This window comes from Oryza sativa, chromosome 2 (assembly GCF_034140825.1).
Source record: "Oryza sativa Japonica Group chromosome 2, ASM3414082v1".
Classification (NCBI taxonomy): domain Eukaryota; kingdom Viridiplantae; phylum Streptophyta; class Magnoliopsida; order Poales; family Poaceae; genus Oryza; species Oryza sativa.
Window position 1 is genome coordinate 12,070,441 of NC_089036.1, and position 144,179 is coordinate 12,214,619.

Here is a 144,179-nt window from a genome sequence, read left to right on the forward strand (position 1 = left end):
TAAGCACTCTTACTTGTGTAGCAACCCACAGTAGTCCAATTCTAGGAAATATTATCAGAACCTTGTGGTAGTTGAACTTCTTGCCGTAAACCTCCCAGCTGCACTAGGTCATTGATTTCTTCAATTGATGTAAGATATCTAAAAGAGGTAATCCAGTTGTTGGAAGAGAGTTCCATCAACACACCTTTGTTTTCTTTTAGCCAGACGAAAGCAAAGAGGTGCTATGTCTTTCGGACATTTACCTTGGAGCCAATGATCGTGCCAGAAATTCATTTTTTTACCATCTCCCAATACGTTTGTGGTTGCTGCTTGGAACAACCGTCTATCAGTATCATCACAAGGCACTTTCATGCCAACCCAAGGTTTATCCTCATCTTTCCACTGGAACCACAACCAGCGTAGACGAAGAATCCTGGAAAATCTTTCAAGATCAGGGACCCCAAGTCCTCCTATTCTTTTCGGTCTGCAAACTGTTTTCCAATTGACCAAGCAGCTGCCAGGATTAGTGTGATCTGGGTCTTCACCTTTCCAAAGAAAGGACCTTCGAAAGCGGTCGATCCTCTTGAAAACCCATTTGGGCATGTGCAGAGATGAAAGGTGGTGAATTGGCATGGAGCTAAGGACCGTTTTTACCAACGTCTCGCGCCCCGAAGAAGTGAAGAATCGACCTTTCCAAGTGGGAAGCCTTTCCCCTATTTTTTCAATGAGGGGGAGAAAATCAATTTTCCTTAATTTTCGATAATGAAGTGGAAGGCCAAGATATTTGCAGGGGAAAGATTTAACGATGCCGGGGAAAGCTTGCAGCAAAGAAGCAAGGTCTACCTCTTCACACCTAATAGGGAAAATCTCTGTCTTGGCACCGTTTGTATGCAGACCGGACACTGGCGAAAACAATTAACAGCTAGGTAAAAATGTTAAGCTCAGAAATGTTCGGCTTTGCAAACACTGCAACGTCATCGGCATATAACGAGCATCGAAATCTGACCCGATTTCTATCAATCGGGGAAAGTATGGAGGTATTTTCGGCTGCTTATAGAATCCGATGAAAAGGTTCCATTGCAAGGATAAAAAGCATTGGCGATAACGGGTCACCTTGGCGCAGGCCTCTTGCATGGAAGATCTGTTGTCCCGGCGCGCCATTGACAAGAATTTGGGAAGACGTCGCAACAAGATTCGAGATCCAGTTGAGCCATTGAGTGCAGAAACCAAATTGTTGAAGGACATCAAGGAGGTAAGGCCAACATACCGTGTCGAACGCCTTCGCAATATCCACTTTGATGAACAGGCTTTGCTTTTTAGTCCTATGAAGGAGCTGAACCATATTTTGGACAAAAAGAAAATTGTCATGGATGGCCCTTTTACGAACAAACGCACTTTGATTTTGCGAGACTAACTCATTGAGTCTCGGTGCCAGCCGATTGGCCATAACTTTGGTAATGATTTTTTTGAAGCTGTGAACAAACTGCTAGCATCATCTTTTTTTTGGGAGGAGACATAAAAGCCGAATTCAAATCTGCAAGGTGTGAGGTATTAAGGTTCATGAAAGAAGAGATGGCTGCCAGCAAATCCCCTTTGATTATCTCCCAAGCTGACTTATAGAAGGCTTCGATAAAACCATCCGGTCCAGGTGCTTTTTCTGATGGCATCTCGAAAATTGTGTTCCTGAGTTCTTCAGAAATGTCTCCTTCAAGATCAGCCAAGTCCCGAAGGTATTTGTAGTGAGTTCCAGTTCAACCGCACACTTCTTTGGAAATTGGTACCCAATCTTTCTTTGTAGAAACGGTAAAGTTCCTCTTCTTTATCTTGGTTTGTGACAGCAATTCCGGTTGGGGTCTGTAAAGACTGAATGAAATTCTTTCTTCTCCTTGAGTTGGCTTTTAGGTAGAAAAATTTTGAATTAACATCACCCTCCTTGATCCAGGTGAGTCGAGACCGCTGTCTGATCTTAATTTTGTTAAGCACTGCAAGCCCTAGCACTCGAGATTTCAGGTTAGAGATTAACAGACGTTCCTTGTCAGATAGACTTCTTGATTCTTGTGCTACGTCAAGCTGAAAAATGACTACAGTCGCCACCGCAAATTGCAGCGCAATGTCCCCCACCTGACTTTTGTTCCACCTCTTAAGATCACAAGCTAGTCGACAAAGCTTGATCCTGAAAACTGCAAGAGGGTTGGTGGCAAAGATTGATCTGTGCCAGGATTCTTGAACTACTTCCAAAAAACCTGGAATTTTCAACCAAAAGGCTTCAAAACGGAATTGAGGTGGTTTGCTTCTTTTCTCTTTTCCAACAAGGAAAAGAGGTGCGTGGTCTGAACATGTAGAGGAGAGGGGGAAAAGGTGTGCTTCTCCAAACATGAAATCCCAATCAGTTGTGATAAACGCTCGGTCGATTTTTGTTTGTGTTGGATTTGTCCCATCTCCCGCCCACGTGAAGCGACGACCAGGAAGGTGCAGCTCTTTCACTTGGATTTTATCCAGGAGACCACTAAAACGTTGTATCATCCTTCTATTGAGACGATCATTATTTTTGTCAGAAATTTTGTAGATAAAATTGAAATCTCCGATCACCATCCAAGCTGGTTTCATGGTGGGTTGAAGTGTCTCTAGTTCAGCCAGGAATTCAATTTTTTCAGCTTCGAGTTGAGGGCCATATACAACTGTGATCGACCATTGAAGCCCTTCTTCGCGCATGGTTATAGTAGCAGATACAGAGTATTGACTGAGAAAGACATCAGAGAGATAGAAATAATTTTCATCACAGGCAAGCAGTATTCCACCTCTTTGCCATCAGCCGGCAGTGCAGCATATTGCTATGCAAATCTCTGTCCAAGAGAGTTGAGGAGGATTTGGGAAGAGATAGCTGAAAGTTTTGTCTCTTGCAGACAGACAATCGACGCGCCGTATTGTTGAATGAGAAGTTTTATAGCATCTTGTTTGGCTCTGGCATTTAGACCTCTAACATTCCAATTAAAGTGGAAAACATTTTCTTGAGACATGGAAACACAGATCGACTAAGATACAAACTAGCAATCCCCAGTTATAGCCGTTCTTGCCGAAACACAACCCAGATAGACAGGGAGAAACACAACAAGAAGGGGTGGAGAGCTGCATACAGAGGTGATGCTGAGTTGCAGACACAGTTTCTACCAACAGACACAAGACACTCATACTGAAGCAAGTCCGGGACAGCTGATTGCGAAGTGAGCTCGGGAAAGACTTCATTAAATTGCTTGGCGACCTTGCAGCACAGCTCCGGTCATGCTTATACCGGCGCCACCGCAGACTTCTTGGTTGTGGCCTTCAGGCGAATGCTCTTGCAGCCACCCTTCTCGACCAAATGCGCGATTATCTGCAGAGACACCAGAGAGAGTGGTTTCTTGTACAACTGCAAGTAAATTTTCTTGATGTTATCATCAAAGGCAGATTTATCATCAAACAACCCAAAATTTTTTGACAGGATTTCCTGGGCAAATGTTTCAAGTTTTGCACCCGTGCGCCGTTTACAAAGCAAATGCTCACTTGCTACGCTCACATGCTTTGCCTTCTCCGAGGTCTCCGATCCGAGACCACGCCTTCCTTCAAGCTGACACTTGCTTCTCCTCGCAGGATGATGATGTGCTCAGCTTGCTAGAGCGGCACCTTGATCCCTTGATTCATGAGGCTTCTGTGCAGCACTCCATCTACTCGCCTGACTTTGACTCCCAGCGTATTTCCTCCCCTGTTTTCACTACTTCCTTTGCAGCTCAGGGAGGCTCTGATGCTGATCAGGGGGCGAAGTAAGTTGAGGCTTTTGTCAACAACATAACAACTACAATCCAGCCGCCGCTCCTTCCCACCCCAGCAACCAAGTTCGTCGCCCTGCCCGTAATAAGGTGGTAATCCCGATTCTTTCTCCGGTACAGCTTATCAATTTATCATCCTGGTTTTTTGGCTCCTCTATTCCTGTCATTTGACAATGATGGAAAAGGTGACAAGAGTGAGATAATGGAAGAGCAAAGCGTACGCACCTCATTCGAGAGTCAAGAAAGAGGGGAGGAGCCTCTTTACAAGCTGCTTGTTCTTGTTACATCTTGATTCGGTCTGTTCTGTTTCTGATTCGGGCCATTCGGCCAGTTCTGTTTCTGGTTTTGAAATGTCTATGTGTTGGACGGACGAGACCAGATCAAAATACTCACTGCCTTCTCTGCACAGTCTTTGCAAGCTAGGGCATCCCCATAGAAGTAGCTCTTTGAGTGTGGGGAGCTGCTGTAGGAGACCCTACAGAAATTTCTCTATCTCTGGGCAGTTCCAAATCTTCAATTCTTCAAGTGAAATGAGGCCATCCATCCCATCAGGCAACTCTTTCAGGTCATAACAGTGCTGCAAACTCATAATCTTTAGCCTGGCCAAATTTCCAAGCTTCGAAGGAAGCGCCACCAATCTTGGGCAATATACTAGACATAGCTTTTCGAGGGATGCAGGCAGCATCGGGATATGTAATTGACCATCCTCCGATGATGAACCCTTTCCCTCAAGGTTACGACAAGTTTCAATAGACAGGGATCGAAGGTGAATCAAGCTCATGAGCTCCTCTATTGGCCAGCGCACAAGGCCGTCGCATCCACTAATAGACAAGTCCTCCACAAAGGCAAAGCATTTACATAGCCCAAGATGTATTTTTGAGAAACCAGATACATCTGTGAAGCAGTTGAGGCGATATAGCGTTAAACTCCGAAGGTTTTCTAGTGGGCCTTGGTTTGTACCGACCTCCAGAGTGGACATTTTGTTATATGACGAACTAACATCTAGTTTCGTGAGAGATGGCCATGAGCCCAACGACATTCTCACACGCTCATTGTCCTCATAAATGAGTTCAGACAAAGTTGTTAGATGTGCAAGTGAGCTCATTGCAAGACTGCAACATCTAGCTGAGTTCAATTCTTTTAGAACTGGGCAATCTGGAACACTTGCAAGTTTTGGACAATCGAAGATATATAGCTTTGCGAGCTCCGGAAACGTAACCAAAATAGTATCGGCCTCGCCAACAGTATTTTCTGTCTATTTCTCCAAGTTTGATAACTGGCATAGAGTCATATCCTTTAACCTTGGGAAAATTTGCAGAGGGATGTAGTATCATTCGGCTTTCACACCAGCGACATTCATAAACAATGTGGTTAGGTTTTTCATTTTAGATAAGAACAGACCCTCAAGCGAGACCAAAAACCACACAGTCGATAGATCCTTACATCCTGGACAGTTGAAAATGTGGAGATTTGTTAGGCACTGCAACAACTGTGGGTCTTTCATCCATTGTGGGATCTTTAGGCCACTATATCCGTGTAGTTCCAAAATTTTGAGCTTAGCGTGAGGTTTAAGAGACTCCAACACTTCTTCCTCGTTGCATCCCTTGTTTTCAGGCATGCAAAATATACTACCACCCTAAGAAAGTACTAGTTCACTTAGATTTTGCTTCAGATGGAGATTGGCATCTTTTCCATTTTCCCTGCTATTTATTTTACTCAAATTGTACAGTTCCAACCTGTTTTTGCTGGGTCGGCGGAAGGAAGTCGACCAAATTTCATTAAGATAAAAGAGGGTAATACAATATACACAACATTATACTGTCGAGTCGAGGGAAACCTCGAAAAAGAACAGGAAAACTATTTACAGGGGGCCAAAAAACATGCTGCTACTCCCCGCAAGAAAAAATTCCGGCCGCTCTCCAGATCAGGACCTCCTCTTTGATGTCTGCCACCAAGTGTTCTACCACCCTTGATCTGTCATAAAAAATCCTTGCGTTTCTTTCTTTCCAAAGCTTCCAGCAGACCAACATGAACAGAGAATCGGAGGCGGCCCTGTACCTTGACCGAAAACAGAGACGCACCTGCAGCCACCATTCTGCAAGCTGTAGACCGAGCTGATCAGGAAGGGGAAACGCCACATTCAGCTAAGTTCTCAACTGATGCCACACTCTGTTAGTGAAAGAGCATTTTGTAAACAGATGGATGCAGTCTTCCGGCGCAGCTCGACACAGTGTACATGTCGTATCATGTGGCCAGCCTCGTTTGCTGAGGTTGACAGCCGTAAGACACCGGCCCTTCGCAGCTAACCAAAGGAAGAACCTCACTCTCGCCGGCGCTTTGGTCTTCCAAATCAGCTCACCGTGGGGGCACTTCACCGAAGGGTAGAAGAAGAACTCATATGCAGAGGAAACCGAGAAGGCGCCGCTTGCTGTAAACCTCCATAAAACCGAATCTGACTGCCCGTCTTGAAGAGACACTTGTTGCAGCTCATCCTATAAATTCAGATAGTCAGCAAGGGCCCTATTGGAAATGGACCCCTGCAAGTCTCTAACCCACCTGTTGTTCGTCAGTCCTTGAGCCACTGTGATCTTCGTTCGACCGACAAAGCAGAAAATGATAGGCCAATTATTTACAATACTTTCCCCACGAGGCAGCCAGTTACCTCTCCAAAAATTGATGCGACGGCCATCTCCTACCATGTGCTGTGCAATCGAGCTGAAAATGTCGCGGACATCCTTATCAGATTCCCAATTAGCCATTGTCCATGGCCTATCTTCATGTTCAAGCCTGTTAAACTCCCATTTCAGTCGTAAAACCTTCCCGAAAAGCTCAATATCCCTGATTCCCAAACCACCAAATTCAACTGGCATACTGACGGCTCTCCAAGCAACTAGGCAATGACCCCATTAACTTCTTCTTGACCTTTCCACAAGAAACCCCTGCAGCGGCGTTCGATGTCCTTGATGGCCCATTTTGGCAGCTGCATCACAGAGAGAAAGTGAACCGGAATGGCCATCAAAATTGATTTGATCAGACAGAGCCGCCCGTCAGGTGAAAGGAACTTTGATTTCCAGCCTGCCACCTTTTTAGCCAAGCGATCAAAAAGAGGTTGTAACTCTGCTTTTGTTGGTTTCCTCACGGAGAGCGGAAGACCCAAATAGAGGATTGGAAGGTTCTGAAGTTTGCAATGTAAAATATCCTGAACCAAGGAGCTTTGTTCCTCTGTGTAGCGAATTGGTGAAACTGCACTCTTGGAGAAGTTGGGAAGAAGATCAGTGGCTTCACTAAAGAGATCAAGCACGGCTTTGACTAGCATGGCCTCATGACGAACCGGTTTAAAGAAGATGACTGCGTCATCGGCATAGAGCGAATTATTTGGTGCTCTGCTCCGGTGGTTAACTTTATCAAGCAACCCGGCTGACATTGCTTTCTACAACATAGCATGAAGAGTATCCATCACCAGGACAAAAGGAAGAGGAGATAACGGATCCCCTTGTCTTAGCCCCCTCATAGGCTTGAAGGGGTCACTTAAAGTGCCATTGATGTCAATCTGAAGTTGTAATCTGAACGAGCTGATTTTCCGCTGTCCCCATTTACCAAGTGCCTTGCTTAATCTTGCCATCTTCACATACAAAATACAGAAAGGATCAGAGCTATCGACCTCACTCCCCCAAGACTCCTGCACTACGTCATTGAAATCATCAAGCTTTGTCCAAAAGGTTTCAAATTTGAACCTTTTTTTTGCTTAGGGACTCGGTTACCCCAGGTTAAAAGAAGAGGACAGTGGTCTGAACCTGAAGAACTTAGAGCCTGCAGATGAGCTTCAGGGAAGAGATCCTCCCACTGAGTGGAAATGAACAATTTGTCGAGTTTCACCAAAGTTGGGATTGCCTGCTCACTGCTCCAAGTATATCTTCTACCAAAAAGATACATCTCCTTTAATTCTAGATCGTTCACCTTACTGCGAAAAGCATTCATCAAGCGCCGATTGATCCTTGTGTTATTCTTGTCTTCGGCTGCTGTAATGAGGTTGAAATCACCGGCTATCATCCATTCCCCCAAACAACAATTCTTGATGACAGACAATTCCTCCGAAAACAACAGCTTCTCATCATCCCTTTGAGGGCCATACACCGAGGTCACAGCCCAGGATCTCCCTCCCTGGCGCCAATCCAGATTAACTGTCACCGACCATTGTCCAACATGGACAAGAGTGCCCTGGAATAGATCCCCCTTCCACGCCACAATGATTCCACCTCTAGTTTGAAGAGCAGGAAGAAATTCAAAACGATCAAAATCAGGGCCGCAAAGTTCAAAGACAGTGACACGATCAACAACTTCTAACTTAGATTCTTGGAAACACACAACCAACGCATTGGAGGAAACAACAGACTCCTTCACCAGGGAGCACTTCACAGCGTTGTTTAGCCCTCTTACATTCCATACTAGAAGATTGAAACTCACTCCTGACATTACAACAACCAGACACCCCCAGCCCCCGGCTAACACAGCATACAAAATCAAGCAGGAGAAGCAACTGCCAAAGGTGCCACATCCGCTAGCGCCTGGAACTCCGGCTCCGCCAGTTCAAGATGAAGCAGCTCCGCCAAGGCCTCAAAATGGTGAGGCGGCAGCGGTTCGTCGAAGAGTTGAACATATTCCTCCATCGCCTCATCGTTTGCTTCCTCTTCTTCTTCAATGATTCCCAGATTCTTCATAGTCACCCGCTGTGCCTTGGAGATGGAGTGGTGTCGGGCGCCTGAGCCTTGCAGAGCCAGCCGTGGGCTTCTCCAAGGCTTGAAATCAACTGGGATCACCGGGCGGCATCTGCTCTTGGTGATTGGGACGGAGGCAGGCGGCTTGCTGAGGACGGACGATGAGGACGGCGTGGAGATAGCGTCGACGAAGATGTTGACTTGTACGCACATGTTCTCATCGGCCGCAACGAGGATTGCTTCCTGGGCCGCTGCGGCTGCGCTCTGCACTTCCTGGGTTGCCGACACAGCGATCTGAGTTGGCAACATGCCCAATTTAGAGCCGGCCTCCTTTCGTCGAGAGTAGACACGGTCAAAAGGCACCACCTGTTCCTGGGCTACTTGAGGAATTGCCAAATACAACCCACGGACGACTTCAGTAGGAGCCGGACCTCCAGCTCGAAAATGTTCCCCCGCTGAGTTCCCACCTTGGGGGCTGCTGCCTTCAACCGCCCCTATTAATGGAGGATCCAAACAGAGGTCGTCGAAGCAAAGGCGTCTAGCAGGGAGCGGTGTGGTCTGCAGCGACCAGCAGGAAGCAGGCGCCGAGGCTGGCCTTGGACTGCTCTCTTCGTCTTGGGAGTTGCGACCGTGAACCTTGTCCACAGTGCAATGGTGTGCCACAGGAGAGGTTGACCTCGTGACCTCTCTGTACCGTGGGCCACCGTCATGTTTCTCGTCCGCCAGCATCGGCGAACTGCACCGTGAACCTCCGCCTTGCTCCTCGACCGCCAACACGAACGAGACTGTCGGGGCGTGTACCTCGACCCCGCCGCACCATCCTCCGCCGCCTTGCTCTTGGTCCGTCAGACGCAGCGAATCGGAGACAACAGGCGAGCACCTCGTTGGCAACATGAGCTCAGCAACAGGGGATCATATCGCCCCTGCACCCGGTACAGCAAGCTCGAACACACGAGGTAGGGACGGCGAGATCACCTCGACAGTGTCGACCACCACTTCGGGCGAGACCAGCACCATCACCTGAGTCAACGGCGAGAATTGTTAAACGTCGTTGACTTGCGCCACCTGAAGCGACGCGTTGATCGTCTCAGCTGAGGAGAGAACCAGACCCCATAGGACGACGGCAAGCAGCGCCAACCTCAGGGGTAACCGAAGCAGCCACACCAACAGCCGTCGCCGCTACCTCGAAACCCTGCGTTACCGGCACTTGTGTGCCCAGCTCCCTCGTCCCGACGACAGCAGCAGCGTCTGGAGAAGACGGGAGCAGATCCTCCCCCGTAGCCGACGAACCGAAACGAACGATGGCCGACACAGCTTCCTCCGTGTTGAAAAGACGGACTGGTTGCTGTATCACCGACGGCAGGAGATCGAACGCTTGGCATTCCAAACCCCCGGCTGAACCTGATGCTCCTCCATAGCGAGTGCTGCCTCCCCGGTCCGATGGCCACAGACCTGCGCTGTTGAACCACTTAGCCCAGCAGTCGAAGGTGTTGCGCCTTGTCACATCATCGTCACCATCATCGTTGTAGAATTTATCAGGGGCATGCAGCAGCATGGGATCGTTCACCTCTTCAACGTGGAGGAAGACGCCATACAGTAAAAGAGGGCCGTGCTCTAGGCGCTCGAGGAGGAGCAGAGCTCGAAGACGACTTCCTCCAGGAGCCGCCCGCCCCTATCTTCTTAGGCACCTCCACCTGAAGCCGTTGAGGAAGCTTGTTAGGATTCTTGAACCAGGCGAAGAGGCCCAGACATCTGGTGTCGTTGGCAGGGATGCTCTCGATGAGCTCCCCCTCGAGCTCGTTGACAAGGTTGCGCACCACTTCGCGCTCCCACAGGTGAGCAGGGAGCCCATCGAGCGAAATCTTGGTGAAGAACTTCAAGTCCGAGCTGTCTGCCCAACTCCGGCGGCTCCACAGCTTGAAGGACGTGGGAACCCCCTTCACGAAAATCTCATGAGAGCAATGGAGAACAAGGTTCCGATCTTGCAGCATGCGGAACAACACCAGAAAATCCTCCGTATGTGTCACGTCGACACGGACGTTGCTCTCGTTGATGCCGGTGTGCTGGACGATGGCTTCTAACATCTCCCCCGGTGAGACCGATGGTCTTGTCTTCAGAACCATGGCCAACAGCGAGTGCTGGTTGAGCCAAGCTTCATTGTGCTCCATGCCCACCGTCCAGGACAGCACGCAACGGCCAGTCCCCAGCCGCAGCTCCGGCTCGCCGACTCGAAAACCCTCCATGTAGGCGTGCTCCCTAGCCGCGCAGATTTGAAAACCTGCCATCTCCTTGGAAGACTTGACGACGTCCCGCGGATGAGCTTCTTCCTCAGCTCGCCCAACCACTCTGTAGTCGGCAGGCGGAGCAGGCCGGGACGCGTGCGACCCGAAGCAGCGGACGGGGATGGCGGACGCTGGCGAGAAGTAGGAGCAGCTGTATGCGGTGCTGGACGAGCAGCAGGACATGGCGTCGGCTGAACGGGGCGAGCAGCAGGGTGCACGCGAGCTAGAGAAGCGAGGGAAGCAGGCTGAGCAACTGAGCACGGGCGAGTTGAAGAGACTTCGTCATGCTCGGTGCAAAAACTCGCAAGATGGCCCGAAAACCAACAACGGAAGCAACGAATCTGGCCGGTACACTGCGCCTTCTGATGCCCTAGGCCAAGGCATTTGAAACACCTCCCTGCAACCACTAGGGGATATCCCTCACCGCCTTGAATGCTGATGGACGAGTGGTTGGGCGCCGGTAGGTCGCCATTGAATGAACTCCTTTCCTCCTTCTCACCTCTATCCAAGCCGCCTCCTTCTCAGCCTTACCTAACGTGTGGTCCCCAATCCCCACCACGATGTCGCGCCAGGAACCAAACTGGGGTTTGGAATGTGGCCGTCGGACACCGGAGTGGCCGTCCACCGGGCGGTGAGGGCGCTCCCTCACGCGCTCGCTCCCCAGCCATTTTCCCCCTCTCCCCTATCAGAGAACTCTCTGAGTAGCCCAACCGACCGGTTCCAGCTTGGCCGTAGCTCTCCAGTTCCAATCTGTTGGCAAGGTGATTCAAGTCCTTGAGCTCCTCGATTCCACGGCCAGGTTCAGTGTCCAAAACAAATGTTGTTAGAGTGCGAAGATTTTTCAGTAGGCTAATATTTGGTGGCATCCTCTTCAATGGACATCTAAGAAGATAAAGATGGATGAGCTTGCTCATTGTTCTCATACCTTCCGGTAAATATGTCAGAAGTAGGCAATCGTTGAGCCTTAGTGTTTGTAAGTTATACATCGTGCATATTGAACTTGGCAGCACATCCATCTAAGACCTAGAAAGGTCAAGATATCGTAGATGCTTTGGATTGATCACCTGGCTATGAGAAGGGCAAGCCCGAATACAGACAATACCCAAAGCACTTAATGACATAAGTCTCAAGTCAGTACCAAAATCTCTTAATGACATCTGTCTTAAGTCATTAATATGTACTAGTAACCATGCAGTTATCAAAGTGTGGATAGAAGATGATATTTTGAGCAATCCCACTGTTAGACTCATTTCATTATCATAGGAAAATTCGGTATATCATCTTTTGCTAAGTCATGCATCAAATCATGAGTTTTGCAACAAATTATAGACTCATCAGCAGTGAAAGAAAATGTCTTGATCGGTTTCACGTCTTGGAGGAAGGATCTCCAAACCAAATTACAGAAAACATATTCCCCCTTTTGTTCCAAACCCATTGTTTCATCTTCCTGAATGAAACCATTTGCCATCCACAGTTGGATCAACACTTCTTTGTCCATCTCATGGTCCTTTGGGAAAACTGAACAAAAGGCAAAGCATTCTTCATTTTAGGTAATAAGTGTCTGTAGCTCAATTTTAGTATAGGTATATCATCTTCGCCCCTGTCATTGTCCCCTAATTGCTTCTTGCAATTGTTTCTCATTCCTTGACTTGTTGCTTTGAACTCATCATACCACCCATTGTCTTCAAAGCAAGAGGAAGCCCCTTACATTTCTTGACAATAAGTTTGCCAGCGGTTACCAATTCAGCTTGCTGTTGTACCTCTTTACTGAATGCTTTCTTTGAGAATAATTCCCATGAATCATCATCACTCAGACATGCTGGGTTATGGTATTCTAGGGTGCCCATTATAGATGCTACTCGCTGGCTCTGAGTTGTCACTAGTATAACACTTCCATCACCACCACCAACAGAAGACAGGAGTGGCTTCAGGTCTTCCTCCCACTTCTTCTTTTCTTCATTCCATACATCGTCCAGCACGAGCAGAAACCTTCTCCGGCCAACGGCCTTCTGTAGTTCCTTTTGCAACAACTGGACGGTTTCAGGCAGTTAGCATGCTTTGTTTGTAGCCAATTCAATGATGGATTTCAGAAGGGAAACAACTTCAAAGTTGTCTGACGCACAGTGCCACATCTTTAGCTCGAAGTGATTCTAAACCCTGTAGTCATTGTAGACCATCTTGGCAAGCGATGTCTTGCCTAAACCCCCCATCCCCACAATTGGGCCCACTTGTGCTGATCTCGCTGATTGAGCAACAGTTTGATCACCACTACCTCCTTGTCGTCGTCTCTGCCAAAGATATCATCTAATTCATTTGATGGCAGCACTGAGTACGTCTGCCGGTAAGAAAGTTGTTGTGGCTCATCTCGCAGCAACAGGCCAAACGTGTTCATCTCTTCAACCAGCTCGTTGATCTTCTTGAGCACTTTGGCAAGCTTCCTTCTCATGGTAAAATGGAACTCTAGGGGGGTCATGTAGCTCCGTACCTTGTGCCCTAGCGACTTGAGGCTCATGGCCTCGCGGTGCAGCACCTCGTACTGGAACTCATCGAGGACGTCATCGGCCTCGTCATCGGCGGTGTTGAGGTCCTTCATCCAGCGCTTGATGGCGGGGTTGGTCTCGCTCTTCGACTCAGCGTCGGCCAACAGGCGCTCGACGGCCAGCAGCTGCCGCTCCAGCTTGCGGCGGTCGCCGTCGACGCCATACATGCGGGTGACTTTCTGGACAAGCGCGTCGGTCGCCTTGCCGATCACCCCGTGCACTACGGGGAGAAGCAGCGATTCTGCCATACAATTGCTCTCTTTCACAGGCTGTCTGCTACTCTCTCTGCTACCTATTGATGATACACCCAAGAAGCAAAGCAAGGAGGCTATGAGTCCTCTGCTCTGGCCTCATCCAATCTAAATCGTAGCACAAGTCAAGATGATATTTTTGGCTGTCACCGCCTTCAATGATTCATATGATTCTCAAGTTGACTGACTTTTGTGATGTTGTCCCTTCAGGCCTTCACGGTGCAGGAACGTGGCATCTCGCCACGAAGGACAGCTGCTAACGTGGCAGTGGGGGACCATTTCTTTGTGAGGAACACGGGACTAAGGCCTTGTTTAGATCCCAAAAATTTTTAGCTAAAAACGTCACATCGGATGTTATGACACATGCATAGAGCATTAAATATGAAAAAAAAACCAATTATACAGTTTGCATGTAAATTACGAGACGAATTTTTTTAGCCTAATTGCGACATGATTTGACAATGTGATACTAAGTAAACATTTGCTAACGATGGATTACTTAGGCTTAATAAATTCGTCTCGCAGTTTACAGGCGGAATCTGTAATTTGTTTTGTTATTAGTCTACGTTTAATACTTCAAATGTGTTTCCTTATACTTCAAAAACTTTACATCCCTAGAACTAAACACACCCTAACTTAAGACATGAGAAGCTCAACGGAAAAAGCAGATAAAAGCATGGAATCCAGGCTGTAGACCATCACCCCCACCTCCCCACCATCGAAACAAACCTCTCTCTCCACCGTCGGGGTCACCGTCGCTCTGGATCCGTGCCGCCACCGTCGCCCTCGGCGCTCCGTCTCCTTGTCGCCGGCCGGAAGTGGAGGGCGCCGACGAGCTCTCACGCCGGATCCTCGCTGCCACCGTCGTCCTCCGAGCCCTCGTTGCTGGCTGGGAGTGGAGGGCCCCAGAAGCTCTCGCGCTGCTGCCGTCGCCCTCCGAGCCCTCGTTGCCTCCCGGGAGAGGAGGGGCCCCGATGAGCTCCCGCGCCGCCGCCGTCGCCCGTCGAGCGCTCGTCGCCGGCAAGGAGAGGAGGGGTCTCGGCGAGTTCTTGCGCCTCCGCCGTCGCCCTCCGAGCCGCTGTTTGGGAGGAGGTTGGGGAGCCGCCGTCCTTTGTTGGAGCTCGCTGTGCTGCCAGCCGTCATCGAGTTGTGGTGGTTGGGGAATAGAGAGAATGATGGAAGGGGAGAAATTGTATCCTTGTTTCTGAAATTGAGGGTGTTTAGTGCTAAATTTTATACGTTATGTAGTTTAAAAACATGTGAGGACTAAAATAGAAGATGGCAAAAGCTGACATGAAAAGCTAAGAACACCCTTAGGGCGTTCACAATGCGCCGATGTGGCGTTCAGCCTCCCTCCCCAAAACCAAATATTTGTTGCCACATCGTCCATCCGCGTGGCCTCCTCAAGAACGCGGAGTAAGTTTTGGCTACGAGTTCCTCATCTCAGGCGGCGGGACCCACACGTACCAGAGGAGAGAGGGGAGAGGAGCGATGATGAGGGAAGATGCAGTGGCCAGAGTGAGGAGGGGAGATGCAGCGGCGTGAAGCCATCCCCAACCATGCCACTGTCGTCGCACGCGTGCAGTACTCGAACTCGGCCACTGCCATCATCACTCGGTGGTATGCTCACCCGAGCGCAATGGCATGGAGTGCAGCTCCGGCCTCCGGGCACGATGGCGGGGATGACAAACAAAGGCGAAAGACGTGCGCCATGGCGGCAAGGGAGGGCCTGGAGATGGAGACGGCGGCGCCCTGCATTGGTGTAAACGGAAGGAGACGAATGAGCTGTAAATTTGACGGGAGTAGGGGTGAAAACGGTACGGAATATTTCCGGATTCCGGGTAGGTTTTCGAAAACGGAATCGGCCGATCGGAATTTTTCAGAAACGGAAACGAATACGAAAATATTTTCTCGGAAACGGAATCGAAAATGATAAGAGCAGTTTCCGTCGGAACTCGGAATCGGCCAGAAACTTTCCGAAAATTCTCTCGGAATTTCGAAGTTACAAAGTCCATAATACCTCCCGCTTGCCTAGCCCAACCCACTACAGCTAACCCTAGTTGAGGAGAGTGAGAGTCAGAGGCAGAGGCTAGGGATTTTGGAGCAATGGTAGTGCATTGTGTGCACCACGCAGGCACGCCACACGCAGCCAGATCTGGCGCTGTCGGCCGCCGTCCCCCTACGCCGCCGCCGTCTCGCGCCACCGCCGTCTCGCGTCGTCCTCCCCCCGCCGTCACTCGCCGTCCCTGCCCCCGGCGTCTCGCCCCTCTCTGTGCTTCACCGTCGCCGTCCACGCCGCTGACACCAATGCCTCAACGCCGATGCCCACTGGCGACTCTTCCTCACCACCACCAACACCGATGACGCCTCGCCGCCTGACCTCGCCGCCCGACGCCCGGGCGTCGTCCCCCTGCCTCGCCGCCGCCCCCCTCTCTGCCTGGTCGAGAAGCACAAAGAAGCAGAGAAAGAAAAGAGATAGGGAGAGAGAGAAAAGAGACAAGGAGGAAAGAGAGAAATAAAAGAAAAGAAGATAAAATAAAAAGAGAGTGGGACCCACGCCTCTCCCTCAGCGCTTGACTCATCTTGGACCAGCTTATAGTCGGGCCCCATTAAAATATTTCATTTGATATAATTGTATTTTACGATGAATTGTTGACCGTTGAGACTTGAGAATTGGACTTGATAAAAGTTTGAAGCTCAGTTTAAAAGGTTTTTTATTCCGATAAATTTTCATTACCGTATCCGCGCCTGTTCGTTTTTGTTCGGTATCGATAATATTTGTTTCCGGGGTTTCCTTTTTCGATTCCGATTCTAAAAATAATATGAAAACGAAAATAATAAAGATGGTTTTCGTTCCGTTTTCACCTCTAGACTGGATTAGTATGAAATGAAGAAATTCGCTATCCTAGTGGTAAAATCTTTTAAAGTCTTACGAATTGAGTGCTAGACTCTTAGGCTGTGTTCGGACGTCCATTGTCCCAACCTATCTCCCTCGTTTTCCGCGCGCACGCTTTTCAAACTGCTAAACGGTGTGTTTTTTGCAAAAAGTTTCTATACAAAAGTTGCTTAAAAAAATCAAATTAATCCATTTTTGAAAAAAAAATAGCTAATACTTAATTAATCACGCGCTAATGGATCGCTCCGTTTTCCGTGCTACTGTTCCAAGTTGGGAACAACCCATAGCGAACACAGCCTTAAAGTTCAGCGTATTAGATTGTACATAATGAAATTTCTCCCACACCTCCCAACCCAAATCCGTCACCCGCCGCCGCCGACAAAACCCTAGACCCGCCCCGCCGCCCCCCGCCCCCCGCCCCCCGCCGTCGTCCCATCCCGCCGCTCCCCCACCGTCGTCGCATCTCGCCGCCCCCCCAATCCATCCTCCGGACTCCCCACATCGCCGCGCCGGCGCCCACATCGTCACCGTCGACCGTTCGACACCGCCGCCCTCCTCTCTCTCGCACTCATCCCGTCACCCCGACGCCGCCGACTCCTCCCTCCTCCCTCATCGCGCCTTCCTCTACTCGTACCACCGCCGAAACCCTAGACCCGCACCGCCCTCGACCGCCGCCCGTCGCATCCCGCCTCCTCCCCGAGTCCGCGACAACTATTCCCAAGGTTGGTGTACTCCCCGTCCTCTTTCTCCTAGGTCTCTAAATCTGCATATTCACATGTTAGTCTCATCCGTATGGTAGTTTTTTTTCTTTGGTTTCATTGCCGTCATCCGTAAGTTGACATTTATCGTCAATCTTTCACTGTAAAATTGTGGCTAGGAAATGGTGTGCCTCTGATAGTATGTGAGACAAACCTATAAATTAATAGCCGCACAAATAGAAAAAAAAGCAGTTGTCACAGGAATGCTTTGGTGCCGTTTCATTATTCCTGTTCTGGCTATTAGAATTCATTTGGCTTTTGCCACTGCAATTGGCCATATTCTTACTTCCAGTGTCCTTTGGTAACAATATTAGCTCAATGCACAATTCTGTTTTTCTATTGATTAGAATGATACAAGGTTTTTTTTTCAGGTCATGAACAAAATGCAGTTGCACTTTTACTTGTTTTATTACTAATTCACTAAGTTTAAGTCACTTTTGTTCTGGTAGATATATTTCCTTAATCTGTACTCATTTGTTGTTTGATGACTCTAATCGATGATCATTTATGCACATTGTGACTTTCTAGCTTACCATTTGATGTTATGGTTTAAGGCACAGAGGAGTAGCGAAACATGATCCCCTTTATCTAGAAGTCACTAAGTCAGTGAGCCCCACCTTTATTTGTGAAGACTACTTGTTAGCTGTTACTTTGTATTCAGGATTGGCAGTTTCAGTAACAGCTTTAGGCTTAGTTCGTTTCCCCTCGTTCCCAACTGCCCACTCTCGTTTTTCGTGCGCATGCTTTTCAAACTGCTAAACGGTGCGTTTTTTACAAAAAGTTTCTATACAAAAGTTGCTTAAAAAAATCATATAGATCCAGCGTCATATATACAAAGATGGTGGTAGTATAAATTTAGTTAGTTTTATTTCGATAATAAAACGAACGAGCGATATCGTAGCGAACACTCTTCGTTTAACTTATGATATTCTATCAAGCCCATTTAAACAATGATATTATAACGAAACACTTCTCTATCTCTGCTATTATAAAAATTGAAGATGTTTTTATCGGTATTTTGGTACGTCATCCGTGTTTGAGTTGTTTTTTAAGTTCGTACGCTTTTAGAAATACAGATATGTGTTTGAGTTAGATTTTAAGCTCGTTTTCTTTTGAAAATACAAAAGGAGTCGTATAAGAAATCTTTTTTTTAAAGAACACTCACATGCTAACTTGAGATAAAAGTTGGACTTGTAATTGTAGCTTGTGATTTTCTTAAAAAAAAAATCCAAGCGAATTCCTATAGTGAATTTTATCCTATCTAAACCGTATAACAATAATAATGTTAAAATAGTATTCACCCATTGCAATGCACGAGTATTTTTATAGTATATGTAAATTTATCAATGTTCACACCACAACTCATCATTCATGATTAGCCAGAGACAAACATCCATCAGGTGCCCCATGAGGCCATATGTGAGTCGAACACGGGACACGGGAAGATCCGAGCAGTCATAAATCAACACGGATTGAAACTGCCTAATTCAATGGAAGCTTCCAAGCGCAGCCGCCGAATCCTCCATCTCCGGTCAGCATAGCTCCCGCTCGGCCGCGCCGCTCATCCCTCACCGGCACACCGCACCGTCCTCCACCGCTCGCCGTCGCCGCCGAGAAGAGGGACACAGCTGCCGTGCGCGTCCGAGTGGATGTGGTGTGAGGCGGCCGGGTTTGAACTAGCCAACGTCATATATACGAAGATGGTGGTAGTATAAATTTAGTTAGTTTTATTTCGATAATAAAACGAACGAGCGATATCGTAGTGAACACTCTTTATTTAACTTATGATATTCTATCAAGCCCATTTAAATAATGATGATATAATGAAACACTTCTCTATCTCTGCTATTATAAAAGTTGAAGATGTTTTTGTCGGTATTTTGGTACATCATCCGTGTTTGAGTCATTTTTTAAGTTCGTTCGCTTTTAGAAATACAGATATGTGTTTGAGTTAGATTTTAAGCTCGTTTGCTTTTGAAAATACGAAAGGAGTCGTATAAGAAATCTTTTTTTAAAAATCACTCACATGCTAACTTGAGATAAAAGTCGGACTTGTAATTGTAGCTCGTGATTTTCTTAAAAAAAAGTCCAAGCGAATTCGTATATAACAATAATAATGTTAAAATAGTATTCACTCATTGCAACACGTGTATTTTTATAGTATATGTAAATTTATCAATGTTCACACCACAACTCATCATTCATGATTAGCCAGAGACAAACATCCATCAGGTGCCCCATGAGGCCATATGTGAGTCGAACACGGGACACGGGAGGATCCGAGCCATCATAAATCAACACGGATTGAAACTGCCTAATTTAATAGAAGCTTCCCAGTGCAGCCGCCGAATCCTTCTCCATCTCCGGTCAGCATAGCTCCCGCTCGGCCGCGCCGCTCATCCCTCACTGGCACACCGCACCGTTTCTATCGCCCGCTGTCACCGCTGAGAAGAGGGACACAACTGTCGTGCGCGGCCGAGTGGATGTGGTGTGAGGCGGTGAGGCGGAGGGAACGCGGGGAGCTTGGGGCACGGCGCTTCGAGACCGCCGCCCGGGCGCGCCGCACCGCCTCACTCGCACTCTCCAACCGCAAGGAGTTCACCACCCCGCACAACGGCGCCGTCAACTCTCTCCAGGTACACCCCCTTCTCACTCCCTCACTCCCCTTCTCCTTCTCTCACCTTAGTGGTTTAGATCAATTTGATTTGTACACCCTGTAGATGGAATCTTGCGTATTTGGTGTGCAATTCCTGAGTCGCTCCCGCTGGTGTTTTGTAATTTGACAATATGGTCAGGTTGATTTGATAGAGCGGCGGTACCTGCTCTCGGGCGCATCGGATGGATCAGCCGCTATATTTGATGTGCAGAATGCGATCGAATACGAAGCTGGGTTCATTGCCAAGCATAGGAGCATTCTCCTTGTGGACAAGCAGCATGAAAATGGCCACAAGTTCGCGGTATCTATGGCCGTATGGTATCCTGTGGACACTGGGCTGTTTGTGACAGCTTCTTTTGATCAGTATGTCAAAGTGTGGGATACTAATTCGACTCAAGTATGCTTTCATCTGCTTTGTCGATTGCTAATTTTTCTTTTGTCTTGCCTCCTTTGTGGTGGCAATGGTGTGATCCTGATGTTCTGATTTTTTGCCTGGTTTTCTTTTCTAGGTCGTAATGGATTTTAAGATGCCTGGAAAAGTGTACAGTGCAGCAATGTCCCCAATTGCAACAACACATATGCTGATCGCTACTGGAAGTGCAGATGTTCAGGTCCGTTTATGTGATATTGCTTCTGGAGCCTTTACCCACACGTTGTCTGGTCATCGTGGTTAGTTGCTTACTTCTAGTGTAGTGATGAAAATATGCTTGCTTTGTTTGTATGGTTACCACCTTATCCTTGGTATCTGACATGTCAGATGGTATCATGTCTTTGGAGTGGTCTACTTCAAGTGAGTGGATTTTGATGAGCGGTGGTTGTGATGGAGCAATACGATTTTGGGACATAAGACGAGCTGGATGCTTTCTTGTTCTTGATCAATCACGGTCTCAACTAGGAAGGCGGCCTCCTTTTCTTGAGGGCACCTCAGATAAGGTATGGTCACCATTATCCATCACTTACATTTGTTTTCAAAATATTTGGTTGCAACGCTAAAGCTGGACTTCCACTTTTATTTTCTGCAAAAGCTTCAAAAATGTTGCAGCTTTAAGTAAAACATTATGGTTGTAATGCTACAGATCAATACTGTCAGCCTTCAAGTAAAAGCTGATTTCTGCGGCTATTAATTTATAGGTTTGTCTCACATATTAGTGTCAGTATATAGGTGCTATGGATCAGTTTAGTGCTCCAATTCTTACAATATAAGGTCTGCATACATTGTTTCTTGTTGATTGTTGTGCCCTAGAAATGACGCGCAAACTCATTGATCTAGTTGTGCAAATGATCAATGTATTCATTTTTAATTTTGACTAGGATCCTTTGAACTCTTTACAACCTTCATCTTCTTCAAAGATTTACTCTGCACAGCAGAGGACAGGCAAGAGTAAGAAACAGTCACACAAATTGCACAAAAGTCAAATCCCTGGACATGGACATATCCAACAGAGATTGCACCCTGGTTTGTCTTCTAGTCAAAATCGTGCAACGGCGCATTATGGTGCTGTTACGGGATTAAGAACAACTACAGATGGGATGTACCTTCTTAGCTCAGGTTGATTGAATTTAATTGCTATTTCTATGAGCATTCGATTGCTATTGCTTGAAAGGAATTATTGCCTATGGCTATCTTCTTGTTATGCCTGTATGCAGTATGCATTAATGATTGTTATCCTCTCTCTTCAGGTTCTGATTCTCGCTTAAGACTTTGGGATATTGATTCAGGCTGTAATACTTTGGTCAATTTTGAAGCTATGCGATTACAGACTAGCAAACCACTACAATTAGCTGTCACTGAGGATCCATCACTTGTATTCATCCCATGCATGGCAAGCATTAAGGTGTGGTCATTTTTTAGCTTCTCAGTTTGGACGCTGAATTTTATACTTCACCTTGTGTTGCCAAATTCATGTAGGCGTACAATTTATGGTCTGGTATGACATTTCAAACATTCCGTGGGCACTATGAACCTGTTAATTGCTGCTACTATAGTGCACAAGAACAAGTAAGTCTTCCCTCTACTCCTATCCTCTGTTAACCCTGAATGTTCCCGCATCAATACCATTGCTGAGTCTTTTGGAATTCAGGAGCTTTATACTGGCAGCAATGACAGGCAAATTCTTGTGTGGTCTCCATCAACTCCAGCATTTACTGAAATGGTATATTTTCTATTTCTTGTTATCATATATCTTTCTGTAGAATTTTCCTACATCCTATCAAATTCAAATTTCTCAGGAGTAGTCGGGCATATTGGGATATTATTGCATAAGCTTTTTTAGGCATTTGATTGTTAGCACTGCTAAACCTCTGCAGGAAGATGATGGCAAGAGGCAAATGGATTTTGTAGTCGATGAGGATAACTGGAGCGACTGAGAATTATGCATGTATAGTTGTATTGTACACTAAGAACATTGACATTAGGGATGTTAACAGGCCATGTTTTTTTTTCTTTTTTTAAGGGAAGCCACGTTTATTACTATTGTACAGTACTTCATCCTGCAGTTTCACCCGAAATATCACTTTGATAAAGACAGCTAAGTGAAATGTAAATATGCCAAATTCTCTCTCCAATAATGAAAATGCTCCTATATCGTGTTTACCCAACTGTTATGATATCGTGTTAACAAAGATACATCAGATCTTCTCTTTATCTGGTAAGGAGCAAGGACAGAAATGCTCCTATGTCGTAGGGTCGTGCTCCCTACGAGAACTTGAGCACAGCAGCGAAGAAATGCCTCAACACATTGCTGTTGATTTGTTTAAAAAAGCTTCGACAGCCTAACAACTCAACAATCCTTAAAAAGAGTAGTACATATTATGAAGCAACAAGGCTGTATGACTTCCAAAACTTAAACAGCGATGCATGAAATCCCACCTAATATCGTGCAGTTTTTTAGCTGCATCAATAATCTGTGCGATCTTACATATGTTACAGGAAATGAATAAGAATAGCTATCAATTACAATTACAATTACAACAGATTTTGCGAATCTGGATCGCCAAAGGCACATATTGCACTTATTTCAGAGTAATGTGGAGGAAGAATCGCATGGAGTGACAATATTTTCTATTTTCGAACCAACATGCAATGAATTGCTGGTCCCAAAACACAGAGAACCTCGCAGCTCAGGTAAAGCTTCAGTCCATAAGGCTATACAGCTCCGTCGGGAGTTCCAAAGATAGGCCCTCTTTGAAAGATTAGCCCAGGGCTAATTTTGAGAGCTAATGTTTAGTCATGAATTGGTAGGCTAAACATTAGCCTAGGGTGGTATGTTTAGATCCATGGGCTAATTCAAGGCTAAAAGGTGGAGAGAGAGTAGAAAGAGAGGAGAGAGAGAAGGAGAGAGAGAGAGAGCTGCTTTTTGATGGTCCCCACACGAAATTAGCCCCATTAGTACCCCTTAGAGGGGCTAATGTTTTGAGGGGGGCTAATTCATATTAGCTCAAAATTAGCTCACCTGTTTGGATCTCTGAGGGCTAATTTGAGGCTAAAAGGTGAGGGCTAAATATTAGCCCATGAACCAAACAGGGCCATAATCTGTTATATTGCAAGCACAGTGCAAGAAGTTAATACATATAACCCAAAATGGACATGGTGATCAAAATAACAGTAGAGGAAAGAAACGGATGAAACATACCACAGCATGCAACAGTTTATTGTGTAGATGGACACATGCAGATTTTCCTGATATACAAGGAGATTCCTCAAGTGTGCTCTTGTTCCTTAGATCCTCTGACACCGGATAATGCCTGCAGCACCTCCATAGCACAACCATTTCTCGCTACCTTTATTCATGGTCCATCTCAACCGATGCATTGCTACAGCTTTAGGAGGAAATACCTCAAAATTTTCAGGGGATTCGCTACCCCTGCTGGTGCTTGTGCCAAAGTTCTCTTGCATTGAAGGAGCAGCTAAAACTATGGCACCAGTTTCTTGTCCTTCATCAGGTTCATCTTGTTGACCATCTCTGATGCTCGGATTTATAGCACAATTGCATTCTGTATGGTGGTTAAGCAGGCATGTCAGGTACAAGCAAAATGATACAAGTTGCAGGTGACAGCGATTACCTGAGTTGGTAAGAAGTTTCCCTTCTTCTATAACATGCAATTGAGCTACATCTTTGCAAGTTTTAGTAGCCCGTTTGGTCTCCAGAGGAACATTTGACAAAGGAGAGTTTGGTAATGCGATACCAATTTTAATGGTTGTTCCCTCTGATAATGAACCACAAAGAAAATATGGTACACGGTTTCTCCCAGGTTCCTTTTCCTAGAATCTCGGAGTAAGCTACAGTAAGTTGAATATTTATTTAGCAATGTTATAGAGAATCACAATAGCATGCATAAATCAATAGTTTATGTGCTGTTTAGTTTACCTCAAAGCAAACAGCAGTTCCATCAGCCACACAATAAGCCGCATAGCCTGGATATCAGCAAAACAAAATTACAAATTCATGAACTATCATGAATATATATTTGACATTTTTACTCTGCTCAAATGTGTGGAACTAAATATTGATATAAGGCTATAACCAATATTCCGATACTTGACATCTACTATGGTTGGACATGAGGTGAAATGCACCTGTAATTTCTGAGGCATGGACACTCCAGATCAAATATTCAGGCAATTGATAGGTAGAAACACCCTGAGTTTTCGTTCCAACAAATGGCCTTCCAGTAACAGGAACATCATTTGCGATTCTTAACAAGCTAACGAACTTTAATGCGCCATCTTCCAATGATATGACAATACCTCTGAACACAAAGATAAAAAATATAACAGTTAACATTACCATTCTAGTAAAAAGGGTATGTCTGGCATATATACACACAATATCACCATGAATGAAACAATGTGGTCTATTTAATCACGTCTACTTTGATCCAGTAATACATCAAGACCATGTCCAGTGAAGGAAGCTTGCATCTCATTTAGAAGGTACGTGGGCAAATACAAACATTTATATTAATAATTATGTAAACAAGTGCAAATAGAGCGTTTGCAAAAAAAAAGTGCAAATAGAATTACTTAAAAAAATACGCTGATGCTTTAATGGAACTAATTATATAAACAAAGACAATATCCACCTTAGCACACACTAACGGAGAAGTACAGGCCCTATGAACATAAATTACATGACTAAAATAATTGTCAACATTCTAGCAAATATGGTTTCTAGTATGTGTTCCAACATTAATGAAAACATACATCTCCATTTAAAATTAGTGCAGTGTTTCAAAGACAAGGAAAACAACGTAAACACCGTGTTAGTGAAGAAAAACAAGTACATTTAGTGCTTAACAAATATTACCTTGCATCCTTCAACCATTGAAGACTTATTACGGCCCTTCGAGCAGTAGTTAACTCCCAAAGATGACGATATGGATCTCTGCAGCAAAGATATCTTATGAGATGCACTAAAATTCCCAAATATTACAAAACAAAAACGGTAGAAAACAATAGCAAATCCAAGGGGGCTGTGACAGGTAGTGATTTAACCATAACAATCAGTATATTCATAGCCAAACATACTGCAGCTTCTAGAACAAGTTTCTTAGTGCCCATTGAAAAGCTAAAGAAAAAAACCGTATATCGCACTGGATTCATAAAGAAACTCCTACTGACATCATTGGTCCATGTGATAATAACATATTCTGCATATCGTGCCTATCTTTTGTTTGTTAACTCGGAATTTTTACCATTAGGAAACAAACAGAAACAAATATGAATGGTTCAGAAATTGGGAGGTGCCACGAATTCAGAGAGGAAGGGGGAGAGACTACCCTCAATGTTCAGACCTCTGAGGACCCATACATAATATTAGAAATTCATGCAGGATAAGAGAGTAGTTCGAAAGATGTTTTAAACATTGCTTCAGTTCACAACAAGGCCAACACCTACCTTAAATCCCCGAATTTCAGACCATCCTCTCCACCAGTGACAAAGGTATTCACGTTTTCCTTACTGATAGAATGACAAGAGTCAAAACTCAAAAATTATCTTTTGGAATAGACCAGAGTAACAGTACAACTGGCTACCTCACAGATGGTGCCCACGACACGGTTCTGATGGGAGCAGATTCAGCAGTTACACACATAAAAGGTTTTGAACCTGTTTATCAACAGAACACATGATTTAGTTTTGTTTGAAAACAGAACAGAATAAGAAAAGCGAAGATTTGGGAACTCCAGTAACTGGCTGCTTTTAAACCAGTAAAGCAGTTCTACAGTCAGACATGTTGTCGGTAAAGCAGTTCTTCAAACTTCCAACTTTTCCATCACATCAAAACTTTCATACACACACAAACTTTCAACTTTTACGTCACATCGTTTCAATTTCAATCAAACTTTCAATTTTAACGTGAACTAAACACACCCTAAAGCAACCTGGAATATAAAAAAGTCAATCACAGAACTTTCAGAACAGCAACTTGAAAGACTCAAAGGTCACATGATTTAAGATAAGAAAATAATTTTGTTGGGTAAGGAAAAGGTACCGTTCCATCGTGACATCCCGCTAATAACATATCATGAGAGGGTGACCAATCAACTGTCAAGGGAATGCTGTTTACCATTATAAAGAGGCAATGGCTTCAAAATTAAAGTTCATGCTGAGGAATTTAGAAATATATCCAAACCTTCCACCTAGTTTGAGCTACTACTAGCAAAAAAAAAAAAAAAAGTCTACAGGTCCAATACCTTTGTCTGTTCCCGCACTTTACTTAGTTCATTCTAGGTTTTCGGTGCCATCGTCCTTTGCTATGTTATATCTAGGTGCATGCATTTCCCTTTATAACATTTTCGTTTGGAAATACATGTTAGCTTGTTTTGTTGTCATTTCATTTAATAACAGAATACTCCAGAAAAAAAACTTGTTAGACTAGCTTAGTAAGGTTAGCATTCCTACAATCCTATGCATATATTTATTTATCTTTACATAGAAGATTAAACATTTGTTTTCATTATTTGTGATCAGAAACAAGCAATGGGTCAAATTTATAGAAATGGCATGCCAAAACTTTTAGAAATTTTCCCAATTTTCTAGCTTTTTTTTTTCACTATTTTCCACATTTTTAGTAAACAATTTTTTTTTGAAATTTCACATTGGTTTCTTGACAAAATCAATCGGTTTTCGATACAAACAGATTGATGTTTTCACTTCCAACTGTCGATAAGAATTTCAACGTTTCCATTCGAAATTTTGGTAAAGCCAATCGATTTTTGACACAAAGACCGACCGATATGAATTTGTTGGTTTTCAATCGGATTTCGTGAAAACCAACGTGCTGCCAGCGTTTGGCATGGAAGGTGGTATCGGAATTGTGAACCCTGGTGGTGGCCATGCTGGTGATAGCCTGCTGTGCTGTTTTCTCTTGCAAATCTGATCCTTGCATCAGGCTCCAAACCGATTACCATTCATATTACAGCTAGATACTCCATGTGTTGGTTCGTTTTGTGGCAAGATTCTTCAAATAGAAGTATTACTGGTACATGCATGTATACTGATACAGCAATGGTGCTAGCAATGTGAACAAATCTTACCTACTAGAATATGTAGATGAAAAAGAGGTCTGTTCATTTTGCCTAGATACCTAATAGCACAGGTAAAAGCCTTCTACTTCGAACCCATAAAACACATAAGTTCCTCATTTGAAGTCACATCTGCACCGGATAGTTAATTGGTTACAACATGTATGTTTTTCGGATCATGCAAAACAGTTTCGTCCTTTGAATCATTAGAAAAAGAAGAGTACGAAGCAGAGAACACTAGAAACTGTAAAAACAAACTTGTATAAAATGACATGTTCACTTCTTCAGCCGATTTTCCATGCTTTGACATGTGCTCTTTCTTCCCATCTGTTTTTCTCGTTCCGTTCATTGTTGTGGCCTCACCAGAACGGCCACCATTATTAGAAGTAGACTCATTGCTACTGCTCACAGCCTTCACTTTAGCTGGTAGGCCTTTCTTCTTGCCATCTAATCTCTGCTCCTTGGTCCCTATTGTTGCAACAGGTGGGCATGATTTTCTTCTTATCCTGCCATTTTCTATTTTCTCACCTACATCCAATGCTGGCGCACGGCATGTAAATATAGATCTTGTTGTGGTCAGATTCTTCGGTGCATTGTAAGGGAGTTCAGGTTTCGTCACATTCTTGAGTCCACTTGTGGTACTGCCTTGGCTTGCGTACGTAGCATCTGTCAGAGTGTTTCTTGTTTGCATTCCTACTTGCTGTAGAAACTGTAGGTGCAGTTGCAGCAACAGGTTTGCCTGCTCATTATGCCTGCGTAAGTTGATCTCTTTTCAATTGTGCAAGGTTGGTTATTCTCAGTGGAGATGGATGGTGCAGCCCGTCTGAACAAGTTCTTTGATGATGAGTCAGGTGTGGGTAACCGATTTTTTTTTGTTGCCTTTGTCCTCCCAGAAAGCTCTCATGGATAAAGTCAAGATCAAGATAAGCTCTTCGATGAAGAAACAAGTTCTATTTCAGACGCGCTACATGACTGCTTTTGACACCTTTTTCATGTTGGTGAGCTGGCTAATTTGGAAGGAACGCAATATCAGAGTTTTCGACCAAAGAAGCAAGACGGCTAAGCACCTTGTGGCAGATATTAAAGAGGAAGTTGCAGTTTGGAGAGCTGCGGGTGTTTTTCAGTGTTGTGAGGAGTAGCCCGCGCCACCCACCCCCCCCTCCCCCCCGGTTTCTGCTCTCCAGGGGTGTTAGTCCCCGGCTCGACAGTTTAATGTTGTGTAAAATCTATAACTTTCCCCTTTCAATCTTAATGAAATTTGGTCGGCTCCTTCGCCGACCCGGCAAAAAAAAAAAAAAAAAGAAACAGGTTCTAGAAATGTGGTTTTCAGTTGAGGAGAAAAGCTGCATCTGGGATTTTTTTTTTAGATGTAGGATAATACAGAGCAGATAGTATACCCTGGAAGCTGAAGGTTTAACTGGTTGAGGGATAGGTTGCTTCTTCTGGAAAATCATTTGAGAGGAGTTGGTTGGTTTCCGTCTCTATGGAAAGAAACAGTGGTGTAACTGGAGGCGTCTTCAGCCTGAAACGAGCTGTGCTTCTCAAAAATAGTTCCAACAACACAGGTATATGATCTAGAACAAGTGAATTATAACCTACCTGTCATAATCATGCTTCTCATCCACTGTTATGAGGAAATCCTCCTTCCCTGATGGGGCTTTGCTGGTGTGGCCACCCATCACAGATTCAGATTGAGAGGAATACAAAAACTGCAGTGAGTTTATCCATCTTTGAATCACGCCTAGACATATTAAGAGATTGTGAATATGTCCATAACATTTCTGACAACATGTGTAGGAAAAATAGAAATGCAAGAGGCAAAGATCTCACCTTGGATAGCATCAAACTCAACAGAGTACTTGTGTTCCAGGAGGTTAATCGATATTATCTTTGTCACGCTTTTACAGCTCCCTGAAGAAAACTATGCTCTCATATTTCTCTTTATAAATTGCAGAGGGGACCTTAGACTTTTGCTCATCCCAGAAATCCTCCTGATGCTGTTCATCTTCAAGAACAAGCTATATGTTCGCTGCAGAAAAAGAATACAAAGATCACCAGAGGCATGGAGACTGCGCCTAAGTCACAAAGTTTACGTGAATACTACTACTCTAAAGAATACTACTACTCTCAATCAGCAGTGCAGATCTTGGGTAGATGTGGCCAAAGGGATGGCTGACGAGGCTTCTCTTTGGCATAAAGCAAACCCAGCGATTCCTGCGCTGCAATTCAGGAGGGAGGGTGTGTTTAGTTCACGCTAAAATTGAAAGTTTGATTGAAATTGGAACGATGTGACAGAAAAGTTGAAAGTTTGTGTGTGTAAGAAAGTTTTGATGTAATAGAAAAATTGGAAGTTTGAAGAAAAATTTTGGAACTAAACTCGGCTGGAGTTTGGTTGCCAAACTCAGTGCGATAGATAGACCTAGGATTAACTGTCAATGTCCTGTATCAGTCCCATGCTGTTTTTTCTTTCAAATGTAAATAACTTTTATTTCTCTTAATGGAAAAGATGCGCTCCTTGCGTATTCCTGAAAAAATATTACTACTCTAAAGGATCCAATTTTTCCGGCAATTCCAAAGCAAACTCCCGGCGCTTAGCTTATGTAATTAATTAATTAGCTTGTGAATAATGGCAGAGTGAAATAATGGAAGAGCAAAGCATACACACCTCACTTTGAGAGTGAGCAGGAGGGGAGGAGCCCCTTTACAAGCTTCTTCAGGCTTGATGTTGATTCCGTCACTTCTGTTTTGCTACTGGAACAACTATACGTGGAATGGAGGAGATCAGATCAAAATACTCGCCACCTTCTCTGCACCGTCTTTCCAAGCTAGGGCAGCCTGCTACCATTAGGTATCGAAGGGTCGGAATCTGATGGAGGAGACCCTGTGGAAATCTCTCTATCTCTGGGCACCCCCATAATCTTCAATTCTTCAAGGGAAATAAGGCCATCCATCCCATCAGGCAACTCTTTCAGGTCATGACAGTGCTCAAAACTCATAGTCTTTAGCCTGGCCAAATTTCCAAGGTTCGAAGGCAGTGCCACTAATCTGGGGCAAAGTAGCAGACACAGCTCCTCAAGGGATGCAGGCATCGTCGGAATATCCAATAGACTTTTGCAGTCTTTGATGTGAAACTTCTCTAGATAGTAGAGTGGCATGATTTCCTCCGATGATGAACCCTTTCCTTCAAGGTTATCACAGTGTTCAATAGACAGGGATCGAAGGTGAATCAAGCTCATGAGCTCCTCCATTGGCCAATGCACAAGGTCGTTGCATGCACCAATACACAAATCCTCCACAAAGGCAAAGCATTTCCATAGCCCAAGATGCATTTTGGATAAACCGGATGCAGCTGTGAAGAAGTTGAGGCCATATAGCCTCAAAATCCTAAGGTTTTCTAGTGGGCCTTGGTTTGTGTCGACCTCCAGAGTGGCCATTTGGTTATATGACGAACTAATATGTAGTTTCGTGAGAGATGGCCATGAGCCCAACGACATTCTCATAGACTCATTTTCCCGGTAAATGAGTTCAGACAAAGTGGTTAGATGTGCAAGTAAGCTCATTGCAAGACTGCAATATCCATATGTTTTCAATTCTTTTAGAACTGAGCAATCTGGAACACTTGCAAGTTTTGGACAATCAGAGATACATAGCGTTGCGAGCTTCGGAAACGTAACTAAGCTAGTATTGGCCTCTCCAGCAGTACTTTCTGTCCATTTCTCCAAGTTCGATAACTGGCTTAGTGTCATATCCTTTAACCTTGGGAAAATTTGTAGAGGGATGTAGTATCCTTCGGCTTTCACACCAACGACATTCATAAACAATGTGGTTAGATTCTCCATTTTAGATAAAGACATACACTCAATCGAGACCAAAAACCACACAGTCGATAGATCCTTACATCCTGAACAGTTGGAAAAGTGGAGAGTTGTTAGGCACTGCAACATTTGTGGGTCTTCCATCCATTGTGGGATCTTTAGGCCACTATATCCGTGTAGTTCCAAAATTTTGAGCTTAGCATGAGGTTTAAGCGACTCCAACACTTCTTCCTCGTTGCATCCCTTGTTTTCAGGCATGCAAAATTTGGTTTAAAGAAGATGACGAACCGGTTTAAAGAAGATGACGGCGTCGTCGGCATAGAGCGAATTATTTGGTGCTCTGCTCCACTGGTTAACTTTGTCAAGCAACCCGGCTGACATTGCTTTCTGCAACATAGCATGAAGAGTATCCATCACCAGGACAAAAAGAAGAGGAGATAACGGATCCCCTTGTCTTAGCCCCCTCATAGGCTTGAAGGGGTCACTTAAAGTGCCATTGATGTCAATCCTTGTTTCTGCAGTTAGGAGAAGAGCCGACACCCAACCTCTCCATCTCCTCCCAAAACCTCTGTGTTTTAACATATCCAAAAGGAAGCTCCATGAAACTGAATCAAAGGCCTTCGAGATGTCAAGTTTAAGGAGAACCATTGCTTTCCTCTGTCGATGAAATTATCTTGTCAGCCCTTGAACGAAAATGAAGTTCTCATGGATAGATTGGCCTTTGATGAACGATGTCTGAGTGCGAGAGACCAGCTCACCCATTCTCGGAGTGAGCCTCAGAGCGATGACCTTCGTTGCCAATTTGGCAAAGCCGTGAATGAGGCTAATAGGTCTATAATCCTTCAAAAGGGTAGAGGCCTCCTTCTTTGGCAGCAACGTAATAATCGCTATGTTCAGCATTTCCAAATTCTGAGAGTTGGCTGAGCAAAATTTCAGCAACGCAGCCATCACGTCCGATTTAATGATGGCTATGTTCAGCATTTCCCTTTATGTTTAGCATAAAGGCATGCAAAATTTACTACTACCCCAAGAAAGTACTAGTTCACTTAGATCTTGCTTCAGATGGAGATTGGCATCTTTTCCATTTTTCCTGCTATTTATTTTTCTCAAATTGTACAATTCCAACCTATTGGCAAGGTGATTCAAGTCTTTGAGCTCCTCAATTCCATGGCCAGGTTCAGTGTCCAAAATAAATGTTGTTAGAGTGCGAAGATTTTTCAGTGTCCAAAATAAATGTTGTTAGAGTGCGAAGATTTTTCAGTAGGCTAATATTTGGTGGCATCCGCTTCAATGGACAGCTAAAAAGATAAAGATGGATGAGCTTGCTCATTGTTCTCATACCTTCCAGTAAATATCTCAGTTTTTTGCAACGGTTCAGCCTTAGTGTTTGTAAGTTATACATCGTGCATATTGAACTTGGCAGCACATCCATGTCAGACCCAGAAAGGTCAAGATATCGTAGATGCTTTGGATTGATGACCTGGCTATGAAAAGAGCAATCATGCATACGGACAGTACCCAAAGCTCTTAATGACATCAGTCTTAAGTCAGTACCAATATCTCTTAATGACATCTGTCTTAAGTTATTAATATGTACTGGTAACCACAGAGTTATCAAAGTGCGGAGACAAGATGATGTTTTGAGCAATCCCACTGTTTGACTCATTGCTGATATGCAACGTCCGGTATATGCTTCCTGTGGGATTAACTGTTCTGAAATTACACTATCATCTGCCACATCTTTTACTAAATCATGCATCAAATCATGCATTTTGCAAACGGAAAAAAAAACCTTTCCTGTTTCACGTCTTGGAGGAAGGATCTCCAAACCAAATTACGGAAAACATATTCCCCCTTTTGTTCCAAACCCATTGTTTCGTCTTCCTGAATGAAACCATTTGCCATCCACAATTGGATCAACACTTCTTTGTCCATCTCATGGTCCTTTGGGAAAACTGAACAAAAGGCAAAGCATTGCTTCATTTCAGGTGGTAGGTGTCTGTAGCTCAATTTTAGTACAGGTAGTATATCATCTTCACCCCTGTCATTGTCCCCAGTATTGCTTCTTGCAATTGTTTCCCATTCCTTGACTTGTTGCTTTGAACTCATCATATCACCCATTGTCTTCAAAGCAAGAGGAAGCCCCTTACATTTCTTGACAATAAGTTTGCCAGCGGTGACCAATTCAACTTGCTGTTGTACGCCTTTATTGAATGCTTTCTTTGAGAATAGTTCCCATGAATCATCGTCACTCAGACAAGCTAGGTTATGGGATTCTAGGGTGCCCATTATAGATGCTACTTGTTGGCTCCGAGCTGTCACTAGTATAGCACTTCCATCACCACCACCAACAGAAGACAGGAGTGGCTTTAGGTCTTCCTCTCACTTCTTCTTTTCTTCATTCCATACATCGTCGAGCATGAGCAGAAACCTTCTCCGGCCAACGACCTTATGTAGTTCCTTTTGCAACATGTGAAACCATGTGTGGTTATAGTTCTTTTGTGATGGGAAATTGACAAGTACCGGATGTGAAACCATGTGTGGTTATAGTTCTTTTGTGATGGGAAATTGACAAGTACCGGATGTGCAAGAAGTGTGTGTGTGGACTAACGTTGGTCAGGTTGCGACATCTGTGCCAAGACAACGGTTGTTTGGTTCATGTGTGTGCAGGTGATCGGGGTCGATCTTGGTCAACGGCGGATCGGGACTAGACTCAGGGAGGAGTTGAGGTCCAAAGCGATCAAGGATGCCGGGTGACAAGATTGGACACAAGGTTGCACACGGTGGACGAACACCGTGTGAGGAGGTCTTTGCAACAGGCTTCACAAGGTCAAGTGTGCAAGCATCGGATTCGCGAAGAAATCAGAAGGGACTGTGCAAGTGCATTGCTGCTACAGTACTTGCTGTAGGTAGCATACATGCATGTACACGTACTGTACTTGTGCAAGGAGGAGCTTGCATTGTACTGGTTGCTACTAGCATGGCTCGGTGGAAAAGTCAAGCTAGCTAGCTGTGCATGTGCGCTGTGATTGGTTGGCAGGGAGGCCAAGCCAATCCAGCCGTTCCACGTGGCCCAAGATGGTGAATGGCTCGGCTCGGCAGGCCTGCATCGTCCAAGCAGCAATGGCCCAAGACGGCGGCCCATGGCGCATGGGCTCAGGAGGTGCAGGCAGCTTGCATGCGCAAGGACGCGCGCGGGAAAACCGTACGCGGCAACCTCCGTTTCGCGTGACTCGATCGGAGGCGGGTGCAGGAGCGCGGGACCCACACGCGATTTTGCAAGCGCGCGCGGGAGCGGCTCAGCGGGACGCGTGGCGGCTTCGGGCTGGTTGGGCGCTGGCGAGCGCGCGCTGAGGAAAAGGAGACGGAACGCGCACGACGCGGCTAGGCAACGTGGCAAGTTTGGATTCGTCAAGACGGAGAGCACGCGGATTCATCAGCAAGAAGACCATGTGAGGGTTCGGATCGATGAGGTGGCAATCATCTGGAGCTTTTCCTTTGAGTAGAAGGAACAATGGATGGACCAGATCTGTTCTGAGTTAGGGTTTCGCCCTAGGGGTATTTGAGACAATGTCTTAGGGGTCTTAGGCTATAAATAGAGAGATGGATGCAAGGGTGGAGGTTGCTCCTTTTGGTAATCATTTTGAGATGCTCGGTGAGAGAGTTTCTGTGTGAGTTTGGAGTGTGTTTGCCCGAGAGGCTTTTGTATTAGGATTAGTTTGGAGTGTGTTTGTCCGAGAGATTTTAAGTTTGTGTTAATGTTCCTCTGAAGGTGTATGTTTGCTCCTAGTTGAGCGGTTATTTTGCATCACCTATAAATGAAATGATTTGAAGGATTTCATTTTTGCCTTGTCCATTTAAATTCCGCAATTTAAATTCCGCTTGCAATTTGAACTTTGCGATGATGAGTTTTGCTCTCTCTTTCTCACCTCTCTTCTAGTTTCGGGAATTCCTTTTCTCTTCCTCCTCTAGTTTCGGGAATTCCTTCTCTCTTCTTTTTCTCTCTTCTTTTCTAGATCCGGCTTCTCTAATAGCCGCGATTCTAGTAAGGATTTTGAGAAATCCGGCTTGATGAGTATTTTCGGGGGCAAGATTTGAATTGCTATATTCACCCCCCTCTATAGCTGTTCTTGGTCTTTCAATTGGTATCAGAGCCCGGTTAAGTTCGTTGTAACCTAACCATGGCAACGAACGCAGCTATGGAGGAAAAATACTCTGCGAAACCATTTGTTTTCGATGGACACAATTTTGTCATTTGGAAGGCACGAATGGAGGCCTACCTCCAGTCGCAAGGGCATAATGTGTGGAATAAGGTTACACTGTGCCCGATGATGCTGACATCACGCCTGCAAATATGGCTCAGGTTGATTTTAATTATCGTGCAAGAAATGCAATCATTGGTGGAATTTCTTCTGGTGAATTTAATCGTGTTCAACACCACAAGTCCGCTCATGACATGTGGACTGCTCTGTGCAATTTCCATGAGGGAAACAATGATATTCAATTGGTTCGTCAGAATCAATTTCATAAAGAATATCAAAGATTTGAGATGCACTCAGGAGAGTCCATTGATTCTTATTTCAAACGTTTTGGAGAAATTATTTCGAAGTTGAGATCTGTTGGAAAAGAATTTTCTGATAATGATAATGCTCGCCATCTTTTGAATTGTCTTGATTATGGTGTTTGGGAAATGAAAGTTACTTCCATCACAGAGAGTGCACCTCTGAGTGACCTTACCATGGACAAGCTTTACTCAAAGCTAAAAACCCATGAGATGGATGTTTTCCATCGGAAAGGCCTCAAACACTCGATGGCTTTGGTAGCTGATCCCTCTGGTAGTACTTCTTCTAATGACTCAGCTTTTGTGTATGGTGGCTTCTCTCTTGCCGCTTTACACTCAGTCACTGAGGAGCAATTAGAGAAGATCCCTGAAGATGATCTTGCTCTTTTTGCTAGAAAATTCTCAAGAGCTTACAAAAATGTGAGAGATAAAAAAAGAGGAAAAACCAATGAACCATTTGTGTGTTTTGAGTGTGGAGAGCCTAACCACAAAAGAGTGAATTGTCCCAAGTTGAAGAAGAAGAGTGACAAGACGACCAAGAAGCCCGAGGGACAAGGGCGAAAGGGGAAGAAGGATTTGATGAAGAAGGCGATCCACAAGGTCTTGGCGGCTCTTGAGGAGGTGCAGCTTAGCGACATCGACTCCGACGACGATGATCAAGAAAAGGGGGACAAGGACTTCTCCGGGATGTGCTGTCTCGCCAACAACGAGGACTTCATCAACCTGTGTCTCATGGCGCTTGAGGATAAGGATGACTCATCGGAGCATCCTGAGGTATGTCTTGATGATATCCCTTCCTTGGATGGTTCTCTTTGTGATGATTCTTGCTCAGATAATGACTCTGTTGATGATGAACTAAGCAAAGAAAGAATGGCACACTTGATGATTGAAATTAGTGATAAGTATAGGTCTTCTAAGTATAAAATTGAGAAACTAAAATCTGAAAATGATGGAATGGCGCTAGAAATTGCTAGGCTTCGATCCATGATTCCTGAGGAGGATACCTGTTCTACTTGTGCTTCATATCTTTCTGAAATTAATCTCCTCAAGGATAAGTTGAAATCATGTGCTTTAGGAGCTAGGAATCCTTCTAGTGCTAGTGCTGCTTGCTCTACTTGCTATGAAATGAAAGTTGATATGGGTTTGCTTGAGATGGAATTGAAAGAACTAAAAGAAAAATTTGTTCATGATAGGATTGGTAGGTGTGAAAATTGTCCCATTCTCACTAGTGACAATGATGAATTAAGACAACAAGTTGCCATGCTTAGGACCAAGAATAATTTGTTAGAATCTTTTGCTACTAAGGAACCTATTCATTCTTCATGTGCTAATTGTGCTATCCTGGAAACTGAACTAAAAGATGCTAAAACTGTCATTGATTCTATCAAATCTATTGATTCTTGTTCTTCATGCATTTCTCTGAAAGTTGATCTTGAGTCTGCTAAGAAAGAGAACTCATACCTATAACAATCTTTAGAGAGGTTTGCTCAAGGAAAGAAAAAGTTGAACATGATCCTAGACCAATCCAAAGTGTCCATAAACAATCAAGGTATAGGCTATGATTTTGCTGAGTCTTTGAGGATAGGTACCCATGAGATTTTAGGTGTCACAGATGGGATGATAGAACTAGCTCAAAAACCTATAACCTTCAAGTCTGCAGGTTTCATTGGAAACACTAGTTCTAGTACACCCAAAACCTCAGAACCAAAGATGGTACCTATGACTAGCAAGTCTAAGCCTGTAGAGTTACCTAGACCCAAAAATCCAAAACAAGTTGAGCACAAGCAAAACCAGAGACAAACCAAGCCTGTAGAGAAAACCAAGTATGAGTGCACCTATTGTGGGAAAGCTGGTCATTTGGTAGGTTTCTGCTTTAGAAAGGCTAGAAAAGAGCGACAAGAACGTCTTAGGACTAGAAGAGCTACTAGAGTCCCTGAGAGGTTCGAGTGTGCGTGTCATTGTCGTTCAAGTTGTGTATCTCGCTTTCCTCGCCGAGATGTGCACCCTCGACGTGACCTAGCAGGGTTGGGGCAAAACAGACATGGTCATCTTGCATATAATTCTGCTCATAACACTAAAGATGCTTGTACTTCTCGCATGGTTCAGTACTGGATTCCTAAGTCATTTTTCACTAACCCCAGTACTGAATCATCGAGATCTGCTGTGTCCTTCTTGTAGGATTTTGGAGTAGGGAGAAGTAATTCTTGGCTTGTGGACTCCGGTTGCTCACGCCACATGACCGGTGAAGCCAAGTGGTTTACTTCTCTCACTCGTGCATCCGGTGATGAGACCATCACTTTTGGGGATGCGAGCAGTGGACGCATGATGGCTAAAGGAACAATCAAGGTCAATGACAAATTCATGCTGAAAGATGTGGCACTAGTAAGTAAGCTTAAGTACAATTTGCTCTCTGTTTCACAACTCTGTGATGAAAATCTGGAAGTTCGTTTCAAAAAGGACAGGTCTCGAGTTCTTGATGCTTCTGAATCTCCTGTTTTTGACATTTCTCGAGTTGGTCGAGTTTTCTTTGCTAACTTCGACTCTTCTGCTCCTGGTCCTTCTCGTTGTCTCATTGCCACAGAGAATAGGGATTTGTTTTTCTGGCATCGACGTCTTGGTCATATTGGCTTTGACCACTTGTCTCGCATTAGTGGTATGGATTTGATTCGGGGTTTGCCTAAGTTGAAAGTTCCGAAAGATCTTGTGTGTGCACCATGTCGTCATGGGAAAATGACATCTTCCTCCCACAAGCCTGTTACAATGGTTATGACAGATGGACCGGGACAACTGCTTCACATGGATACGGTTGGTCCTGCTCGGGTCCAGTCAGTTGGGGGGAAGTGGTATGTCTTGGTTGTTGTGGATGATTTCTCTCGCTACTCTTGGGTCTATTTTCTTGAATCAAAGGAGGAAACATTTGGCTTCTTTCAGTCTCTTGCTCGTAGTTTGGCTTTGGAGTTTCCTGGTGCTCTTCGAGCCATTCGCAGTGATAATGGCTCTGAATTCAAAAATTCTGCATTTGAATCTTTCTGTGATTCTTCTGGAGTTGAACACCAGTTTTCTTCGCCATATGTCCCACAACAGAATGGGGTGGTTGAGAGGAAGAACCGCACCCTTGTGGAGATGGCACGAACTATGCTTGATGAGTTTACGACTCCAAGAAAATTCTGGACTGAAGCTATTTCTGCTGCTTGTTTTATCTCCAATCGTGTGTTTTTGAGAACTATCTTGCACAAGACGCCATATGAGCTCAGATTTGGTCGTCGACCAAAAGTTTCACATCTCAGGGTCTTCGGTTGCAAATGCTTTGTTCTTAAATCTGGAAATTTGGACAAGTTTGAATCTCGATCATTGGATGGCATTTTCCTTGGCTATGCTACTCATTCTCGGGCTTATCGAGTTTATGTTCTTTCAACTAACAAAATTGTGGAGACTTGTGAAGTCACTTTTGATGAGGCTAGCCCAGGAGCTAGACCAGAAATTTCAGGTGTTCCAGATGAAAGCATCTTTGTGGATGTGGATTCAGATGATGATGATGATGATTCTATTCCTCCACCTCTAGACAGTACACCACCAGTGCAAGAAACCGGTTCTCCTTCGACTACATCACCTTCAGGAGATGCACCAACTACATCATCTTCAGCAGCTGAGGAGATTGATGGTGGCACATTAGGACCGACAGCTCCCCGACACATCCAGAACCGACATCCGCCTGACTCGATGATCGGAGGCCTGGGTGAAAGGGTAACTAGAAATCGGTCTTATGAACTTGTCAATTCAGCTTTTGTTGCCTCTTTTGAGCCCAAAAATGTTTGTCATGCTTTATCTGATGAGAATTGGGTTAATGCCATGCATGAAGAGTTAGAAAATTTTGAAAGAAACAAAGTTTGGTCTTTGGTAGAACCTCCCTTGGGTTTTAATGTGATTGGAACAAAATGGGTTTTCAAAAACAAACTAGGTGAAGATGGTTCAATTGTTCGAAACAAAGCCAGACTGGTTGCACAGGGTTTCACCCAAGTTGAGGGCTTGGACTTTGAAGAAACTTTTGCACCAGTTGCTAGATTAGAAGCTATTCGAATTCTTTTGGCTTTTGCTGCTTCAAAAGGTTTCAAGCTTTTTCAAATGGATGTGAAAAGTGCTTTTCTGAATGGAGTTATTGAGGAAGAGGTCTATGTCAAACAACCTCCTGGTTTTGAAAATCCAAAATTTTCAAATCATGTGTTCAAACTTGAAAAAGCTCTTTATGGTTTAAAACAAGCTCCCAGAGCCTGGTATGAAAGATTGAAAACCTTTTTGCTTCAAAATGGTTTTGAAATGGGGGCTGTTGATAAAACTCTTTTTACTCTTCATAGTGGTATTGATTTTCTTCTTGTCCAGATATATGTTGATGACATCATATTTGGTGGCTCCTCTCATGCACTTGTTGCCCAGTTTTCTGATGTGATGAGCAGGGAATTTGAAATGAGCATGATGGGAGAGCTGACTTTCTTCCTTGGACTTCAAATCAAGCAAACCAAGGAAGGAATCTTTGTACATCAGACCAAGTACTCCAAAGAGCTCCTGAAGAAGTTCGACATGGCCGACTGCAAGCCAATCGCTACTCCCATGGCAACTACTTCATCGCTTGGTCCTGATGAGGACGATGAAGAAGTTGACCAGCGCGAGTACAGAAGCATGATCGGCTCCCTCCTCTACTTGACTGCGTCAAGGCCGGACATCCACTTCTCCGTGTGCCTGTGCGCGAGGTTTCAGGCTTCTCCAAGAACATCACATCGCCAAGCAGTCAAGCGCATCTTCCGCTACATCAAGTCTACACTTGAGTACGGTATTTGGTACTCCTGCTCTTCTGCCCTTTCAGTTCGAGCTTTTTCAGATGCTGATTTTGCTGGGTGTAAGATTGATCGCAAAAGTACTTCTAGCACTTGTCATTTTCTTGGCACTTCTTTGGTCTCTTGGTCCTCTCGTAAGCAGTCTTCTGTTGCTCAATCAACAGCTGAGGCTGAGTACGTAGCTGCTGCTAGTGCTTGTAGTCAAGTTCTTTGGATGATTTCAACTCTGAAAGATTATGGTCTGTCTTTCTCTGGTGTTCCTCTGCTTTGTGATAATACAAGTGCAATCAATATTGCAAAAAATCCAGTTCAACACTCCAGGACCAAGCACATTGAGATACGGTACCACTTTCTCCGAGACAATGTTGAGAAAGGTACCATTGTGCTAGAATTTGTTGAATCTGAAAAACAATTGGCAGACATTTTTACAAAACCACTTGATCGCTCTCGTTTTGAGTTCTTGCGGAGTGAGTTAGGAGTGATCCACCCCTATGGCTTGATTTGAGGGGGAGTTGTTTTTCTTTTGCATGCATTTGTAACATATTGCATCATGTTTACTTTATGCATTGTATTATACACTCTTCAATTGAGCTTTGCTTGTTATCTCTTGGTCATCACTATGCTATGGATGTATCACTCTTATGCTAGTTTGATCTCTTGTCTAGCTTTCATTTGCTTAAGTAGCTTGTGTGATCATGTTATGCTGTTCAAGCGTGTTGAAACCTGCTTAAATTAACTATTCATTTGAACTCAATCAATGTGCAATGCTTGCTCTAGAAGTTTGTTTAAATTGAAGTATCCATCTCATACTCATGCCATGTTTACATTCTTTTCGCAATAACTGTCAGTACATGCTTATGAATGCTCATGCTTATGCGTCCATACTTTGTATCAATCATGCTTTACAAGATTTATCTCTGTTTTGTCCGGGCTACTGAGTGCGTTTACGCATGAGTAGTGCCGAAGATAGCACTGAGACAGCCTGTAATGGGAACTCTAGCTGGAAAACTTGATTGAGGTCAGACGGCAGTGTTTGGCACAACCATCACTTGCTGACTGATAAGATCAGGTGGACCGTCGTGATTGTGCTATTGTCTTTAAAGAAATTAAAAAAAATCATAAAAATAAAAGTCATGAGAAAAGATTAAAAGCTCATGTTCTATGCTTTGTTATCATGTTGATACTCTTTATGAACTGGGCATTAGCACATTAGCATGGGTTCATTGCTTTGATTATGTAAATCTTGCATGATTATGAGCTGGTTTGCTTCCTTTTAAGCTTCTTCTAGAAATAGCTTTGCACACTAAATCACTAATTCACTTGAAAGCTTTTTGCTTGCTGGCGATACTAACTTGATATTCATGACTTGTTTCATACTTCTTATGCACATGCTTAGCTAGGCTTGAGCACATGCTTGTATCTGTGTGATCCATGTCTACCTTTTGATGCCTTTAGATAACTCTCAAAGCTCTCAAAACCTAAAATTTGCAAGTTTCATCTCATTTTTATCTTGCATTTTTGTCTCTTTTGATCTTGATAGCATCATTGACAAAGGGGGAGAGAAATTTGCACTTATTGAAAATTAAAACTTGCTTTAAATCTTGGTGAAAGGGGGAGTTTGGCACATAGGGGGAGTTTTGCATTTGCATCCCTTTTTCTTCTTGTCACTTGGTCTTGATTTTTCGCGATTTCAAAATGACCAAAGTTCGCTTTTGCAAAATGGTTTGCTTTGTGAATCAAAAATCAAATTTTCAAAATTTTGCTTGAGATTGTCAATGTTCCCATCAAGGGGGAGATTGTGAAACCATGTGTGGTTATAGTTCTTTTGTGATGGGAAATTGACAAGTACCGGATGTGAAACCATGTGTGGTTATAGTTCTTTTGTGATGGGAAATTGACAAGTACCGGATGTGCAAGAAGTGTGTGTGTGGACTAACGTTGGTCAGGTTGCGACATCTGTGCCAAGACAACGGTTGTTTGGTTCATGTGTGTGCAGGTGATCGGGGTCGATCTTGGTCAACGGCGGATCGGGACTAGACTCAGGGAGGAGTTGAGGTCCAAAGCGATCAAGGATGCCGGGTGACAAGATTGGACACAAGGTTGCACACGGTGGACGAACACCGTGTGAGGAGGTCTTTGCAACAGGCTTCACAAGGTCAAGTGTGCAAGCATCGGATTCGCGAAGAAATCAGAAGGGACTGTGCAAGTGCATTGCTGCTACAGTACTTGCTGTAGGTAGCATACATGCATGTACACGTACTGTACTTGTGCAAGGAGGAGCTTGCATTGTACTGGTTGCTACTAGCATGGCTCGGTGGAAAAGTCAAGCTAGCTAGCTGTGCATGTGCGCTGTGATTGGTTGGCAGGGAGGCCAAGCCAATCTAGCCGTTCCACGTGGCCCAAGATGGTGAATGGCTCGGCTCGGCAGGCCTGCATCGTCCAAGCAGCGACGGCCCAAGACGGCGGCCCATGGCGCATGGGCTCAGGAGGTGCAGGCAGCTTGCATGCGCAAGGACGCGCGCGGGAAAACCGTACGCGGCAACCTCCGTTTCGCGTGACTCGATCGGAGGCGGGTGCAGGAGCGCGGGACCCACACGCGATTTTGCAAGCGCGCGCGGGAGCGGCTCAGCGGGACGCGTGGCGGCTTCGGGCTGGTTGGGCGCTGGCGAGCGCGCGCTGAGGAAAAGGAGACGGAACGCGCACGACGCGGCTAGGCAACGTGGCAAGTTTGGATTCGTCAAGACGGAGAGCACGCGGATTCATCAGCAAGAAGACCATGTGAAGGTTCGGATCGATGAGGTGGCAATCATCTGGAGCTTTTCCTTTGAGTAGAAGGAACAATGGATGGACCAGATCTGTTCTGAGTTAGGGTTTCGCCCTAGGGGTATTTGAGACAATGTCTTAGGGGTCTTAGGCTATAAATAGAGAGATGGATGCAAGGGTGGAGGTTGCTCCTTTTGGTAATCATTTTGAGATGCTCGGTGAGAGAGTTTCCATGTGAGTTTGGAGTGTGTTTGCCCGAGAGGCTTTTGTATTAGGATTAGTTTGGAGTGTGTTTGTCCGAGAGATTTTAAGTTTGTGTTAATGTTCCTCTGAAGGTGTATGTTTGCTCCTAGTTGAGCGGTTATTTTGCATCACCTATAAATGAAATGATTTGAAGGATTTCATTTTTGCCTTGTCCATTTAAATTCCGCAATTTAAATTCCGCTTGCAATTTGAACTTTGCGATGATGAGTTTTGCTCTCTCTTTCTCACCTCTCTTCTAGTTTCGGGAATTCCTTTTCTCTTCCTCCTCTAGTTTCGGGAATTCCTTCTCTCTTCTTTTTCTCTCTTCTTTTCTAGATCCGGCTTCTCTAATAGCCGCGATTCTAGTAAGGATTTTGAGAAATCCGGCTTGATGAGTATTTTCGGGGGCAAGATTTGAATTGCTATATTCACCCCCCCCTCTATAGCTGTTCTTGGTCTTTCACAACAACTCGACGTTGTCAAGCAGTTGGCATGCTTTATTTGTAGCCAATTCAATGATGGATTTCAGAAGGGAAACAACTTCAAAGTTGTCTGACACACAGTGCCACATCTTTAGCTCGAAGTGATTCTGAACCCTGTAGTCATTGTAGACCATCTTGGCGAGCGTTGTCTTGCTTAAACCACCCATCCCCACGATGGGAGGTTCTCCCACTTGTGCTGATCTCGCTGATCGAGCAACAGTTTGATCACCACCGCCTCCTTGTCGTCGTCTCTGCCAAAGATATCATCTAATTCATTTGATGGCAGCACTGAGTACGTCTGCCAGTAAGGAAGTTGATGTACTGGCTCATCTTGCAGCAACAGGCCAAACATGTTCATCTCTTCAACCAGCTCGTTGATGTTCTTGAGCACTTTGGCAAGCTTCCTGCTCATGGTAAAACGGAACTCGAGTGGGGTCATGCAGCTTCGTACCTTGTGTCCCAGTGACTCGAGGCTCATGGCCTCGCGGCGCAGCGCCTCGTACTGGAACTCGTTGAGCATGTCATCGGCCTCGTCGGCGGCGGCGTTGAGGTCTTTCATCCAACGCTTGATGGCGGGGTTGGTCTCGCTCTTCAACTCGGCGTCCGCCAGCAGCTGCCGCTCTAGCTTAGGGCGGTCGCCGTCGACGCCATACATGCGGGTGACTTTCTGGACAAGCACGTCGGTCGCCTTGCCGATCACCCCGCACACCACGGGGAGAAGCAGCGATTCCGCCATGCTCCATGGGGACTAGTTCTTAGCTGCAAGCCTCCCTCTGCAATTGCTCTCTTTCACAGGCTATCTGCTACTCTCTCTGCTACCTACAGATCTAGACAAGTCAAGATGATATTTTTGGCTGTCACCATATTCAATGATTCATATGATTCTCAAGTTGACTGACTTTTGTGATGTTGTCCCTTCACAGTGCAGGAATGTGGCGAGTTGGCACAGCTCGCCACGTAGGACAGCTGCTAATGTGGCAGTGGGGACCATTTCTTTGTGAGGAATACGGGACTAGGCCTTGTTGAGATCCCAAAAATTTTGGGCCAAAACGTCACATCGGATGTTTGGACACATGCACGGCGCATTAAATGTGGAAAAAGAAAACCAATTACACAGTTTGCATGTAAATTACGAGACGAATCTTTTGAGCCTAATTGCGACATGATTTGATAATGTGATGCTACAATAAACATTGGCTAATGACGGATTAATTAGGCTTAATAAATTCGTCTCGCAATGTACATGCGGAATCTGTAATTTGTTTTGTTATTAGTCTACGTTTAATACTTCAAATGTGTGTCCGTATACTTCAAAAACGTTACACCCCTGGAACTAAACACATCCTAACTTGAGACACGAGAAGCTCAACGGAAAAAGCAGATAAAAGCATGGAATCCAGGCTGTAGACCATCATCCCCACCTCCCCACCATCGAAACAAACCTCTCTCTCCACCGTCGGAGTCACTGTCGCTCTGGATCTGCGCCGCCACTGTCACCCTCGGCGCTCTGTCTCCTCATCACCGGCAGGAAGTGGAGGGCACCGACGAGCTCTCACGCCGCTTCGGATCCTCGCTGCCACCGTCGTCCTCTGAGCCCTCGTCGCTGGCCGGGAATGGAGGGGCCCCGGAAGCTCTCACGTTGATGCCGTTGCCCTCCGAGCCCTCGTTGCCAACCAGGAGAGGAGGGGCCCCGGCGAGCTCCCACGCTGCTGCCGTCGCTCGCTGAGCGCTCGTTGCCGGCCAGGAGAGGAGGGGTCCCAGCGAGCTCTCGCGCCGCCGCTGTCGCCCTTCGAGCCGCTGTTTGGGAGGAGGTTGGGGAGCCGCTGTCCTCTGTTGGAGCTCGCTGTGCTGCCAGCCGCTGTTGAGTTGTGGTAGTTGGGGAATAGAGAGAATGATGGAAGGGGAGAAATTGTATCCTTGTTTCTGAATTTTAGGGTGTTTAGTGCTAAATTTTATACGTTATGTAGTTTAAAAACATGTGAGGACAAAAATAGAAGATGGCAAAAGCTGACATGAAAAGCTAAGAACACCCTTAGGGCATTCACATTGCGCCGATGTGGCGTTCAGCCTCCTCCCCAAACCAAATATTCGTTGCCACGTCATCCATCCACATGGCCTCCTCAAGAACGCGAAGCAAGTTTTGGCTATGAGTTCTTCGTCTCAAGTGGTAGGACCCACACGTGCTAGAGGAGAGAGGGGAGAGGAGCGAGGAGGAGGGGAGATGCAGCGGCGTGAAGCCATCCCCGACCACGCCATTGTCGTTGCACCCGTGCAGTACTCGAACTTGGCCACCGCCATCATCACTCGCTGGTATGCTCACCCGAGCGCAATGGCATGGAGTGCAGCTCCGGCCTTCGAGCACGATGGCGGGGATGACAAACGAAGGCGAAAGAAACGCGCCATGGTGGCAAGGGAGGGCCCGGCGATGGTGACGGTGGCGCCCTACACTAGTGTGAACGAAGGAGATGGATGAGCTGTAAATTTGACGGGAGTGGTATGAAATGAAGAAATTCGCTATCCTAGTGGTAAAATCTTAATGGCTTACGAATTAAGTGGTAAATTCTTAAATGTAAGCGTATTGAACGGGAGAAGAGTGGGCGGCGGCCACGGCTCCGTGAGATCTAGGCGGCGCGACGCATCGCGCAAGAGAGAGCGAGAGAGATGAGTGCGGCGATGGAACCCTAGCGGCCGGGAGTTTTTTCGTTTTCTTTTTCGTTTTCTTTTTTGACGCGGCTGGGGGTTTCCGGAGGGGGAGAGATGGCGTGTAAGAAAAGGAAATTCTACGAAAAGACCCCTCAGTTTCCACGATTCAGGGCGCGGTCCTTTTTTCTCATTTTTGTCACGTTCGTATTAGATTTCGTAGAAATAGAAGGGTCTAAACGTAATATATTTAAACAGGAACAAGTACGGCGAGGACATATATCAAAATAGCTATAACGGAGAGGGCTTTTCTGCAAAGTTCACAGAATCATCGCGGACTCACGAGAGGCCGTGAAATCTACTCGCCGTCCCACGCGCGCTGACGTGCCGTGCTCCGGCAGCATCCACGCCAGCGCAAAACTCGGACGAGCGAGCAGCGGGGGGAGGTTTTAATACTTTAGATGCTATGCCCATTGAAAAATGAAAATGAAAATTACCGAGGAAAATGAGAAGAACCGTTTTCGTATTTATTTATTACAAATAAGCAGGGATGAAGCCAGCAGGTAGACCCGTATATCCTAATTTTGAGATTCATGAGAGCTTTCTATCTATATTGGGCTTATCGAAGAAGATGAAGAGGATGATCTGTATTAGGGAGAAGATAAAGTGGTACGCGCTCGGTCAAATTGGTTGATTTGGCGTTACATAGTGCGGGCCCATAGGTCACTTGGGTACTTTTGGACTACTCTCTCCGGTTTGAAATTTGTTGGCGTTTTAGCTCTTGAACCATTGTATTGTGTGATATTTCTTGACGTTTTAGCTTTTTTTTTTTTTTTTTGCATCTTGGACCTGCTTGCCCTGCATGCATGCAGCCGGCCATTACTCCCATTATTTCCAACGTCATGCATGCTGCGCGGGGCGCTGCCTTCTATTCGCCTCCTTGCACTACTTTTCGCCATGGAGCAGGTCGTGCAGGACGCCACCGCTGCCGTGGAGTAGGTCGACGCTGGCGCCATGGTGGTGAAGCTCGCACAACAGGTGGACGGCGCCGCCGTTGTGGTTGACGCTGCCGGCGTTGTGCATGAGTGCAAAAATAAGTGGACACCAAGAATCGAACTTAGGACTAGTAGCTTTAGTTTTGCATGCGATGGCCACTCAAACCAAGAGCAGGTTGTGGTTTGGTGTACCTCGAAACCGTATTTGTTAGGGGTAAAACAGGAAGTAGGAACACTAATTAATCACTCATTGGTATGTGTAATCCTGTCTAAAACGTCAACAAATTAGGAACTGAAGGGGGTAGGAGGTTAGAGGTAGCAGCGAGGCGTGATTCGGCCTTGTTTTGTTCCCAAAACAAAAATTTTCACGCTATCACATCGAATGTTTGGATACATATATGGAGTATTAAATGTAGGAAAAAAACAATTACATAGATTGTATGTAAAATGCGAGACAAATCTTTTAAGCCTAATTGCGCCATGATTTGACAATGTGGTTCTACAGTAAACATTTGCTAATGACGGATTAATTAGGCTTAATAAATTCGTCCCGCAGTTTTCTGGCGGAGTCTGTAATTTGTTTTGTTATTAGACTATGTTTAATACTTCAAATATGTTTCCGTATATCCGATGTGACAACCAAACCCAAAATTTTTTTCCCCAACTAAACCAGGCCTCATTCTTCGAAATTGCTAATTAGCGCGTATGCGCTATTAGCACAAGCGGCGCGAGTTTCTGGCCCACCCCCACGCGCGTCCCATCTCTTCCTTTTTTTTCCTTTTTTTCTCGCTTCTTTTTTTTTCCGCCGCGCCGTGAAATGTTTTTTTGCCGATTTTTTTTGTGATCTTTTTATTTTAGAAATTGAATCTTTCATCTTTAATTGCTGCTGAAAGTTTTGAATTTGAGTTGAAAGTTTTTAAAATTTGAGTTGAAAGTTTTTAAGTTTTGAGATGAAAGTTTTCAAATTTGAGTTGAATGTTTTTGAACCTTAGATGAAAGTTTTTAAATCAGAGTTGAAAGTTTTCAAATCTTAACTTAAATAGTTGAAAGTTTTTAAGATTTGAGAAGAATGTTTTTAAGTTTTTAGATGAAAGTGTTCAAATTTGAGTTGAATGTTTTTGAATCTGAGATGAAAGTTTTTAAATCTGAGTTAAAAGTTTTCAAATCTTTAGTTGAAAGTTTTTAAATTTGAGTTTAAAGTTTTCAAATATTGACTTGAAATTTTTCAAATAAAGATTTGAAAGTTTTAAAATAAGAGTTGAAAACTTTTAGATTTAAGTTGAAAGTATTAAAATCTTGGCTTGAAAATTTTGAAATCTAAGTTCAAATCTAGACTTGAAAGTTTTCAAATATTAGTTGAAAAGTTTCCAAATCTTGAATAAATCAAAGTTGAAAGTTTGTTTCAGTTAATTAAACAAAGGGAAGAAACATACGCATTCTTATAAAAAAAAAACAGCGCTAAGCGCTCTTAGGGCCGTGAAAGTGCGCGCTGCCTCTGATGCTAGCGCTTAAGCGTGTAACAGGAACCCCCCTCATTCATTTGGTATTTGGGGGCTAGGGTTGGGATGGAGGCTATATGCCTGAAATCTACGAGGCAGATGGTGTGAGGTGGCGATGCGACCACACAGGGGAGAGTGCCCGAGGCATTAGGCTACCAGCAGAATGCAGGCGCAAGTCACTGGCATGGGCAAGTCAACTGGTTCTAGTCTATTATTGCTACTCTGCTCATCTCGTTCGCTCCTTAGCTAATAACCTTGTGCTAATTAGCTAATGGCCTTGTGCTAACCAATGAGGATTCTGTATTTTTCTCTAGTATCTTGCTAATCAAGAATGCACTTTTATGTTGGCAATGCACTCCTCCGTTTTCTTTTCTATTTGATTATGTTAACATTGAATTCGATGTAGGTAAAGGTACGTACTTTACTTTGCTTTTATTGACTTAGGGCCTGTTCACTTTGGCATAGTTGCCGAAATTTTGACAACTTGTCAAAATTTTGACAGCATTTCTTATATAATTACCAAAATTTAAAAATTTGACAGTAAACTAAATGTAGCCAATTTTTTAGCAACTTTACCAAAACTTGGTAAGGTTGAAAATAACATCAAATCAAAGTGAACAGGCTCTTAGACTTAAACTTTGAGCCTATCCTCACTATAGTTTGACTAGATGTCCACCCTAGCAATCTGCTTGAGAGATACTCCATCCGTTTCATAATGTAAGATTTTCTAGCATTACCCATATTCATATAGATGTTAATGAATCTAGACACACATATATGTCTAGATTTATTGATATCTATATGAATATGTACAATGCTAGAAAGACTTACATTATGAAACGGAGAAAATAGAATCATAAGGCTTCTTCCACCAATTTGGACTATAGTTTGTAAGGTTGCACATAGATTTTATAATATTTAATTAGATTCCTTGGTACGAAATGAAAGTGGTTAGGACATTGTAATACCAATTTGTTGCAGGAGCTAGCCTGACCACCGTTCAACTGCGTCTGCAGTTTTATTCCTTACCTCGTTGCTCGGAGGCAAAGATGCCACGTGGGATAAAACCACCTTCGAAACTGCTCGGGGAGTCGATTTGCAATGGGTTATACCCGATTTTACTGTTGAGGGATGCGATTCAATGAGGGGCATGAGTTGAGGGAGTCAATATAAACTTATTTCTCCAACTTTCCGTCAGTTCCCCGTCCCTTAGCACCCACCCCCACCGTACGCACACCAGGCCACCACCAAGAAACGATGGAGAAGGCCTCGGTCCATCAAAGTAGCCCATCTACCGATCACACCTGAATTTTTTTCATTTTTAAATTTTTATTTTTAATATTTACAGAAATATTATACCGGCAAAAATATTTACAAAAATAGACCCAGGGTGACGTGAGAGACAGCCGAGATGCAAAAGAAAAATTAGCAAAATGCATTTTTAACATGGCGAAAATTGCATTTAGCCCCTTGTACGAGGGCGGCAAGAGACCTCAATGAAAAATGTGCACACCTTGCCGCTCTCCACTTTGGCGGCAGGGGGGCCATTTCTGTAAATATTTTAAATGGTATAATATTTCTGTAAATATTAAAAAATAAAAATTTAGAAATGAAAATAATTCATCACACCCTTTCTCGCCCGACCCGTTCGTTATCCACTGAACTCTCTCCCCGAGCACCGCCAAGCAGCTCTCCACTCCCACCATGCTGCTGCTCCACTCCTCTCCGCGCCTCCTCCTCCGCCACCGCCTCCTCCTCCCCCCGTCCCGCGACCTCCTCCCCGCCGCCTCCGCCTCCGCCCTCCGCCTCCGCCGCTCCGTCGCCGTCCGCGCCGAGCCGGAGCTGTCCACCTCGGCAGCCGAGCCTCCCCCGGGCGACGACGGCGAGGGAGATGGCCCCGTGGAGCTCCGCACCCCGACGCTCTTCTCCATCGACGAGAACCCCACCCCGCTGCAGACCGCCACCAGCGTCCTCCTCACCGGCGCCATCTCCGTCTTCCTCTTCCGCTCCATCCGCCGCCGCGTCCGCCGCGCCAAGGAGCTCGTAATCCCCTCCCTCCTCATCCACCTGCGCTGCGCTTTCTCGACTGGAGAAAAATGGTCTAAAAATCCTTTTTGCTTCCGTGACACAGAGGGTTCGGTCCGGCGGGGTGGAGAAGCCCAACAACCTGAGCAAGGAGGCCCTGGAGGGGCTGAGGCTGGTGAGCGCGTCGCCGATCGAGGTCGACAAGCCGCCGTCGCCCGTGCAGGCGCTGCTCGGCGGGATCGCCGCGGGGGTCATCGCGCTCATCCTCTACAAGTTCACCACCACCATCGAGGCCGCGCTCAACCGCCAGACCATCTCCGACAGCTTCTCGGTCAGCTCTCTTCCCCCTCCACAATATTTTAGTATTTTTCTTGTTGCAACAATATACATGTTTTTTTTACAGCACATTAAATTGATTTAGGCTGTTTAGGGCTCCTTTCAAACTAAGGTTTCTTTGAGAAATTTTTTAGAATATGAATATCCTTTTAGGAAGATTTGCCTATGTTCTCCTTTGGAACAAAGGACCGAACCCTTTGAACTTCCATTGGAATTGCCAAATTCATATAAGTTTTGGAGGAAATCTAGCATGAGTAACAGGGATCTTGAGGCTGTGCTGTATGTGTCCGATTGTGTCTGTGATGACAAGTATCTGTGTTGCTTTGATTTTTGTCAGACTTCACTTTATCGGTTAATCCTTTTGTTGTTCCGACAAATAAATGTATAATTGTATATACGCCATTGTTTGGAACTAGTTTGCCATGTCTATGCGCCATTGAACCTATGTGAATAGCTACAAATAAATTTTATGGAGTCGTGGACAATTTAATAAAGGTTGTGAACTAACCACATGGATGATAATTCAATATATCATAGTGGACAATGAATGCTGGTTTACATAAACCATTAAGGCTGTGTTTAGTTCCCTTCAAACTTTCAACTTTTTCGTCACATCAAATGTTTGGACACATGCATGGAACATTAAATGTGGACAAAAAAACACAGCTTGCATGTAAATTGCAAGACGAATCTTATGAGCCTAATTACGCCATGATTTGACAATGTGGCGCTACAGTAAACATTTGCTAATGATGGATTAATTAGGCTTAATAGATTCGTCTCGTAGTTTACAGGCAGAATCTGTAATTTGTTTTTTATTAGTCTACGTTTAATACTTCAAATGTGTGTCCGTATGCGTCAAATTTTTTTGCCAAAACAACTAAACACGGCACAAGTGAAGTTGTGTTAGAGCTATGCAGTTTTCTGGTCAAAGGCTGAAAGTGTAAGTGATAAAGACTTCAACAAAAATAGTTTATTGCAGGCCAAGTTTGCCGATGAAACTTGTGCGGCTATGTTATCTAGGCCGTGTTTAGTTCCAAAATAATTCTTCGAACTTCCAACTTTTCCATCACATCAAAACTTTTCTACACACATAAACTTCCAACTTTTCCATCACATCATTCCAATTTCAACCAAACTTCCAATTTTGGTGTGGTGAACAAAACACAGCCCTAGGTCGACACTTCAATTTTCGTAGCAGCTCTGATGAAGTGTGGAGTGTGGACCATAATTCAGTGTGGTAACACTTATTTTGTGGGAATAATTCTATATTCTTGTAAGGATTGCAGATTAGTTTTGAGCAATTTGAACCCCTCTACCTTATGCTGTTTTTGACATTTTTTTGGTTTCAAATGAATTTTCCAACTTGAAGTTTGCTTCATTTGTATTATTACCTGCCATTTTCTTGTTATCCTTCGTTAATGGTCTAGTAGAAGTTAGCGCTACTGCTATGCAATGCTTTGAGTAATTGTCTGCTGTAATCACCATCCATTTTTTTGTCGCCAATGTGCCTTGAAGTTTACAGCAAGGAATTGAATCCCATTTCAATATTATTTCACAAATGGAGAATAAGGCATGGAAAATGCAAATTATTGTTGTGTTTTACCAACACATACAAATTCAACAATGATGCAGGGAACAAATACTAAGAGAGCTGCAACAAAAATTATTTCTTGTTGTCCTCCCGTGGGTCGGTTAACACATTTATGCACCGTAAAATGTGCTATTTCGTGCTACCAACTTTCCATATACTTACAGAGGAACTGAATTTCAGTCTTCGTCATATTTTTTGTAACTAGCACAATTCATCTAATGGAATCCTCCTTTTGTTTTCTGCAGGTTCGTCAAATAACAATAACAATAAGGTACAACTCCATTCATTCACTGTTCTCTTGTTTGTTATATATTGTAATCCTTTTATCTAATGAATGAACCACGTTTTCTCTGCAGAACAATTATAAATGGGATATGCTACCTAGCAACATTTGTGTTTGGAATCAACTCAATTGGATTAGTACTCTATGGTCTCCAGCTCACTTTTGCTTCTATCATGGGCGATGACAATTCCAGCAGCGCTGCAGAGAAAATCAGTGAGCAGTCCAACACAATGGCATCATCTAATAGCTCCACAGATTCAACAAGTGACAACGAATCAACTAGCAATGATAAGAGTAAAGGGTAGCTGGAGTGGACCGTGCAAATGCACTAGCCAAATCTTGGAGTACATACAATTGGATAATCTTTGTGGGCATTTAGTTTTCTCATCTTGAGCTGTAGTGTCATTGTATAGCGCAAATATGGACCAATTGAATTGCAATTACTGTAGTAACATTTCGGCTGAACATGTACAAAGAAAAAAGGTAGCAAGCAGTTTTTTTGGGGACACTTTCTGATTGCAACTGGATGAATATTTTTGGCAGAATCTACCCTTGTACTTGTGGAATAACATTATAATGACCCTTTGCTGTGAAAATACCATCTTTTAGAAGCCTGATGCTCGTGTTGTGTTCATGGAAGATGGCAGATTGCAGGGATATTTGGCGATAGTATGGGCGCGGTTCACTTGTGGTTACCCAACTTGACCTTGCTCTTGTTTTACAAGATCAGCTATAAAATGTGTTCTTTCTGATGCATATTATCTATGTATTTAGTTCATTTCGCTCAACTAGTGGGATACCCTCATACCCATGATCATTCCAGTAGCTAGCAATTTCTGCTGCTAATTAACATGGTAGATAAACTAAGCAGATTGCGATTCATAACATCACCTGGTGTCTGTGAACAGATTTTCCATTAGCAGTTTGTTGCGAAATGATACCAACCAAGATCAGCACTGTCTGTCACAGCTGATGCTGATTATGAAGAAACATGAAAGGTCCTTGCTAAAACACTACTCCGCAAAGCTACTCATTATCCTGGCAAGTAGTAGTAGTACTAGTAAATACCTAGCACATCACCGAATCGCTGGCCGGCGGCGTTCAGCGGCGGAACGTGGATCACTGGCCGCCACGGCGACGCTTGCTGGCCCCGGCGGCGGCGCCATCAGACTTGAGCACCTGCGTCCCCAGCTTCCGCTCGTACTCCAACGCCTGCCTCGCCTCCTCCAGCTCCCTCGCCTTGGCGCTCCCCAGCTGCGCCTTCAGGCGGCTGATCTCTCCCTGCGCCTTGGCCAGAGCCTTGTCCTTCGCCTGCAGCTCTGACCGAAGCACGCCACCGCCGGTGCTGACGCCATCGCCCAGCACCTTCCTCTTCTTCCCGGCCGCCACCGACGAACCCCGTGAAGCTTCCGTCCCTGGAAGCAAGAAAGAAGAAAACAATCGAGCAATTGAGGAATCTGCACCATCCGATGTACGTTTTGTTGGTGGCATTTGATCGTCCGTCCGTACCTCCCAGACATGCCGGGGCGCTGCTGATCTTGGCGGCGACGAGGTTGCTCTCCGAGAGGTAGGTCTTGAGGTCGACGACGCCTTGGCCCTGCGTGAGCCGCCGCGCCACGGCGGCCTCCCTCTCGGTGAGCGCCGGGTCGCTCGTGGCCTCCTTGGACGGGGTTCCCCAGCGCACGGGGCAGCGCCACGGCGCGGCGGGCGGCGGCGAGACGAAGAGGAACTCCTCCTTCCACGCCTTGACGGAGGACGGGAGGCCCGTGAACAGCGCGGGGACGCTCTCCCTGGCGCGGAAGGAGTACCACCCCTTCCCCTTGGGCAGCGGCGCCAGGGTGAAGAAGTGGCGGAACACCGGGAGCGACGGCGCGCCGACGCCGCGGAAGTGGCAGAGCACGGCGAACCCGGCCAGGACGCGCCACCCGTTGGGCGCCAGCTGCGACGGCGCGATGCCGAAGTGGGCCAGCGCGTCGCTGACGAACGGGTGCAGCGGCAGGCGCATCCCCGCCGCGAACGCCTGCGCGTACACGCAGATCGGCACCGCCGCCGCCGCCGCGCCACCCCCGCGCCCGCCACGCGGAGTCACCGGAGGCGGCGCGCACGCGGTCTGGTTGGCCCCGGCGGGGTGCAGGCCGAACCCCTCGGGGACGCTGTACCTGGCGCGGATCCCGGCGAGCGACTCCTGCGTGCGGAGCGTGGACCTGAAGGGCTCCACCACCGGCCACGAGAGCGCCGTGGTCTCCTCCGCGCGGTCGTGGACACCCCTTCCCACTCTCGGGCGAGGCAGCGGCGGCTGCTTCACCACCACCGCCGGCTTCACATCCTCGCCGCCGCCGTAGGAGGCCGCAGCGCGGGCGTCGTAACGCCAGTGCTGCGTCACCGCCGGCTTGACGTCGCCCTCGTCGTCGTCGCCGTCGAAGTAGGTCGACGCGTGGTGGACGACGTGGCGGTGGTGGTGGTGGGTGGAGGAGGAGGAGGAGGAGGAGGAGGAGGAGTGGAACCACGACGACGACATGGCGTGGAGACGGGGAGGGGAGACGATGAGTGGGGGTTGCAAGTATTTTTGAGGGCGGTTGGATTGCAGGAGGAGAAGGAGAGGAGCCGCAGAGACGGCGGATTTGGTGCGAGGAGGCCGTTGCGCTCTCTCTCTCTCTCTCTCTCTCTCTCTGGCGGGTTTCCTTCCGATGGAAGACTCGTTCGTATTTACGGCTTGGATTGGATCGGACTCCACAGGTGAACGTTGCAGATTTATTCACATTTTCTTTTTCTTTTTTCTCTTTTATTTTAAATAAGGAAGGGGACTGTTACGGGTTTGACATGCAGCCATGCAAAAGTTGCATATTAACTTTCCTCCCTTTTCAAAATTTGACGCTGTGTTCATGGTAGGATATTTGGTTTGGGCCTGTTTAGAATCCAATTTTTTTCTTTAAACTTTTTGCTTTTTCATCACATCTAACTTTCCTATAAGGGCTGTGTTTAGTTTTTGTGCTAAAATTTTTTTAAGTATACGGACACACATTTGATGTATTAAACATAGACTAATAACAAAACAAATTACAGATTCCACGGGTAAACTGTGAGACGAATCTATTAAGCCTAATTAATCCGTCATTGGCAAATGTTTACTGTAGCACCACATTACCAAATCATGGTGTAATTAGGCTCAAAAGATTCGTCTCGTGATTTACATGCAAACTTGCAATTGTTTTTTTGGTCCACATTTAATGCTCCATGCATGTGTCCAAACATTTTATGTGCTGAAAAGTTGGAAGCTTGAAGGAAAAAAGTTTGAATCTAAACACGGCCTGTGGCGTGTTTAGTTCGTGTGCCAAAATTTTTTAAAGTATACGGACACACATTTGAAAACGTAGACTAATAACAAAACAAATTACAGATTTCACCTGTAAAATGCGAGACGAATCTATTAAGCCTAATTAATCTGTCATTAGCAAATGTTTACTATAGCACCACATTGTCAAATTATGGCGTAATTAGGCTCAAAAGATTCGTCTCGTGATTCACATACAGACTCTGCAATTGGTTTTTTTTTGTCCACATTTAATACTCCATACATGTATCTAAACATTTGATGTGACGGAAAAGTTGAAAGTTTGAAGAAAAATGTGTATTTAGTTCACGCCAAAATTGGAAGTTTGGTTGAAATTGGAACGATGTGACGGAAAAGTTGGAAGTTTATGTGTGTAGGAAAGTTTTGATGTGATGGAAAAGTTGGAAGTTTGAAGAAAAAGTTTAGAACTAAACTCGGCCAAAGTTTGAATCTAAACAAGGGCCGAGTTTACTTCCAAACTATTTTAACTTTTTTCTTCAAACTTCTAACTTTTCCGTTACATCGAACTTTCCTACACACATAAACTTCTAACTTTTCCATCACATCGTTCTAATTTCTTCAAACTTTCAATTTTGGCGTGGAACTAAATAAAAGCTAAGGTAAACTAATAAGTTTTAAAACAGGATCAAAACTAATAGACCATGGCTGTGTTTAGGCCGACTTTAGTTCCAAAATTTTTCTTCAAACCTCCAACTTTTCCATCACATCAAAACTTTCCTACACACGTAAACTTCCAACTTTTCCATCACATCGTTCCAATTTCAACGAAACTTCCAAATTTGGCGTGAACTAAACACACCCTTAGATCCACGCTAATATTGGAAGCCTGAAGAAATTGGAACGATGTGACGAAAAAGTTGAAAGTTTGAAGAAAAAACTTTTCCGTCACATCGAACTTTCCTACACACACAAACTTTTAACTTTTCCGTAACATTGGCCGAGTTTAGTTCCCAACTTTTTCTTCAAACTTTCAACTTTTCCATCACATCAAAACTTTCCTACACACATAAACTTCAACTTTTTTCTTCAAACTTCCAATTTTAGTCAAACTTCCATTTTGGCGTGGAACTAAACATAGCCTATGTTTCGTGAAAACCTTAGGTCACATACACTAGGAACCCTATCCATGTCCCAGATCTGGCCGCCACCCTCTGCCTGCTCGAGTCCATCGCCACTTCAACGACTCAGGCCACGCCGGTGCGGCATCCCGTCCTCCGTCCCATGTTTCCACTCTCCTCATCTCATCCTCCCCGCTGCTTCCTTGCCACCGTCGTCTACACCGGGGTACCGCGCCGCGCCATGCGACCGTCGCCACTATAGATAGCCATAAGGCTCGAAGCCCGACGGCCCGGTCCATGGCACGATATTTTGGCCCGACCCAAGCATGGCCCGGCCCGACGGGGGTCGGGCCCATGCCGGCCCTGCCTGGCCACTAGGCCATGCCTGGCCCCCCCCCACCGGCACGTTGGGCCAGCACGGCACGATGGGTCGACAGGCCAAGCCCAACACACAAAGCATAGGGAGCAAAAATAGACATATTATATGCCACGGTCCAAAGAATAGGGATGTAAAATAGACTTATTTTTGCTATATATATGTCAGCCCAAAGAGAAGGGAGGGAAAATAGACTTATTTTAGCTATATATATATATATGTCACAGCCCAAAGAGAAGGGAGAAAAAAATAGAATTATTTTAAAAAAGGCACGATGGGCCACCCGTGCCTTCGGGCCGACCTGGCATAGCCCGACTGCTGGTGGGCCGTGCTTGGGCCGGTGGTGCAGCCCATGGGCCGGCACGGCATGGCTCGGTGTGTTGGTCGGGCCATGCCATGCCTGGGCCGTGCCGCTTGTTTGGCTAACTATAGTCGCCACCCCCAAGCAGCACCACCGCTCAGCTGTTGTCACGGTGTCACCTACTCCAACACATTTACGCAAAGATTTTCGTTATCGGGATTGCTATATGGCATTCAAATGAAATTTGGGGATGAAATCTTACAGATTTTAGACCATTGGATCCATGCCAAGATTCGTGCATCGGCTTCTCTCCAACTCCGACAGGCTCCCCTTCTTCTCCGGCGCCAGCGACACCCCGACTCCAGAGGGTTAGGGTTTGGAGTGAGGGTAGGAGGGGGGATGGGGGAGGGGGAAGAGGGGGTTTCCTCGGGGCTTAGAGGGATGGCCGTGGGCGGCAGAGGACCGGCGGTGGGCTGTGGACTCCGGCGAGCGGCGGAGGACCGGCCGTGGGCGGTGGACTCCGGCGGGCGGCGAGGAGGCGGCGGCGGCGCCGAAGCCGCGGGGATGGAGGAGGGCAGTGGGCCGGTGTTGGCGGTGGGGGTAAAGCAAGGGTGGGATTAGGTGGCGGATCCGGCGGCGGGGAGCCGCCGAAGACGGGGAAGACCGTGGGACGGGGACACCTCATCGTCGCCGCCATGAGGAGAAAGTGAGGGGGGAAGGGGAGGGGGAAGGGGGAGGGGGAGGGGGCTCGCCGGGGGGCCCTCCCCGGCGCCGTTGACCTTTTCCGGCCAGCCGACGAGGCAGGCGGCGGCGCGGTGGGGCGGTGGCAGTGGTGACGGCGGCGGATCGCGCGTGGGACGGGAGAAGGAGGGTGGCGGCGTGATCTAGAAACCGGGGGAGGAGGAGGAGGAGTGAGGGTTAAGGGGCTGCATGAATCTTAAAGCACATCCAATGGTTTAAAATTTGAATGATAGGAGGTGAGATTTTCCGTCACATGATATATAGACAGCCCCGTTAGTTATTGTTGACGCTAAAGTACGATTTTCATCGGGTCCATCTATATATATGACGCCACAAAATTTAGTCTCGGATTGGACTTCACACTGATTACCGCCATTTCAAACACAAAGTTGACCATTAACGAGCCGTGGCAATATAGCAAATAAGTAACTTGATTATAATACACAATATAAATTAAATTAAGATAGAAAACTAGCGATCACAAAATTTACACTTAAGTGCAGTGTAATTTTAATATAAATTACAATGTAAGTAAGGTGTAAGTGCAGTGTAATTATAGTATTAAACACAATTTCTCACCATAACTTTTCTTATGGGACTATCTATATACATGGCACCGTATTTTTTATCGATATGTATTTACATTATAAGTCCCTAAAATTTACATATATAATTTTAATATATTTTCACTGTAAGTTTCAAAATTACATATGTAAGTCCTAAAATTATATATGTAATTAGTATGTAATTACAATGTAAGTGGCATGTAAGTTACTATAGTGTAATTTTTATTAATTATAATTACTTTGAGTAAAGAACGAGTACCATCTTTGTGCTCAGTTGGTCAAAAGCCTTTTGCTGTAACTTATCGATCGTGTTTTCTCTTGGAGAGCACTCGCACGAATCTTGAAACATATCCTAGGGTCTAAAAATTGACTATTTTTTTACACAAAAAGTGGCGCCATATTTCTAGCAACTCTGTGTACATTAGTGTTTAGCCATGTATTGTTGTTGCCGATGGCTAAATGAAATCATTATTGCTGCATGTTCTATAATAATTGACGTTTTGGACAAGGTTAAGGTCAAACTTTTATAATTTTAACCATCAATAACTTTTAAAATATTTAGTTTACATAAACTAGAATAAGATACACTATAATAAAAATAAACATGCATTTATTTATTATATATATTATAATAGAAAAATAAGATCAAAGGTATATTTTGTAAACCGTGTCATTGTCTAAAATATCAATTAAAATGAAACTGGAGGGAGTATAGCATTGGTATGCTTCTTGCTGCTTTCTATCTTCCGTATAGCATTGATGTTGCTGATAATTTTCGGGGATGGGCACCCAGCGGGTGCTTCTTACCCAAGTGGGGACGGGACGAGGAGAAATCTTCCCCGTGTGCAGGGATGGGGATGGTGACGGAATATTTTTCTCACTCTGGGGATGGGGTAGTAGAACCCGACGGGTGCAGCCTCGTTGCCATCCCTAGATCTGTGTGTTTTCATGGGCCAACTGTCCTTCGGACATGGGCCTACAGTTGATGGGTTAACATGCAAGCAATATGGGCCAACGGAAGTTTGTTGGCTGGCCTACATAGGCTAAAAGAATATGCCTGTTAGTTTTTAATGTGTGTCCTGTGCTATGATTGTACAACGGTGACTATCTGGGATGTTAAAATTGAAAGTTTAAATTATGGTGATTTCTTATGAAATTCAAAGTTAATACTTATGGATCTTACATTGTACTTTAAAACTTATAATGGAATTTTGAAATTACACTGTGAACTTATCAAATTCACAGTGTAATATCTTGTAAGTTATAGTGTAATTTATAAAACTAGTAATTTGTCTGTGCTAACACTACCGTAATATTTGATAATGCATATAAATAAACTAAAGAGATCATATATTATCGCAATCAAGCATATAATTAGATAAATTTAAAATGCATGTAAAAAAATCGTTCCCATGGGCGGCAAATCCTGAATATTGACGAAGTCACCACAGGTGCCTCGCTGTTGACGGGTACATCGCCTATCACTGAAAGCACAATACCGTTAAAACCTAAAAAAATCGTTTCCATGGGAAGTCAAACCCAAGAACTAAGGTGCTACTGAGACTCTTGTAACCATTACTTATTTTTTATTTTGTTATTAAATACATAGCCACACGATATCATCACAACTTCTATATGTTCGGATCCATCTAATTCTTGGGCTAAAAAATTTTTATAACTACATGAACATAATTTGTCCATGATGCACAGCATAACTAATCTTTGGAAACCAGCATCCAATCAGCACCTTAGAAGCTTGTCGGATTGCCTGGGTCATCATCCTCGTGGAGTTGGGGTGGTGATCTTGTGATGGCTGGTAGTGGGAAGGTGGCTGCTGCCCCTTGCCAAAGTAGTTCTGGTACCCCGGAAGAGGCTGGCTCGACTGGACACGGCTGTGAGTAATCTTCATTCCACAGCAACAACCCAAAATATATCAGGGAATAATATCTGTACCCAGTTGCTGTGGAATCATAATTTCTTTTACACCAGTTGTAACATCTAAGCAAAATGTTGGTGTATTTGCCGCTCACTGCCAGGGCAGGGATATCAAGTGGAGCTAGCAGAGCATATAATGGCTGTGCCAGGAGACACTCACGCTGCTCAAAATCCAATCGGGGAGGACACTGCATACAGGGATACCTGAGTCAATAAATGATGCATATTTGACATGAATTTAACTTCAAACTTGATAATCCAACTATTATCAAGCATCACGTTGAAAGTATCATGCATAAGCATGCAAAATTATACCTAAATCTGACCAATTTGTCATATAGCTTGCAGAGTTGTTACATGAAGCGTGGTACCTTGCTATCAAAGAAGGATCTAGATGTATATTAAAGGTGGACCTCACATAGTTTGGTCAACTTTAATTGTCTGAGTTCAATAAAGTTTTCATTAACTAAAAAAGTCAGGTCAACTTGATAATATGGCTATGACAGAGCATATTGATACTTAAATCTATACTATTATGACAAGCAGTTTGATGATCTTAATGCCGATGACGGTCTGAAAACCTCAAGGCTAGCATATAAATGAAGCATATCCAGGGCCGGCCCTGGCCCTATGCAGCCGAGGCGACGGCCGGGGACCCATAATGGTGAGGGGCCAACACCTAATACTAGTAATCTAGTACGTCATCCGATATTGAGATCAATGATTTTTATTTAGAATTAAAGGTGTTGCAAGTGAGTTTGCTAGATTCTTCAATGTCCGCACCTGAGATTCTGAAGTTTGTTATGGATGCAGATTTCTATTCAAATGTTTCAGTTGCCTATCGAATTCTCTTAACCGTACCTGTGACGGTAGCTTCAGCTGAAAGAAGTTTCTCAAAATTGAAGTTGTTGAAGAACTATTTGAGATCAACTATGTCGCAAGAAATGTTAAATGGCTTGGCTATGTACTCAATCGAGAATGATATCTTGGACAATATTGATCTTAATACCATTCTTGATGATTTTACATCAAGAAATGTCAGAAGAAGTATCTTTTCATAGGAAGCAATGGAATAGGGTTCTATTCTTCATTAAGTTAATGAATAATGATATTAGTTCCAAGTTACAAATATATTGTTATTTTGGTCGACTTTATTTCTTGATAATTACCAAGCATATTAAATTTAATATATGGATGTACTTGTTTCCGTTTTGTAAGTAAAATTAGCGTATATATATATCAATAAATTTTATATATAGCTTAGAGGGCCCATCACGATGAGTTCGCCTAGGGCCCTCAAAATCATAGGACTGGCCCTGAGCACATCTGTTCATATTAAGATTGAGTTTGGAAGAAAAGGAGCCTATTTAGCCATCTTATCACATGAGCTGATATTTTAGCAGGATAAATCAAGTATAACACTCAGTACCTACATGATAATGAATGCCTTACATTGAGAGCGAATCAACTCAAAAGAAAATGAACCACATTAACAATGAGAAACCATCAAAAATTGAAGAGATTGCATTGGAATAAAATCAATGGTCTGGTCTGAGATAAAAATTAAAGCAAAATAGGCAAGAGGTAAGAATGCAATAGGGTAGTCATTGGATTTTGACTCTTTCTTTCAATAAAATTCTGTTTTCCATATAGATTTTTTCTGTCTCTAGATGTTTACTCTTGATTTTAGTAAATTCTATTGGCAGTGTAATCAACCAATTCTAGAATTGAACAGAAAGTCAAGATAAATATTACCTTAGAGACACACCCTTACTCCCACAAAATCTCAGAAAATAAGATAGTATGTAGTTGAAACACACAACGTAGCTGATACAAATGGAAATTAGAGATCCAAGATCTACAGGTTAAGAAGTGCGCTCTGAATACTGATGAAGCTATGACTGCATAAACATCCCCTGAGAAACCTGAATATCTTTTGCAGATCATGATGCTTACTTTGTCAGTTGTCACCTTTAAATCTTCTTAGATCTTCTATTATGCTTTGCAGTCTACAATAAGATTGATAGATCCCAAAGTATTTATAAGCAGGAAGACAAACCCCAGTATCTAAATGACACCAAAATGTTAGTATATCAAAGAGGTATACAATAAAATGATATGATTGGTGAAATGATCCATTTCTTATGACATGATTAATAATACACAATATGGATGCCATTCCATGAAAGATTGGAAGTGAGAAAGCACCTGGAAAGAGAAACCAAATCATGAGAACTCTTAGTTCCATAGATGCATGGCTGTACCTTCCTAATAGTTTTTTTTTGCATGGTTCTTAATAGGATTTGAACAATTGAAAAAAGCCATGCTTGTGTAACAGGAAACGTAAATACGGTATGAACCCCACAATAGATACAAAGAAAGAATCTGTACAACGCCACTTCTGAACTTCTTTTAAGATACAAACGAAAATATAAATTCAGTACAAACCTAGTAATAGATCACATGTTAGCTCTTGCAAAGTAAAAGTTTACAATTGTTAGTATCTTATAACAATTGGTTAGCTTCCAGAGACCACCTCGGGTTGCTGAGTTTCTTATAACAACCTGTCATGGCCGTCCAACCGGAGCTAAATACGGAGGAGTACCCTCCCCAGAAATTGGCTTAGGAATATATACTAACGTGGAGGAATACCCGTACTAAGTTGTCACCATCAGCGGCCCACCTCTACTGTCCTGCAGCATATATGCCCAATTAATGATATCTAATAATCTAAGCACCATGCTTACATTATCAAATATTACTCTATATCCTCTAGAATAACATAGATCAATCATTTCCATGAACATTAAACCCACACCACTGCACCTCTCTGGTAGGCTAGTCATACAACTATGTCGGCACAAATATAAAGTAAATCCAGTACTCAGACAGAGTAAAGTACCGAAGGTATATAAAGAAGAATATTCTATTAATTCCGAGAGTCTTACGAAAGAAGAAAGAAAAGCTACTAGAGCCATACTGAAATCTTCTGAATACTCGAGGACTTCGAGAACTATCCTATTCTACTCCACTTAGCACTAGAGCATTAACTAAACTTGAGAGAGAGAGAGAGAGAGAGAGAGAGAGAGAGATATCAAAGCTTCTTGCTTGAGTGTGTGTTGGAATGAAGAAAGTGACCCCTTTATATAGCCTCCCAATGATGGTTATGGCAGTTGGAATTGTCAGAAATGCCCTGCAACCGTCATTAGGAGTGCATCTGGAGCGTCCATGTGGAGGGCTGAGCTGAGCCGGTGCTACCAGGGTTCGACCGAACCTGGGCCGGCCCAGCAGGCCTCTAGATTTGGTCAGGGGGTTGACAGATGGGTCCTCATGGCAGTTGTGGCAGTTATGACGGTTTCCAGGACGGTTACACCTGACATGTGGGCCCTTGTATTCTTAAGCTTGCTTAGGAGTGAAGTTTTCATTAATTTCTTCTTTATTCATGTGCTAATCTCTGCAAACAAATAATACTCCAAGTACAAGTGGAAATATATTATTCTAAAATAAATATGTATTGCAAGCATAGCTAGTTCTCCTTTATTTTAGTTATATTGACGGTCAAAATTGGTCTGTAACGACCGTCAACATCTACTCCAGAAACAAGAGTGTACGGCGTGGATTTGGTAGCTGGACATGCCAAAGTCCAAGTTGACATGGTCAAAGACAATTGCTGAATTGGCAACTACCAATCCCACCAAAGGACGAGATACTTACACTCGCTCATGCACGTGGAATGTTTATCCAATGGCCAAAAGACCTCATCACCACAAAGATTATTCCAAGGTCAAATGTTGCAGCAGGCCCAACTCATCTAGCTCGGTCAGCTAAAGCTCATGCACCTCAGATGGCCATTGAAGCTCCTTTTGGGTCCCACGTCTTGGATTTTGGTGGAATGGCCATAGATCGTCCTCCTTCAAAGAAAAGAAAAGGCCAATTCATCTCCACCGATGGTGTCTAGCAGGCCAAATCATGGAAGGGGAAAATTGAAAGGAAAAGGAAAGGTAGGAGGGTCGTCCTTACCTCCCAAACGGCTAGATCTAGATAAGGAGGTGTACGTTGCTCTCAAGATCCTAGATCACGACACATTCTGGCCAGGGATGCCGTTGGATCAAGACAATGAATTAGCCAGAATGGGCACTATTACTCGAGAGCTGCGTCGGTACTACGTGGATAAATTGAACTCCAAGAGGAAGAATAGTGATATGTCCATACTGGGTCATCATGACCAAGCGCCCTTCCTGGGGCCACCCAGTTATATCATAGTGGGCTTCTCTGATCTTTTCAACCTCTTTAGGCTACGAGCGGTGGACACCGATCTCCCAAAGTGCTACTCATTGTAAGTACTAATAACACTAAACTTAGCTAATAACAATCCATGTAGAATGCTTCTAGCCATACAGATCAACCTTGAAGGTTATGTTGGATGGAAGCACGGAAGACCAGAAGTCAAGTTAGATTCCTAGATCCACGTCAAGTCAATGAGACACAACTTAAGTCTTGATTGGATGATGTGGTCGGTTACATCATGAACAACTTGAGGGCCCACTAGGACAAAGGCTTCATCATATTAGCACACAATCAATAGTGAGTATGCTAAATAATTAATAATCCCTTCTTTCTATAAAGCTAATGCCCACTAAACACCTAAAGCTCAACATGCAAGCATAGTATTTATTAGCACTCCTAAAACCTACATGTAAGCATGCCAGATCAACCCATTAAGCACACAAAGCTCAACATGCAAGCGTATACTTCCTCCGTTTTACATTATAAGACTTTCTAGCATTGCCCACATTCATATATATGTTAATGAATCTAGACATATATATGTGCCTAGATTCATTAACATCTATATGAATGTGGACAATGCTAAAAAGTCTTAGAGGCTGTTTGGTTGGTGCCCTAAGTATCATGCCTGAGGAATTTGTGTGCCTGAAAGGCATAGGAGAAGTTGATGAAACTTGCCTGGCCAGGCAGCCTGACATTTTGCTTGTTTGGTTGTGGACAGTTGTCTGAGAGGAAAAAGAATCTACAGTTTAGATGGGTATTGCTAAGTGCTAACTGTAACAAATCAATTTATTGCCTAATAATTTTTGCCGGCTTCACGTACGTAAAGAAGAGGAAAAAAAAGAAAAAACATAAATGCCCAAACCTACAACGATTTCTTCAAGACTCCAACTGCGTGTAAAGTGCTTCAATTGTTTCGGCAGATCAGCGACAGTTGCTGCTGCGTGTGGGAGATCAGATGGGTCGCAGATGGAACCGACGAATTGAGATACTTCACCGCAGATTTGTGTGACGCCGGATCTGGCAAGCTAGTGGTGGCTTCCCACGGCGGAGGCAAGGTTACTGCATGCGCGCGACGGCGGCGGCGGTGGAAGAGGCAAGCTTTTCACTGCATGCGCGTAATGGCGGTGGCGGAGGAAGAGGCAAGCTTTTCATGTGCATGCGACAACGATGGCGGGTGAGGACATCGGGCCCAGCGGCGGCGGAGTCTTGCGTGACGGTAGCGATGGCTTGCCCGGAGGACGGAGGAAAATTATACGACGGTAATCTCGCTAGCTGCTGTGCCTGGAGCTCACGCGACCGAAATAAGTCGCCTGACTCAGGCTAATCACGCGCGGAGATATGCATTAGGCCAGGCGAGGGGAAAACAGTCTCAGGCCAGCAACCAAATAGGACCAAAACCGTGTCAGGCTAGTTCTCCTCAGGATAGCAACCAAACAGCCCCTTATAACCTGAAACGGAGGCAGTAATAATTATTTATATATATAATTTATTTCATTCTAAAACTAGACATACACATGCTAAATCATCATTCTCAAATCATTTTCGTAATATTTCAATCCAAATCATTTCATCGTTTCTCCAATATCTAACATATATCCCACAACAAAGCGCGGGGCATCATCTAGTTACATCTAAAAGTGTGGTTTTTAACTTACACTATATTAACTTTGCGGGTTCCATTGGATTCTATTGTGCATAGTGCCAAAATGGAGTAGGTTTTACTATCTTAACTGCCGCATAAGCGACAAATATGACTTTAACGCTCTCAAAGAGGCATTGAACACAGCATGGGACTAATACGTGCAAAAATGGGCATGCATCAAGAAGGAAAAATCCAACCTCTATCACCATGACGACTTCAAATGCAAGCAACAATCCAGCGAGACCTGTGGTTTCCACGTGTGCCATACCATGAAGGTCCTCACAGGACAGGTGACTGCGCTAGATCCCGAGGTTTGTGGTATATTGATTTGGGAAAACAAATTAGTACGTTGGTATGGTTGCACCTAGGATCTGTACTAACTTAACGCCTCTCTTTCAGGAGGTTGTTGTTGGCGGCTGTTAAATGCCGACTCTATACCGCCAACATCTGCATAAAGTTTGGATAATAAAACATCCAACATAGTGATAGGTGTTTCATCTCAAATATTACACAAGTGTTGGTATATATTTGTATGCAGATAATAAACCCCAGTGTTGGGAGGAAAATCAGACTCGAGTGAGGAGAATTATGTATCCATACAAGGAGGGATTGTGAACTTCATCGAAACATTAGTAAATCAACCCAAAACTCCGAGAAATGGATAGAGGACGTCTCAGGGAGTCCACCGACCGAAGGCCAGGCCAAGAGGGCCCAGCCCAGGTTCGGCCGAACCCCCCTGATCACCGTTGATCCTGGGGTTTGGCGTGGACGCTCCAGATGTTCTCCCAATGACGGTTGCAGGGCAGTTCGGACATTTTCCCTTCTCACAACCGTCATAACTGCCCTATAAAAGGACCTCACTTCATTCACTCTCACACACACTTCCAAGCTTGAGCTGAATTACAAGATGCTCTATTGTCCTATATTGTATACTAGAATAGGAAAAGTGTAGAGTAGAAGGAGTCGGAAGAATTCCGGAGTTGTCGGTAATCTTCTCCTATTTTTTTTTCTATTTATTACTCTGAATTCAATATAATATTCTTCTTGAGTAATTTAGATTTATCTTGTGAGAATTATCTCTTGGTTAGTTCGTAAATAGCATACGGGATTATTGTTCACTATAATTAATTAAAATATAGTGATTGCTTTGGTGAGTTATAAACACTAAAGTAGATATTAATTGCTTAGACGTGGTGTTTAGGTAATTGTTATCCAGTAATTGTTGCGTATCCCACAGTGTGTTGAGGTAGGTGTAGAGGTGGTGACAGCCCTCGAGATTAGTTAAGTCCTCCCTGTCCGGGTACGTAGTAGAGCGACATCTGGGAACAGCGGGTTGCCTGTGCCTGAAGTATTGCGTTAGGATTAAAGTTAAGCTTTCCCTAGACACTGTTTCTCACTAGTAAATCCTCTCTATCCTGGCCTATCATTTGGTTGGTGTCCTTGGATGAACCGGAGGAAGATTTGACCACACACGTTCTTGGATTCGATACCCTTGAAATACTCCGTAGGGGAAGTGCTACATCGGTATATCCGTACGCTTGCGGATTTTATCTGTGACCGTATTAAATACCAACAGTTGTTACAAACATTCTAGAGCATAATTTCGAGGATATTAGAAATGAATTGGCTGCCTTCATCCTAGCAAAAATTGTCTCTCCAAAGGGCAGTTTTTGTGCAAAGTAGTAGCTGAATTATCATAGGATAGCTACACGTATATGTGTTAAATGGATGATTAAGTGACATTCTCTATTGGAAAACGATTTTTCTTGGCTTCTGTTTATATGTATGTACATTGGTAATATTCATATTAACTAATATATTCATCACTTGGTTAATTTAAATTATAACTGCATTCACATGTTGTGATTGATGGTTCTCATTTGAAGATGCTTCGGTGATTTTGTAAGGTAAGAAATCAAAGGTATTGGTCGTTGAGAGAATTGAAAAAATTGAGGTAATCCAACTATTGAGACTTGCATGCATCTGAGGTTTTGAATTTATGTGTTGTGGTCGTTTCTGAATCTTATTTTTGTATGTGAATGTCAAATATATGGGACTATGGGGGAAGTTATGTGTTGCAGGAATACTGCGAATTTTATAGCGGGCGTGGCTAGCATTTGAGGCTAGCCAATAAAACCGATTTGTTTTTTTAATGAAAAGCCTCATCGGTGTCGGGTCGCAACAAACACCTGTAACTGATGACATACATCTTTGTCGGTTCTAAACTCCACCCCGTCACCGATGATCATGCATAATGGGCACTGAAACACCCTGTCAGAGGTGAACCTGTGATTTTTAAGTTTATTTGAAATTAGTAAAATCCAATTTTGTAATTTATTTTATATTTTTCAGATATTTAACTAATCATGTATTGTGTTCCAGATGGACTTATATTTCAATATTATTTATTTTTAATTGTAATTTCAGTTATTTCTATATTATATATTCCTACTTAAATTCACATTAAAATATAATTTTGCAATTATTTTTATTTTAAATTTTAATTAATATCGTGTTGTCTTCTTGGTAGACACTTCTTTCAGTTTTCGTTATTCCAAATTTAAGTTATTTCTAAATTATATTTCTAGCTAAAAGCATACTTTTCCCTTTGATTAATGTAGGAATTACTAGACTTTATAATGAACGTGGTGGTTTTTTTTGAGATGTTTTTATTTTCAAACTAGTAAAACAATTACTTAGGTTTTGGATCGTTTTGATAAGTTCTCATAATTTTTGTATGCTCAGTAATTTTTATTTCTTCGTAGTACTTTCAATTTGTTTACTTTTCTGATTTTCCCTAATTTTATCACTATTTTCCAATATTAAAGTTTTTTTCTCTGATTTTCAGCTTCTTTTTTCATTCTTATCTAATTAAAGATTTTCATTTCAAACTTTTATTTCAGATTTGGACTTTTTTTCTGCAACTACTACCGGTTACCTCATGGCCTTAGGCTTACAACCTCTGACTTTATGCTCTTTCAGATTTATATGTTGAAGTATTGATTAGCTTATACTGGTAAGGAGTGGATGGTCATCCTTATATATGTGTGAACGAGAATCCATATATTTGCTCCATCTATAATTGGTATTCTAACGCAGATCAGGCAAATAATAGTTGGATGAGAATCCTCGACAATAATATTACTGTCATTACAGTCACTGGTATATGAGTCTCACCCTTCTATCATCCACATGTTATGACAATCACTAGTATATGAGTCTCACTCTTCTATCATCCACATGTTATGACAGTCACTGGTATATAAGTCTCACTCTTCTACCATCCACACGTTATGACAAGGACATGTTCACATCCCGAAACTTGCCCAAAATGGCTAAATTGAAAATCCAAGAAGGTGCGCCGCCTTTGCTCTAATCACCACTTGCCCCCGCAGCCATCGCCAAGCGCCGCCCGATACGCATCCGACGGCCGAAAAGAAACCTCAAAAAAGAAAGAAACGCGCACGCGAGGGGAAATCGCCAACCGCTGCCTCGATCCGTTCGAAACCACCCCCTCCCGCTCGCGAGATATATATATATATATATATTCCCCAACTCATTCCCTAACTTACCACACTCTCTCGATCTCTCTCTCACTCGATCTCTCTCCTTGCTCCCCACCGCGCCGCCTTTGCGATTTATTTCCATCACCATCACCATCTCCATGGCCGGCGAGCACCGTTTCTACGACTCCAATGGAGATGTGAGCCGCTACATGCTCGACGACATGGAGTTTCTTCCCTTGTTCGGTGAGGCAGAAGCGGCTACCACATTGCCCCTGCCCGTCCTCCCCGACGTCGAGCCGCTTCCTACGGCGCCGGCGCCGGCGGCGACGGCTCACGTCGAGCCCGCTCCGGCGGCGGATTTCGGTCTCGGGAACCCGGTGCTTGCAGATCTCGGCTTCGATGTCGATCTCGACTTCTTTCCCGAGTTGAATTTTCAGTCTCCGCCGCCGCCGCCGGCGATGAATGCCGGTGGATACACTCATCAGGTTCAGGCGTCGCCGCCGGTGATGCATCACCAGCAACAGCAACAGCAACCGCTGGCTCCGTTGCCGGCGGCGCACGGCTTCGCCGGCCAGCCGGCGCCGGCGACGACGATGGCGCCCTCAGGCGGTGACGACGGTTTGTTCTTGGCCGCCCCATCACGGGACGCTCCATGCTCCCCCGTGATGTTCAATTTCATGGACTTCAACGTCGACATGGGCGACGTCGACATGGATGATGTCCTGATGTGGGCTGACCAAGACACACACGGCGCCGCCGCCGGCGGCGACACTGCTCCGCCCGTCGTCGTCGATGAGTACGCCGACTTCGTCCCATTTCAGGCCGGAGATCTGGACTGCTCCAACTGCCACCTTGTCAGGGAGATGATGCATGCAAACGGTAAATAAGTTCTATCAATATTTCATATGCTTTCATGTGTTTAATTATGTGCAGATTAATACGCATCAAAATGAGAATTACTTGGCAATGTCGACTGTGATTATTGCTTTGATAATGAATTATGAATAGATGTCCGGCGTGTGATTTTGTGAAATTGTTGCCCTTTGTGCCGCGCAGCTAGCCGGACAATATACTTCTTGGTTCATGCAACCGGGGTTGGATCATTTCAACATGCGATTGTGGATCGCAGATACACTGCTACTGGTGCTGAAGGACTACACTTCCCCGGGAGACAACTGCTATACTTCGAGTAAGGGATCGACTCAAATTAAATTAACTTTGTTTTGTTGTATCCAATGTTTTTTCCCCAACACCGGCTGTTCATAAAATTCCCAACAATCACACGCTGTTACCGAGAAAACAGATTATAATCCCTTGAGGAGATGTACGTCTCTCCTCGTGTACCTTTTTTTTTTCAAATTCAATACAAATAGTGTAAAAAAAATTGACAATAGTGAGTATAATGACGTCTATCACTCCAAAAATCACGTTCATGTTTGTCCTGCACAGTAAATAAAAGATAAATTCATCATATGAATAGTACTTTTTTTATATATTTTTTAGTTAATAGAAGTGGTTTATATCTCCCGGTCTCTACCAACTCGGATACAACAAATAAATTTTAGTATTGAGAAAGAAAAAGAAAAAAATATAGAGTGATGGGACAAGTCCCCAACTCCTCTAAAACGATAACCATTTGAATTAAAAGCTAAGACAAATCACACAAATTCCAGTAAGTAATTCTATAGGTACAAAGACATATAAAACAGAACAAAATACCATTTGGCTACTAATTCCAACTGCAGTATATATAACTACGCATAGTTTCCTACTTCTAATACCAAGTGTAGAGCTGGTTCACATAAAGATAACCTACTCTATAGGATTAGCGAAATTTTATTACAAAAAGATTTACCATTTGGGCAACGCCAAATTGAACAACATAGTGCATTGGCTCAGATCATAATTTTTTTTTTGGACTTGGGTATCTTGACAAGCCAATTTTCAAATATATTTTGAGCACTATGAGGAGTGGGAATATTGGATGCAAAGAAAACACTTTGTCAAACAAATCGTGCTATGTGACTTTCAAAAAGAAGACGTTGAATTGTCTCTTGTGCATGAAAAACAACATTGCTTATCCCCCCTCCCCCAATTATTTTTAAAAATGTTATATTGTTAGGATTACCTTCTTGTGAAACCATATAAATACTTTGATTGTTTTTCACCTTCACCTCCATTCGTTGTTGCATTGTTTTTTTTTATATCTTAGTGTGAGTGGAGTTTGCATGATGTTGTGTACTTGTATATATATATGTTGTATGAATATTGTCGAAATTTTTGAGACTTTTTCTCATATCTTTTTGGATGGATTTAAACAAGCGAGGAGACAACCTCTCAAGGGATCAGAACAGTTTCTATATCGTAATTTTCTTTTTCAAATGTTTTCAGCCTTACCAATCATACCATTGAGTCCGCGAGCGACTTCATCGCAAGCAACGTTGAGAAGCTGAAAAATGATACGACTGGGCATCATTTTCTGGACACTGGCTACAACTTCTCCGGAGCGGTCCGCACCGACATGGCCAACAGTCACACGGCGATGGAAATGAACATGCTCCATACGATCGTGTCAGCCCCATTTGAGAACGGTAAATGATCGAGCCGTCGTCAAATTTTCGATACTGAAACAGTGGAGCGAGTGATAAGGCATGGATGTTTTCATTTGAACCATTTTAATTTGTACATTGTGTATTAATTCATACAAATTGATATTATGTGCGCAGTAACTACAGATGCAGCGTCCCCGCCGGCGGCACAGTTCATCGGAGCTCCTCCAGCAGCAGAGCTTCCAGCGCCGGTGCCGGCGCCGGCGCCGCCAGCAGCCCATGAGCAGAATGCTGTTGTTGCTACCTTACTGTTCAAAGTTGAAGAATTCTATGCCGCTGCAAACAGTCGTCCAGCAGCGAAAAGGGCAGACGTGAAGATACTGGAATCATCTCAAGTGACCCAGCAAGCTGGAGGTAGCTCTGCTGCTACTGCTACCATGTACCCGAGCATGGTAGACAGGAAGAGGAAGAGGGCGCAGGCGACGCCATCAAGAATGGCTCCACACGAGGTGATACAGTATCTGCGCGCCACAGCGGTGGAAACTGACAAGGAACTGGAGACTCTGAACAATTTCTTCAAGGTTTGTGATGGGGAAGACAAAGCTCTAATAACCTTCTCGGTGGAGCAGGTATGCATGTGCATGGAAAACGATCATCTACATGCCTCTAGTTGTTGAGTATTACCTCCGTCCCAAAATAAGTGCAGCTATAGATATCCGTGCTTAGCGCTTTGACCATCCGTCTTATTTGAAAAATTTATGAAAAGTATTAAAAAAATTAGTCACACATAAAATACTATTCATGTTTTATCATCTAATAATAATAAAAATACTAATCATAATCTTTTTCAAAATAAGACGAACGGTCAAACGTTGAACATGAACAGTGCTAAAATTGCACTTATTTTGGGACGGAGGGAGTAGTAATATATGTTGTACATAGTTCATTGCATATAAAATGAAGTTGATTTCATTTTATGTGATATTAATTTGGTTCTTTAACCTGTCACAGATAAGAAGTATAAAGAAGAAGATAGGGAGGATCATCAACAAACCGGTCACTGCAATGTCAAGTAGGCGGATGGCGAGATTTATTGATGAAATTGATACTATCAAAGAAGAGAAGGCAAGAGTGTTTGAAGAAATTATAAAAATCTTGAAAAATCCTAGGAGGAAGAGAGAGAATGATGGATCTTCTGGCAGCAATAGGAAAAACGTTGGTGGATCTTCTGGCGGCAAAAAGAAAACCGTTGGTGGATCTTCTGGCAGCAAAAAGAAAAACGTTGGTAGGCCCTCTGCGAAAAAAGCTCAAAAATAGTTCTTGGGGACATCGTGATTATCTGGAGTGAAATTTTCTGCTGAATGTAGCGTTGTCATTATGAATCTTCATATGTTGTTATTGCGTTGTAACAATTTGTAATTCAATCCGAACTGGATGTAGTACTTATATGACATATCATTTTTATATATAGCAAATTTATTGTCCTTCAGTGTGGAATGATTTATATTAGTTTGCATCTCTAAATCAATATGAATTCTACTGTACTTGCCCTGTGTATTTTACCACCTTCACACTGGAAAATACTACTGCACAAATTAACCCATAGTTTGGTACTTCCACCATTTTTAAATATAAGAAGCAGTTGGCTTTTGGACACATTGTCTTATCATTCATCTTTTATTTGTCTTATTACAAAATATAGTACACATATAAGTTATAACAAAATAAATGATATTTGCACTATCTTTTAATAAGTTGTAAGGCCAGACGTACGTACAAAAGCCGGTCATATACTCTAAACATAGGTAGTACTTGTTTTACGATTAAACTGTGTATTAAACTAACAGGAATTACTTGTTTTACGATTAAACTGCATTAAAATAACAGGAATACGCATAAAAGTGAAAACAAATATTTAAAACACACACTCAATTAAATCAAAACATGGTCTCTTCAAACAGGACTATAAAGGATACAGAATGTGTTAATTAAAGAGGTGAGATATAAAAGTCACGAGAAAACATCAGTGGGTAACCACGGACTGAGCCAAATTTTCATCACAAAGAGGTGAGATATATATGTAATAAACATGTAAATACATATATACTTTGACGATTAATTCCTTTGGATATATATTTATAATATATATTACATTTCTTGTAAATAAGAATATAGCTTAGTTATTGGAAAATTGACACTGCAGTATCAATTTGTTGTAATTAATAATATTAGTGTAAAACTATGTTCAATTCTTATACGTGCGTACCATATATGCATTACTGATGGGTGTTAAAGCCCCATCGCACAGATTTATGGTTTTCAACTTACAAGGGTATATTTATTTTTGTATGAAATCTATCTATCTATTATATATTTCCTAAAACGCTCTTCCTACAAACTCTCGTAAGCTGCCTCGTGGTGCTCTAATAAAGTAGAGTAAAATCCAAACAATTCTAAAGAAATAAAAATATCTAACCATCGATTTTACTTTAAATACGGTGAAATCACTATTTTCTACCGTTGGGTGCACCTCTATACCTAATTAAAAAAATATGTAAGGCCTTCGGACAAATTTTTGTCCATCCACCTCCCCATCACGCATGGCCTCCGTTTCCGCCTCTCTCCCTGTCTCGATCCCGTATGTCTTTGCTTCCGCCTCCCTCTCTCCCTCCCACGTGCCTCCGCTTTCGCCTCCCTCCCTCCCTCCCTCTCAACGCCTCCCATCTTTGCCTCGTGATCCCCCTCTCCCCGTAGCCCCTCTCCTCCCTGGCACCTCTCCTCCCAGCACCCCTCTTCTCCTCTGTGTTCCCTCCCTCTTGCGCGCTCAAGTAAAACGGAACCCCCTCGTCCAGGAACACGTTTTGACATGCTCACTCGACCGTGTTCACCACTAGAGCTCGTTGTTGCCGTTTCTCTTTCTGTGGGGACCACATCGTCGCTGGTTGTGTTCCCGCTGTTTTGATTTTCTTTATAACCAACCGCCACCATCTATGGACAAGTCACATCGTGGTACATGTCCGACCACCTTCCTCACCGCCATATGATCACCAGAGCACCAACGCCCATATTCCCTCTTTTTTGTTTCTTGCTTCGGCTAGGGAAGATGATGAATAGTGTTGGTTGTTTTTATTCATCTTCGTTCTTTCTACGCATTCAAGGAAAATGGAACCCCTCGTCTGGGAACATGTTTTAACACACTCATCTGCTCGTGTTCACCACCAGAGCTCGCCAATGCCATTTCTCTCTCTATCAGGGCCACGTCGTTGCCGGCCATGTTCCTGTTGTTCTGGTTTTCTTCGTTGCCCGAGCACCGATGCCCATCTTTATTATGATGAGAATATGAGTATATCAATATGCAATACTGGTTTTCATCCATCCTAATTATCATTTAAATTTGTGATCAATACTTAGCATAATAAAAAATTTATTTGTCTTTTACCCGTAACAAAGCACGGGTATTTTGCTAGTTAATAAAAAGAGTTAAAAAAAAAGGATCCACACGGGCCGTCCGTGTCGTGCACGTGCACCAGCACACGTACGTACGCCATACCTCCTCCCTCATTCTATATTAGATAGAAAACATATTTTGTGATAATAAATTCCGAACAATTATATGCTCTAAATCATATAGCTAATATTTTATCCACATACATTATTAGATTATCCAAACTAACTATATATTTAATAAGTAAAAGAGATAAAAACACATTTATAGGTAAAATCATATAGATATTTTAATGATCTATTTAAAAACACAAAGCTTTTAATAGAACAATATGCAACACATAAAATTAATGTTATAAATACACATAAAATTTATAAATAATATTATGATAATACACAATTTGATTAGAAAATAGATATTTAACAAGTATAAAACAAATACATTACTTTGGGTCATTATTATATTTATAAATCAAACTGTTGAAACCATTGGATCTATCTCAAAGGAAACATAACTCCCCCCCCCTCTTGTCGTATGACATGTGTACGTTTCTCGGAAGCAAGATCTAGGATATGTATATCTACTCTCTCTTTATTGATTCATATGTAAATATATATAACAAATTGCATCAATGTGAACCAATTAAAAAGAGGGCTAGCTTGATGGTACATTATTAGCAATAATAGTTTTCCAAGATTTGTTCAAAAAAGAGCCCCAAAACATTCAATTAAAAAAGAAAAAACACCTTAGTTTTAATTTAAACTTAATTTGTTAGACATGTTTCCTAAACAAACTATTCTACCTCCTTTTTAAATGATGAAGAAAAAAATAGCTTATATAGATGAATTAAATATTAGATAGTATATGGGTGAAAAATACTCCTATGTAAGAAAAGTTATTTAAGAAAAGATGACAAATAAATTTATGAAGAAAACATACTTCTAAAGTTTGGCAAGTGCTATATGGTTGGGGAATATATACTATGTACACAAGCTTCCTGTGCACACTCCGTACACATCAACTAGCAAATGTCACAAATTTTTTTTAAAAAAATTGGACACATACTTCCAATAGTATTACACCTACCTGTGAAATCTTATCTTTAAATTCATTATATTTTAGTCATAAAGAAAAAGACAAAATTCTAACAGATTTTTACCCTTAAATCTGTCAATTTTTTTCACTTTTTTGTTATCGCTAAAATATAATGAATTTGAATATGAGACTTTATAGATACATGTAATACTATTAGGAGTAAATGTCTATAGTTGGTGTGCACTGATTGTGCACGGGAAGCTTTTGTTCATATAGGATATGGTCCCATATGGTTGATATTCAATTGTTAGAAGTTTCTCAAATGCAGACTATAATATACATGCCCTGCGTGGGCTATCATCCTTGTTAATATAGGTTATGTGTTCCCAGAAAGGCCACCTTGAACTCTTATACATACATGCCGTAGGAAAGAAATATAAAAGAGTGAATTTAATTCACTGAGTGAATCATCTATATAACTATTCTCAGATACAGACAAAGTAGGGCACATGCAATGGAAAGACCAAAAGAAGCCAGTAAATTTCACTGAGTGAATCATCATCAACATATATAAATACTCTTGCATACATACAAAATAGGACACGTGCAATGAAACATATGCAACGACGAAAACGAAAGAAAACGGCGAAGGAGAAAAAGACAAGCACACACTTTCTACGCGATGACAAGATTGGCAATCCCCACGAGAGCAGCAGTCCACACCACACCGGCCGCGCCTGCAACGGCCACCGCATTGGTGGTGGCGCTGTCATCTGAATCTTCTCCTCCAGCTCCGGCCGTCGGCGCGGTGGCCGCGACCTCATTCTTGGGCATGGCGCCGCCCTTCTTGTGCTCCTTATTGGCGCCCTTCCCGGCGGCGGACGCGGGCGCGGCGGCCGGCGCGGGAGCCTTGGCCTTCCCGAACATCTGCTCCGGCAGGAGCACGCCGTCGACGGAGTAGACGGCGAGCGGGAAGTCGGCGGAGAGCGTGGTGCCGAGGGGGACGGCGGCGACGCCGGTGGACACGTTGACGAGGCTCTGCCCCGTGGTGGTGGTGACGTTGACGGTGTACACGCCGGCGGGGCCCGTGGCCTGCGTGCGCAGCGGGTTGCTGGCCGTCTGGAACGTGGCGAGGGTGTAGTAGCGCGGGAGGACGTGGTAGAGCACCAGCTGCACCTGCTCCTGGTCGCTCAGGCCGTTGAGCGTGCCCGGCCTCAGCGCGGCGAAGGCGGCGTCCGTCGGCGCGAAGAAGGTGAGGCCGTCGTAGGTGGTCTTCAGCTGGCTGCCCAGCTGCTCGCCGACGCGGGTGGCGTTGAGGAGGCGGAGCAGCGTGTTGTACTGCCCGCCCTTCTCGAGGATGCCCGTGAGGTTGATCGTCTGCGCCGCAGGTGGCGCCGGCGCAGGGGCGACGTCCGCGGCGGCGACGGCCGCGGCGGCGAGGAGAGGGAGGAGGAGGATGAGGGTGGTGTGAGAGGCCATTGGCACTGTCACTGCGCTATTGGATGGTGAGGGTGTAGGAGGTGTAGTGGGCTAGCTAGGGTGGAGTGTGAGGTAGGAGAGGTTTGCATATGCACATATTGCATGTGAGTGGGAATTTTTGTTTTGTACGTGTTGTTGTGGCGAGGAACGTGAAGGTGGGGATGGAGAGAGAAGTGTGAGATGCATAGTGACATGACATTGTGAGCTGGTGGATGGGTGTGGGTGCTTTGGAGTGAAGCGGGTTAATGTTGGGCAGAGAGAGGTTAAAAAAAAGCTGTAAGCTTATTACTTAGAGCCAACTTAGGCTGCGTTAGTTAGTTAGGTTCCCAACGCATATCCCTCATTTTTAACACGCACACTTTTCAAATTGCTAAACAGTGTGTTTTTTTATAAAAAATTTCTATACGAAAGTTAATTAAAAAAATCATATTGATCTATTTTTTTAAAAAAACAATTAGCTAATTCTTAATTAATCACGTATTAATGGACTGCTCCGTTTTCCGTGCGCAAGGCATTAGTTCCCAACAAGGAGCAACATGAACACACAGCCTTAAAATAGGATGTGACCTATATATCTTATGACAATGAGGACAAATATTTTTTTGGACGGATGGAGTCCTCTGTCTTATAATATATAATATATGATCCAAAATTCAAACTTTATCTCAAAATATAAGAAATCCTATAGTATATTTATTCCATTAATTAATTAGTATTTAATATTTTTTACCATCTTACCGTCGATCACCCATCTACCACTACTCACACCCTATTTAATGAGAGCATCATGGTCTTTTTCTTCTTTCGTAATCTCTCCAAAAGAACCTCGAGTGATGTTGGATAGTAGAGCTTGAATGAGTCTAAGCTGGTGATGGTGGGGTGTAACTTTTGGTTGGTTTTTCACACAGTTTCATTATATATAATCATGGACCAACCACTATAGTTAATAAAAAATCCTTAATTTTTCATGTACAATCTATGTTACTACTTCGTATTTCACTACTGTTCTGCACTTCTATACAAAATTCTTAATTCATGCAATTAGCACAGGTAGGAGTACTTCACAATTGTTGGCTGTTAGCTCATTTGCCAACCGTTAGTTCAGACAGCCCTCACCTGTGTCCTCACCTAGGCTACCTACCTAGAGCAGAGTACCCTATGCAAAATTGGGAAATATATAAGCCTATTTCTCGATGGGAATAAATTGTTCAATCGAAAGGAGATGAGTCTGGTGCCACGCGTTCTCCTCCGTCTCCCCTTCTGCTAGTGCTTTCTACCAGGGGTGAAAATAGTCGGAATCGGCAGGATCTCTTCAAAAACGACGATGGATCGGCCGATAATTGACCATATTTATCATTTAAGCTACTCAGTGTCGACATTAATACGACGCATAAAGAAATTAAAAAAACAAAATTTATAAATAGCTATAAACAGTACGGTAGGAAATGGTACCCCTTATACAGAAACGATGCTCGGTTGCATCGAGAGTTTCCGTGACCGTTTTCAGTACCATCTGGCTGGCACCCTAGCCTTCGCCTCATCCAGCAACACCTCCACATCGCAGGCGCCCGCCACCTGTGCCACAACCGTGCTAGGCCCTCCTCCTGCGCCTCGGCCATGCAAGACACTGCCATCACCACATCATGGTGACCGAGGCCTCCTCTCAGCCTCGGCCTTGGCCTCCATGCCCTCCTCCTTGTCACCGTTCTCGTAGTAGTCATCATCATTAGAGTCCTATTATGACAGTGGGTCCTTGTGGTTGTCCCACCAGTGGGTCCTTGTGGTTGTCCTTCTTTGGTGGGGACCCATTGTATCAGCGGTTTTGAAGTCACTGTGTCCACTTTATCAGTAGGTGATTTGCTTACAATGATTTGGGAGTTCAGTGATGCGGGGTGGATGCGCTCGATGTATCGGCTCTATTCAATCCAGTGCATCGAGCCTTTTTTTGGATCGCGTACGTCTCAAAGGTGCCGATTTTAAAACCTACAAACCGGCATCTATTACACACATATAGATACAGGGTTTTGAAACCGGCACCGATGACCGAAGTCATCCGTGCCGCCTCCATGGTGCCGGTTGGGAAAACCGGCACCCAAGGGGATTCCCAACTGGTACCGATGTGCTTTTCTGGAGTTGTGGTGATGTAAAAAATCAACAAACGTCATATATAAAAATGGAGAGTGTATATAAAAAACGAATGTACTAACTGCGTACTAAGACATACTTCCTTCGTTTTACGATGTAAGACTTTTTAGCATTACTCAAATTCATATAGATGTTAATGAAACTAGACATATATAAAAAAACATATACATTGATCAATAGATAAATCTATGTTAGTCCAAAAGGTATATATATATGAAACGGAGGGAGTTACATATTGTAGCCACGTAACCACACACACACACACACACACACACACACATATATATATATATATATATATATATATATATATATATATATATATATATATATATATATATATATATATATATATATATATATATATACATATATATACATATACATATATACACATTCACACACACACACAGATATATATATATATATATATATATATATATATATATATATATATATATATATATATATATATATATATATGTATGTATGTATGTATGTATGTATGTATGTATGTATGTATGTGTGTGTGCGCGCGCGCCGTCATGACATGCAAGATACTCCGATATGCATGATATCGATCCCCTGTTCGATGGGTCGGATTGCTGCATCGTTCGTCCGGTTTGTCATCAGGTCGATCGAGACGGTCCCCTCGATCGTCGGATTCGACGTCACATTCATACACGGCCGGCCGGCTAGCTGGTGTGGCAGCTGGCCCGTACGTACGTGGCGGCGTCCAGACAATGTGCAGGTGATGAACGTACCCCTGCTACATGTGAAATATAACATCCCCACACCGAGCAGCCGGCCAATCTTACATAAGTTTAATTATATTTTCTCTTAGGTTATTATTATTTCATCAGGTTTATGCACCGTTTTCTGTGGCGAAATTACACTTTATTTTGCTTATAAAAAATGTTTAGGATGCTCCATGGAAGAGGTGACCATTTTTTTTTAAAAAAAGGATTTCAAAAGCCGACAATATGAAAAGTTCAAAAATAAAAGCTTACGTGTCCTATAGTAACATCTCACTAATTTAAATTTGTCTTCATCTTACGCATAACATTTTATGTAGTGAAAGGCACTGTGCATTTTTTAAAATAATCTAAATCATTGCTAAAAGATTTTAAAATATTTATATTTTGAAACAAAGATATTTGGACAAGGAGGATCCACATTACTACCACCAGGGTCAGATGACCCGAGTCATCCGACCATATAACAACATATCCTCAACATTTTGTAGGCAGGGACCCGGCCACCAAGCTAGCTAATTGACCCCAGTCCGCTTAAACGCACAGCAGCTCATGGGGTAAAATTTTAAAACAACTAGGTGAAACCCCACGCATTGCTGCGGGAATTTAGTATGATAACAATAAAAAAAATAACGTGTAAGATAGCTAGATAATATCAGCTTAAGTAAACTAATGTGGTTTATGATAATTTAAATTTAAATAGTATGTAGAATGGTGATTTAAACATAAAAAGTAAGGTGGTATGACTTTATGGAAGAAGAAAAGTAGGGAGATAGTTTGGACCGTAGATTAATCATCTAAAGGCTAAAAACAATAGATGTGATATGACTTAATTAGAGAAAAAAGGAGAAAGATAATTTAGACCATAGATTAATCATTTAAGCACTAAGTGAGGATAAACTATATAAGTATATAGGATATCATAAAACTTAATAAAGATATACATTGAAACATTATGTGAATTATGTTGGATGATAATTTAACATGTTTGTATTTGAAAAGCTCTTAAATTATAAAAACTATAAAGATATAGTATGTTTGCATGATGTTTAATTGTTTAAATATGATGATTGTTAGTGGATGATGATGTGGCATCTTGTTAATTAGTGGATGATGATGTGGCATCTTGTTAGTGGATGATGATGTGGCATCTTTGCATGTTAAGCTTAAGGAGTTAGTGAGGGATAACTTTATAGTAAGATAGGATACAACTCTTTCCTTTAAAAACATGTACTCCCTTCGTCCCAAAAAAAGTGAATCTATGATTGGATGTGACATATTCTAGTACAACGAATCTAGACAGATGTACTCCCTCCGTCCCATAAAAAACCAACCTAGTACTAGATGTGACATATCCTAGTACTACGAATCTAGACATATCTATATCCATATTCATTGTACTAGAATATATCATATCTAGTTCTAGATTCATTTTTTTGAGATGGAGGGACTATGTCCAGATTTATTGTATTAGGACGTGTCACATCCAGTACTAGTTTGGTTTTTTATGGGACAGAGAGAGTATATTTCAATAAGTGACAGTACGTAGGTACTCAGCGTACTCCCTCCATTAAAAAAACCAACATCGTACTATACATCCTACCATTAAAAAAACTAACATCGTACTATACATCCTAGTACAATAAATCTGAACATAGAGTATGTTCAGATTAGAGTATGTTCAGATTCGTGGTGCTAGGATATGAGTACAAGGTTGTTTTTTTTTATAAGCTGACTGTTTGTGATAAGACTGTGCCACACAATACCATACGTATCTCTCAACAAATCCTATGCACAGAAATTTCGGTGAACAAAACCAAAGTTTTGGATAATGGTTAGTAAATTATATATCTACGTTACATTCAAGTGAAAAATAAATTTGTTCGTTTACATCTAATTTTCAACCATGAGATTAACCATGTACTCCCTCCGTCCCATAATATAAGGGATTTTGAGTTTTTGTTTGTAACGTTTGACCACTCGTCTTATTCAAAATTTTTTGAAATTATTATTTTTTTTTGACTTACTTTATTATCTACGGTATTTTAAGCACAAATTTTCGTTTTTTATATTTGCAAAAAAAAATTTGAATAAGACGAGTGGTCAAACGTTGCAATAAAAACTCAAAATCCCTTGTATCGTGGGACGGAGGGAGTATATAAATTAACAAGTCAATCATGGAGCGCTTTTGCATGCATGCAGCGCGCATGTGGAGGAGAGCATATATATATGCTTCTACGTGCAAATGCTAAAGAACCCATCACAATTTTTTGGGTGAAAGAACTTTGAAATCTATCTAGTATATGGTGTTATTACACTATAGCTGTACTGTAATGACATTTTAATCTCTATATAACTTACAATGTACTCCGTACAGGATATATAGAATTAATGTATCTTTGTTTCCAATACTTATGTAAAATCTATATATAAATTATAATACAAAATACTCATAGAAATTATATATGTTAGTTTTAGTACTGTATAAAAGTTAAATTTTGAAAGTGTTTTAAAATAAGAGATAAATAACTAGCCTAATATTGTCCAAATAATCTACCTCAATTATAGGTAAAAGGAAGAATCTATATAAGAAGGTTTCTAAGGTAAAAGGTACAAATAATCTATCTCAATTATATTTCTAATGTATGCAGACTCATCCAAAACTGCTTTCGATGAGTGACATTTCACAGCTAAGAATACTGCGAAAAATATAATTTTTGGCGGAAAAGAGAGACATATGTACACATGTATCTCCAGTTTATCTAAACAAAGGAAGTCGTGAAGAAAAAAGGAAGTACTACTCCGCTGATGTTAGCCAGCTCGTGAAATCACAGTGTTGAGAAGATAAGCATTAAGCATTGACGAGCCTCCTAGCTCTCTATAGAAGGAGTCAGTCTAGCTGAAGAGAACACACCAGAGAAGCAAGAGTAGTAGTTTCTCCTGCCTCTCTAGGCAGTTTTACCCAAAAAGAACACTTCTCTATAGATACAAGGACCACCGGATGCCTATACAAGATGCAAGCTAAGAATAAGAACTACCAAAGAGGTTTCTCAACAAACAAACAATGATATATAAGAAAGTTACTTCATATTAAACAAGTAAGCTTACATACGGTTTTCTCTTTCGGGACCCCAAAGAAAGGTACAGACAAGTTTTCTCACCTTAGACCGTTTATATAACATTTGTTGCTCCCAATATACTAGAAAGGTAAATTATTAACATTACTACAGGACTAAGAGGCTGAAGGTTCTTAAAGACTAAGCTAGAGGATCTTGCTTCTCTGGTCTGTGCTCTTTAGCTGGACCAACTCCGTTTATAGAGGCTAGAGAAGGAGGCTTTGTCGGTGCTTCGTGCTTATCTTCTCAACACTGTAATTTCACGAGCTGGCTAACATCACAGAGTAGCACTTCCTTTTTTTTTTCTTCACGGCTTCCTTCATTTAGCTAAAGTGGAGACAACTTTGTACATATGTCTCACTTTTTCGGCCGAAAGTTATATTCTTCACAATATTCTTAGCAGTGAAATGTCACTCACCGAAAGAATTTTGTGATGAATCTGCAAACGTTATCACTCTTTGCTTGTAGTGTTCTTCTGAACTATTCTTCCCTTTACCCTTGAAATATAGTTGAGGTAGTTTACTTGTAGACTATTAGGCTTGCCACCCCTGAATGATTGATAAATCCTTATCAATTGAACCTTTCTTATATATTGAACTTTGAAATCTATCTACTACCTATATAGTGTTAGGGGGCAATTGCGTTTTTGATCCTATTTTAAGGTCTAACTATCAATTTAACCCTATTTTCCTAAGTTTGCTCTTTTGACTCTCTTTTTTAAAAACGAACGTTCGGTCTGGCCCTATTCCGTTAAGGCAACGTAACAGTGTTAATTCAGAAAAAAATAGCCTTTATGCCCCCACTCATTTTCATTTGACTCTACTTTTTCAAAGTGCTTGCCTAATTTTGTGTATTTTTATCTAAAAATGTGACAATTTTTTTACTAACATAAGTGACAAATTTAACTTAGGTTTGAGTGATTTGACAATTTTGAAATAGATCTAACTTCTTTTGGACGAAATTCACTTAGATTTGATATATTTTTGAGAAACTTAACATACATTTGACAGATTTTTGATAAATTTCACAAAAAAAAATTACATAATCCCTCCAGCACCAGCAGCATGCCGTCCTCCTGACCAGGAGAGCACCGGGCAAGAACAAAGAGAGGCGAGAGAGAGATGGAGAGCAGCAGCAACAGCAAAAACAAAGCAGCAAAATTCTAGCGGCCAGCGACGGCGAGCTCCCGCGCCGCGCGCCTCCCTACGCGCCCTCCCGCGCCGCGCGCCTCCTTCCGCGGCCGGCGGCGGCGAGCTCCCGGGCCGCTCGCCTCCCTTCGCGCCCCGCGCCGTGCGCTTCCTCCCGCGCGTGCGTCTCCTTCCGTGCTTGGCGGCGGCGGCGGGCTCCCGCGCCACGCGCCTCCTTCGCTTCGCACACCGCGGCGGCGAGGTCCCGCGACTCCCTCCTTCCGCGCGGAGCACGCCGAGAGAGATGGGGTTGAGAGTGACTGGATAGGATTGGGAGTGAGATGATAGTGTTGAGTTCAGGGGTATTTTGGTCAGTTTGAATAATAATTTGATCTTTTTTTTTTCTAAATGAAACCCTAACGGTGTAACTTTTTAAAAAGCAGAATCAAATAAGCAAACTACGAAAAGTAGGGTTAGATTGGTAGTTAGACTCTAAAATAGGGTCAAATGAGCAATTGTCCCATAGTGTTATTACACTATATAGCTGTACTGTAATAACATTTTAATCTCTATAAAACTTACTGTATAATCCGTACAAGATATATAGATTTTTCGTTTGTTTCTAGTACTTATGTAAAATTTATATATAAATTATAATACAATATAGTTATATAAATTACGTTAATTTTAGTGTGGCGTAATATAGTTAATTTTTGATAGTTTTTTAAAAGAAACCGTCGCAAGATTTTTCTTGATAGTCCTACTTGTGTGGCGATAGCTCACATGTGGAAGTATGATCGGGTCTGGCCCCATTAACAGATTTGTGGAGCCATCGTTTCTCTTATTCATGGAATAAGCGAAACGACGTATTTATAAACGAAAAGTAATTTGTGAATAAAACTTTTATATACGTGTTCTTAGCGATCTAAAAGCAAAGGCTGAAAAATAAACTTCGATGAAAAAACCTTAAAATAAGTTTCAAATTTAAGGTTGAAAATTTTAATTTTGGCTGATAAGTATAAGCATAAGCGAAAAAATGAGGTCCTTGAGCTGTCTTTCATTTTTATTTTTTTCCTGGAAAAAGTTTGTTTTTCATCCCTCAATCATATGACAAGTTTAATTAATTCACATCTCTTAACCGTAGAACCAGGTATAAAGACTCGCTTAACGATTGAAAACCGGATAAATTTACCTCCCTACGGTGGCTTCCCTCTCACCTCGGCTGGCCGTGGCTCCTACCCTCCTTCCCGGGGTTGGAAATTTCGGATGAAATTACTTCAATTTTTTCATGAATTTTGGTAATACTTGTTCAAATTCAACTAAATTTTATTTAACATTTCGGAAATTTTGAATCGAATTTTTTAAAATTTCAGTATTTCGGTGAGGCCCGATCAGATCGGCATAACCAATAGGATCAACCCTGCTCCTTCTGCGGCTCGCTCAACTGGCAGGGGCAACGACACTGGCGCGGAGGTCAGCGACAGCGAGAATGAAGGGATGCACGTACGTGTCAAGGTGTGAGCCGAGGCCGCGCGCTCGGTTCCCGCTGCTGCTCGCTTTCCTACGGAGAGGAGCCACCGACGCCGAGGCCCTTCCTTCCCGCCAATAGCCACTGCCGAGGAGAAGCAGTCGTCGTCGCGCCGGGATGGGGATCGAGGTGGGTGCGGCCGTCGTGCTCACTACTTGCTGTCGATGCCCCTGCGCACTCAACCCCACGAAGGTGACAGATGAACACGAGCAGGAGGCCGATGGCAGCGGCCTCGGAGACGCTGACATAGAGCAAGAGGAGCCATCACCACCGGCGCGCGGAGCTACTAGCTGCTGGCCTCGAGCGCGACGAGGAAGTTGTACGGGAATGCCGTGGAGGACACGAGGATCACGCCGTCGAGAACTTCGGCCGCCACAGTGCGCCTACGCGTCTTAGGTCGTCACGGGTGGCGGCGGCGGGAACCTTCAATTCCCGCCAGCAGCGCCGTGTTGGCTGTCGCTCATTATCGTAGCAAAAGTCGCTCCGCGAGGTCGAGCTCTTCACGGCAAAGACAGTGAGCATGCACACGCTTGCTTGCTTGCTTGGTGCCAACCAGTATGTCAGTGGGGATCGAACTGGAGATGGGTTGTTGTTGCCTTGTTGGTCTGATTGTTGAACAGCTCCATTTGGGGTTTTTATTTGTATCTTCTTCTTTTCGATTGTAATGCAATGTAAGCGTCACCTACCTGCCATGTTGGACGAATACCTGGTCGATCAATCTGCCACGTAAGTACCATATTAGATAAAATCATCTCGCAAACCATCGAGGGAGATGAATTGATCCGGTTTCTAAAGTTGAGAGAATTTTTATATCCTGTATTGTGATCGAGGCACAACAATTGGACTGGACATATAATTACCATCGAGGAGATGAATCGATCCGGTTTCTAAAGTTGAGAGAATTTTTATATCCTGTATCGTGATCGAGGCACAACAATTGGACTGGACATAATTAAGGGACGCAGAATCGACTTAATTCTTTTTTTTCCCTCTGTCACAGGGCTGACTCAGCATTTCAAGCCCAAACACAGTTGCTTTGCCCCTAAAAAGAAGCTATATAATAACACACCTAATAAACTAAGTGACGTATACGTAACCTTGGGTAATGTACACTGTTGGAGAAAGGGGCTTTACTCCCGGTTCGTAACCCCCCTATAGTTCCGGTTTTCAAACCGGGACTACCAATCCGGGACTAAAGATCACTATCTTTAGTCCCGGGTAAAAAAAACCGGGAGTAAAAAATGTATCTTTAGTCCCGGTTAGTGTTACCAACCGGGACTAAAGATAGAGCTAGCCTAGCTAGATCGGTTACTTTATTATTATTTTCTTTTCTTCATTGTGTTTTTAATATATTGATTTCACTCCATCCCCATCCCAAAATCCCAAATAAATTATCCCCAAATCCCCAAATCGGCCATATTCAAATAGATCACAAAATCTTAAAACAAAATTTCATCATAACTTCTACAAAATTCATCACAAATACATCACATATTTACGGACATCACACACAAATCAAATACACAGATTCGAATCACAAATTCTTAAAAAAAAGAAAAATAACACAGGCTGCTGGCCACTGCCGCGCCGGCCGCCGCGAGGCCCCCCGGTCCGCCGCAGCGCCGTCCGCCGCCGCGAGGCCGCCCAGGCCTCCGCCCGTTGGCGCGCCGCCCGCCGCCGCGAGGCCGCCGCCCGGGCCTCTGCCCCGCCACGCCGCAAGGCCGCCGGCCGCCCGATCTATCAGTGGGATGATGGGTAGGGAAGGAGAGGAGTTAGAGGAGAGAAGTTAGAGAGGAGGAAGAGGAAGGGATGATGGGGGAGGGAAGTTGAGGAGTTAGAGGAGAGGAGGAGGAAGAGGAAGAGATGGGATGAAGAGATAAGGTTAGGAGAGGAAGAGGTGAAGAGATAAGGCTGCCCATCTCCTCCTCCTCCTCGATCTCGCAGATGGCAGATGCCTCATACTCTCCGCCACGATCTTTTGTTCCGGTTGGTTTTACCAACCGGGACTAAAAATAGATCTTTAGTCCTGGTTGGTAACACCAACCGGGACTAAAGATAGTATGCATCTTTTTTCCCGGTTGGTGTTACCAACCGGGACTAGAAATAGATCTTTAGTCCCGGTTGGTACATTAAAAAGCAGCTCTAAACTTTTGAATCGGGACTAAAAATAATTTTTAATCTCGGTTTTTATTACAACCAGGACTATTGTAGATTTTGGCCGACCGAGTAAAGATGGTTTCTCCATAAGTGGTAACCAGGGTCAATAGTCTGAACTTGGCCGGGGAGAGGACGTTAAGATGAATCAAACAATATCAGTTTCAATCAATTTGTGACCAGACAATGGAGCTTATCATACAACAGACGCAGCACACGTACATGTTGTGTGGTTTGCAGGCCTAGTTCTAGTGCACAACTGCTGACCAAAAAAGTTCATGAACAACCCTCTCCGGCACCGGTAGGCCTCCCCACACACATGCACACGAGCGGCTTTATTTTATTGGAGCCGCCGTTTGCAGGGCGGACATACGTATACTTACGGGTGCCCAGAAATTCAGTTTAGAAAATTTTGAGCTATAGTTTATCTATTTTCATCATATATATATTATGTTAGTTTAAACTTAGACATCTGTATCAAGTAAAGCAAGCGAGTGGACAGTAAACCATATCAACTTGTCTATGATGGCCTATCTATGACAGACTGAAGTAGCTATCACAGATGACATCATGTCTGACGGGTTAAACTAAAACTTATTGTAGATAAGGCTCAAGGGGATGACTCGTCACAGGTAAGAACTCATCTATGACAGTATGACGGGCCTATATCAGAACACAGCACATGACATCTCTAATGGGCTTACATATAGGCCCGTCACAGGTGACCTTCAACCTGTGGTGGGTGTTAAGTTTGCAACCTATCAAAGATGAGATATCTCATCTCAAACGAGTTAACATCTTATATTCGTCAGAAATAACTTAAAACCCTCCCACCCCTCATCCCCGCACCTACCCCACCCCCTGTGCCCCTTCTCCTCCCGTCCTCATCTTCATGTCTCATCTTCCTCTCATCACTCTCTCCTTCACATCTCCAGCCGACGCCTCCCGACCGCTGGCCACCGGTGCCTCCCCCGTCTCCTGACCACCGGCTGCCGGATCTGCTCGGATCTGCCTACGGGGCACGGATCCGTCCATCGCGGCCTCTCCCCCAAAGGTTAGCCACCTCCTCCTCAGCCACCCCACCGTCGGCCGCAGGATTTGGACTCAACGAGTTTGGGGGACACGGATCTGATGGCAGCCGCCTTCCTACTGGCCACTGGATCTCGTGGACTTATGGGACGCATATCCGGCCACCGCGGCCTCTCCCCCCGACCACTAGCCGCCTTCTCCTCCGCCACCTGACTGTCAGGCGCCAGATCGGGCCTCCGCCACCTCCATTCCATAGCCGGCGTCCGCGGCCTCCCCTCCTCCCCCGATTCTTCCTCTGCCACCCTACCGGCAGCAGCTGGATCCCCCAACCGACCGCCAGCATCCTCCACCGTCTCCTTTACCCAAGAGCGCTGCCGCCGTTTCTGACTCTTGTAGGTTATGCTTGATTTTTCTTATCTTGCAAATTTTCATTGCCAAATTTCAGATTGGGTTATATTCTCGGTTGCTTGTATGGATTTGTAGTTTGTTAAGATGGGGATTATTACTGGTGTGATGTATATTGTCACTCAAGTTGTGTAATCTGTGATGTACTTGTGTGGATGTGCTTCATGTGTAGCTATATCTCTGATGTTAACAGATATGTCAATAAAGCGCAAAGTTACGGTGTCTTGCATCTTGAGATGTTGCTTCATGTCGTGAGCTATGGGTGGTGAATTAAACCTGTCAGAGATGTCTATCACCTCAGATGGCAGGAAAGAGCCACCCATCACAAGTGACTCTCATCTGTGACGGGTTATTTTTATGTGGCCCGTTAGAGGTGTTAATCATCATTGACAGGCTTCCACCCGTTAGAGATGAGATGCAGTCATCACTGCCACTGATCATTGATGCGAGAGCCGAACCCGTCAGAGGTGATGATATGGGCCTGTCAGTAATGTGCGGACCCAGTGTAGTGGGAACTCCCCTCGTTTTATTATAGCTCCCCCGCTGATGCTTGGATCGATCCGGCCCGTCCCACCCCTTGGACGTACACAGTGAGGCGATTTTGCTAGATATTTGTCATCAAATTTCTCCCCCTAATATTTATCAGATGTAATTACAGTACAATCGTAGTGTAATTACACTGTAACTTACATGTAATTACAATGTAACTATAATGTAACTTATATGTAACTTTCAAGAATCTCTCAGTAACATGTTATTTCAGTAAAATAGAGGTCCTGGGAATAAATTCTTTCACATATGTGTGTGCTGTGATTTTTTTATTCCTCACCAGAACAAATCTTGTAATAGATCTAACTATTCAAAATTACGTGAAACTTACATACAAGTTACACTGTAGTTATATGTAAGTTACAGTGTAATTACATACAAGTTACAGTGTAATTACACTATGATTGTACTATAATTACATCTGTCAAATTTTTAGTAGAAAATTTATCGACAAATGTATAGGTGGTCCCCAGTGAGGTACTGACGCACAAAACAAGTACTAGTACTATTTGACTCAGATGACACACAGTGTGTACGAATTAAAGTTGAGCGTATATGTAAATTATAAAACTACATCGGTGCAGTAACTTGGAATGTAAAACATGCATTCACAAGGTATACATCTGATAAACAAAATGCAATGTTGTTTGTACACAACATATTAACAGAGCGAAATGGAGCGTGCTTGTGCGTAGCATATATCGAGCAAAAACCCAATGTAAATTAACGATATGTGCATCGCCTGCATCGCATGCATGCCTGCTCATCAATACGAGAGCAGGCTCACGGCGACCACCGCGGTCACGACCCCTGCAAACGCCGCCGCCCATCCCGCCGGCGCCATCCTGCCGGCGGCCGCCGTCGCCGTGGCGTCCACCTCCTTCGACGGCGCTTCGTCAGGCGCCGCCGCCACCGACGACGACGACGCGGTCTGCGGCTTCCCGTGCTTCCCCGCCGCCGCGGGCGCGTCGGCGGCGCCGTAGTCCTTCTTGGCGCCGGGGCCGAACATGTCGGGCGGGAGGAGGACGGCGTCGAGCGAGTACACGGCGAGCGGGTGGCCGTCGCGGAGCGGCCTCCCGAGCTCGGCCTCCACCACCCCGGACGAGACGCGCACCCTGTCCTCGCCGGCGGTGGTGACGTTGACGGTGCAGACGCCGCGCTGGCCGGAGGCCTGGGTGCGCACCGGGTTGGTGGTGGTCTCGAACGTGACGAAGCCGTAGTACCTGGGGAGGACGTGGTACAGCACCAGCTCCGCCTGCGCCTGCGCGTCCATCTGGTTGAGCGTCCCCGGCCGGAGCCGCCCGAACGCGGCGTCCGTCGGCGCCAGCACCGTCAGCCCGTCGCCGTTCCGGTCGTTGTTCAGCAGGCTGCTCACCTGCGACGTCACCTCCGTGTCCTTGAGCAGCCGGACGAAGGTGTTGTAGTGCCCGGCCTTCGTCAGGATCTCCGTCAGGTTGAGGGGCCCCGTCGGTGCCGGGCTTGGCGCTTCGCCGGCGCCGGAGACGACGACGACGGAGACGGTGGCTAGGGTTAGGGACAGTACAAGAAATACTGTGCTTGGGGAGGAAGCCATTTTGGATGCTTAATTAATTTGCTTTCTGTATAGCTACTACTGTACTGTGCGGTGTTAGGGCTGGGGTTTAAGTAGGGAGTGAGAGTTGGAGAAGGAGGGCTTTCAATAATTTCTTGCAGTTAAATAACGGCCAAACTGTTGGTTCGACCATCCTTTTTCTAGTTGGAGCGGGAGACGTCTCCAGTTTTGTTGTGGTTATGTTGGTGGTGCATGCTTATCCATGAAACATATACGGAGAGGGGACCAATAGTGAGGTTTGCTTTGCCTTTTCATCTTCTGATCAGAATAAGCTAACGATCAATAATACTATACTAATGATAGGGCGCCATATATTGCATGATGGATTTATTGCGATATATTGTATTTTTCTATATGCCTCTATGTGCTAGTAGCTCTTTGATGTTGTAACTTCCAAGTGTCAAGCTGGGCTACTATAGCTACCGTACTATATCGTGTGATTTATGAATTAGATAGGAACATTCGTGCATGCATGTTTATATTCTGCATTTTGTAGTGGGCATGATCAATGACAGTAACGGATGTTTGCGCCATATTTTCTCGAAAGGACAGCTGACCTAGACAGTCACATTAACCACATTGTTTGTTAAGACTAACGGCATATGTACCGGTACATCCGTACTTTTTACTTGCTGTTATATTTGGACATCGCCACTTCAATACACTTAAGGCTGAAAAACAGACAGCGACAGCAGCAGCAGCAATAATAATAATAATAATACAAAATTATCCGTCTGAACTTACGCACTTGTTCAATTTAGCCCTCTAAATTAATTATAGAACCACATTTTTAACCCTCAATACTTGTAAACAAGAGTAAAGTAACGAGGTGAACAGTGGGATTTTACGATGAACATGTTTTTTTTTTTGGCTATTTGAGTCGATCAGACCGCGCAGTGTGCGCTGGTCAGATCAGGGTTGTGCGGATGGTCAGATCAGGTAACTCAACGGTCTAACAGGTTAGCTCATGTATGGAGTTAGCTTCCAGCTGTTTAGTTGGATACTCATGATTACTTCATGTTATGACTTCTATATGATTACTATGCATATGTAATACTATTGTCAGCTAATATTAGGTTAAGTTGAGAAAGCACTTGTGCTTGGCTAGTTTAGATTATAAATCGGATAAATAGTTTAGAAGAAAAAAAACTTTTAAAGTGCGGAAGATGGAAATATGAGAAGTTAGCTAACTGAGCTGCACAAGGCTCTTATCCTTTTTTAAAGAGCAATTTTACTGTTTTTGAGGAGGTACCATGAGGTATCACTTTTTCTATTGTAAATTTGGTACCTCTTGGTACCTAGGTACTATGAGGTACCATGAGGTACCAAATTTTACACTAAATTTTTGGTACCTCATGTTACCTCCTCAAGAACCGTAGATTTGCTCTTTTTTAAATTGTCGCACAAAGAGACTGAGGGGGCAGTGGCTATGCATGTAGGTATTCATGTATGAGAGAGCATGCGTGTAATGTGTAGTAGTGGACACCCGATTTTTCCTCTTAAGATCAGGCGCTCGAGTTGCATTCGCCAAGTTTTGATTTTTGGTCTACCATTCATCACTCCTCTAGTAGGATTTCTCCTTGTGTTTCGATCCTAAGCTTCTCGCGCGCTTGCCACCCCTCCCTCCAATGGCGGTGCCGGCCTCTCCCAGCCGCAGCGATCGGCAATGGTTTAGTTGCTGCCCTGCTGCCCCTCTCCACGACATACTGGTCCCCACAGTACGTCCCTCTCCGCGCAGCTCTGAACCAATCCCTCTTTCTTGGCAGGAGGACACAGGGAAGGCAGGGGACGGGATCCGGCGGCAGCACCATCTTCTTCGGTGATGGTGGAGGTGTCGTGCACACACTTCAGGTCATGGATGAGTCAACTCGTCACAGGAGGACTGGTGGATCGAGTAAATCGAACTTATTGCAAAACATCAAGCGGTAATTCGGACTTCTTCCAATAAAAATCCCCAAAATTAACTCTAAAATTAGTTTTGAAAATTCAAAATTGATATGTGGCTGATAACCAACCAGCAGACCATGTGAGAGCCTCACATCATTGATTTATGACCTGTTACTCCATCCGTCCCAATAATATATAAACATTGCTAAATAGTCTAAAGGAAGTGCATTTATTTGGATTCGGCTTCTAGCTTTAATAGGAGAAATTAAGGGTGAAGAAGAAAATTATGATAACACTTATTAAATGAAGAGGTGTTCAGGAGTAGGAGTGTAGTGGTAAAATAGGGTGAAAATCAATTGGATCATGATTAAGATGAAAATTAAATTGCCTGTACTAGTGAACATTGAAATCCCAAAATTATATTTTGGGACATAGGGAGTTATTTTTTTATTTAAAATCTTCAGTTAAATTACTAAGATACTCAATAGAGAGTCCAAGGTACTGAAGAAAATGAAATATCATATAATTATTGTCCTTGACTTTTAGAATTATTAAAGCTTAAGAAAAACTAAAATTGAGACTACAGGCGGAGTACAACTTGGTCTAGTCCACGTTAGTTACAACTTACTAACTATTAATTAACTTTTTTTCTTTTTTGAGAAAGAGAGGATTCCTCCCCGTGTTATTAACAAACTCATCAAGCGACTACTAACTATTAACTTATAAATTTAATTTAATAACTATTAAATCAATAAATATTACCAAAGCGTCACTAGGATGAGTATACATATTATTAAATTTGAAATTTTAGATATTTAAAGAAATAAAAAATTAGTTTATGATAGCACTCCAAAATTAAGAGTATGCACAATTAACTTTATATTTATTGTATATGTTTAAAATAATTAAGTTATGGTATTACAAAAATCATTAGAGTGAATTTTCAATACAACTTTGCAGGTATTTTTGAAGTAGTAATTAAATTAAATTGTTTTGTTCTTAAGCCTTAAAGTTTTCATGTATACAAAATATGCAATGCAAATACACTACTACATAAATGTTTTTGCTAGACGAGACCCTGGTTAGGTTGCAGACGAACCATAACTGCCCGCGTTTGTAAAATTCGGTCTTCATTTTCGCATACGGCATCTTAAGATGCCCGCATGCAAAAATCGATTTTCGTAAATAGACAACTTAAGGAGCTGCATGCGAAAATAAGACCATTTTTGCATGCGGACCTCTTGAGGGACCGCATGCAAAAATATCTCATTTTTCTTTTTTCCCATCCACTTCAATTTTTTTACCCATCTCCTGTCAAGATATTTCAATCCTCTCCTCCACTCCTCGCTTCCTCTCCTCTCCTCAATCTCTCTCTCCCTCCAAGTGGGCGGCGACAGGCGGGCGGCGGCGCCACCGCCATCCCCTTCCTCATTGACGATGACAACGACGACGACGAGGAGGCGACCAGCTCCATCCACACCCCCCCCCTGACGCTGCCACCGCTGACGACAAGGAGGCGACAACAGTGGTCGACGTCGGGCGGCAGGCCTCCTCCTACCCATATCTGGCAACGGTGGTGAGAGCGGTCGGCGGCTCAGCGGTAGGAGCAGCGGCGGTGGGAGCGGACGGTGGCGGCTTTCACGATGGTGATTTGCCTCCTCCCGCCCGGATCCAGAAGTGGCGGGCCTCCTGCTGCCTGGATCCGACAGCAGGAACGGCAGTGGTGGGAGCGGACGGCAGCGGCGGCTCGCCTCCTCCCGCCCAGATCCGACGGTGGCAGGCCTCCTCCCGCCTAGATTCGGCAGCGGGAGCGGACGGCAATGGGAGCAGAGGGCACGACGCCGGCACTCGGCTGACGTGATTTTTTTTTTGGATTTTTATTTTTGCATGCGGCCCACGTAAGCAACTACATGCGAAAATAGCAATTTAGCATGCGGGTGCAACGCCCTCATGCGAAAATCACTATTTTTGCAGACCTTCTCGTGCAGACGGCCTGGCCATCCGCTTGCAAAAACCAAATCTGGCTGTCTGAAAAATCTTTTTTTAAGTATTGATAGTCTATACAAATGCAACGTGTGTTGTCCGCCGACTAGTCTAACTGTAATAGTTTTACATTGGGAAGTCCATCGAGTTTTTTAAGTATTGATAGTCTATACAAATGCAACGTGTGTTGTCCGACGACTAGTCTAACTGTAATAGTTTTACATTGGGAAGTCCATCGAACCAGATCGAGACCAAACTCGCGTTATTTTTTTAGGCTTGTTAGCTAGTGTCAAGACAAGATAAGTTGGTTGTGTATGATTAATTAAATATTAGTTATTATAAACTTGAAAAATATGTTTTATTTAATTTTTTAAAAAGCTCTATATAGAAAAACTATTGTAGTAGGTCAGGAAGTGTGTTTATAGAAAAGGAGTGGTAGCTGTTAAATATGTGATCCGAATTTTGGGCCCATAATATATTCGGATTAGTTTCCTAGTAGGAGTCCTATTAGGTGTCTTTCTATTATCCCCTATATATACTCTTGTAAGCCGTACGGGAAGGGGTGACGTTCCTATTATGATTCCCCTACGTTTGTAATCATCTCCTCTATAGTGATCATTGCTGGTCGGCGCCCGTGGTTTTTCCCGCAAGGGTTTTCCACGTAAAATTCGTGTCTCCGTTGTGCATATATTTTTATAACAAGTGGTATAATAGCATTGGAGATTCGATCAACAACTATCCCATCGTCGTTCTGCAATTCGGCGAGATTATCCACCAGCGCACGTTCATCATCGGCGACGGCAGGCGCGTGTCGTCGCTCGTCTCGTCGATTCGTCTCGTCTTCGTCGTGCTGCCTACGCACGCGAGAAAAAACAGGAGGAGCAGCAGCCGGTCTCCACACCACACGTCGGGGGAGGAGAAAAAGCAGCAGAAACCAATCTAATTGCGCACGGATCCCAAAGTGAAGAAAAAGTAGGGCAAGTCAGTCAGAGCCATCATCGCCCTGTTCTGTGAATTCAATTTCACGTTGAGAATTGCTATGGCCACCTAAGCTTGTGTACCAGGAGATTCCCTGATCTACGCTACGTGCACACATAAAGTGCACCCAGAGGTTCGTGATTTTGCTAGGTTTACCCTAATTTCTTACTAGCAAATTTTAGGATTAATTCCTATGGCGAGTTTGAAGTATGATCTACCGCTCCTGGACCGAGACACAAGATTCTCACTTTGGCAAGTGAAGATGCGAGCCGTTCTTGCACAGCAAGACCTCGATGATACGCTTTCTGGATTTGACAAGAGGACTCAGGATTGGTCCAACGATGAGAAGAAAAGGGATCGTAAGGCTATGTCATATATTCATCTTCATCTATCTAACAATATTTTGAAGGAGGTGCTTAAGGAGGAGACAGCCGCTGGGCTGTGGTTGAAACTGGAACAGATATGCATGACTAAGGATCTGACCAGTAAGATGCACCTGAAGCAAAAGTTATTTTTGCATAAGTTGCAAGATGATGGGTCTGTAATGGACCATCTCTCCACTTTCAAGGAAATTGTTGCTGACCTTGAGTCTATGGAGGTAAAGTATGATGAAGAGGATTTAGGCCTTATTCTATTGTGTTCATTGCCTAGCTCATATGCAAACTTCACGGATACTATACTTTATAGTCGTGATACTCTAACTTTGAAAGAAGTTTACGATGCTTTGCATGCCAAAGAAAAGATGAAGAAGATGGTACCCTCTGAAGGTTCAAATTCACAAGCAGAAGGCTTGGTTGTTCGGGGCAGGCAACAGGAGAAGAACACAAAGAACCAATCAAGAGATAAAAGCTCAAGTAGCTACCGTGGGAGATCAAAGTCTAGAGGCAGGTATAAGTCATGCAAATACTGCAAGAGAGATGGACATGATATCTCTGAGTGTTGGAAGCTACAGGACAAAGACAAGAGAACTGGAAAGTATATACCAAAAGGTAAGAAAGAAGAGGAAGGTAAAGCCACAGTTGTTACTAATGAGAAGTCTGATGCAGAATTGCTTGTTGCTTATGCTGGTTGTGCACAAACTAGTGACCAGTGGATTCTTGATACTGCATGCACCTATCACATGTGCCCTAATAGGGATTGGTTTGCCACCTATGAAGCTGTGCAAGGTGGTACTGTTTTGATGGGTGATGATACACCATGCGAGGTTGCAGGTATTGGAACAGTTCAGATCAAGATGTTTGATGGCTGTATCAGAACATTGTCAGATGTGCGGCATATTCCAAATTTGAAGAGAAGTCTCATCTCTTTATGTACTCTTGATCACAAAGGGTACAAATATTCCTGTGGAGACGGAATTTTGAAGATAACTAAAGGCTCTCTTGTTGTGATGAAAGCTGATATTAAATATGCTAACCTGTACCATCTGCGAGGTACAACTATATTAGGTAATGTTGCAGCAGTTTCTGATTCATTATCTAATTCCGATGCTACTAATCTTTGGCATATGCGTCTTGGGCATATGAGTGAAATTGGTTTGGCAGAATTGAGCAAGCGAGGATTGCTAGATGGACAAAGCATCGGGAAGCTCAAATTTTGTGAGCATTGCATCTTTGGCAAGCATAAGAGGGTGAAGTTCAACACATCTACACATACTACTGAAGGTATTCTTGATTATGTGCATTCTGATTTATGGGGGCCTGCTCGTAAGACATCTTTTGGAGGTGCTCGTTACATGATGACTATCGTTGATGATTATTCGCGAAAAGTTTGGCCTTATTTCTTGAAGCACAAATATCAAGCTTTTGATGTGTTTAAAGAGTGGAAAACTATGGTTGAAAGAAAAACTGAAAGGAAGGTGAAAATCCTTCGTACTGACAATGGGATGGAGTTCTGTTCTAAGATATTTTAATCATATTGCAAGTCTGAAGGCATTGTGCGTCACTACACCGTTCCTCACACACCTCAACAAAACGGCGTAGCTGAGCATATGAACAGAACAATTATATCAAAGGCCCGTTGTATGTTGTCTAATGCAGGTTTGCCTAAACAGTTTTGGGCGGAAGCCGTTTCCACTGCTTGTTATCTTATAAATCGATCACCTAGCTATGCCATTGATAAGAAGACTCCAATTGAGGTATGGTCTGGTTCCCCAGCAAATTATTCAGACTTAAGAGTATTTGGTTGTACTGCTTATGCTCATGTTGATAATGATAAATTGGAGCCTAGAGCTATTAAGTGCATTTTTCTTGGTTATCCGTCTGCTGTGAAAGGCTATAAGTTATGGTGTCCTGAAACTAAAAAGGTTGTGATTAGTCGAAACATTGTCTTCCATGAATCAGTTATGTTACATGACAAACCTTCTACTAATGTTCCTGTTGAGAGTCAGGAGAAAGCAAGTGTGGAGGTGGAGCACTTGATCAGTTCAGGGCATGCACCAGAAAAAGAAGATGTTGCTATTAACCAAGATGAACCTGTTATTGAAGATTCAAATTCTTCTACTGTTCAGCAGTCTCCAAAACGTTCTATTGCAAAAGATAGGCCCAAAAGAAATATTAAACCTTCTCAAAGATATATTGAAGAAGCAAACATAGTTGCTTATACTTTGAGTGTGGCAGAAGAAATTGAAGGTAATGCAGAACCTTCTACATATTCTGAGGCTATTGTTTCTGATGATTGCAATAGATGGATAACTGCTATGCATGATGAGATGGAGTCACTTGAAAAGAATCATACTTGGGAATTGGTGAAGTTGCCAAAGGAGAAGAAACCTATCCGTTGCAAGTGGATCTTCAAAAGAAAGGAAGGTATGTCTCCAAGTGATGAGGCAAGATACAAAGCAAGGCTAGTTGCTAAAGGTTATAGCCAGATTCCAGGTATTGATTTCAATGATGTCTTTTCCCCTGTTGTGAAGCATAGTTCAATTCGCACTTTACTCAGTATTGTTGCAATGCATGATTATGAACTAGAGCAAATGGATGTTAAGACTGCATTTTTACATGGGGAGTTAGAAGAGGACATTTATATGGAGCAACCTGAAGGTTTTGTTGTTCCTGGAAAAGAGAACCTAGTCTGTAGGTTGAAGAAATCTCTTTATGGGTTGAAGCAGTCACCTAGACAGTGGTATAAGAGATTTGACTCTTTCATGCTTTCTCAGAAGTTTAGAAGATCCAATTATGATAGCTGTGTTTATCTCAAAGTTGTTGATTGTTCAGCTATATATTTGTTTCTTTATGTTGATGATATGTTGATTGCTGCAAAAGACAAATCAGAGATAGCAAAGTTGAAGGCACAATTGAGTAGTGAATTTGAGATGAAGGATTTGGGTGCAGCGAAGAAAATTCTCGGTATGGAAATTACTAGAGAAAGACATTCTGGCAAGTTATATCTTAGTTAGAAAGGTTATATTGAAAAAGTTCTTCGTCGTTTCAATATGCATGATGCAAAACCAGTGAGTACTCCTTTAGCTGCACATTTCAGATTATCTTCATATTAATGTCCACAGTCAGATTATGATGTTGAGTACATGTCTAGAGTTCCATATTCAAGTGCAGTTGGTTCACTTATGTATGCCATGGTATGTTCTCGTCCTGACTTATCACATGCATTGAGTGTTGTCAGTAGATACATGGCTAATCCTAGCAAAGAGCATTGGAAAGCTGTTCAATGGATTTTCAGATACCTACGTGGTACATCTAGTGCTTGTTTACAGTTTGGGAGATCTAGAGATGGACTTGTTGGTTATGTGGATTCAGATTTTGCTGGAGATTTAGATAGGCGAAGATCACTCACAGGTTATGTTTTCACTATTGGAGGATGTGCTGTTAGTTGGAAGGCAAGTTTGCAAGCAACGGTTGCCTTATCTACTACTGAAGCAAAGTATATGGCTATTTCTGAAGCTTGTAAAGAAGCTATTTGGCTTAGAGGTTTGTACACTGAGCTTTGTGAAGTTACGTCTTGCATTAATATATTTTGTGATAGTCAAAGTGCAATATGCCTTACAAAGGATCAGATGTTCCATGAGAGAACAAAGCACATTGATGTGAGATATCACTTTATTCGAGGTGTGATTGTTGAAGGTGATGTCAAGGTATGCAAGATAAGTACTCATGATAACCTAGCTGATATGATGACAAAGCCAGTTCCTGCTACTAAGTTTGAGCTTTGCTCAAGCTTGGTTGGTGTTACAGTATAGTCCTAGAGACTATTTGGCGCGCGGTGATTTTACCTACATGAGGTATTTTTTGGTGATTGATGTTTTTATGCTACAAGAGGAAATTCGTCTCAAGGTGGAGATTGTTAAATATGTGATTCGAATTTTGGGCCCACAATATATTCGGATTAGTTTCCTAGTAGGAGTCCTATTAGGTGTCTTTCTATTATCCCCTATATATACTCTTGTAAGCCGTATGGGAAGGGGTGACGTTCCCATTGTGATTCCCCTACGTTTGTAATCATCTCCTCTATAGTGATCATTGCCGGTCGGCGCCCGTGGTTTTTCCCGCAAGGGTTTTCCACGTAAAATTCGTGTCTCCGTTTCGCATCTATTTTCATAACAGTAGCTAAATCCAATAGCTGAATCACAGCCTAAGGATATACAGTATATGAATTACGAAAGGCTGGGTTATCTGTCCTGTGTGTTTGCAATTTCTAAAAGCTTTTGTTTTTTTGAGGTGCATATGTTGGTCATGAGCAGACCACTGATAAAGTTACATGGGTTTCTATTCTAGTTAAGGATCTCTCCTTCGTGACTTTGGTGTACATAACAAGCTACCAACGGTCCCTAAAATAAGTTCTCGCAAAAAAGAAAAAACTAGCTAGCAACGATAAAACGGTAGTAAGTCATGCATTTTTCCAGATGCTATCACTGATGTGTTGGAGTTTAATCTTTCTTAATTACATAAGATATTAGCCCCTATATATGATCACCTCTGCTTAATGCAAAAATTGATCTAACTGATGATCTTGTTTTTGAAAGCCATTAAGCATGTATTTGGTTTTGCTGTTTTTCCTTTTGCCTTTCTCCTCCTCCTTCTGTTCTTGTAGTTAGTAGAGGAAGCTGGGGCGGCGGCTTCAAGGACGCTGCAAGGGGTGCCTGCTTTTTGTTTATGAAAAAAAAACCTCCCAGAGATACCTTATGAACCCCTTGCAGTGTCTAATCGATCGAGCGATTGGATTTAGATTTTAGGGTTAGAGAGAACTCAAGGGTTATAGAGAACTCAAACGTCACTTATGCTTCTCCTCTTCTTTCTTTTATATGTGATGCTGGTGGGGTTCACGAGTTTATTTTCAATTAAAATTTAAATCCGATTTTTACCGATAAAAAAAAGATATTATCTCTTATTTGTTTCTTGTTAGCTAGCTAGTGTCACGCCCGGAATTTCTATCCAAAATTCCAAACGCTTACATGTGTGTAAACCCTCGTCCAGGAATCAGCCGAGGCACACAATAACAAATTGATAATAGAGTGCAATTATTACTCTAATTGATAAGCGAATATAAAGTCATTACAGAGGTAGATAGTTCCTCTCAAACAATAAAGATCTAAGCAGCGGAAAATAAAATAAAGAGCGCAGGCGACTCCATCCCACAAGCAGCTTGACCAGGGCTACGCCTAACCCTCCACACCTTCAGCATCACTGTAGAACTCCTCCTCTGATGAATGATTGCAAGGTGAGTATATGACATACTCAACAAGCCACGCAGCAAATATGCAAGTGCAGGGGATAACAAAGGATGGCATAAATAGTCTCATTTGCATAAATGGCATTCAATAAATACTTCAGAATTTAGAAAAACAGTAAAGTATCTAAGTAAACAATATTATTCCAACACTATACAACATACCCGTTGCATAGGCCCAACCATTCTGAACAACCATTCCCGGCTGCACAGTTCTATCTCCAAACCAGGAATATACCATTCCAAACCAGGAGCTAAACAAGTTATTACCAATTACAGCATCATTTATTATGGTGTGAGGCATGAGACTAATCACGAAAGACATTGTTAGACCCGCCCATAACCGCGGGCACGGCTATTCGAATAGTTTTACTCTGGCCAGAGGTGTACCACTGTACCCACAAGACACAACCTCAACATCATGTCAACTATGCGTCGCGATACTTAACAAGTACCCGAATAGAGATTGTGACAATACCCTTCGCATAACACAATTCAAAGCAGCGCACCATTCCTGGATCATAATCACCCCCTTATAAAACAAGGCATGGACTCCCCAGCGACCCCCGTGGGCTTATCTCCGCCACTTCTCAGTCTGGTGCCCCAAAATGAACCACACTATACAAAAGGTAAAACCGTTGCCCACGCTGGCTTGTGATTGGCACGGTTAATGTTTCACGACCGAAAATCGTGAACCGGTCCTTAATTGTCATCAGCACGACCATCAAAACCATGTGCTCACAACCCACCATTACCATGTTTTAGTTGGCATCTTAATTAATCAACATATCATGATTAACCATCATGAGCTACCATTAAGTCATCATTAAGTAATAAATCATTAATTATCCCATTCATATGAGCTAGTGTCTCTAAGCATGGCTAAGCATCCTAATTACTTTAGCTAAAACCATATAATGTTCTAGCTAATCCAATTATTAACCAGGTGACAAAGTATAGGCAATCAATATAAAAAGGCTATAACAAAGGAAATAGGTCATTCCCACCCGGCGACATTCAAAAATAAATGCATTATTTGAATAGAAACAATAGGTTTAAACGGGATCAACATGCTCAAAGGATTGTCTGGGATCTGTGTGACTTGCCTTGCTGGCCTTGGAACACTTTAAAGTCTTCTCCTGCAAATTCGGACTCTCCGGGAACGTCGCAATCTAAGCATAAAAGAGCAAAATCACCAAAACAGTACATAAACAATCATAAACAGCACATGTTGATATTTTTAAATGTAGATCTCAATTTTAGAAAAATTTAGAGACTTGAACCAACTAAATCCGAGCTAAGATGAATTAGTTATGAATTTTTAAAGATTAAACCGGATTAAATCATTTATATAGATTTTAATTGGATTATCACGCAATAAAGAATTATTTTTGAAAAGGAAAAATGATTTATTGCATCAGCGGGCTCGGGTTCACGGTGGACCGGGTGCACGGAAACGGTCTACGGAACGAACGGCTAGGATCTAATCTAGACAAAACGGACGGCCGAGATCGACCTAATCCACCACGGGTCTACGGCTGACGTGGCGCTGACGTCGACGATGACGTCATCACAGGCGGCGGCTCGGCATCTCACGCTCACCGACGAACGACGGCGCGGCGGCGCAAACGGAGGGCATCTACGCGTAGAGGGCGACGCAGCGAACTCACAGAGGGCTCGGACGATGACGGACGGCAACCGACGGCGACGGCGGCGAGGTCGAAGCGGCGGAGGTGTTCGGGTCGACGACGACAGCGATGCTCCGGCGATCCTCGACAGAAACGGAGGACAGGACTAGGACGGCGATGACTTGGCGAACCCGACGGCGGCCTTCCCGAGCGACGACGATGACCAGAGCGGCGGCGGCGCACGGCTGGACTTGCGGCGGCGACGACGGCGCAGACGCTAACGCGGCTAGAGCTCTACCGGCGATGGAAGGCTAAGGCGAAGGTGGCGGCGGACGGAGGAGGTCTCGGGGGTCCTTTTATAGGGGCTAGGGGGCGACGTCTAGGCCCACGGCGGCCGGCAGCGACGATGGAAAGTTTAGGGTTGGAGGGAGAAAACAAATCCGAATCGAGATCAAATCCGGCGATTTCCAAACGAAAATAGCCAAAGTTTTTGTAGGGGAAAAGATAGAGGAGGTCAAGGGGATCATTTCCCCTCTACCAATTTGATCGGATCGGGAAAGGGGCGACGGAATTTGGAAGGGCGGCGGCGGCTTGCGCGCGGCTAGGGCGCGGCTGGCGGCGAGAGGTTGAAGACGGCCCTGACAAGTGGGCCCCACCTATCAGCAAGAGAGAGGAGGGAGAGCGTGGCGGACTGGGCCGGCTTGGGCCGGGCGCGCACAGGCCGGGGAGAGAGAGACTTGGGCCGTCTTTCGGCCCAAAGCCAAAAGAGGACTTTTAAAACCTTTTTCCTTTTAAATTATTCATGAAATGAAATTTTATTTATTAAAAATACTTTCTTGGCTCAAATAAATCCCAGAAAAATCTAGGAACTATAGAATCAAGAGAAGTATTTAATAAAATTTTATCTAGCCCACTTTTATGTTGGAATTTATTACTTAAAATTAGATCTTTTCTTCTAGGCTTTTAAAATCATTTTTAATAATTCTATTTAAACAACAATTTATACATTTGGGATTTTTAGGCTGTGACAGCTAGGAACGGACTAGGGAGATTTTATCATTTTCCTAACTAACCGATAGTAGCCAACAGTTTCTATCATTACGTGACTGAATAATAGCGCGCAATTTGAATTGAAATAGCATCATCATCAGACAAATTTTGTCTTTTGCTGTGCCATAACTAGCGCTTAAGCAATACAAGGAATACGATTACTTACTTTTAAGCTTTCCTTGAGCATGATCATAACGACGAAATTAAGCACTCTAATGCTATTCGGGCATTAAGCCATTTACAACTTTACAAAAAGTCTTCCAGGTGATTCAAGTTTCGTGTGTTAAAATTAAGTAATTCCTTCATATATGCTTAAAATGTTTGGCATGTTTTGTCTGTTCAAGATTGTACAGTAGGAGTTTTTGCCGGCCGGTCGGCCTAATTTTACAATTATACTAGCTAGTATCTTTCAGAAAATAACATAGATAAGGCAACTAGCTAGTATCTTCTAATAACAACTGGTTTATCAGAAGATAGACTAGGTCATCAGGACATTAACTTTAACTTAGTTGTATCAAAACTTTCAGGACATTGCACCCTTAGCTTTAGTTGTATCCAAACTTTCAAGACCATACATAAGGTCATCAGAAACTTTCAAGACCAAACATGAGGTCATCAGAGATCAAACTAGCTAGTCAAACAGAAGTAAAGTTCACAAACTACTTACTGACGAGCCAGGGTTATTTCTCTTGCTGAGGGAGGAACCTCGCAACAAGCTCCATGAGAACAGACGGGCAACTGATTTTCAGATGCTCATAATCATCACTGGCCATCATCCTCTCAAGATTGGAGCGAGAAGCAAGGAACTCAAAGCAAGCTTCCTTGAGTCCATAGCAACTGTGCTGCTCAGCTAGGGCCAAAGTGGTAGCCACCATGTTGGAGTCAATGTGCTTTGATAGCTTCTCCTCGCATATTAGCTTCAGCCTCCCGACATTGTACCGATCTGCTGCCACAACTAGGTGCTGAGCCATCACAATATTTTGAGCAGTCTCAGGCAGTGAGTCAGTGTAGATGAAATGCAACAATGCTCTGAACACCCCAGCTTCTATATCTTCAATTTTGATGGTCCTACGGGCTTTAGCACTCATGGCGCCAAAGAACTCAGCTCTGAAGACAGATGAACGAGCAGCGAGTATGCACTTGTGCGCTGAGAATATATCCTGACCAACGTTGAACGTCACGTCCGTACTATCCATGTTCTTCAAGAGGAGGTCTCCCAGATGCTGGTGCAGGTCACTAGGAGGAACCACCACAAACTGCTTTTGTGTGGTTTCTTTGCTACAGATATCCTTCATGACAGTCAAATCGCACATGATGGAGAATGAATCGTTGCTCAAATGTACTGAGCGTTCCAAATCAGTTTTCTTCATGAACTTAGAGTGGCCCCAATCTGAACCTTTTTCCGTGAAGGTGTGTAAAGGGTACAATTTGCTGTATAATTGCACTGATCTACCATTCTTGTCTAGCAATGCAAAGCTGAAGGTTGCCTTCACGCCCCCGGCGCAAGCAAAATCAATGGTCAGAAAAACCGACAGGTAATCCTTACTCTCTGTGTTAACTCCATTGGGGAAGTATGTGATGAACCAGCTATGACCTCCAACACTGAATGGGATAGATGAAACATACTTGCCATTCTCCATCAGCTCCTTGGTCCTTAAGTATCCATCAATCTTGATTACATGCGACCCTCTTGCAACTTCAGCAACCGTGACAGAGGAGGTGTTGTTGCAATGGTTTGCCATTCTGGAGGTGAGCTATCAGCTATGGTGTTTACAGCAGCAGCAGTTCAGTTGTACCTATGTCAGAATATAAGTAAGTAAAGAATTTTGAGTAGTTTACTGAATAAAAAAGTCCCTCAACAAGAGGCGGGCCCACCGTGATTCAAAGGTATTCAAATGTACTATCTACTAAGTGGCATGTTGTACGACCATGAAAATCCACCCGTAAGAAGTTACTTATACTTAATATATGTACAATGAATAGTATTTAAAAATAGTAATATTTATCAAGAGAGTTCACGGTAGATAAAACCAAGCAGGAAGCTGCTAATTCATTACGTTGATTCCTCACATGAATAATTAACTGGAATTGATTAATGGCAATGTATATGTAAAGGTAGTAACAACACAACACTATAAAATACTTCTCTCTAGCACAATATATATATTCAGATAACATAATAAACTATTATTACGATATATTAAGTTCCTGTTAAAGGTATGTTCTTCTATAAATGGAATATAAACAGTATAGTCATGTCTTAAGAGTACAATAAATAAATTAACTATTATAAAGTTAAATAAATTTTAAACAACTTTTAAAAATTCATATATAGAAAATTTATATAAAAATTGCAACGTTTAGTAAGTAGCATATGACGCTAAATAGAATGTGATATTCATAGCAATTGAATGTAGTAGAATTCGCCTATTCTTTCGATATAAGAGATGAATCCATTATCCACCCAACGATTGGTGTTTACGGCAGCAGTTCAGTTTGTACCTATGTCGAGTATATGCAGGTAATTAAAGAATTTTGAGTACTTAGTACCAAATAAAAAAGAATCCCCTCAACAAACAAAGTACAGATCGAGCAACTTTTCTTGAACCAGATGCATGATGTTCTCATCAAACTATCACGAGCATAGAAAATCGAAGGATATCTGAAGCCAAGATGCCTGTTCTTTAGACATAGCAATCTGAATTCTGAAAGACCAAGCATATATAGTACGATTCCTACAAAGCAAGACATTCGAGAATGTATGTTACCTTTCTTAAATATTGTTCTGGCGTGCCACCGCGCGCCGCCCGCCGGCGCCGGGCTTCGAGCAGATGGCTGAAAAGCACTGCAGTAACAACGTGCGACGTGGGGAGAGGGGGGCGACGGCGACGGCGACGGCTGCGGCGGAGTGAAGGTTGGCTTGGCTGTGCCCTTCCGTATCCTCTGCCGTTTGCCCTCCGTACTAACCATAGAGATAATCTCAACCCTTTATTTTAAAGGGTTGATTAGTAATATAGTACTACAGATTAGTTGTAGATTAGATTGAAATATTGCAGCGTGAATGCGTGGTGGCTGCGACGCCGATCACCACTAGGAGGATCTTTGATGCCATACACCAAAATTTATCTGCTAATACTAATATGTTTGATCAATCCAAGTTCTTGGTTCTTGCGTTGTTGTTGTGCGTGTAAGTGTTTTATATGATGTTACCAGGCCAAGGTGCGATTTGATTCATAGTTAAGTGTGGTTATTCTTATCGCCTTAATTAGGTCGATTAGCCACCAGGAATTAAGGTTCGTTGATATGTAGTTCTTTTTTCGTTGCTTCTAATAATGGCAAATGAACCAAGTGCAGCAAGGGTTAGTGAGTGTAAAGGACGATTATGCCCTCCACGAATAATTTTCCTGGACAAAAATACACTCCACAATTCTACTACCATTAATTAAGTGTGGTGGTAGTTAGAAGTAGATCTAAACTCTTCAATCAAATAAGATCAACAGTATATATTACTTTCTACCATAGGTACAGTGCATAGTAGGGAGCACCGGAGTGGGACTCCTGTATATATGGTTCTCTTTGCTGTTGAGAAATCGTTGATCTTACCTTTCCAATAAATGGCGAGGATAATCAAGACTTGTTGATTTCTTTCTTCTGGTAGTACTTTTCCTTTATAGAACAATTGTGCATTTACCATTTCATCCCATTTCAAAACACGGTTCTCTAGGGCAATGTTGTATGTTGTATAAAGGCATACAACACTTCAATATCATGGGGCTATAGTGGGACAGAGGAAGATAAATCGGCAAAGAAGTTTCGTGGTTTGGCTTCCTTATCACAGTTGGTGCAGACAGTGGCGAATCTAGAAAATCGATTCATTGGTGTCATAACGTGTCTATCGGTGTCATAATACTAATTATGCTTAGATCATGGTGTTATAACATATGGATAAGCAATTTCGCTATAGATTTTGCTGTAAGTTATCGGTGTCGCCTGACACCGGCCTTTCTACTGTAGATCCGTCCATGGGTGCAGAACACCATTTCCTTTCCTTTTCTGGTATCTTTATTGGATCTCCAGAACTTTAAACAAATCAACAAAACTTAGAACTTGAAATCAAAACTTCATGTCCAAAATCCAAAGCGTTCATCTAACAACCAAAAACCCTTTATTTCAACCCAAAATCTACCTTCTTATAATTCTCAAAATTATAACACAAACTATCAAAAGTTTCAACCCAAATCTTCAAGTTTCTACTCATGAACCAAACTTTCAACACAAAGTCACAAAACTTTCAAGCAAAGTATTCACAACTAATACGGCGGAGGATGGCGGTGCAGAGTTTCTATTCTCCCGGATCTAAGAAAATCTAACCAATTTACAATTACAGCATTTTAGTATATTTCAGAAAATAACATAAATAATCTACAGATAGGATAACATAGTAAAAATATATCATTCCACACATAGAAATACTCAGTAGAGAAAATGGTAAGAAGAACCACCAGTTGATTCAATATTGGAAAGACTAGGTAGATTGAAGGTCGTAGACAAAACTAGACATGAGGATAAATTCAACATGGTTGTCCCACAACATTCAGGATATTGCATCCTTAGTGATCGAAGTATCTAGTCCAACAGAAGTTGTACTAAATTTCACCAGCTACTTACTGAAGATCCATGGTTATTTCCCTTGCAGCTTCCATTTCCGGAGAGATGAATCTCGCAATAAGTTCCTTGAGAACAAATGGGCAACTAACCTTCAAATGCTCATAACCTTCACTGGCCTTCATCCTCTCAAGATTGGCATCAGAACTAAGGAACTTGAAGCATGCTTCCTTCAATCCGTGGCAGCTATGCTGCTCAGCTAGAGCCAAAGTGGTAGCCACCATGTTGGAGTCAATGTGCTTTGACAGCTTCTCCTCGCAAATCAGCTTCAGCCTCTCTACATTGTACCGATCTGCTGCGACAAGCAAGTGCTGAGTCATCACAACATCTAAAGCCGTCTCAGGCAGAGCGTCAGTGTAGATGAAATGCAGTAGTGATCTAAACACACCAGCTTCCATATCTTCAATTTTGATGGTCCTATGGGCTTTGGCACTCATGGCGCCAAAGAACTCAGCCTTGAAGACAGATGAACGAGCAGCGAGTATGCACTTGTGCGCTGAGAATATGTCCTGACCAATGTCGAATGTCACGTCCGTTCCATCCATGTTCTTCAGGAGGAGGTCGATCAGATGCTAGTGCAGGTCACCTGGAGGAACCACCACAAACTGCTTTTGTGTGGTTTCTTTGCTACAGATATCCTTCATGACAATTACATCGATCTTGATGGAGAATGAGTCGTCCATAAGATGTACTAAGCCTTCTAATTTAATCAGTTTTCTTCAAGAACTTGGAGTAGCCGAAATCTGAACTTTTTCCCGTGAAGGTGTGTAAAGGGTGCGATTGGCTGTATGATTGCAATGATTTACCATTCTTGTCGAGCAACGCAAAGCTGAAGTTTGCCTTCATGGCCATGGCGCAAGCAGAACCAAGAGTCAGGAAAACCGACAGGTAATCTGTCACATCCTGATTTTCGTTTCAGGATTTATAAATTATCTAATAAATTATTAATAGAATTTATATTAAATGTTCTTTAATTTACAAGTGAAGTTAAATGTGGGAAATAAAAATTTCCTAAATTTAAAGCATGGATGGATTTAATTTTCATTAAATTCTCCATGATTAATTATACTCTCTGAAATTTTCTCGGATTTTTTGGAGCTCAATTCCTAAATGATACAAAGAACAGTTCAATAATTATTTAATCATTAATGATCTAATTATAATTATGTTAAGTGCTTTTCTTGTTTAAAAATCCTTAAATTATAAAATGTTGTTTAATTGGAATTATTAGAAATGATCTTAAAAGCCTAGAAGAGAAGATCTAATTTTAAATAATAAATTCCAATATAAAAATGGGCTAGATAAAATTTTCTTAAATACTTTGCTTGATTCTATAGTTCCTAGATTTTTCTGGGATTTATTTGAGCCAAGGAAGTATTTTTAATAAATGAAATTGCATTTCATGAATAATTATAATTGAAAAAGGTTTTAAAATTCTCTTTTGGCTTTGGGCCGAAAGTCGGCCCAAAACCCTCTCTCTCTCCTCCCCGGCCCAAGCCGGCCCGCAACCGAGCCGCCGCTCTCCTCTCTCTTTCTCTCCCGCTGACAGGTGGGCCCCACCTGTCGGACTCGTCGTCCTCCTCGCGCCGTCGCCCGGCCGAACCCTAGCCAAGTTGCGCCGCCGTCTCCTTCCAAATCCGGCTGCCCCTTTCCGTTTCCGATGAAATCAATAGAGGGGAAATGATCCCCGGGATCCCCTCTATCTTTTCTCTTATGGAATCGTCGGCTAATTTCGTTTGGAAATCCGTGGATTCGAGTTCGATTCGGATCGATCTCTCTCCTCCGAACCCTAATCTTTCCTTCTCGTCGCCGGTCGCCATGGACCTTCGCCGCAGCCTCCTTGCCCCTTTATAAGGACCCCCAAGCCCGCCGCTACCCGTCGCCACCCTCGCCTTAGTCTCTCGCAGCCGGTAGAGCTCTAGCGCCGTGCCGCCTCGCGCCGCCGTTGTCGCCGCCGCTCCAGCCGTGCGCCGCCGTCGCTCCAGTCGTCGTCGTCGCTTGGGGAGGTCACCGCCGTGGTCGCCGTCGCGTCGCCATCCTCGTCCGCCCCTCCGCCGTTGCTGTCGACCGCCGGAACACCGCTGTCGTCGTCAAGCCGATCGTCGCCGCCGCTCTTCCTCGACGCCGTCGCCGTCCGTTGATCTTCCGCCGCCGCTTTGGTCACTGGTGAGTTCGCCGTGCCGTCCGCTACCCGTTGGTGCTCTCCGTTCGCGCCGCCGCGCCGTCGTTCGCCGGCGAGCATGCGCCGCTCGAGCCGTCGCCGGTGATGACGTCATCGCCGAAGTCGTCGTTGTCGTCTCTCGTAGTCCGGCCGTGGACCGGTCGATCTCGGCCGTCCGTTTTGGATGGAAAGATCTAGACCGTCCGTTCCGTAGACCGTTCCTGTGCACCCGGTCCACCGTGAACCCTAGCCGCTGACGCAATAATTCCCTTTTCCTTTTCAAAAATAATTCATTATTGCGTCATAATTCAATTAAAACCCATATAAGTGTTTTAATCCGATTTAATCTTTAAAAATTCATAACTAATTCATCTTAGCTCGGATTTAGTTGGTTCAAGTCTCTAAATTTTTCTAAAATTGAGATCTACATGTTAAAAATATCCACATGTACTGTTCATGCTTGTTTATGTGCTGTTTTGGTGTTTTGCTTCTTTCTGTTTAGATTCCGACGTTTCCGGAGAGTTCGTTTTCGCAGGAGAAGAATTTGAAGAGTTCCAAGGCCAGCAAGGCAAGTCACACAGATAACAAACAATCCTTTGAGCATGTTGATCCTATATTTAAATTCTCTATTTATTTCAATTGTGCATTTATTTTCGAATGTCACTGGGTGGTGTGAATCTATTCCTTTGTTATGGCCTGTTTGCATTGATTACTTTATTCCTTGATACCTTGGGTTATTATAACTTGACTAGTTGAGCTTTATATATTGGTTCAGCTAGATATTAGATATGATTGCTTAGCCATGCTTAGAAACATTAGCACACTATTGGGATAACTTATGACTCACTATTATTTAATGATGGCTTAATGATAGTTCACGATGGTCAATCGTGATTGGTTAATTAATTACTTGCCAACTAAAATTTGATAATGGTGGGTTGTGAGCACATGGTTTTGAGAGTCGTGCTCATGACAATTAAGGACCGGTTCACGATTTTCGGTTGTGAAACATTAACCGTGCCAACCACAAGCCAGCGTGGGCAACGGCTTTACCTTTTGTATAGCATGGTTCATTGCGGAGTACCAGACTGAGAAGTGGCGGAGATAAGCCCACGGGGGTCGCTGGGGAGTCCATGCCTTGTTTTATAACGGGGTGATTATGATCCAGGAATGGTGCACTGTGGTGAGTTGTGTTGTGCAGAGGGTATTGTCACAGCCTCTATTCGGGTACTTTCCAGTATCGCGACGCATGGTAGACATGATGTTGAGGCTGTGTCTTGTGGGTACAGTGGTACACCTCTGGCCAGAGTAAAACTATTCGAATAGCCGTGCCCGCGGTCATAGGCGGGTCTAACAATGTCTTTCGTGATTAGTCTCACACTTCTCACCATAATAAATGATGATATAATTGGTAATAATTTATTTAGCTTCTGGTTTGGAGATAGATCTGTGCAGCCGGGTATGGTTGTTCAGGATGGTTGGGCCTGTGCAGTATGGGTGTGCTGTTCAGTGTTGATTAATATTGATGATTAATTACTCTATTGTTTTATAATTCTCAAATGTTTGCTAAATGCTGCTTTTGCAAATGAGCCCTATATTATGCCATCCTTTGGTATCCATGTGCACTTGCATATTTGCTGTGTGGCTTGCTGAGTATGTCATATGCTCACCTTGCAATAATCAATCAAACCTCAGTTGAAGACAAGTTGCGAAGGAGAAGACGTTCGGCTTATACCCCAGTTGAGCTGCCTGTGGGAGTGGAGCTGAAGCCATCGCTAGACCGTTAATTCCGCTGCTGTTTTTCTTTTATTTTGTAAGTATGTAACTTTATTATTATGATGAATTTGTATATTAAATTGTCAGTTTGTGTACCTCGGCTGAGTCCTGGACGAGGATTTTATGCACAAATAAGTTCGGAAATTACTAGTGAATTTCCGGGCGTGACATAATCCTAACTGTCTGTGTTGTTCCCATTGGGATAGTATTTGATGAACCAACTATGACCCCCAACACTGAATGGAACAGAAGACACATACTTGCCATTCTCCATCAGCTTCACTCTCGAGTATCCATCAATCTAGACTACATGTGACCCGCTCACAACTTCCGCGACAATGGCAGATGACGTAATGTTGTTTGCCATTGTGGAGAGGTGGGCAGTGGGTTATGGTGGAACACTAGCAGATGAGGAAATGTTTTGCGGTGCCACTGTTTATGTTTAGTAATGTAGCGGTGGGAACTGAGAAGTTAAACCGGTCGAAAGATCGATACATTTCCTCGATCGAAATTAATGATGAGCTGATGATAGGATTAGACTATGGACTAAGTGAGTAAATCGAGATGCATATCCTCGATCGCATGGCGGATTTCAAGTTTGGCTACACGAGGAGACTCCAACTCGATTGCCAAGGTATCTGTGAATTCGTTTCGTTTCTTAGTTCTCTCTTTCTGATGTATTCAGGCCTTATTTGGCAAGCCCGGCCATGATTCCCTGGCCATCATATCTCTGGGGATAGGCCGATTATGGCCCAGCCCATGTGCAGGACGCCGGTGATAGCAGCGATGCCATGAGCATATTTCCTGGTTTGAAATTCTGAGCGCGGCTCAAAAGAACACCAATAGAGATGATAATATTTCCCGGTTTCAATACATTATCAAATTGAGGAAATTTTAAAATAAAAAACATCAGAAAATAAAAATAAGAAATTGAGAAGACTTGTTTTATCTCATTTTATCTGTACTGTATTTTCGTATGGTCGAAATTCCCCTAGCCTACCCTATCTTCTTCTTCCCAGCCAACAAGGAATTAGATTTTATAAGTATTAAACATAGACTATTAACAAAACACATTCCATAACTCTGGACTAATTTGCGAGACGAATCTAGTGAGCCTAATTAATACATGATTAGCCTATGTGATGCTGCAATAAATATATGCTAATTATGGATTAATTAGGCTTAAAAAATTTGTCATACGAATTAGCTCTCATTTATGTAATTAGTTTTATAAGTAATTTATGTTTAATACTCCAAATTAGTATCCAAACATCCGATGTGACAGGGATTAAAGTTTAGTCCTTGGATCCAAACACCACCTAAGGATGGTGCGATAAAGAGAGAGCAAGGACTCCGGACCATCGAGGATGGGGCTGGTGGTTTCCTCCTCTCCCTCCTCTCCCCTCTCTCTCCCTCTCTCCCTCTCTCTCTCTCTGCGCGCCGGTGATCCCCTCCCACGACGCATCGTCAACCTTGTGCTTCTCCATCTCGGTTGAGGAGTGCCGAAGATGCTCCTCCCCCTGGGGTCGCCGAGCTCTAGTTGGGGAGTGAATCGGTAGCCTCGTGGGCATGAAGCCATCGACGAGCCCAATCACCCCAAGCAGACTCCCCATCCTACTGGCAAGCCCAAGCTACTCCTTGCCGATTTCATGGGCATCGCTGACGAGGAGGAACAAGATTTGAAGGAAGAGCTCATCGACAACGGTGCTCTCGCCGCCCGCACACAGCCATTGTCCGCCACCGCCGGCGTCGCCTCGCCCTGTCACCGCATGCGGACAGCCATGGCTCACCACTCGCCATCACTGCCTTTCCCTCTTGCCGTCCGCACACATCCATGCCCGTCCGCCACCGTGGGCATCACCTCGCCCTCTCGCCGCCCATAGACAGCCATGGCTCGCCACCCACCGTCTTTGCTTTTCCCTCTTGCCGCCCTCTTTGCCCCACGCCTCCACGCACCCATGCCCGGAGAGAAGACAGGAGAGGAGAAGCGAGGTGGGTAGAAGATAGAAGATAGGAGAAGAGATGGAGAACTGACGTGTGGGTCCCACATGCATATTGGGGGCCTCATCTTTTCGCTCATGCTTCAGCTAAAATTTAAATTTTTTACCTTAAATTTAAAGTTGATTTTTGGATTTTTTTTATCGAAGTTTGTTTTTCATCCTTTGCTTTTAGATAGCTAAGAACATGTATAAAAGTGCTATTCACAAATGATTTTTCATTTGCAAATATAAGCAAAATAATCCGTTTCTAGGTATTTTTGTTCATCTAAAAATACGGTAGCAAAAGAACAATTAAAAACATGATTGATGCATATAAAATGGTATGGATACAATTTTAGAGGTATAGCAATGGCATAGTTACAAATTACCTTTGGCATTTTTATAATGATATGGATCAAATTAACCCAAATATCAAGGAATTGTATTAACTTTATTTATGTTTTCCCTAAATATTCAAGATATGCATGGCATCCTTACAGATGGAATTACTCAAAAGTTAAAAAGAAAAAAGAAAACTACCTAAGAGCCATAGTTATTTGTTTTGCTGCTTTCATTTCATGAGGAAGCAATCTCGCAGCAAGCTCATTAAGAACAGATGGGCAACTGGTTTTCAGATGCTCGTAACCATCACTTTCCACCATGCTTTCAATATTAGATGGAGAATCAATTAGGAACTTGAAGCAAGCTTCCTTGAGTTGATGACATCTGTGCTGCTCAGCTAGAGCCAGATTGGTTGCCACCATGTTGGAGTCAATGTGCTCTGATAGCTTCTCCTCGCATACCAGCTTCAGCCTCTCAACATTGTACCGATCTGCCGCGACAAGTAGTTACTGAGCCATCACCACGTCTTGCGACGTATCAGGCAGCAAGTCAGTGTATACGAAATGTAGGAATGATCTGAAAACGCCAGCTTCCATATCTTCAATTTTGATATTGCTCCTACGGGGCTTCGCTCTCGTAGCACCAAAGAACATTGCCTCGAAGACGGATGATCGAGCAGCGAGCACGCACTTATGTGCCGAGAATCTCTCCTGGCCAACGTCGAACGTCACGTCTGCTCCATCCATGTTCTTCAGCAAGTCGCCCAGATGCTGGTGCAGATCACCTGGAGGAACCTCCACAGACGGCTTGGGCATGGCCGGGGTTTCCTTGCTACAAATGGGCTTCATGACCGTGACATCGCACCGGATGGAAAATGAGTCGTCTCTCAGAGATTCTGATGCTTTCAAATCCTTGCTCTTGATAAACATTGGGTAGCCCCAACCGGTACCTCTAAGTTTGAAGGTTTTGACAGGGCTGGCGATGCTGTTCAGTAGCAATGGTCTTCCATTCTTGTCCAGCAGTTTGAAGCTGTAAATTGCCTTGACGTCCCTGGCAAAAGAGTCCAGAAACAGGTACAACGACAGGTATTCTCTACACTCCGTAGATTGACCATTGGGATAGTATCTGATGGTCCAGGTGTAGCCAGCAACGCTGAATGGGGTAGATGACAGACACTCTTCATTCTTGATCAGCGCCTTGGTTTTTGAGTATCCATCAATCTTCATTACGTGTGACCCGCTCACAGCTTCGGCGACAATGGCAGAGGAGATAGTGTTGCAATCATTTGCCATTATGGAGGGGAGCTATCAACTTTGGTGGTGGAACACTGACATGGAAATTAAAAGGTTAATTTGCTGTGTTTCTTATAGATGCCCAAAGTTAAAACCGATTACAAGTATATATTAAAATCTAAGTAAAATCACACGAAAGATTATCCAGGGTAGAAAGTATTTGCACCAACCGAAGGATATTTGAACAAGGAATACAGTATAAGTTCAGTTAAAGCTTAACAAACAGAAAATATTCTTACATTATCAGAACGAGCATCGCAAATCCAAGCATATTTGCAGCCAAGATGCATGTTCTAAACATACGTATTACCCCTCCGTCACTAAATATTTGACGCCGTTGACTTTTTTAAACATGTTTGACCGTTCGTCTTATTCAAAAAATTTAAGTAATTATTAATTCTTTTTCTATCATTTGATTCAATGTTAAATATAGTTTTATGTAAGCATATAGTTTTACATATTTCACAGAAGTTCTTGAATAAGACGAATGGTCAAACATACTTTAAAAAAGTCAATGGCGTCAAATATTCAGTGGCGGAGGGAGTACACAGCAATCTGAAACTCAAAGCATATTAAAGTTTCAAGAGTGTGTACGTTTGTCAATTACCTAGTTATATGTCAGGACATTGGATTAGGAGTGGGGAATTCTTCAGGAAAATTCAGTAAAGATGGTGGTCGCCGCAAGACTCGAACGCTGAAGAAAACCCTAATTTTACTCCTACTCCTAAAGACAAAGATATAGTAGATTCATTTCCTGCTTCATTATGGGCTAATAGCCGCTATAAGTAGCATACAAATATTATTACACAGCTGTAAAGCTAGAGTTAAACAACCACATGAAACAGAGCATCTTCCTCTGTCCCAAAAAAGCAATGACAACGACAAAAACGACTACAGTGGTCCCATTTTGATCTTCTTTTCCCCTTAGCTCTGATCTTTTCTGAACTTAACTGAAGTTTCCTTCCCAACTCTGAAACTCTGAACTTAATCTCCCATTTCTCAACTCCTGTCTTGACAATTGCCCCCGGTTAAGTTGGACCTTGTCCTCAAGGTTCAAAAGAAGGAAAAGCTGACTGAATATAAGTCGCATCCTCCTAGGTCGCATCAGCCGGCGTCAAGTTCTGCCAAAGAATAAGGCACTGAATTACTGGTTCATTGTTTCTTGGAATCATGCGCCTTTGCAACACAGCGACTGGTTCAGTCTTAATCTGTCCCTCAGGACCTACTGCTGGCAGATTAGGCATAGGAACAACATGCTGTCCTAAATGTTTCTTCAATTGACTCACATGAAACACTGGATGGATTCCTACTCCTTCAAGTAATTGCAGCCTGTAAGCAACCTTCCCCACCTTTTCAATAACCTTGAATAGCCCATAGAATTTAGACCTGAGTTTCAGTGATCCCCTAATGCCAAACGCAGCTTGTCTATAGGGCTGCAACTTTAAGTACACCATGTCTCCAACCTCCAACACTCTTTCAGTCCTATTCAAATCGGCATAATGTTTCATTCTTCTCTGAGCTTCACCCATGCTATCCCTCAATTTCTGCAAAATGGCTGCTCTTTCTTTCAGGGTAACCCTTGCTTCTTCAGATACATTGCATGGAATTGAAAATTCATTCACTTGTGGGGGTGGATACCCATACAAAGCTTGGAAAGGAGTCATCTGAATCGATGTACGAAAGGTAGTATTGTACCACCACTCAGCTAGAGCTAACCAGGTAAACCACTGTTGGGGTTCTTGAAAGGTCATACTTCTCAAATATCAGTCCAAGCACTGATTGACTCTTTCGGTTTGGCCATCTGTTTGAGGATGGTAAGCCGTACTGAATCTGAGTTGTACTCTCTTTGCCTTAAAAATCTCTTGAAAGAATTTGCTAGTGAAGATTCTGTCTCTATCGGTCACAATGGCCACAGGCATTCCATGGAGTTTGTGAATGTTATCCATGAACACTTGAATCACATCTTCAACTGTAAATGGATGAGATAGAGCTAAGAAATGGGCATACTTCGTCAACCTATCCACCACAACTAGTATAACATCCTTCCCTTTAGATTTAGGCAAGCCCTCTATGAAATCCATGCTGATATGTGTCTAGGCCATATCAGGTACTTCCAATGGATTCAGCAACCCAGGAATGTGTACATGTTCTGCTTTTGTTACTTGACATATGGGACAAGATCTGATAAAATTCTCTGTTGCTTTCTTGAGACCAGGCCAGTAAAACAACTTTTTAATTCTGTGATAAGTAGCCCTGATTCCTGAGTGACCTCCAAATGCAGATGCATAATATGCTTGTAACAACATCTGCCTAATGTCAGTACTCTCTCCCACATAAATTCTTCCTTGATATTTTAATAACCCTGCCTCCATTCTGTAATTGCCAGTAGGATCTACCTCAGTTCCTATTATGCTCAAGAACTTATGTGCCTGAATATCTCCTTCATAACTCATTTTGATATCCTGTACCCATTCAGGAATTACTACAGCCACAGTTGAACATTGTTCATCCTCACCTACTTTGAGATTAGGACTCCGAGATAGGCCATCTGCCACTAAATTATCCTTTCCTGCCTTGTACTCAATAGTGTAATCGTACTCCAGTAGTTTCAATAACAGCTTGTGTTGTATTCCTTCAACCAACCTTTGCCCCATCATGTATTTGAGACTCTGCTGATCAGTTTTAATCACCAACTTTCCCCCTAGCACATAGTGTCTCCACTTTTTGAATGCCTCTAGTATTGCCATGGCTTCCTTTTCATAAATTGATTGGGCTGCTGCCTTTGGTCCCAAAGCTTTGCTATAATAAGAGATTGGTCTTCCTCCCTGCATTAAAACTGCCCCAATCCCATATCCACAAGCATCAGCTTCAATTACAAATGGCTGATCAAAGTTTGGCAGAGCTAGGACTGTACTACTACACATTTTCTCCTTTAACAGCTCAAAAGCTTCCTGTTGAGACTGCCCCCAACTGAACCCATCCTTCTTTAACATATTGTGTAATGGTCTGCATATTTCACGATATCCTTTAATGAATCTTCTATAATAACCAGTCAATCCCAGAAATGCCCTCAATACAGTTACACTGGTAGGTGCGTTTCGATGTTTGATGTCACTGATTTTTTTTGGATCAGTAGAAACCCCTTCTTCAGAAATAACATGGCCCAAGTATGACACCTTGCTAAGGCCAGACTCACACTAGCTGATTCTCCATTAAAGCTTGCATCACCAACCTAATATGTCCCAGATGTTCCTCTTTGTTGTTACTGTATATCAAAATATCATCGAAAAACACCAATACAAATTTCCTGATGTAAGGAGCTAGGACCTGGCTCATCAATGACTGAAATGTTGCCGGCGCATTCGTTAACCCAAATGGCATTACATTATACTCATAATGCCCCAAATGAGTTCTGAAAGCTGTCTTTGGGATGTCTTTCTCAGCCATCCTAATTTGATGGTATCCTGACCTGAGATCTAGCTTAGAGAATATTTTAGCCCCATTCAGCTCATCTAGCAGGTCTTCAATTATAGGCATAGGGAACTTGTTCTTAATAGTCTGAGCATTTAACTGGTGATAATCAACGCACATTCTCCACGAACCATCCCTTTTTCTTACCATTAATGCAGATGATGAGTATGGTGTCACATCCTGATTTTTGTTTCAGGATTTATAAATTATTTAATAAATTATTATTAGAATTTATATTAAATGATCTTTAATTTACAAGTGAAGTTAAATGTGGGAAATAAAATTTCCTAAATATAAAGCATGGATGGATTTAATTTTTATTAAATTCTCCATGATTAAGTCAACTCTCTGAAATTTTCTCGGATTTTTCAGAGCTCAATTCCTAAATGATACAAAGAACAGTTCAGTAATTATTTGATCATTAATGATCTAATTATAATTGTTAAGAGTTTTTCTTGTTTAAAAAATCCTTAAATTATAAATTGTTGTTTAAAAGGAATAATTAGAAATGATCTTAAAAGCCTAAAAGAGAAGATCTAATTTTAATTTGCTAAATCTCAATATAAAATTGGGCTAGATAAAATTTTGTTAAATACTTCTCTTGAATCTTTAGTTCCTAGATTTTTCTGGGATTTATTTGAGCCAAGGAAGTATTTTTAATCAATGGAATTGCATTTCATGAATAATTTAAATTGAAAAAGGTTTTTAAATCTTTCTTTTGGCTTTGGGCCGAAAGCCAGCCCAAAACCTTCTCTCTCTCTCCCCGGCCCAAGTCGGCCCAGTCCGCAGCCGAGCCGTCCGCCCGCACGAGCGCGCGCTGTCGTTGACAGGTGGGTCCCACCTGTCGGACCCGTCGTCTTCCTCGCACCGTCGCCCGGCCGAACCCTAGCCAAGCCGTGCTGCCGTCTCCTTCCAAAATTCGGCCGCGCCTTTCCTTCTCCGGTGAAATCAATAGAGGGGAAATGATCTTCGAGATCTCCTCTACCTTTTCTCTTTTGGAATCATCGTCTAAATCGCTTTGGAAATCCGTGGATTCGAGGTCGATTCGGATTGGTCTCTCTCCTCCGAACCCTAACCTTTCCTTCTCGTCGCCGGTCACCGTGGGCCTTCGCCGCCGCTTTCCAACCCCTATAAAAGGATCCCCAGGTCCTCCGCTACCCGCCGCCACCCTCGCCTTCGTCTCTCGTCGCCGGTAGAGCCCTAGCCTCGTGAGACTTCGTGCCGTAGTCGTCGCCGCCGCTCCAGCCGTGCTTTGCCGTCGCTCCAGTCGTCGCCGTCGCTCGGGGTGGTCGCCATCGTGGTCGCCGTCGCGTCGCCGTCCTCGTCCGCCCCTTCGCCGTCGCTGTTGACCGCCGGAACATCGCCGTCGTCGTCAAGCCGAAGGACTCCGCCGCCTTTTCCTCGACGCCGCCGCCGTCCGTTCATCTTCCGCCGTCGTTTTGGTCATCGGTGATTTCGCCGCGTCGCGCTCTACGTCCTGGTGCCCTCCGTTCGCGTCCTCGCGCCGTCGTTCGCCGGCGAGCTTGCGCTCCCGAGCCGCCGCCGGAGGTGACGTCGTCGCTGACGTCATTGGGACCGTCCGCCGTGGCCCAGTCTTGGATCGGTTGATCTCGGCCGTTCGTTTTGGATAGGTTCGATCTCGGCCGTTCGTTCCCGTGAACCGCCGCCGTGCGCCCGGTCCACCGCAAACCCTAGCTGCTGACGCAATAAACCCCTTTTCCTTTTCAAAAATAATTCATTATTGCGTCATAATTCAATTAAAATCCATATAAGTGTTTTAATCCGATTTAATCTTTAAAAATTCATATCTAATTCATTGTAACTCAGTTTAATATGGTTCAAGTTGCAAAAGTTGTATAAAATAAAGATCTACATATTAAAATTATCCATAAATTGAATTAAATTTATTTAATTCTTTTTAAATGGGCTTTAATTAGATTTAATCTAGTAAAATTCATAATAAATTCATTTGAAGTCAGAATGAGGCCGTTCAAGTCTCATAATTCATCTAAAATTATGATCTACATGTTTGTTTACTTTTTATGTATTGTTTATTTGGTTTTTATTAGTCTTTTTCTTCGTTTTGCGTGTTAGCTTGTCGTTTCCGTCGTTGCGAAGGTTCGCGAGTGCGCCGGAAGTATTCAAGGAGATTAATTGAAGACCGAATATTGCAAGGCAAGTCACACAGATCCTAAACACAATCCTTTGAGTATGTTGATCATATATTTAAATTCTCTATTTATTTCAACTGTGCATTTATTTTCGAATGTCACTGGGTGGTGTGAATCTATTCCTTTGTTATGGCCTGTTTGCATTGATTACTTTATTCCTTGATACCTTGGGTTATTATAACTTGACTAGTTGAGCTATATGTATTGGTTCAGCTAGATATTAGATATGATTGCTTAGCCATGCTTAGAAACATTAGCACACTATTGGGATTACTTATGACTCATTATTATTTAATGATGGCTTAATGATAGTTCACAATGGTCAATCGTGATTGGTTAATTAATTACTTGCCAACTAAAACTTGATAATGGTGGGTTGTGAGCACATGGTTTTGAGAGTCGTGCTCATGACAATTAAGGACCTGTTCGCGAGCTACTGTTGTGAAACATTAACCGTGCCAACCACAAGCCAGCGTGGGCAACGGCTTTACCTTTTGTATAGCATGATTCATTGCGGAGCACTAGACTGAGAAGTGGCGGAGATAAGCCCACGGGGTCGCTGGGGAGTCCATGCCTTGTTTATAAGGGGGTGATTATGATCCAGGAAAGGTGCGCTGTGGTGGATTGTGTTGTGCAAGGGGTATTGTCACAGCTCCTTTCCGAGGTACCGTGGTGGTATTGAGGCACATGGTGACATGTTGTGGGGCTGTGTCTTGTGGGTACAGTGGTACACCTCTGGCCAGAGTAAAACTATTCGAATAGCCGTGCCCGCGGTTATGGGCGAGTTGAGCAATGTTTTTCGTGAGTAGTCTCACACCTCTCACAATAATTATGGATGTTATACCTGGTAATAATTTGCTTAGCTCCTGGTTTGGAGTTAGATCTGTACAGCCGGGTATGGTTGTTCAGGATGGTTGGGCCTGTGCAGCATGGGTGTGTTGTTCAGTGTTGATTAAAATTTCTGATTAATTACTCCACTGTTTTATTTCTCTTAAATGTTTTGCTAAATGCTGCTTTTGCAAATGAGCCTATATTATGCCATCCTTTGGTATCCTTGTGCACTTGCATATTTGCTGTGTGGCTTGTTGAGTATGTCATATGCTCATTCTTGCAATAATCAATCAACCTCAGTTGAAGAAAAAGGATCCAGAAGGAGAAGACGTTTGGCTTATACCCCAGTTGAGCTGCCTGTGGGAGTGGAGCCGGAGCTTCGCTAGATTTTATTTTCTGCTGCAGTTTTCTTCATGGTGAGGACTAAGTGCCTCTTAAGTAAGTATTTATCGTTTTAGTTAATTTGATGAATCTGTATATTAAATTGTCAGTTTGTGTACCTCGGCTGATTCCTGGACGAGGATTTTATACACAAATAAGTTCGGAAATTACTAGTGAATTTCTGGGCGTGACATATGGGCTGTCACTCACCTTGATTTCTTTAGACTGGATCAACTCAGATATAATATCTTCCCTGGCCTCCTTCTGGTAATGTGGCACTCTATATGGCCTGAGATTAGGTGGTTCTGCCCCTTTTTTTTAAATTGATAATGTGATCACAATTCCTTCTAGGGGGTAGTCCTTTGGCTCTTGTAACACTGCAGGGAACTGCATGAGTACCTCCTGAATTTCCTCAGGTATGCTTCCAGAAAAGTTTTCTTCATCAGAAATAGCACACACCTGCAGTATACATCCCACAGCTCCTTTCCTCAACATTTTATCCACTTGCTTACCGCTGACTTGAATATTTTTCCCTGGCCTAGTAAAATCTCGGAATTCTATTCTCCTCCCATCTTTAGTTATCCCAAGCTCCCTCTTCTTTAAATCTAGTGTGATTGGGCTGTACCTAAAGATCCAATCTGCTCCTAAAATCACATCATATCCCTTTAATGGCAGCAAGTTAAAGCAGTTCCTAAAATGTTCTCCTTGTATGTCATATACTATTTCAGGAACTTGTATCTCATATCTCAATTCTCCACCTCCAGCTACTACCACCCTTTTGGTTTTGGTGTGAATCAAAGGACATTGGTTTCTAATTGCAAACTCATTGTCCATAAAAGTACTGGTGCTACCACTATCAATCAGCCCCACTGCCTTCTTCCCATTGAACTTCAGTATGACAGAAAAAGTGTCAGGTCTACTGGTCCCTTCAATAGCATTTAAAGAGATACTCAGTAACTCCTCTTTGGTTTCCTCGGTTTGCTGTGCAGCCATCCCTTCTGCTTGTTGTCCCTCTTCTGATGCCTAGGAAACCAGGGCTCCTTGCAAAACCAGCACTTCCTTTCTTCTTTCTTCTCCACCTCACCCCTCTGCTGGGCTCTGTTTCCTGCATTTCTACCTGGTGGGCCAGCATTCAGGTTTAAATTCCTATTCCTATTAAAATTAGCAGCAGTTTTTCTTGCATTTGCAGCCTTCTCATAGTTCTTAGCATACCAATAGGACTCCAACAATCCCTGAGGTTTCTGCCCACACACATCATGTTTGATTTCTCCTCTTAAGCCATATACTCCTCAAATTTATCTATATATTGCTCCACTGACAGCCCATATTGTTTTACATTTTGAAATAGTTCCACTTCCTCGTGTACATTGGCTGCAGAAAACCTTGTGCACACCATAGCACACCACTGGGGCCAGGTGATGACCTGCCAAGGCAATCCAACACCTCTGAACCACTTAGCTGCTCTTCCATATAGATGTGCCACTGCCAAGTTAACCCACTGGTCTACAGGAGTTCCAGTAATTTCAAAAAATTCTCACATTGCTTTAACCAATCTACCGGGTCCTCACCAGTAAACAAAGATATCTCCAGTCGTGGTCCCTTGATCACAGCTTCTGCATAATGATTTCCCTCCACAAAGTGACCATGATGCCCATTCCTTTGCTGATCAATCACATGGACTTTGGGATTCCCTTGAAACACATTCACTGACCCCCCAGCTCTTTCTACCCGTGGCTGGAAATGCTGGAAAGTAAAATCAGCGAATGGAATTGTGGTGTTAGGTGGAACATTTCCCCCTTGGGTCGTGTGCATGGATGTCCCAGCCGTGTCTGCAGAAGTATGAACCCCCCTCACATTGTCCCTTTATGGCAGAGTAAATGGAGAAACCCACTAATTCATTGGGAGAGTTGGATTCACAGTGTTCACTTCAATAGCAAATTGGGACTCAGGACCCTGTTGATTACCTCTAGCTTGTGTGCTGGTCTGTGCCACATCCGCACCCATAGCAGAAGATTGTGCTCCAGTCCCCATAGCAGCAGCTGCAGTAGCAGTAACCGTAGTTGCAGCAGCCGCAGCAGCAGTAACCTCAGCCTCTTCAACCTCCTTCCGCTTACAGAGATCCAACAAAAGCCCCTTGATTTCTTTTACCTCATTCTTCAACCCTTTGAGATCTGCCACCTCCTTCTTCAGAGCAGCCATGTCCACCCGAAATTCGTTCATCTCCTCCATATCAATAATTGTCTCGTTCGACCGAGTCTTGGTTACCATCAACCTCCCTTGCAAGTTCAGTTTAGGAGTTTCCCCCTTCCCTGTTCACCACTTGCAGTCAGATCTACCGCCGCCCGACCCAGAATTGGAGCTCCGGAGATTTTACAGGAGCACACCTACAAAGATGGCTCACCAACCCTCGCTCAACAAATATGTTGCCTATCTTTTCCTCGCCACCGGATTGAATCCACCACAGCTCAGGGATTTTACAGTGGATTTCACCGCCTCCTTCCACCAACCCTCACCGAATGGATCCAAGAGCCAAGGATTGTTCAAGCTCTGATACCTTTGTCAGGACATTGGATTAGGAGTGGGGAATTCTTCAGGAAAATTCAGTAAAGATGGTGGTCGCCGCAAGACTCGAACGCTGAAGAAAACCCTAATTTTACTCCTACTCCTAAAGACAAAGATATAGTAGATTCATTTCCTGCTTCATTATGGGCTAATAGCCGCTATAAGTAGCATACAAATATTATTACACAGCTGTAAAGCTAGAGTTAAACAACCACATGAAACAGAGCATCTTCCTCTGTCCCCAAAAAAGCAATGACAACGACAAAAACGACTACAGTGGTCCCATTTTGATCTTCTTTTCCCCTTAGCTCTGATCTTTTCTGAACTTAACTGAAGTTTCCTTCCCAACTCTGAAACTCTGAACTTAATCTCCCATTTCTCAACTCCTGCCTTGACATTATATGTGCAGAGCTGATGAGCAGATGAGTTGAGAAAATCACACCGCCCTCCGGTTCTTCCTCGCGAGCAGCACAGCCAGGATTGGAGGAGTGGAGAAGCGTCGGCGCCGGCGTCGGTGGGGGCAGAGCGGAGCAGTGGCCACGACCAGCTTCGGTGGGATTGGGGTTGTGGGCGGCGGCGGCGGCGGAGGAGGAGGAGGTTGGCTTCGCCTCCCGGAATCCTCTGAAATCGTAGCCCTTATTTCCAAATCACGGCAAGGATAACCAGGACTCCTTATTTCCTTCTGTTGGTGGTTATTTTCCCTTTTATGTTTGCTTTTCGTTCCGTAATATTTTAGGGATTTGCTTAACTGTCATTTGTGTAAAAAAAAAATTCGTTGATTCTATCAATTTTCAGGTTGTCGTTTCAGCCTAAAGATAAGTGTTGTCCTGGTCTCCTTGGTGGCCTACTCACTACATAAAAAAAAAATCTTAATAGGAGGACAATGTTAATGGTAAAATTTGGTAAGATATATTTGGATTTGGAGATAAACACTAAAGCAGATTTGTGCATCGGTTGTAGCTTGTATCAGCTGGAAATAGAGGCGGATTGGGTTGAGCCGATGAGGCGAAACTTGAGCCGATACAGATACGGCTCGTAACAGACCCAAATTAGATTACAAAGCATTGTCGTGCAAGGAAAGAGTCCGTTTAGACAATCTAATTATGTCAAGCTGGCTGGTTTGCAGCCAGCTGATTGGTTGGTTTGCATCCTTCAATGCTTTGTTGACACGTGTCCATGTAGGTATTCCAGGAACTGACGCACGTAACTTATGGATGGACCGATGCCCTTCCAGAAAAGAAAGGCAGAGATGGAGATCGATTGATCTATATCAAGAAAACACGAGAACACGTCTGTCTCTGAACTGACCCACGTTGTTTGGGCCAAATATATATCGCATGCCCCAATGGACTACGAGGACAAATTAAATTAAATATAAAATCAATGTAATACTAATAAGAATAAAAATAAATGCATAATCGGTCTTTTTGCAAGTTCTTTATATGAAATTAAATATTAAACAATATTAAAAGATTTCTTTAATACTATATTTATTTGTTCAATTAAGTTAAATGATATGACCATATATTACTTTGCTTTGTAGTCCCTAAATTTAGGGTTTAGTGGATTTTGTATTAAGCTAGCAAGGACAGCATCATGAGTATATATCTTCCTTCCTGACATAATTAATATATCTTCTGACTTCCATAAATTTGATGAAAAGCCCGGAAAGTTTGTAAAAACGTGGATGGAAAATTTGGTGTTTTTTATTTTCTTATTAAGTGCAACAGATTTTGCTACAACGATTGTTGATAAAAATATATCCTTTCATATATGGGGCTAGACTTTAAAATGTAGTCATAGTATAATTGTAGTTTATCTATAATGTAGTTACGAGTAAATTGCATTAGCGGTACATGAAACTTGTTAGGTGGTGCAATTTAGTGTATAAACTTGTAAAATACTCGTTTTGGTGCATGAACTTGTTTGATATATGCAAACTAAGGCTAAAATGGCACAATAAGACCGATTTTTCTATGTTGAACATTACTCCCTCCATCTACTTTTTGATAGTCATATTTTATCTTGACACACAGACCAAGGATAAATAATTCTACTTATCATCCATTTAAACATGCTACTAGTCATTCCTCGTAAACAAGCGACTCATTAATATTTACATTTCTCGATGCCCATGTAGCCAATCTTGCGTGGAAGAATGGAGAGTCACGCATTAAATCCAAGAAAGTCATTAAAATGATAGATTGTTGGATTGAAATATGCCTATCAAAAATAAATTTTTCAGATTTAGAAATATGACTATCAAAAAAGTAAATGGAGGGAGTATAAATTAGTAGATGATGTGCGTTCACATAGCAGAACGATTATATTTATAAACTTTTTACTTTCCAATTTATCTTTCTTTGTTTCTATCCCTTACATCATTACTCGGTTTTTTATTTTTTTTATGTAATCATTATGCCTTATTATATGTTTATCCTTCTTAGACACATGTTTACATAGAGTTTAAATTAACAACAAAATCAATGCGATTAACCTTGCCGTGTGATTTTGACCTTGTTCGCATGCACCAAACAAGTGTGTGCACCAAAACGAGCGTTTTACAAGTTCATGTACTAGATTGCACCCACCTGACAAGTTCGTATACCGTTGATGCTATTTACTCTATAGTTATCTAACTATTGTCATTTGTGAGTTGTGACGTGAATCTGAATGGCTGATAAATCGACTGTTTAAAAAAAACACATCAATAATTTTTTAGCTAATATGTTCAAATATTATGTCTTTTATGCATTTTAAATGTAACTCTAAGCACAGACAGGCTAAATAGTTGGTACGCCAACGTGCGTGCCCAATTTTCTAGTTATATCTAATAATTAGATATTTAAAGGCGGTTTCTTAGATATCTAATAATCAAGAGTCTACCATGTGGGCTTGTTCGTATTTTTTAAGCTTAGGGAAGTGAGAGGTGTGTCTATAATGAACATAGTTTGTACTCTAGGTATATAAATATAAACCCAGAATCATGTAAAAAGCGGACGAATCAATACAACACTTTTGGCGAGTTCTTGCTTCAAGTTAGGGCATTGACTTCGATCTTATAACGAGAGATAACTTGTCTCAATTGTTTACATTATCCGGCCTATTATGTCGCTTTAGATGTATTAATATCTTTATGGTAAGCTATCATTATCATATATCTTAGTTAATCTAGTTTAGCACCACAATTTGATCATATCGGTTGGAATTCGCTTTAGGGTTTTGTTGATGAAAAACACGAGGCCTAGGAGATCTGCTTAACTCCAGTGCAGGTCCAAAACTCGCCTTTGGGTATGCTAGCATGCCAGTTGATTTGATCCTGCAATCAACAAGAAATACAGACAAAGAAACCGTGGTTAAATCCATAAATGATAGCCGATCGGCTAGGTGCCGATGACGTATCATTTATCTTTGAGCCGATGTCATATGTAAATCGATCGGCAGTTATAAATAGATAATAAAGAACTAAATCTACTCGATCGGCTGTAGATATTAACAATATATAATCCTGGTGTCGATATATACTTAAATCAAGTGATTCGGATAGATCGGTCGCCATGCCGAGACAATATAAATCACTTAGATCGAAATATATATTAACAACAAGACTATGTATGTTCATAGCATAGCCGATCAGATAGATCTAGCATGTATTGGCTAATACTCCGATACAACTCTATGTTAAGATATTAAAACAAACAGAATATACTAAACAGAAGCTTAATATACTTAGATGCAATAAGATCTTGACATAAAGGGCAGATTCAACATGTCAATAAAACATATAGAGCAAATGTAGTTAAATCAGATAAGATCGGCTGAAATCCCGATATCGGCAACCAGAAGGCAGGCTAGAGATTGATATTCCAAGCACGACTTAATAGATCAAACTCAACTCATGCAGCATTAAGTATGAAATGAAGAACAATATCTAGACAGTCAAGCCGCCGGAAGTTTCATAGTGTGGTGGATATCTTATATAATCTAAATCAACATTGATATTTAACCTAATCGGCTGCCCTCTACTGACAGATGTTAGCCGATTGTAGGTTAAATAGCGATATTGCTAGAGATTATGGAAGATATATGATAACTCGACGGATTTACATAAACAAGATTAGAGTATCATAAGATGGAAGCACTAATCCCGAGAACGCAAACCGTCATAACAAGTTTTACCTCTTGTTGAAGATCGAAACCGATGCAGCTCAATCCGAAAGCAAGAACTCGTTGAAATAAAACTAAAGCAAAAAGGGTGGCGATGCGCCGAGATTGTATCGAACGTGTGTGTTAATTAATTCCACCTCGATCTAATCTCCATCTCCGATACTGATACTACCAAATTTGGTTGTTAACACATGCCCCCCAAGTCTGGAATATTGGATAATGTTTCGGATTTGCCATATGCCGATTCCAAGTGAAATTCACTCTTGCCGTTTTCCGACCATTATTCCCGTGCTTTAAATACTAACCGTTACCCCCCGAGAAATCTCACACCATCCTCTTCCATTTTCACCGCTGAAGCAAACTTTGCCTTCTCCCTCTCCGGTGATTCCTCCGACGCAAAAGGCGATCCCAAGGCGATTCCATCTCCGGCCAGATCTCCGCCCGTTGTGGTGTCGTCCTCCGCCAGCCCATCCGCGCCGTTAGCCGAGTACGCTGAGGTGAGTTCTCATCGGCTAGATCTCCTTTTCTTGCACCGGATTGATTTCCCCTTTCCTCATCTTGTTTTCCTCTTCTCGATTCTTTTGGATTTGTAGCACCTCTCCAATCTAGTTGCGATTCCCAGCCTATCGCATGAAAACCATTACTTTCTTGGTCCAATCGGCAACCTTGACCCTACTGAGTTCATCGTTGGTGAACCAAATAGGGTCCCTTTCAGATTAGCCAACCCAGACCTAGGTCACTGGAAAAACACCTTTAAATCTTGGCCATCGCTTGAGAAAACCCCACCCGAGAAGAGCTGGATTACGTGGTACAAGCGCGTATCGGCTAGTAAGAAAGTTCACTGGAACGAGATCGGGATCGGCCAAGCGCTTGCCCTTACCATAGCCAATTCAGCTAAGGATGAACCTCTGATGGCCGCCGCCACTTATTTCTGGTCCAACACCATCAATGCCTTTCTGTTCAACCAAGGGTCGATGACTCCAACTTTGATCAACATCACCATGATCACCGGATTAGATATAACTTCATTGGCTAACCCTATGAGTATGAACACCAAGAACCAATTTTACTTCAGGACCAAAAGCATAGGGGGTTGGTCTGGCTATGCAGCAACATATATGGGTAAAGGACCTGTCACTCCTCGGGAGCATGTAGCTTTCTTGCTAATGTGGCTAGAAAAATTCCTCTTCTGTGGATCCAGTTGTGGACCTACAACCAATTGGCAATTTGTAGCCGAAGCCATAGAATCAAAGAAACAATTTCCTTTGGGCAAAATCCTCCTCAGCTATCTATACCAAATGTTGAATAATGCATCGGGGCCAAGATAGCTGTCGGCTCAGTAATTGGATCAGGTGGACCATGGTGGTTGTTGCAGACCTGGCTAAATCTGATGGTCATGAAAGTTGTCAATTGGCCATCTGTGAATGGAAGATGATGAAGAAGAACGCACTCATCGTAGATGCATGTCATATGGAGAATACGCATCTACGCCAGCCGATGCTTGAGCAAAGCTGTCGGCCGAGCTGCTCAAGGATTGGTTCTGCAGCTTTTATGAGGGTTTTCAAAAAGATGCCCGGGTCTGGTTTCCTTATAAAGACTCAGCAGACCTTGAACTTCCATCAGACTTCAGATTTGAAGACATTAATCATGAAAGATACCAAAAAGCCAGGGAAGTTTTCACAGCTGCAATCAGCCCATGCATTCTACCTGTCGGCATTTATCAGGGAAGAAACATTCATGTCTCTTATGAATTTTACCACCCGATGAGCTCAGGTAGACAACTTGGATTGGGCCAACTCCCAATCGGCCTATTCTTCGCCGACAAGATCCAATGCCGAGGGGAAATTTCATCGACCTTAATGATGGATTAGCTACTCAATCTCCAAGGACCTCCTTTAGGCAGTATTGAAAATATCGAGCTGCGGGTTTCAAGAGCAAAAACTTTGATAGATGGTGGGGCGAGTGGAAACTGCATCTATTCCACCAATCGGCTTCTATGTATATGACATATCTCTTCCCCGATGTTATACCTCAGGTAAACTTTGGTCTCATTAATTCTGTTTGAACAACTATCAGCCGATTCATAATTCAACTAACCTTTTCTTCTATTTTGCAGACAACAGAATCTTCCCCTCCACATCAAAGCAACAGTGGTAGAGACATCAAATACGCCCCAGGTTTAATTCCAAATGGAGGTGGACTATCCCCTCCTGTCATCGGCTACAATGCCCCCAAGACCTCAACCCTTCTTCAAGGGCTCATCAGAGAACCATCCGATGCAGGCAAAAAGAGAAGAACCAGGTCATCGGCTACAGACACATTAGCTCTAGCCCTGAAAAAGAAGGCCAAACTCAAGAAACCTAAACCAGCCGATGATCTGCCTGTCTTGGATCCATCTATCGAACAAGCTCTAGATGAAGAAGATATTGAAGATGATGTTGATCAGGCTGTAGCCGAAGTGAGTGATACAGAAAGAACACCATCGGCTTCGCCCAAGCAGACACCTCCAACTCCTTATGCCCCAACTCATTTCTCAAGAGTAAGCAGCTCTCTTTGATCCTTTTCGTAATCGCTTTGTTTTCTCGGCTGATTAATCACTGATTCTTTATAGTTGCAGAAGAAGAAAATTGCTGTAAAGAGGAAATTGGCAGCAACAATTCTCAAACCAGTTCCACCAGTAAGATATTCTTAATTTTACTGTTTGATTTCAGCCGATTTTGTCTAACACTTGTCTCTTTTACAACCCCTTCCTCCTTCTCCTCCTGTACAGCAATCATCAAGTGACCGAACTCCATCGGCTGTAGGGAGTCATCACATTGAAGAAGAAATACAACCAGCTGCTCCTACCATCCCGGTAAGTCTTGTCTTATAACAATCTTGAATCGGCCACATAACTCATGTCGAGACTCAGTTTAAAATTCTTTCTTGCAGGCCTTAGCCGATCTGTTTTCTTTTGACATTAAAGATTATCTTGACGAAGAAGCAGAAGAGGATACCACCAGCAAATCTCTGGTTCCCTTGTCCAATGATGTGAAGAAAACCCTTGAAGACATCTCTCATCGGTGGAAGCATCATCACTGGACAACTTGGTGGTAAACTATGGACCGATTAGGACTCGGCTACATGAGATCCAAGCTCTAATCCCAGATGAGCTAGCCGATATCCTTACTCTAGCGGTCCATCTTGAGCAACATCAATTCAAGCTGGAGAAGGCCAAGCTAAGACTAGCCGAACGTCGGGAGCGCAAAGATATCAAAGCTACAATCTAAACCAATCGGCAGCTTGTTCATGAAGAGAAGACCAAACTTGATCAGCTATCTGAGGGTCCGATTAAGTCCAATATTAATCGGCTTGAGGCTCGCAAGATTGAGCTCTTGGCACAACTTGAAGAATGCAACGCCGAGCTGGATATAGAACACAAAAAGCTAGCCGATCTCCCAAAATCTATCGAAGAGCAGAAGGCAAGACTTAAATCGGCCATCAAGAATGTTGCTGTTCTAACCAAGTATTTGAAAATCATCCCTGGAACCAATGCTCAAGACGCCCAAGCCATTGAAGAAGTAGAACAAATTAGGCAAAGGGCTATATCGGCTATCCAACACTATTTGTCCCAGTGACTTTTTGTATATTAGGCCTTAGAAATTTTTGTAATCGGCTAAGATACTCTAGTACTTTGCTGTCTTGACAATCCTTTATGCCGATTAATATAATTCGCTCAAAAATTTGCAATTTTCCATGTATGTGCCCCCCTAATTTTACAATGACAAAAAAAACATTGATAAAAATATATAAACAACTAAGGGCGATATAATCATATCGGCCATTGCACATTGGCAACCACAACCCATTACAATATGAAAAACAACAAAGGGCGATATAACCATATCAGCCATTGTATATCGGCAAACCACAACCGATTACAATCGAAAAAACAACTAAGGGCGATATAACCATATCGGCCATTGTACATCGGCAAACCACAACCGATTACAATCTAAAAACAACTAAGGGCGATATGACCATATCGGCCATCTCAAGGCGATGAAAAAATATCGGCTATCATGTATCGGCAACATCAGCCGATCATGCATTAACCCAAACACTTGGGTAATATTTCTTCAAGTATTTGCCATTTAGTGCTCTGCCATAAACTTCTCCATCGAGTCCTTGCAACAGGTAAGCTCCTTTAGATACAACTTTATAAATTTGAAACGGTCCTTCCCAATTCGGCGACCACTTGCCGAATTTGCTATCTCGAGTTCCAATCGGCAAAATCAACTTCCATACAAGTTCCCCTTCTGAAAAATCTTTGGGTACCACTTTCTTGTTGTAATGCCGAGCAACCCGTTCTTTATCCTTGGTAACCTTCGCAAGGGCTCTTAATCTAGATTGAACCAAGTCTTCCCTTTCATCAGCCATAAGGTTATAATACTCATCGGCTGTTAAATTATCTTGCAACTCAGTTCTCCTTGAGCCGATTCTAACCTCCCATGGCAAAACAGCTTCATGTCCGTAAACAAGCTTATAAGGAGGGACATGGATCGATCCATGACAAGCCATCCGATAAGACCGCAATGCTTCGGCCAACCGAGTATGCCACTGCCGAGGATGATCGGAAATCTTTCTCTTGATCAATTTGATTAAGCTCTTGTTAGATGCCTCGACCTGCCCATTAGCTTGTGCATAATATGGTGAAGAATTCAACAATTTGATACCCATGCTATCGGCAAACTGAACAAACTCATCGGACACGAAAATTGAACCTTGATCAGTTGTAAGGGTTTGAGGGATACCAAATCGATAAATTATATGTTCTTGAACAAATTGTACAGCGTCCCCAGAATCAACTTTCTTCAAAGGAATCGCCTCTACCCACTTGGTGAAATAGTCGATCGCCACCAATATAAACTTATGTCCTTTACTCGATGGTGGATTAATCATGCCGATCATATCAATCCCCCAACCTCTAAATGGCCATGGTTTAATGATAGGATTCATAGTCGACGCCGGAGCTCACTGAATTGCCCCAAATTTCTGGCAATCTTGACACCCTTTGTAGTATCTGAAACAATCTTCCAGCATTGTTGGCCAAAAATACCCTGCACGCCGACGCAACCACTTCATCTTATGAGCCGATTGATGAGTACCACAAATTCCCTCATGAACTTCGCCTATTGCAACTTTAGCCTGATCAGCACTCAAACACTTAAGTAACACCCCATCAATCGTCCGATAATAGAGCTCATCATCCAATAAAGTATACTTCAACGCCTGATATCTTAATTTCCGAGACGCCGATTGAGATGGATTCTGTAAATATTGATGCACACCATACCTCCAATCATTGGCTGTTATTGCTGCGACTTCGACCTTAACATCTTTGATCATCGACTTATACCCCGATGCCCCTTGGGCCAAATCATTAGCTTCAATATTTTGTTCTCAAGATACATGCTTCAATGTAACCAGCCAAAATTCCTTCATCAGTTCTTGGCACTTCTCATTATAAACCATTAATGTATCATTTTTGCATTCATATTCTCCTGCCAATTGACTGATTACCAGCAAAGAATTCCCTATGATTTCAATAGCATCGGCTTCAACTTCCTTGAGTAACTGCAATCCTTTGAGCACTGCCTTATACTCAGCTTGATTATTGGTCACATAAGGTTTGATAGTATAAGCAAATTCAAAACTTGCCCCCTAGGGGAAATAATAACCAAGCCGATGCCACAACCATGAGTGCACACTGACCCACCAAACAATAAAGTCCATGGCACAACCTCAACCAAGCCGATTGAATCATCTCGATGCTCTACAATAAAATCGGCTATAGCTTGTCCTTTAATCGCCTTCGGCGACTCATACCGATAATCAAACTCAGTTAAGGAAAATATCCACTTTCCAACCCTTCCTTTCAAAATCGGGGCCGATAACATGTATTTGACAACATCGGCCTTGCATATGACAGTGCATTCATTGGACAATAGATAATGCCTTAACCTCGTACATGAAAAATACAAGCACAAGCATAACTTCTCCACAGGGGAATATCTAGTTTCTGCATCCAAGAGCCGACGACTTAAGTAGAATACAACTCTTTCTTTCCCTTAAAGCTCTTTAATCAAGACTGAGCCGATTGACTTCTCACTAGCCGATAGATATAATCTAAAAGGTATTCCCTTCTGCGGAGGAATCAAAACAGGAGGAGAGCTAAGATATTCCTTAATACTATCTAAAGCCTTCTGTTGCTCTGCCCCCCCCCAAGTAAACTGCTGACCGGCTTTCAATCTCAACAATGGTGTAAAAGGCTCTAACCTACCAGACAAATTAGAAATGAACTTTCTAACAAAATTATCTTGGCGATCATCTCTTGCAATTCCGTCTTTGTTCTCCGGAGGCTGAATCTTCTTGATCGCATTAACACTCCTTTGGGTTACCTCAATTCCCCTCTCATGAACAAGAAATCCCAAAAACTGGCCAGCCGATACGCCAAAAGCACACTTTGTCGGGTTCATCTTCAAGCCATATTTCCTGGTTCTCTCAAAAACCATCCTCAAATCGGCTATGTGGTCCTCTATCTCTTTAGACTTAACAACCACATCATCAATGTAGACCTCAACCAACCAGACGATTAGATCATGATATATATAATTCATGGCTCTCTGATATGTAGCCTCAGCACTCTTTAAGCCGAAAGTCATTACAACCCATTCAAACAAGCCGATTGCACCAGGACACCTAAAAGCTGTCTTATGGATATCTTCTTCGGCCATAAAGATTTGATTGTATCCTGCATTACCACCCATAAAACTCAAAATCTTATGCCCCGAGGCAGCATCAACCAGCTGATCGGCCACTGGCATTGGGTATTCGTCTTTTGGGGTACCCTTATTCAAGTTTCGGAAATCAATGCACACCTTGACCTTGTCGTTCTTCTTGATAACAGGAACTATACTAGAAACCCATTCAGCATATCGGCAAGGACGAATAAAACCAGCATCATATAATCGCTTAATCTCATCCTTGACAGGTTCAAGCATATCGGCTTTACATCTTCTCGGAGGTTGTTGGTGTGGCCTAACCCCTGGTTTGATAGGTAGCCGATGTTCAACAATCGATCGACTGAGTCCAGGCATCTCATAATACTCCCAAGCGAAGCAATCTCTGAATTCTTTCAACAGTTCTATCAACTTGATTCTAAATTCTGCAGATAAATTCTTAGTAATAAATGTCGGCCTTGGTCGATCACCTGGACCTATATCAATTTCTTCCAAATCATCGGCCGACATAAAACCCTGTCCTTGCTTGTCATCGAGATCATCTACTGTGTCCTTGTTGTAGACATTTGAACCCTCCACGACGCCCTCAAAATAATAGCTTGGGTTTTCCATCTTCAATTGGTTGTATATCAGAATCGGACACTTTTAGAAAATCTCCATCCCAAACTTTTCCAGATAAACAATCAAGACCATCCATCTTCCAAAGAGCTAAATCGGCACTAGCAACATTGACTGACCTGTCGGCTGGCACGATTTCAATCTTGTCGCCTTGCCACTGAATCAAGCATTGATGCATGGTTGAAGGAATACAACAATTGGCATGAATCCAATCCCTTCCAAGCAACAAGCAGTAAGAACCCTTCCCATCGATGACAAAGAATATTGTAGGGATGGTTTTGTTGCCGACTATTAGTTCCACATTCAAAACTCCTTTGGTTTCTGATGGATTGCCACCAAAGTGCTTGAGCACCATGTTTGTCTTGATGAGATCCTCAGCGTTTCTGCCCAATTTCCTATATGTAGCATAAGGCATCAAATTTACTGCAGCCCCACCATCGACCATCATCTTGGACATCGGCTTCCCATTGACATAACCATTTATATATAATCGATTCTCCGTCCCCTCTGTCGTCTCGAAAACTGCCTGCTCTGGTGACAAAATTAATTTAGCCGATTCCTCTTCAACTTCATCGACATCGGCTTGCTTGACCCCAAATTCGGCAGGCAACGTGAAAACCATGTTAACCGATGCAGTCACAACACTTTTTCCCTTAGCCAATCTTTTTGCTTCATCGGCCGTGGCCTCATCGGCTACAGGAGCTTGATTCTTAACATGCCACTCCTGCTTCGGCTTTGTTTTCTTCAGCCGATGATTGATTTCCTGCTCGACTTCCTGAAAGCACTCCCTGTTCCTCAATCTTTGAACCCTTCTTTTCTGATTCTTTGTAAAGATACCAGAAGGAGACCATTGAGTTTTCCTATTTTCATTTTCCTCCTGGCTACAATCTTGATTCACTGGACCTAATCTTTGATGAACAGGAACTCTTGTTTGCCTTAGCCGATTGCCCCTACTACAAGATCGGCTTGAGCTCTCCACAATATCACCGCACCTAGGACAGTCTTCAATAGACGGCAGCCTCATACCCTCATTCCAACAAAATCTAAAGAACTCACAACCCCAATGAGGATCAAAGCCATCACCATCCTCTTCATAATGCTTTTCCTGCTGTTTGTCATACTTCTTCTGATATTTGTTAATAATCTTAGCCGAATTCACCTGAAAACCTCTTGCACGACCCCCATCGGCTGTTTGGCCAACTGTATGCACCATATTGACAAGAAAAGGATTACCATCAACCTTCATCGGCCTCTTAGAATCGTCAAACTTGATTTTGCCTCCTTCAATAGCTGCCTGGATCTGCTGCCTGAAGACCTTGCAATCATTAGTAGTATGAGACCCAGAATTATGCCACTTGCAATACCTTTTCTTGCCCAATTCTTCGGCCGATGGAATTGTGTGACCAGCAGGAAGTTGAATCTGCTTCTCTCGGAGTAGCAAGTCAAAAATCTTGTTAGCCTTGGTGATATCAAAGTCATACCTTTCTTTTTTTCTAGAATTCTTCACCCATTGGCATGGTATAATCTTTTTGCTCCTTACCCATTCGGCTGCAGCTATCTCAGAATCATCATCTTCATCATCCGATCCATATATATAAAGACAGACATGATTAACCTTTCTATAATTCTTCCTAGCCTCTGCAAACCTTTGTTCATGCAAGGTTACCTTCTGTGTAAGATGCGACAAGCTTTCGAAGTCTTCAGATGAGAATTTCTCCCTGATTGGAGCAATCATACCCTGAAATGCCAAATCGGCTAACTGGGCATCAGTCAAACTTAAGCTGTAGCACTTATTCCTCATTTCTCTGAACCTCTGAATATACGCATGCACAGGCTCATCATGTCTCTGCTTGATTGCTGTTAAATCGGATAATTTCATCTCATGTACCCCACTATAGAAATATCTGTGAAAATGTTTCTCCCAACCGGCCCAACTGTTAATCGACCCATATGGCAAAGAAGAAAACCAAGTGAAAGCTGATCCAGACAAAGACAACCGGAACAACCTAACCCTCAAGGCATCCACAGCCGATGCTTCACCACACTGAGCTAAGAATCGGCTAACAAGTTTGTATGTTGAAGTACTATCTTGTCTTGAGAATTTTGAAAAATCTGGAACTTTGAACCGATTAGGTAGAGGAACACTCTCAAACCATTCAGGGTAAGGTTGTCGATACAAATTTCCAGCATCTTTCGGCCTAAGCCCAAACTGCTCCTTCATGACATCCGCAATCATATCGGTCCATGGTCGTTGCTGAGGTGTTCCTTGAGGTTGCTGTGTCATGGGCTCGAATTGATTGTATTGAGGAACAAACTGGGGTTGAGCCGATCCTGCCTACTGGTATTGAACTTGCGGGGATGGCGGCTGATACTGATAACTCAAATTGCCCCCCTGGTAATTCTGAAGGTCCGGCTGAATATTGCGCACCAAATGCTCAGGAATAACCTGAGGTATTGAGGTATCACCGTGCCATCCGGTTGCACGTGATGAACCAAGTGCTCTGGGACGACCTGATTTGCAGCATGCTGCACAAGCTGACCATCAGGTGTCGCAAACCCAGCTGATGCATTCATTAAGCCTTGCTGCTGAATCGACTGAACAACCTGTTGCCTTAATGGCGTCTATTGAATTGGCTGCAAAACCTACCATCTCTGAAGCGTCTGCTGAACTGGTTGTACGACCTGTTGGATTGGGGGTGTTTTTTGGGTCGGCTGCACAACCTGCTGCCTTGGTGGCGTTTGCTGAATCAGCTACTGCTGGGTTGGATCAGCAGTGTGTTGGGGAGATAAGAACGTAGACGCAACCTGGTCTTGCGTTAGCCGATTCACATTCTGTCCGCTGTGCTGTGGTTGTTCTCTCACCAGCAACCGAGGATTAACTAATTGGCCTGGCGCCGATGACGGTGCAGCAGGTGCATGAGCCGGTATTGGTGCCGTCGGCTGAGCCGATGGTGCATTGAGAGGGATTGACTGGACAACTGGTTGATTGTCAGTGATTAATGGCCTATAATTTGGGAACACTCCTCCTAGTATATAAACTGGTCCTGTAGCTTTATACTCAGCCATTGAACCATCAACCATTGATTTCACCATGTTTGCCAAAGTATTGGTTAATATTCCAGATTGATTGATCAAAGCATGGTGTACAGCATAGTCAACCTGATCTTGGAAGTTGTTGAACTGCAACTGTGTTGTATTGCTGTCTTGATTAACACCTCCACCTTGAACTCCCTGAGCACCATCACCTTGAACTCCCTGTACTCCTTGAGAGTTGTCACCTTGATTTCCTTGAGAACCATTTGTAGCACCTTTATCACTCGGTTGAGCCGAGCCATCTAGAGCTTGTTTCACCTCTCCATCCTTAGAAGAACCAGTCCCAGGAACATCAGCGACAACCTTTACCTTATACTTCTGCACCACTATTCCCTTGCGAGTTTGCATAAATGAGCTTAAAAACTGGTTCCGTGCTTGCTGCATCATCACTTCAAAATCCTTCTTTTGATCAGGTGCAGCTTGTCTGGAGTGATGGTCACAATGTTGCCTTCATTAACCTCGGATAGGCCCAACTGCTAGATCTTCTCTTTAACAGAACCTGGGCTAGCCGAGGATGGTGATGCTAGTGGCTTTTCCTCC

General features: G+C 43.3%; 7 protein-coding genes, 2 long non-coding RNA genes and 3 pseudogenes across 17 annotated transcripts; 3 read left to right on the forward strand and 9 right to left on the reverse strand.

The window, feature by feature from the left end:
* The first annotated feature begins 16,795 nt into the window (after positions 1-16,795).
* Positions 16,796-22,478, forward strand: LOC4329118 (WD repeat-containing protein ATCSA-1). Of its 8 annotated transcripts, none has more exons than XM_015771668.3 (10): positions 16,796-17,188; positions 19,436-19,860; positions 20,020-20,277; positions 20,390-20,549; positions 20,638-20,813; positions 21,192-21,429; positions 21,561-21,715; positions 21,790-21,879; positions 21,962-22,033; positions 22,188-22,478. In XM_015771668.3, the coding sequence occupies exons 2-10, from the start codon at positions 19,708-19,710 to the stop codon at positions 22,245-22,247; spliced, it is 1,362 nt and encodes a 453-aa protein (XP_015627154.1). In that variant the 5' UTR covers positions 16,796-17,188; positions 19,436-19,707; the 3' UTR covers positions 22,248-22,478. The 8 variants fall into 8 exon arrangements, 7 of the variants coding, with proteins under 7 accessions (XP_015627154.1, XP_066163920.1, XP_015627155.1 ...); XM_066307823.1 differs by having other exon boundaries at positions 20,033-20,277; XM_015771669.3 differs by having other exon boundaries at positions 19,440-19,860.
* Positions 22,479-23,510: 1,032 nt separating this feature from the next.
* Positions 23,511-24,625, reverse strand: LOC9269180 (uncharacterized). Its single transcript, XR_010739535.1, has 3 exons — positions 24,457-24,625; positions 24,248-24,294; positions 23,511-24,159 (listed from the first exon to the last, which is right to left on the reverse strand). It is a non-coding gene; the product is annotated as an uncharacterized lncRNA (long non-coding RNA).
* A 561-nt stretch (positions 24,626-25,186) lies between these two features.
* On the reverse strand, positions 25,187-25,988 carry LOC136351204 (uncharacterized). The gene is made up of 3 exons (XR_010739218.1): positions 25,914-25,988; positions 25,777-25,839; positions 25,187-25,264 (listed from the first exon to the last, which is right to left on the reverse strand). It is a non-coding gene; the product is annotated as an uncharacterized lncRNA (long non-coding RNA).
* Positions 25,989-30,138: 4,150 nt separating this feature from the next.
* LOC107277613 (disease resistance protein RGA2-like) lies at positions 30,139-44,833 on the reverse strand (annotated as a pseudogene).
* Positions 44,834-50,881: 6,048 nt separating this feature from the next.
* On the forward strand, positions 50,882-54,065 carry LOC4329119 (uncharacterized). The gene is made up of 4 exons (XM_015768139.3): positions 50,882-51,274; positions 51,363-51,587; positions 53,432-53,457; positions 53,543-54,065. The coding sequence occupies exons 1-4, from the start codon at positions 50,936-50,938 to the stop codon at positions 53,772-53,774; spliced, it is 822 nt and encodes a 273-aa protein (XP_015623625.1). The 5' UTR covers positions 50,882-50,935; the 3' UTR covers positions 53,775-54,065.
* Positions 54,066-54,364: 299 nt separating this feature from the next.
* Positions 54,365-56,054, reverse strand: LOC4329120 (uncharacterized). The gene is made up of 2 exons (XM_026023540.2): positions 54,979-56,054; positions 54,365-54,884 (listed from the first exon to the last, which is right to left on the reverse strand). Exons 1-2 carry the CDS (start codon positions 55,985-55,987, stop codon positions 54,589-54,591), a joined length of 1,305 nt encoding a protein of 434 aa, XP_025879325.1. The 5' UTR covers positions 55,988-56,054; the 3' UTR covers positions 54,365-54,588.
* A 15,245-nt stretch (positions 56,055-71,299) lies between these two features.
* On the forward strand, positions 71,300-75,270 carry LOC136355101 (uncharacterized). The gene is made up of 5 exons (XM_066307260.1): positions 71,300-72,115; positions 72,293-72,425; positions 73,628-73,827; positions 73,963-74,414; positions 74,797-75,270. The coding sequence occupies exons 1-5, from the start codon at positions 71,395-71,397 to the stop codon at positions 75,100-75,102; spliced, it is 1,812 nt and encodes a 603-aa protein (XP_066163357.1). The 5' UTR covers positions 71,300-71,394; the 3' UTR covers positions 75,103-75,270.
* A 3,510-nt stretch (positions 75,271-78,780) lies between these two features.
* Positions 78,781-79,876, reverse strand: LOC4329121 (fasciclin-like arabinogalactan protein 6). The gene has a single exon (XM_015769358.3). It carries the CDS (start codon positions 79,742-79,744, stop codon positions 78,941-78,943), a length of 804 nt encoding a protein of 267 aa, XP_015624844.1. The 5' UTR covers positions 79,745-79,876; the 3' UTR covers positions 78,781-78,940.
* Positions 79,877-93,085: 13,209 nt separating this feature from the next.
* LOC9271858 (fasciclin-like arabinogalactan protein 13) lies at positions 93,086-94,201 on the reverse strand. Its single transcript, XM_015769411.3, has one exon. It carries the CDS (start codon positions 94,123-94,125, stop codon positions 93,319-93,321), a length of 807 nt encoding a protein of 268 aa, XP_015624897.1. The 5' UTR covers positions 94,126-94,201; the 3' UTR covers positions 93,086-93,318.
* Positions 94,202-105,776: 11,575 nt separating this feature from the next.
* On the reverse strand, positions 105,777-110,298 carry LOC136351223 (BTB/POZ and MATH domain-containing protein 2-like). 2 transcript variants are annotated; one of them, XM_066307981.1, is made up of 3 exons: positions 110,117-110,298; positions 108,016-109,144; positions 105,777-105,842 (listed from the first exon to the last, which is right to left on the reverse strand). In XM_066307981.1, exon 2 carries the CDS (start codon positions 109,088-109,090, stop codon positions 108,029-108,031), a length of 1,062 nt encoding a protein of 353 aa, XP_066164078.1. In that variant the 5' UTR covers positions 109,091-109,144; positions 110,117-110,298; the 3' UTR covers positions 105,777-105,842; positions 108,016-108,028. The 2 variants fall into 2 exon arrangements, with proteins under 2 accessions (XP_066164078.1, XP_066164077.1); XM_066307980.1 differs by lacking the exon at positions 105,777-105,842 and having other exon boundaries at positions 107,811-109,144.
* A 1,714-nt stretch (positions 110,299-112,012) lies between these two features.
* On the reverse strand, positions 112,013-116,317 carry LOC107279980 (BTB/POZ and MATH domain-containing protein 2-like; annotated as a pseudogene).
* Positions 116,318-118,361: 2,044 nt separating this feature from the next.
* LOC107276493 (BTB/POZ and MATH domain-containing protein 2-like) lies at positions 118,362-119,563 on the reverse strand (annotated as a pseudogene).
* Positions 119,564-144,179: the final 24,616 nt, after the last annotated feature.

Coding starts and splice junctions, on each gene's coding strand:
- LOC4329118 (XM_015771668.3), top strand. CDS start 19,708: ATGTGGTGTGAGGCGGTGAGGCGGAGGGAACGCGGGGAGCTTGGGGCA. Junction 20,278..20,389: donor GGGATACTAATTCGACTCAA/GTATGCTTTCAT, acceptor TTTCTTTTCTAG/GTCGTAATGGATTTTAAGAT. Junction 21,880..21,961: donor ACTATAGTGCACAAGAACAA/GTAAGTCTTCCC, acceptor TTTGGAATTCAG/GAGCTTTATACTGGCAGCAA.
- LOC4329119 (XM_015768139.3), top strand. CDS start 50,936: ATGCTGCTGCTCCACTCCTCTCCGCGCCTCCTCCTCCGCCACCGCCTC. Junction 51,275..51,362: donor TCCGCCGCGCCAAGGAGCTC/GTAATCCCCTCC, acceptor TCCGTGACACAG/AGGGTTCGGTCCGGCGGGGT. Junction 51,588..53,431: donor CCATCTCCGACAGCTTCTCG/GTCAGCTCTCTT, acceptor TGTTTTCTGCAG/GTTCGTCAAATAACAATAAC.
- LOC4329120 (XM_026023540.2), bottom strand. CDS start 55,987: ATGTCGTCGTCGTGGTTCCACTCCTCCTCCTCCTCCTCCTCCTCCTCC. Junction 54,885..54,978: donor CGCCCCGGCATGTCTGGGAG/GTACGGACGGAC, acceptor TCTTGCTTCCAG/GGACGGAAGCTTCACGGGGT.
- LOC136355101 (XM_066307260.1), top strand. CDS start 71,395: ATGGCCGGCGAGCACCGTTTCTACGACTCCAATGGAGATGTGAGCCGC. Junction 72,116..72,292: donor GGAGATGATGCATGCAAACG/GTAAATAAGTTC, acceptor TGTGCCGCGCAG/CTAGCCGGACAATATACTTC. Junction 74,415..74,796: donor TAACCTTCTCGGTGGAGCAG/GTATGCATGTGC, acceptor AACCTGTCACAG/ATAAGAAGTATAAAGAAGAA.
- LOC4329121 (XM_015769358.3), bottom strand. CDS start 79,744: ATGGCCTCTCACACCACCCTCATCCTCCTCCTCCCTCTCCTCGCCGCC.
- LOC9271858 (XM_015769411.3), bottom strand. CDS start 94,125: ATGGCTTCCTCCCCAAGCACAGTATTTCTTGTACTGTCCCTAACCCTA.
- LOC136351223 (XM_066307981.1), bottom strand. CDS start 109,090: ATGGCAAACCATTGCAACAACACCTCCTCTGTCACGGTTGCTGAAGTT.